The 123579-nt window shown below is 44.9% G+C and overlaps 1 protein-coding gene across 1 annotated transcript; it reads left to right on the plus strand.

Moving 5' to 3' along the window:
* The first annotated feature begins 22690 nt into the window (after positions 1–22690).
* KNDC1 (kinase non-catalytic C-lobe domain containing 1) lies at positions 22691–121151 on the plus strand. Its single transcript, XM_073685208.1, has 30 exons — positions 22691–22981; positions 53417–53615; positions 55623–55681; positions 55914–56060; positions 62953–63067; positions 63228–64099; positions 66402–66516; positions 69678–69749; positions 72019–72086; positions 74228–74386; positions 76054–76131; positions 77040–77100; positions 77311–77461; positions 78357–79099; positions 80225–80369; positions 82011–82255; positions 83826–84217; positions 86464–86557; positions 87454–87551; positions 89960–90159; positions 91668–91781; positions 93198–93345; positions 95590–95757; positions 100745–100960; positions 102286–102368; positions 103391–103541; positions 107210–107332; positions 107438–107497; positions 108929–109086; positions 120537–121151. Exons 1-30 carry the CDS (start codon positions 22847–22849, stop codon positions 120766–120768), a joined length of 5601 nt encoding a protein of 1866 aa, XP_073541309.1. The 5' UTR covers positions 22691–22846; the 3' UTR covers positions 120769–121151.
* The last annotated feature ends 2428 nt before the right edge of the window (positions 121152–123579 follow it).

Consider the following 123579-nt stretch of genomic DNA (forward strand, 5'->3'; position numbering starts at 1 on the left):
CAGTACGATCCTCAAAGACAGTCTGTAACTTTTTAAAGATTGCGGACACTGAGTCCTGGTCTGCGGCCGGCCAGGTTTCTACTTCTCGCTCCGCAGCACCAGTCAATTGTCCCAATACAACAGCGGCTCTTCTCTTGCCTGTCATAGAGAACATATCCAGTATACCGCACCGCATATTTTCCTTTTGAATACAGACAGGGTATCTGGTTTGCCGCTGTACTGGGGGAGCCACTTTGCTCCAGGGATGTACGGTAGGGCCATGGGTATGACAGGGGTTACAAGCCCTGCTGGTGGAGCGGCTGCTCAGGCCTGCTCGGCGCCGAGCGCGGGTTGAACATCAGGGCGGTTAACCGGTACTCCGGCGTTGTGCTGTTCTTCGGACATTCTGGCGCCCCCCTAGCGAACCGTGGCCTACCTTCTTTTCTTTTCTTCTGATAGGCCGCAGCTCCGCAGGTGACGGTCTTCCTTCAGGACCTTGCGTCGCTTGCGTCCTACGTCAGAGTGTTCACCGGCGCTCCTTCCAGGACCTGGCGCTTCCTGATTTGACGTTGAGGCGTGGTTCGTGATGCCACCCGTGGTGTCTGGTGAGGATCACCAGCACTGCGACAGTCCTCTGAGGCCGGTGTTCAGGCAGCTTAGTTGGTGCGGCTCCCCACAGGTGGAGCAGGGCCTCAGGGCAGCGTAGGAGAAGGGATGCAGGACAGAGGGGACCCAGCCGGGTCAGAGGAAGGATAGAAGAATAGGCACGCACACCGGAGTTCACTTCAGTACCTTTACTGGTGGTGTTTCAGGCACGATCCAGGGCACTGTAGGGTGAAGGGTGCATATCAGGACTCTTCCCAGTGAGCGGGTGTGGGTCTCCTGTTCCTTGCCTTTCCTTGATAAGTTTATGACCTGCCTGGAGCTAGGCCTAACTTGGTCTCTGTCTTGCACCGGCTGACCTGGTGGTAGGGCCTTCTGTTGGAGATCACACTCCCTGGTCTCTTGGGCCTCCATGACACCTGACCCTGGTATAACAGTCAGCTTTTGGTGTTCCTGGGACATATAGTTCGCCACGGGTTCCGGTTGTTTCTGCTGGGCGTAAGGGATCCCTGAAGACGCGGACCCGGTGTCCGGTATATGGTTTTGGGGTGAGCTGGTTAAGCTCCTCTGCCCCCTTCGGCCACGCTCGGGGCCCTCACTAGGCTTCACACGGGCAGTAGGCCTCGCTACTCTTCACCGCTCTTTCGGAGTCGGCAAGCCTTAGGCTCACTAATCTGAGCTCACTGAGTCTGGGCTGGACTGACTGAGCTCCACTGCAGGCTAGCTTCTGCAGGAGCTCCTCTCAACAGACTGACCTTCTCACAGACTGACCTTTTCACAGACTGTAGACTCCAGACTGCGACTCCAGACTTCTTTCAGACTTCAGACTGAGCTGCCTAGCTCTACCTTCCCTATTTATATCCCTAACGGGCTCCCTCTGGTGGTCTGAGGTGGAAGGTGGAGGTGAATGCTATGAGGGCCTCTTGTGCAGGAATCCATCCATGCACCCCTCTAGGATCTGTGGCACCAATGCGCAGCAGGGCGCCACAAGTGCAGAATCGTTCCACCTGACCTCTGCAGACCATCGTCTGAACAGGGTACAAAAACTCTCAGCATCAAGAGAACCCTGTTTGAGACATCTGAGCTCTGCCTCAGCTGATGTAACCTGATCAGGATCATCATACTGCAAACCCATTGCATCAAAAAATACCTCCACAGACCTCAGACAATAATCATCAGGGGACAAGGAAAACGCCCAGATTTGAGGTTCCTTACGCAATAGAGACATAATAATCCCTACACGCTGTAGTTCACTCCCAGAAGATCTAGGTCTGAGCCGAAAATACAACAAGCAAGCGGTTTTAAATTAAAAAAAATCCTGTCGTTTCCCCGAGAAACACTCAGGGAATCCTACCTTAGGTTCTTCATAGCGTTCTGCAGAGTATTTACTCACGTACTGCTGAAGACCGGCAACCTCCAGAGTCAATCCTTTCAAGCGATGAGCAATCTCCTGGATGGTACACATACTGATGAAAACCCAGGAAGAGGAGAGGAGAAAAACAAAACAAACAAAAAAAAAACTTTTTATTTTTTTTTTAAACGGGCTGGACATACTGTTATGTTCTGCAACTTAGAACAAAGGAATAGGAGGGAAAAGCTGTCCCTGCACTGAGACTCAGCTTAACCCTACGCTGGGGTGGGTGCCCTATTCCTTATGAATAGCCCCACCAAAACTCCTGCACTGAACTCAAACGAAGACCTGTAGGAACGGGAAAGGGGTCCCTAAAAGATCTAAGGGCTGGGAGCAAAAGCAGGAGACCTCCTAACAGAAAAGTTAGTTGACGAAACGAAGATTAAAGGGAACAAAACTGGTGGAACCAGAAGTCCCAGGATAACAATTGTCCAAAGCAAAAAGAACTAAACAAGGCTACTTAGCCAGAGCACAAGCATAGCAACACTGATGTCCAGTAGGGAATGGGAGCCAGGTGCTGGGTAATAAAGAGTGCAGAGATCACGTGACCAAGAAACCCAGCACCAGAGGAAAAGACTAGAAGCCAGCAAACCACAACAAGATGGCCGATAGTAAAACAAAATAGATTCTAACAGTGGGAACGTTTTTGTGTGGGTTCAGTTGATGTTTTTGTTGGGAACATTTTACATAACATTTTGTATTACATTTATTCAGCGCTCTTACGCTGAGCACTTACATCAGGTTTCCATCTAAATCTCCGAGTGACGGGATTCAGATGAAACCCCTGAGGGATCCATTCACTATAATGAGGCAGCAGACTTACTGCGGACTCCATCTAGCCTCTGTTCAGTGTTGTTCTTCTTTTCAGAAGTGCACAAAACTGTGGCCAACGACTTTTTTATGCACACCTAATAAAAGACTGAAACCGCCGGATCACAGGCCAGACAGCGTCCACAGGGCCTCCGTCTGCCTCATTGTAGGGAATCTTCCTCCGGGGTTTCCATCTGAATCACGTATTTCAGAGATTTACAAGGAGACCTCTGTGGAAGCTCTCAGAGCAGAGAGCAGGATTAATGTGAGCCGAGGCTTACTGCGATCTTTGGGAGGCAGAATAAACAAATCAACAGCAGGTGAAGAATTGGTTTTATTTATTTTTTACACGCTCCTCCTGTGGTATAAGTGATTAGACTACTTTATTCTACTGGTTGATATGATTGCATGTGATTGCCCTGGAAAAGTATTGTGACTCCAGCACAGTATGAGCGCCCAACTGTGACCCCCACACAGCCCTCCATGCAGTATAATGGGCCTATATACAATATAATGGCCCCACAGCTCTCCACACTGAATAATGGCCCCATCACAGCATGATAGACCCCACACAAACCTTCACACTGTATAATTGCTTGCATATAGTTTAAATGCCCCCACATAGTCCTCCATACAGCATAATGCACCCCATAGTCCGTACAACATAATGCACCCCACAGTCCGTACAGCATAATGCACCCCTCAGCCAGTACAGCATAATGGACGCTATAGTCAGTACAGCATAATGCACCCCACAGCTCCTACACCCCAAAGCCCGTACAGCATAATGCACCCCATAGACCATACAGCATAATGCATCCCATAGTCCGTACAGCATAATGCACCCCATAGTCGGTACAGCATAATGCACCCCTAAGTCCGTACAGCATAATGCACCCCACAGTCCATACAGCATAATGCACCCCACAGCCAGTAAAGCATAATGTACCCCATAGACTGTACAGCATGATGCACCCCATAGTCCATACAGCATAATGCACCCCATAGTCAGTAAAGCATAATGCACCCCACAGTCCGTACAGCATAATGCACCCCACAGCCAGTATAGCATAATGCACCCCATAGACCGTACAGTATAATGCACCCCATAGTCCATACGGCATAATGCACCCCATAGTCCGCACAGCATAATGCACCCCAGTCAGTACAGCAAAATGCATCCCATAGCCAGTACAGCATAATGCACCCCATAGAACGTACAGCATAATGCATCCCACAGTCCGTTCAGCATAATGCATCACACAGCCCGTACAGCATAATGCATCCTCCAGCCAATATAGTACAATGCACCCCCATAGTCCATGCAGTATATTGCACCCCCATAGCCTGTACAAGCATAATACACCCCACAACATACAGTATAATGCATCCCCATAGTCCATACAGTATAATGCACCCCTATAGTCCATACAATCTAGTGCCTCCCCATAGTCCACACAGTATAATGCACTCCATAGCCCATACAGTATAATGCACCCCATAGCCCATAAAGTATAATGCACCCCATAGCCCATACAGCATAATGCACACCATAGCCCAAAGAGAATAATGCACCCCAAAGCTCATACAGCATAATGCACCCCATTTCCCAAAAGTATAATGCACCCCATAGCCCACACAGAATAATGCACCCCCCATAGCCCAAACAGTGTAAGGCATCCCATAGCCCATATAGTATAATGCACCCCATAGCCCATACAGTATAATGCACCCCATAGCCCATAAAGTATAATGCACCCCATAGCTCATACAGTATAATGCACCCTCATAGCTCATACAGTATAATGCACCCTCATAGCCCATACAGTATAATGCACCCCCATAGTCGATTCAGTATAATTCACCCCCATAGCCAATACAGTATAATGCACCCCATATTCAATACAGTATAATGCACCCCCATAGCCCATACAGTATAATTCACCTTCATAGCCCACACAGCATAATGCATCCCCATAGCCCATACAGTATAATGCACCTTCATAGCCCATACAGTATAATGCACCCTCATAGCCCATAAAGTATAATGCTCCCCCATAGTCCATTTAGTATAATGCAGCCCCAAACCCCATACAGCATAATGCACCCCCATAGTCCATTCAGTATAATTCACCCACATAGCCCATGCAGTATAATGCACCCTATATTCCATACAGTATAATGCACCCCAAAAGCCCATACAGTATAATGCACCTTCATAGCCCATACAGTATAATGCACCCTCATAGCTCATACAGTATAATGCACCCTCATAGCCCATACAGTATAATGCACCCCCATAGTCCATTCAGTATAATTCACCCCCATAGCCAATGCAGTATAATGCACCCCCTATTCAATACAGTATAATGCACCCCCATAGCCCATACAGTATAATGCACCTTCATAGCCCACACAGCATAATGCACCTTCATAGCCCATAGAGTATAATGCACCCTCATAGCCCATAAAGTATAATGCACCATCATAGCCCATACAGTATAATGCACCTTCATAGCCCATACAGTATAATGCACCCTCATAGCCCATACAATATAATGCACCCCATAGCCCATACAGTATAATGCACCTTCACAGCGAACACAGCATAATGCATCCCCATAGCCCATACAGTATAATGCACCTTCATAGCCCATACAGTATAATGCACTCTCATAGCCCATACAGTGTAATGCACCCCCATAGTCCATTCAGTATAATTCACCCACATAGCCCATACAGTATAATGCACCACATATTCAATACATTATAATGCACTCCCATAGCCCATACGGTATAATGCACCTTCATAGCCGATACAGCATAATGCATCCCTATAGTCCATACAGTATAATGCACCTTCATAGCCCATAAAGTATAATGCACATTCATAGCCGTTAAAGTATAATGCACCCTCATAGCCCATACAGTATAATGCATCCCCATAGCCCATACAGTATAATACACCTCCATAGCCCATACAGTATAATGCACCTTCATAGCCCATGCAGTATAATGCACCCTCATAGCCCATACAATATAATGCACTCCCATAGCCCATACAGTATAATGCACCTTCATAGCCCATATAGCATAATGCATCCCCATAGCCCATACAGTATAATGCACCTTCATAGCCCATACAGTATAATGCACCCTCATAGCCCATGCAGTAAAATGCATCCCCATAGCCCACAGTATATTGCACCTTCATAGCCCATAAAGTATAATGCACCCCCATAGTCCATTTAGTATAATGCACCCCCATAGCCAATACAGTATAATGCACCCCCATACTCCATTCAGTATAATTCACCCCCATAGCCCATACAGTATAATGCACCCCATATTCCATACAATATAAGGAATCCCCATAGCCCATATAGTATAATGCACCTTCATAGCCCATAGAGTATAATGCACCCCCATAGTCCATTCAGTATAATGCACCCTCATAGTCTATTCAGTATAATGCACCCCCATAGTCCATTCAGTATAATGCAACCCCATAGCCCATACAGTATAATGCACACTAAAAGCCCATACAGTTTAATGCACCCTCATAGCCCATACAGTATAATGCACCTTCATAGCCAATACAGTATAATGCACCCTAATAGCCTATACAGTATAATGCAATCCATAGCCCATACAGTATAATACACACCCATAGCACATACAGTATAATGCACCCTCATAGCCCATACAGTATAATGCACCCTCATAGCCCATAAAGTATAATGCTCCCCCATAGTCCATTCAGTATAATGCATCCCCAAAGCCCATACAGTATAATGCACCCTATATTCCATACAGTATAATGCACCACCAGAGCCCATACAGTATAATGCACCCTCATAGCCCATAAAGTATAATGCTCCCCCATAGTCCATTCAGTATAATGCACCCCCAAAGCCCATACAGTATAATGCACCCTATATTCCATACAGCATAATGCATCCCCATAGCCCATACAGTATAATGCACCTTCATAGCCCATAAAGCATAATGCACCCGCATAGATAAAGTAAAATGCACCCTCATTGCCCATACAGTATAATGCATCCCCATACCACATACAGTATAATGCACCTCCATAGCCCAAACAGTATAATGCACCTTCATAGCCCATACAGTATAATGCACCCTCATAGTCCATACAATATAATGCACTCCCAGAGCCCATACAGTATAATGCACCTTCATAGCCCATACAGCATAATGCATCCCCATAGCCCATACAGTATAATGCACCTTCATAGCCCATACAATATAATGCACCCTCATAGCCCATAAAGTATAATGCACCCTCATAGCCCATAAAGTATAATGCACCCTCATAGCCCATACAGTATAATGCATCCCCATAGCCCATACAGTATATTACACCTTCAAAGCCCATTCAGTATAATGCACCCTCATAGCTCATACACTATAATGCACCCTCATAGCCCATACAGCATAATGCATCCCCATAGCCCATACAGTATAATGCACCTTCATAGCCCATAAAGTATAATGCACCCTCATAGCCCATACAGTATAATGCATCCCCATAGCCCATACAGTATAATGCACCTTCACAGCCCATACAGTATAATGCACCCTCATAGCTCATACAGTATAATGCACCCTCATAGCCCATACAGCATAATGCATCCCCATAGCCCATATAGTATAATGCACCTTCATAGCCCATACAGTATAATGCACCCTCATAGCCCATAAAGTATAATGCACCCTCATAGCCCATACAGTATAATGCATCCCCATAGCCCATACAGTATAATGCAACTTCATAGCCCATACAGTATAATGCACCCTCATAGCCCATACAGTATAATGCACCCTCATAGCCCATACAGTACAATGTACACCCATAGCCCATACAGTATAATGCACTCTCATAGCCCATACAGTATAATGCAACCCATAGCCCATACAGTTTAATGCACCTTCATAGCCCATACAGTATAATGCACCCTCATAGTCCATACAATATAATGCACTCCCAGAGCCCATACAGTATAATGCACCTTCATAGCCCATACAGCATAATGCATCCCCATAGCCCATACAGTATAATGCACCTTCATAGCCCATACAATATAATGCACCCTCATAGCCCATAAAGTATAATGCACCCTCATAGCCCATAAAGTATAATGCACCCTCATAGCCCATACAGTATAATGCATCCCCATAGCCCATACAGTATATTACACCTTCAAAGCCCATTCAGTATAATGCACCCTCATAGCTCATACACTATAATGCACCCTCATAGCCCATACAGCATAATGCATCCCCATAGCCCATACAGTATAATGCACCTTCATAGCCCATAAAGTATAATGCACCCTCATAGCCCATACAGTATAATGCATCCCCATAGCCCATACAGTATAATGCACCTTCACAGCCCATACAGTATAATGCACCCTCATAGCTCATACAGTATAATGCACCCTCATAGCCCATACAGCATAATGCATCCCCATAGCCCATATAGTATAATGCACCTTCATAGCCCATACAGTATAATGCACCCTCATAGCCCATAAAGTATAATGCACCCTCATAGCCCATACAGTATAATGCATCCCCATAGCCCATACAGTATAATGCAACTTCATAGCCCATACAGTATAATGCACCCTCATAGCCCATACAGTATAATGCACCCTCATAGCCCATACAGTACAATGTACACCCATAGCCCATACAGTATAATGCACTCTCATAGCCCATACAGTATAATGCAACCCATAGCCCATACAGTTTAATGCATCTTCATAGCCCATACAGTATAATGCACCCTCATAGCCCATACAGTATAATGCACCTCCATAGCCCATACAGTATAATGCACCTTCATAGCCCATACAGTATAATGCACCCTCATAGCCCATAAAGTATAATGCACCCTCATAGCCTTTATAGTATAATGCACCTTCATAGCCCGTACGGCATAATGCATCCCCATAGCCCATGCAGAATAATGCACCCCCATAGCCCATACAGTATAATGCACCCTCATAGCCCATACAGTATAATGCATCCCCATAGCCCATACAGTATAATACACCTTCAAAGCCCATTCAGTATAATGCACCCTCATAGCTCATACACTATAACGCACCCTCATAGCCCATACAGCATAATGCATCCCCATAGCCCATACAGTATAATGCACCTTCACAGCCCATACAGTATAATGCACCCTCATAGCTCATACAGTATAATGCACCCTCATAGCCCATACAGTATAATGCACCTCCATAGCCCATACAGTATAATGCACCTTCATAGCCCATACAGTATAATGCACCCTCATAGCCCATAAAGTATAATGCACCCTCATAGCCTTTATAGTATAATGCACCTTCATAGCCCATACAGCATAATGCATCCCCATAGCCCATGCAGAATAATGCACCCCCATAGCCCATACAGTATAATGCACCCTCATAGCCCATACAGTATAATGCACCCCCATAGCCCATACAGTATAATGCACCTTCATAGCCCATATAGTATAATGCACCCTCATAGCCCATACAGTAAAATGCATCCCCATAGCCCATACAGTATAATGCACCTTCATAGCCCATAAAGTATAATGCACCCCCATAGTCCATTTAGTATAATGAACCCCCATAGCCCATACAGTATAATGCACCCCCATAGTCCGTTCAGTATAATTCACCCCCGTAGCCCATACAGTATAATGCACCCCATATTCCAGACAATATAATGCACCCCCATAGCCCATACAGTATAATGCACCCTCATAGCCCTTACAGTATAATGCACCTTCATAGCCCATACAGTATAATGCACCCTCCTAGCCCATACAATATAATTTACCCCCATAGCCCATACAGTATAATGCACCTTCATAGCCCATACAGCATAATGCATCCCCATAGCCCATACAGTATAATGCACTGTCAGGAAAAACACACTTGGTCAGACCTTGCAGCCCTCTGGCGCCCCCTTATCCTGCTGGTCAAACACGGTATTGACCAAGGATAAGCACGGGCGCAGCTGCTCTAATTTATGTCGACTATTGTGGCACGTGATGTGACAGGACGTATATATACCACCAGTTCCTTCCAGGAACGTATATATACCTCCGTCCAGCCACCCTCAAACCACAATATCACATAAATACTGGCATACTGCCTCCACCGATCGCTTAACAGGTGGATCGGGTACCCGTTAGGTAACGTGAATTAGCGGGTGAGGAACGTGTTTGTTTGACATAGCACAAGAAGAACGAAGCTGGTAAATAATAATGATTTACTCCTGAAAGTGGGCAGTGTTTACAAAAGATATACAAGATATTATAAAAGAGACAATTTACATATATGCATAAAACAATTATTAAATTAAAAGGGATAAGTAATAGCAAAACCTGCGCCACGAGGTGATGGTCTCAGATTCTGTGGGGGGGACGGCTCCCCGGAAATTAGATGTGATTCCTCCACGCAGCGAGGAGTGCATGCGTCTGACGTCCCGGGTAAGAATGAAGTAAAATGGCCGTTCTGGTTTTTAGTAAGGGGCCAAAACTCTAGGAGACACCCATGTTGTTTACCTCACATGGGGGCTCGGTTTTGTGAACCCACCCAGCTGCATAAGACATAAAAATCCTTCAGATTTCATATCTTGGTATGGGGGTGTCCCACATCCAAGATGGAGACATCATGTTTGCCGTCACCAATATTCATGAAGATGGATATCAAATATGATATCTCTTTGACGCTCAGAAGCTCAGAACCCATTTCCCAGGTTCCTGGTGGTCTTTCAGCCACGAAAACCACACCATCACAATTGGAAAAAGGTGAACATCTCAAAAATGTGGTCCCTGTGTTTGTGACAGTCATGGGCATTATTAAAATCGACATTAAAAGTTTGTACAGTTAAACAATAGGATTGGAGGGAAAATCCAGGGTATACCATTATGCTTGCTGACGTTTTATGGCGGTAATAAAAATTCCTTGGTTGAGGGGGAGCAAGAGTAGTTCTATGTAGCCTCTTCCAAATGAGCAGGGGGTGAAGATTTAAGACATCTCTCATTTTTAAAACTAGGACAAAAATACATTTTGCCTGACATGCACCTTCATAGCCCATACAGTATAATGCACCCTCATAGCCCATAAAGCATAATGCACCCTCATAGCCCATACAGTATAATGCATCCCCATAGCCCATACAGTATAATGCACCTTCATAGCTCATACAGTATAATGCACCCTCATAGCCCATACAGTATAATGCACCCCATATTCAATACAGTATAATGCACTCCCATAGCCCATACGGTATAATGCACCTTCATAGCCGATACAGCATAATGCATCCCCATAGCCCATACAGTATAATGCACCTTCATAGCCCATAACGTATAATGCACCCTCACAGCCTTTAAAGTATAATGCACCCTCATAGCCCATACAGTATAATTCATCCCCATAGCCCATACAGTATAATACACCTCCATAGCCCATACAGTATAATGCACTCCCATAGCCCATACAGTATAATACACCTTGATAGCCCATACAGCATAATGCATCCCCATAGCCCATACAATATAATGCACTGTCACGAAAACACTTGGTCAGACCTTGCAGCCCTCTGGCACCCCCTTATCCTGCTGGTCAAACACAGTATTGACTGAGGATAAACAACAGGGCGCAGCTGCTCTAATTTATGTTGACTATTGTGGCCCGTGATGTGACAGGACGTATATATACCACCAGTTACTTCCAGGAACGTATATATACCTCCGTCCAGCCACCCTCAAACCACAATATCACATAAATACTGGTATACTGCCACCACCGATCTCTTAACAGGTGGATCGGGTACCCGTTAGGTAACGTGAATTAGCGGGTGAGGAACGTGTTTGCTCGACATAGGACAAGAAGAACGAAGCTGGTAAATAATAATGATTTACTCCCGAAAGTGGGCAGTGTTTACAAAAGATAATCAAGATATTATAAAAGAGACAATTTACATATATGCATAAAACAGTTATTAAAATAAAAGGGGTAAATAATAGTAAAACCTGCGCCACGAGGTGATGGTCTCAGATTCTGTGGGGGGGACGGCTCCCTGGAAATTAGGTGTGATTCCTCCACGCAGCGAGGAGTGCATGCGTCTGACGTCCCTGGGTAAGAATGACCTAAAATGGCCGTTCTGGTTTTTAGCAAGGGGCCAAAACATCATGTTTGCCGTCACCAATATTCATGAAGATGGATATCAAATATGATATTTCTAAGACGTTCAGAAGCTCAGAACCCATTTCCTGGGTTTCCGGTGGTTTCCCAGTTATGCAAGATATACCGTCATAATTGGAAAAAGGTGTTTGTGACAGTCATGTGCATTATTAATCTCGACATTAAAAGTTTGTACAGTTACACAATAGGATTAGAGGGGATTCCAGTTTAGACCAGAATGCTTGTTCTTTGGCTGAGGTTTATGGCGGTAATAAAAATTCCTTGTTTGGGGGAAGCAAGAGTGAGTTCTATGTAGGACCCTTCTAAATGGACAGGGGGCGGAGATTGAAGACATCTCTGGAAGTCCTTCCAACATTTTTAAACTAGGCCAAAAATACATTTTGCCTGACACCTCCTCCTTTTTAGACTACGCTATGGAGGTAGGACCTTCTGGTACTCCTCCAGGCGTATCTCTGGAGGCTCCCCTCTCCGGGACAACCCATCGGCATTGCCATGCTCGCTGCCTTTGCGGTGTTGAACGGTAAAGTCGTACTGCTGGAGGGTGAGGCTCCTCTTGGTGAGGTCGGTCAAGGGCTTCGCAACGCTACTATAGTCTCGCACAAAGCGTCTATAGTACCCTGCGGTGCCCAAGAAGGACTGCACCTGATTCTTGGTCCTGGGGGTGGGCCAGGACATGATAGCGTCCACCTTCCCAGGCTCTGGCTTCAGAGTACCCCCACCTACCCGGTGTCCCAGGTAGTGGACCTCGTTCATGCCCATCTGGCACTTTCCTGGCTTGATGGTCAAACCCGCCTGGTGAATGCGCCCGAGCACCTGCTGCAGATGCTCGAGGTGATCCTCCCAGGTGGGACTGAAGACGGCAATGTCGTCCAGGTACGCCACTGCGTACCGCTCCAGTCCCTGGAGCAGGTAGTTGACCATTCGCTGGAAAGTGGCAGGGGCATTTTTCATGCCAAAAGGCATGACCGTGGATTCATACAATCCGAAGGGGGTGATAAAGGCAGACTTCTCCTGGGCCCCGGGGCTCAAGGGAATCTGCCAATATCCCCGACTCAGATCCATAATGGAGAGATAGCTCACGCTGGCTAACCGCTCCAGCAGCTCCTCAATGCGTGGCATTGGTTGTGCATCAGAGGCTGTGATAGCGTTGAGCCCCTGGTAGTCCACACAGAACTGGGTGGTCCGGTCCTTCTTTGGCACCAGGACTACAGGTGAGGCCCACGCGCTCTTGGACCGCTGAATCACCCCCAACTTCAGCATCTCCTCGACCTGCTGGCGCATGACATGCTGCACCTCGTCTGAGATTCGATAGGCTGTCCGCCGGAGTGGGGCATGATTCCCGGTGTCCACTTCATGGACTGCCACTTCAGTCCTGCCAGGCAGGTTGGTAAACACTGCTTAGAAGGGTTTCAGCACTGCTCGCATCTGAGACCTCTGGTCTGCGGATATTAAGGCGCTTATCTCTACATCCTCTAGGGACCCGCTGGCATTCGCTTGGGCCAGCATGTCCAAGAGGGGGTCGTCCTCCCCATCCTCGGGCAGGCTGCAGACCGGTAGGACGCAGGCTCCACGTTCTTGATGAGCCTTCATCATATTAACGTGAAAAGCCTTCCGCCTACCCCGCGCGTGGTCAAGAGTGATCACGTAGGTGACCGGGTTGAGCTGTTGGTGAATGACGTACGGGCCTTCCCAGGCCGCCTGAAGCTTGTCCTTTGGTACGGGGACCAGCACCCACACCTTCTGACCCACCTGGTAGGTCCGCTCTCGGGCGTTCTGGTCGTACTAATGCTTCTGGTCAGCCTGGGCTTGCGCCATGTTGTCATGCACCAACTGCGTCAAGGTCTGCATCTTGTCACGGAAGCGCATGACATACTCCACGATGGACACTCCTGGGGAGCTGGGCTCTTCTTCCCAGAATTCCCTTATCAACCCAAGGGGTCCTCGGACACGCCTGCCATACAGGAGCTCAAAGGGGGAGAACCCCGTCGAGGCCTGTGGAACCTCTCTGTAAGCAAATAGCTGGTGTGGGAGGTAATGCTCCCAGTCGCGTCCCTGGGTCTCAACCAGCATTTTTAACATCTGTTTGAGGGTACTGTTGAATCGCTCACACAAACCATTGGTTTAGGGATGATACACGCTCAATACCAGATCCTGCACCTACATTTTCTTACATAGGGCCTCCATTAAGCGAGACATGAACTGGGTCCCCTGGTCGGTAAGCATCTCCCCGGGGAAGCCTACTCGCGAAAAGATGGCCAAGAGGGCGTCCGCCACCTTATCCGCCCTAATTGAGGACAGGGCTACTGCCTCCGGATACCGGGTAGCATAGTCTACCACAGTAAGGATGAAACATTTTCCAGAGCTGCTGGGCATGGCCAGTGGTCCCACAAGGTCCACAGCAATCCTCTGGAAAGGCTCCTCTATCATTGGCAAAGAGATCAGGGGGGCTTTGGGAGCCGGCCCTGACTTTCCCACTCTTTGACATGTGGTACAGGAGCGACAGTAGTTCACCACATCCGTCCCCATTTTGGGCCAATAAAAGTGGTAAGACAACCGGGCCTTGGTTTTGCTGACCCCCAAGTGTCCAGCGAGTGGAATTTCATGGGCGATCTGCAACAACTCATCCCTGAATTGGTAGGGGACGACCAGCTGTCTTTCCCTCAGTCACTCCTGTTGTGGTGTACAGGGAACTGTCTCCCGGTACAACCTCCCTTGGTCCCAGAATACCCTCTCCTTATCCGACTCGGAGGTGGGTTTCTCAGCGAGGTTCCTTAACGTCTCCAGGCTAGCATCTGAGTGCACAGCTGCCTGAAACTCCTGGCTGGTGGAAGCCAGAAGTGAGGTTAAGGACACATCCTCACTGGGACCCTCTGGGACCGGCTCTGGGTCCATACCTGATTCTGTTATTCCTCTGTCCGAAGAGGGTCCAGAAGGCAGGGCGTTACTTGCGTTCTGGGCACTCTGACTGCGGGTAACAGCGGCTATATAGGCGGTCTCCCCGGGGAATAACACCGTCCCATCAGCCTGAGCGGCTATGAGTACTACTTCCCCATCCTCCTCCATTATCTCAGGCACAGTGCTACGTATGGGGCAGCTACCATCAGCCAGGTCACCATCTGTTGTGACACTGGTCGCTGGCACAGCACCACCTGCTTCATGGTCCCCGTGCCTCTCCCCATTACCCTTAGCACTGACACTTGCTCCTGCTAGGGGATCCTCAGCAGTATCACCCCGCAGCGTGACATGGCTGAGTTCTCCTGTACCTTCCAATACATCATCATCATCATCATCATCATCAGGTACAGCATTGACATTCACATTATCAGCATTAACCTTACCAACCGTATCATATCGGGGAGGGGTGTCAGGGACATAATAAGCAAACATCCTCCCCAAATCAGTTCCCAACAAAACATTTGCAGGTAGGTTTTCAGATACTCCCACTTCCTTCACCCCACTCCCCGCACCCCAATCAATAAAAACCTGGGCCATGGGCAAGGGGCATCGGACGCCCCCAATCCCGGTGACAGTCAGGGTCTTTCCCGGAATAAGCTCTTCAGCGGACACCAGTTCGAGTCGGATGAGGGTTCGTTCGGCCCCAGTGTCCTTGAGGCCTACAGTGACAGTGTCCCCCACCATGACAGACTGCAAGTTTTCACAGGCCCTCCCAACCGGCCCACCCACCAAAAGAACTGATGCATTAGGCCCTAGGGCCTAGGATGGGGGGTTCTTCCTCTGCTTCTCTGGGCAAGTGGCGCTGAGATGACCAGTCTGGTTGCAGAAATAACACTTGCGGGCATCAGATGCAGGCCAGGCATTGGTAACGGGGAAAAGGCCTCTGGAAGGTCGGCTGGCAGGGGCAGGGATTGTGGTTGATGTCTTACCCCCTTTCCAGCTGGCGACAACCGGCTTCCGCACCTCCCGTCTCCGGTTGGCCTCGTAGGTGTCTGCGATCTGCGCTGCTTTATTGGCATCTGGTGGCTCCCGATCCATCACGAACTGCCGTACCTCAGTCGGACACAGATGCAGGAACTGGTCTTTCACCATCAGGTCCTTTAGCTGCTCAAAGGTGGTCGCTGACAGTCCTTGGATCCACTGCTCAAAGTTGGTTCGGAGCCCATGCACCACATCGCTGTAACTGTCGTGCGGTCCACGTTGGAGGTTCCGGAACTTTTTTCGGTACACCTCAGGAGTCAGTTGGAACCTCTGGATTAGGGCCTGCTTAATGGCATCATAGTTCCCATTGAGGGTCTGAGGAAGAGCCACAAACACATCCAGAGCTTTGCCTCGCAGCACTGCAGTTAAGTACGTGGCCCACTGGCCCTCAGGCAGCTGGTACTGTCTGCAAGTCTTTTCAAAACCCCTTAGAAAGGTGTCGAGGTCGCCGTCCTTTTCCATCACAGGAAAATGCTCTGGACGGGGTTTAAACAGGGTCGCATTGTTGGTCTCACCGTTCCGTGAGGTGGATGCTGGGATTCCGAGTTGGGCCATCTGCAGTTCATGGGTCCTCTGAGCTTGGGCCTGCTGCTTGGCTCGCTCGGCCTCTCGCTCGGATCTCTGCTCGGCAGCCTCCTGGTGCTGCTGAATTACTTTCAGCCGTCCTTCATGATCCTCTGCAGGAAGTTGCAGTAGAGCCATCTGCAGATAGGGGTCCACGCTGCCCTGGTCGCTGACGCGGCGTGCGTCTACAGGTGGGACCCCTGCAGCAGTACTGTCCATGTCTCGGCTGACCCCTGGCCCTGCTGAGGTCTGGAGAAGGGCTTGCTCTGCCTCCAGTTGCGCCAGTGCAGCAGCCATTTGTTCTTTGTTTTTGCCGAGGGGGTCAATGCCTCTGGTTATACATATTCCAATAAGAGTATCCTTTTTCTGCTGGCTGTACCAGAGCTCCCCAACGATGACCATGGTCACCAAAATACAGATAGAAAAGAAAAAAAAATGAAGAAGGGTAGGGGTAACTGCTACACATACAGCATTGTCTCTAATAAACACTGAGTTCGATCTTCAAAACTTTTGTGCAGGGTCCAGGTAAGAACTGTGCAAGTTTTTAGTGAGAGGAATGATTGCTCAAACCAGATCACTAATGTCCTATGATCCCACCGCTTGCCACCAATTGTCAGGAAAACACTTGGTCAGACCTTGCAGCCCTCTGGCGCCCCCTTATCCTGCTGGTCAAACACGGTATTGACCGAGGATTAACAACAAGGCGCAGCTGCTCTAATTTATGTCGACTATTGTGGCACGTGATGTGACAGGACGTATATATACCACCAGTTCCTTCCAGGAACGTATATATACCTCCGTCCAGCCACCCTCAAACCACAATATCGCATAAATACTGGTATACTGCAACCACCGATCTCTTAACAGGTGGATCGGGTACCCGTTAGGTAACGTGAATTAGCGGGTGAGGAACGTGTTTGCTCGACATAGGACAAGAAGAACGAAGCTGGTAAATAATAATGATTTACTCCTGAAAGTGGGCAGTGTTTACAAAAGATATACAAGATATTATAAAAGAGACAATTTACATATATGCATAAAACAGTTATTAAAATAAAAGGGGTAAATAATAGCAAAACATGCGCCACGAGGTGATGGTCTCAGATTCTGTGGGGGGGACGGCTCCCCGGAAATTAGGTGTGATTCCTCCATGCAGCGAGGAGTGCATGCGTCTGATGTCCCTGGGTAAGAATGAGCTAAAATGGCCGCTCTGGTTTTTAGTAAGGGGCCAAAACACTAGGAGACACCCATGTTGTTTACCTCACACGGGGGCTCGGTTTTGTGAACCCACCCAGCTGCACAAGACATAAAAATCCTTCATATTTCATATCTTGGTATGGGGGGGTCCTACATCCAAGATAGAGACATCATGTTTGCAGTCACCAATATTCATGAAGATGGATATCAAATATGATATTTCTAAGACGTTCCGAAGCTCAGAACCCATTTCCTGGGTTTCCGGTGGTTTCCCCAGTTATGCAAGATATACCGTCATAATTGGAAAAAGGTGAACATCCCAAAAATGTGGTCACTGTGCTTGTGACAGTCATGTGCATTATTAAACTCGACATTAAAAGTTTGTACAGTTACACAATAGGATTGGAGGGGATTCCAGTTTAGACCAGAATGCTTGTTCTTTGGCTGAGGTTTATGGCGGTAATAAAAATTCCTTGTTTGGGGGAAGCAAGAGTGAGTTCTATGTAGGACCCTTCTAAATGGACAGGGGGCGGAGATTGAAGACATCTCTAGCTGTCTTTCCAACATTTTTAAACTAGGCCAAAAATACATTTTGCCTGACATGCACCTTCATAGCCCATACAGTATAATGCACCCTCATACAGTATAATGCACCCTCATAGCCCATAAAGTATAATGCACCCTCATAGCCCATACAGTATAATGCATCCCCATAGCCCATACAGTATAATGCACCTTCATAGCCCATACAGTATAATGCACCCTCATAGCCCATACAGTATAATGCACCCTCATAGCCCATACAGTATAATGCACCCCCATAGCCCATACAATATAATGCACCCTCATAGCCCATACAGTATAATGCATCCCCATAGCCCATACAGTATAGTGCACCTTCATAGCCCATACAGTATAATGCACCCCCATAGCCCATTCAGTAAAATGCATCCCCATAGCCCATACAGTATAATGCATCTTCATAGCCCATAAAGTATAATGCACCCCCTTAGTCCATTTAGTATAATGCACCCCCATAGCCCATACAGTATAATGCACCCCCATAGTCTATTCAGTATTATTCACCCCCATAGCTCATACAGTATAATGCACCCCATATTCCATACAATATAATGCACCCCTATAGCCCATATAGTATAACGCACCATCATAGCCCATAGAGTATAATGCACCCCCATAGTCCATTCAGTATAATGCACCCCCAAAGTCCATTCAGTATAATGCACCCCCATAGTCCATTCAGTATAATGCACCCCCATAGCCCATACAGTATAATGCACCCTCCTAGCCCATACAATATAATGCACCCCCACAGCCCATACAGTATAATGCACCTTCATACCCCATACAGCATAATGCATCCCCATAGCCCATACAGTATAATGCACCCTCATAGCCCATAAAGTATAATGCACTCTCATAGCCCATACACTATAATGCACCCCCATAGCCCATACAGTATAATGCATCCCCATAGCCCATACAGTATAATGCAACTTCATAGCCCATACAGTATAATGCACCCTCATAGCCCATACAGTATAATGCATCCCCATAGCCTATACAGTATAATGCACCTTCATAGCCCATAAAGTATAATGCACCCCGATAGTTCATTTAGTATAATGCACCCCCATAGTCCCTTCAGTATAATTCACCCCCATAGCCCATACAGTATAATACAACCCATATTCCATACAGTATAATGCACCCCCATAGCGCATATAGTATAATGCACCTTCATAGCCCATAGAGTATAATGCACCATCATAGTCCATTCAGTATAATACACCCTCATAGCCCATAAAGTATAATGCACCTCCATAGTCCATTCAGTATAATGCACCCCCATAGTCCATTCAGTATAATGCACCCCCATAGTCCATTCAGTATAATGCACCCCCATATCCCATACAGTATAATGCACCCTAATAGCCCATACAGTATAATGCACCCTCATAACCCATACAGTATAATGCACCTCCATAGCCCATACAGTATAATGCACCTTCATAGCCCATATAGTATAATGCACCCTCATAGCCCATAAAGTATAATGCACCCTCATAGCCAATACAGTATAATGCACCCCATAGTCCATTCAGTATAATTCACCCCCATAGCCCATACATTATAATGCACCCCATATTTCCTACTGTATAATGCACCCCCATAGCCCATATAGTATAATGCACCTTTATAGCCCATAGAGTATAATGCACCATCATAGTCCATTCAGTATAATGCACCCTCATAGCCCATAAAGTATAATGCACCCCCATAGTCCATTCAGTATAATGTACCCCCATAGCCCATTCAGTATAATGCATCCTCATATAGTATAATGCACCCCCATTCAGTATAGTGCACCCCATAGTCCTCCAATACAGTTTTATGACCCCCACAATATTCTAAAATAAATACAATACTGGCCTCTCCTCCTCGTTCCCCGCTGATCTGGTCTCTGCAGATTGTGTTCTGAAGCGTAGCACATCACACATTTCAACTGTATAGACAGATGCCAATACAGTTTAACTTGTGAGGGGCCCCCAACTCACGGGCCCCATAGCGGCAGTGCAGGGAGATCGTGTCTGCATGCTCTGCCGTAGAGTTTAACTGTATCAGTGCAGGCTCATACAGTTAAAAGTAGCGCAGCCCCGGGTCGGCCCCTCAGAGCGCGGGACTCGGGGCGGCCGCACCCTTTGCCCTCCCCTCCTTCCCCCCGGGTAGCTACGGTACAGCATAGACATAATGTAAAAGAGAAGCATTAACTAGGTAGATAGGCAAAATGAGCAATTGTAAGTACACATCTTTGATGTGAGGAGGAGGAGGAGTGCTTCTTTAATTTGGAGTCCAAAATCTCACCAGAGGTCCGGAGGATTTTATTTCACCTCTAGTTGCTAAGATACTAAAAGAATCCAAATTTAAAAAATCCGCATGTAAATCTGGGGAGGAGCAGTAAGGCTTTGTGCCCACGATGCAGAAATGCTGCATATTTTTTACGCTTCTCCCTGGCAGGAAAAACGCATACGTTTTTTACATGCGTTTTTCCCGCCAGGTAGAAGCGTTTGTCAAGCGTCTTTGCATGCATTTCTGCATGAGGGCTATCAAGCGCTTTTCCAAGCGATTTTAGCATCACATGGAAAAGTGCTTGACAACTTGTTCACACTATATAAATCCATGCAACCGGCATGGATTTATAGTAGTGTGACCAAGTTAGTTAAAAAAAAGAATAAGAACGGTAAAAAATAAAAAAAGAAAGTTTATACTCACCTTCCGTTGTCCTCCTGGTGTTTTGTCTGCTCCGTCCGGTGTCTTGCATTGCCCGCGCTGTTGTGAAGGACCTGCCATGACGTCACTGAGTCATGTGACCCATCACATGGCTCAATGACGTCACCGCAGGTCCTTCACACCACCGCGAGCAATGCAAGACACCGGACGGAGCAGACAAAACACCGGGAGGACAACGGAAGGTGAGTATAAACTTTATTTTTTATTTTAAATTCTTTTTTTTACAGTTTCTATGGTACCCAGGTCTGGATGAGACTCTCTCCTCCAGACTTGGGTACCATCCGCACATAGAAACGCATAATATCCGTGTGTACAAATGTACTGACATGGATATTATGCGTTTCAATGCAAGTCAATGGCGGCGATTACGCTGCGTGTCCGCAAAATTAATGGACATGCTGCGAATTTTTGAGCGCAGCATAAACGCTGCGAAAAAATCCGCAGCATGTGCATTGACATTGCGGCTTGTCATTGGGGACCATGGGGGGCGGATTGCCAAGCGTTTCCCAAGCGTTTATGCTGCAGAAATTCCACAGCATAAACGCTTGGAAAGCGCATAGTGGGAACACGATGCGTTTTTCAAGCGTTTACGCTGCGGAATTTCCGCAGCGTAAACGCTTGGGAAACGCTTGGTAAACCTTCCCCCATGGTCTCCAATGCAATTCCACACTTTCAATGCCCATGCTGCGTATTTTTCCGCAGCGTTTATGCTGCGCTCAAAAATCCACAGCATGTCCATTAATTTTGCGGAAGCGCTGCGTAATTGCCGCCATTGACTTACATTAGAACGCGCCAATTCCGCAAGACTGCATCTCTACTTGTGTAATTGGCACGTTCTAATGTGCGGATGGTACCCGGGTGTGGAGGACAGGAGACTCTCCTCCACACCCAGGTACCATAAAAAAAGAATAAAATAAAAAATAAAGATTATATTCATCTTCCGATGACCCCCGGACTCCTTCTCTTCGCTTGCCGACAGATCGCGCAGGACTGGAGGACCTGCGCTGACGTCACAGTCATGTGACGGCAGGTCCTTCAGTACAGCGTACCGTGATCTGCTGGCAGCCAGCACAGGAGCGTAGCAAGACAGTGCGGGTCATCGGAAGGTAAGTATAGGTTTATTTTTTTATTTTTAACCATTCTCTCGGGTTACACTATATAAATCCATGCCGTTTGTATGGATTTATATAGTGTGACCTAGATATCACAAGCACTTTTCAAGTGATGCTAAAATCGCTTGGAAAGCGCTTGTCAAACCGCATGCGGAAATGCAAGTGAAGAACGCTTCACATCCGCATGTCCCTGGCAGGAAAACGCATGTACAATCTGCATGTACAATCCACATGTACAATCCGCATGTACAATCCGCATGTACAATCCGCATGCGTTTTTTTCTGCCAGGGAGATGCAGAAACGCTCAGGAAAAAATCCTGAGCATTTCTGCATCGTGGGCACATAGCCTAACCCGGCAACCACAGAACACCGCTCCATGTAACGGAATGTCAGGAAGCAGCCGCTCAAGAGAGCAACCGCCAAAGGTTGCAATCCACTCTACTGCCCCCAGAGGGCGCTGAAGATCTAATATGATCGTACAGGAGGCGGGGCGGCACTGACGTCACGTTACCAGGTGACGGGAGAGACGCTGAGATTAGTCGAAATGCGGAAGCGATCGGATGCTGCGCATGAGCAATAAGGCCACTTTCAACAATTTTTTTTTATTTCAAAGCTGACGATCTGGCCGTGTGATAATCGCGGAGCTGGCAGCGCTGCTGCTGCTGCGGCCGGGATGGAGGAGGCCGAGGAGGTAGACGTGCCGCAATATTACCGGGAGGACGACGAGGACGAGGGGGCAGAGGAGGAAGATGGAGGCTGCAAAGAGTTTTATGAATTCCAGCCTCTCCCGACCCTGCTGGAGGATGAGGTGAGGGAGCCGCCGGCTTCTCCTGGGTGGGATGTGTCAGGCAGACACCGGCCACCTGTGGCTCCTCGGGATGGGACTACAGCACCCAGCAGGCCGAGGCTGCCATGTTGGCTTGCTGGGATTTGTAGTACTACCCTCCTGATCTGTCATAGGGCAAGTGGGAGACATGCAGCAGGCCCTGGCTGGCCTGGAATGGTGGCATGCTGGGACTTGTAGTACCACACAGAAAGAAAGCTTTAGGTTACATGATCAGGCAGTGATGGTCTATTGGGACCTGTAGTGCCCCAGGGGCTAGAAACAGCTATAGTTTACATGACCAGGCTGTCAGGCAATGCTGGGATTTATAGTACTACTGATAAGTTTAGGCTGTAAGACCAACTGAATATTAATCATGGGAGTTGTAGCACCTGACCTGACAGCTAGAGCGCGATGTGTCTAAAAGCCAAGATTCACTGGGCTGGGGTAACTTGCTGAGACTTTTAGTACCACTCCCGTTGCATGGACGCAGTCTCCTTTATCCTGTAGACTTGGGCAGAAGATCTGTGATTTCCACCCTTACGTCTGTCTGTATAGCACAGTGGGGGTGATGATTGTGGGATGCTGGGAGTGGTAGTACCTGACATACTACATTGCATTGGTTGTGTATGGCCACCATCAGACCTGAGGAGTAGTGCGCCAGGAGAAGGTCCTGCTGTGCCGGCCGGGGACGTCTGTAGAGATGAGATGCTTTGCTCGGGCTGCAGACAATCCCATCATGTACCCGCTGGGGTCACACTAGTGCACGGCGGCCCCTTGTTCACCTGTGTCTAGCTGTGGTTTGGGGATAATGTACTTCAGTGTTGGGGGCACCAGGGTATGACATTGAATATTGAGACCACCCTGGTGGGCTCCTCTCTTGGGTTTCAGCTCTAATTCCATCCATGAATGACCCCTTATAAGTCTGTCAGGAAACCTGTGGTCGGTCCAGACATCATAGTCTGTACTTGGTATCGCAGACATGACCACTGCGGCCGATCACTGATATCAGCAGTGTTGCCTGCATATCCCGCACCTCTCCCCTGTGGCCATTGATTGGCTCATAGTTGACACATTATCACTGTAAGTTACCAACAGCAGTGCAGATTTATATTTATTTATTTTATAGCATTTTCTGCCATCAATTACATTTTTTTTTATTCCTTGAGAAACCCTTTAGAGGGGATGTCTCCTCTACAATAAAGGAAATTATGGATAAAATTGTAAAGTTTTTGTAAAACCGAGTAATTTTAGTAATTTACTTCTTCTTAATAATCCCCTCTGTTCTCAAGAAGAGGGAAGTGGTGGGTTTCCTAGGCCCAGGTGTTACCAGACCCTCATGGAGCCGCCTTATTTTCCGTTGCAGTGAAACATCTGGGGGTTTCCCTCTATAATAAGTGCTGCGTTATCACCTGGGTAAATTGTCACCATCTGATTGGTCTGGGTCTGAGTACTGGGACTCCCATCTGAGGCACAGAGCTAAGCAGCGTGCAGTGCTCCTTCTAGTTCACTCTTGTCAAATCTTCATCCCATGACTGTGACTATGGTTCCCGCAGTCCTGATCACAAGCTGCACAAAGTTTCTGCATGGTGGGAAAAAAAAGCCAATTATTTTTTCAGATTCTGCACAGAAATGCTGAGGATGAGTAAAGGGCTGGCAACTAGTCTTTGGCAACTCGGGCTCCCGGTTGCGGGGCGAGGGCTCCGGCTTGCGACAATTCAGGCCAGCAGCAGCAGAGCGGGAGGGCTGTGGGGCTGAACAGAGGTGTCGGGGATTAGGATCTAATGCATGCTCCCACGATCTCGGTGCAGTGCTGACCATCTCTATAGGATAGTGCACGTTTGGCCACCACTCCTAGTCCGCAGTAGCCGCCGATCCACTTTGCGAAGAGTCTCTATGGGACTGACTGCAGTAGACGAGCGATGCACTCGGCTGTCTCTGTCTCATAAAGAGTGAGTGAAGTAGCAGAGCATTTTTGTCACTGCGTATATCCAGCACAGATCCCCGCCTACTCTGGAAACGGTGTTTGCCCCTTTTGCTAGTCACATCCCTGCTGCAGTCTGTGATTGACTGCAGCGGTCAAGTTTCTTTATGGGTGCGTCATTGGATGTTACCAAGTTATATGCCAGTATACTCTACTGGAAATCCCCCTTAAATCCTAATCTAAAGGTTTTGCGTAACAGTCCAGATACTTTTACTTTACCTTTTACATATTTTTTATCACTTTTGTCATTTAACTATTATTTATAATTTTGCCAGCTGTCCTGAAACAGAGTAATGTAACGTGTACATCAAATGTGTCCTGGGGCAGCTGCCGTTCACTGTCATTGGATTCTGATATACAGTACAGACCAAAAGTTTGGACACACCTTCTCATTTAAAGATTTTTCTGTTTTTTCATGACTATGAAAATTGTACATTCACACTGAAGGCATCAAAACTATGAATTAACACATGTGGAATTATATACTTAACAAAAAAGTGTGAAACAGAAAATATGTCTTATATTCTAGGTTCTTCAAAGTAGCCACCTTTTGCTTTGATGACCGCTTTGCACACTCTTGGCATTCTCTTGATGAGCTTCAAGAGGTAGTCACCGGAAATGGTCTTCCAACAATCTTGAAGGAGTTCCCAGAGATGCTTAGCGCTTGTTGGCCCTTTTGCCTTCACTCTGCGGTCCAGCTCACCCCAAACCATCTCGATTGGGTTCAGGTCTGGTGACTGTGGAAGCTGGGTCATCTGGCGTAGCACCCCATCACTCTCCCTCTTGGTCAAATAGCCCTTACACAGCCTGGAGGTGTGTTTAGGGTCATTTTTCTGTTGAAAAATAAATGATGGTCCAACTAAACACAAACCGGATGGAATAGCATGCCGCTGCAAGATGCTGTGGTAGCCATGCTGGTTCAGTATGCCTTCAATTTTGAATAAATCCCAAACAGTGTCACCAGCACAGCACCCCCACACCATCACACCTCCTCCTCCATGCTTCACGGTGGGAACCAGGCATGTAGAGTCCATCCGTTCACCTTTTCTGCGTCGCACAAAGACACGGTGGTTGGAACCAAAGATCTCAAATTTGGACTCATCAGACCAAAGCACAGATTTCCATTGGTCTAATGTCCATTCCTTGTGTTCTTTGGCCCAAACAAGTCTCTTCTGCTTGTTGCCTGTCCTTAGCAGTGGTTTCCTAGCAGCTATTTTACCATGAAGGCCTGCTGCACAAAGTCTCCTCTTAACAGTTGTTGTAGAGATGTGTCTGCTGCTAGAACTCTGTGTGGCATTGACCTGGTCTCTAATCTGAGCTGCTGTTAACCTGCGATTTCTGAGGCTGGTGACTCGGATAAACTTATCCTCAGAAGCAGAGGTGACTCTCGGTCTTCCTTTCCTGGGGCGGTCCTCATGTGAGCCAGTTTCTTTGTAGCGCTTGATGGTTTTTGCAACTGCACTTGGGGACACTTTCAAAGTTTGCCCAATTTTTTGCACTGACTGACCTTCATTTCTTAAAGTAATGATGGCCACTAGTTTTTCTTTACTTAGCTGCTTTTTTTCTTGCCATGATACAAATTCTAACAGTCTATTCAGTAGGACTATCAGCTGTGTATCCACCAGACTTCTGCACAACACAACTGATGGTCCCAACCCCATTTATAAGGCAAGAAATCCCACTTATTAAACCTGACAGGGCCCACCTATGAAGTGAAAACCATTTCCGGTGACTACTTCTTGAAGCTCATCAAGAGAATGCCAAGAGTGTGCTAAGCAGTCATCAAAGCAAAAGGTGGCTACTTTGAAGAACCTAGAATATAAGACATATTTTCTGTTTCATACTTTTTTGTTAAGTATATAATTCCACATGTGTTAATTCATAGTTTTGATGCCTTCAGTGTGAATGTACAATTTTCATAGTCATGAAAATACAGAAAAATCTTTAGATGAGGTGTGTCCAAACTTTTGGTCTGTACTGTGTATGTATGTATATATATATATATATATATATATATATATATATATATATATATATATATATATATATATATATATATATATTATCCAGATGTTAACCTGTTAAATACATGTCATAAGGACGCCCTTCTGGTATAGGTTTGACTCTTAGAAAGCTCTGGAGATGTCATACAACTATTTCGGCTAAGGGGCCCCGCTGTACATCCCTGAGCCTTTCCTTCCATGTGGCAATCTCCTTCGGATGCTGTATTTCAGAGTAATTTTTACTCTAGACACATAGGGGAGAATTATTAAATGACTTGTGATAGTTTTCTGGTGGGAATAAAGTTTCTAATTTTGCCACATTTGTGTGTCTGTCTGTGCATAAAAAATGTGCAACTTTTTTTTGTTTTAGCTTTTTTTGCCACTCTAGCCACTTTTTAAGAAAGTTTGCAGGGCTGACCCTCAGACGTAATAGACTGCATCTGGGTGTGTCACCCCCAAAAATGATGCACGTCAGAGCACATGTTCGCTCTGTTGGCACCATTATAGTCTGTGGCCCCATCAGCACATACGCCCGAATCCCGTCTTGCTTGGTGTTCGGACATAAGCCCCGATGGGATCAATGAACACGGTGTGAAAGCAGTCACATTTTGTACCTCCATACAGTGTCCTGTACAAAGTCGGCCTCACAATGAACTACGGTAATGCCTGGAAAAGAAAATTGATCAGAACTCATAATTAAAAGCATTTTATTTGCCTATATAGTGCATCATGGGCTACTATTAGTATTATTAAAAATGTTGAGATATTTATTTTTCCTTCCCCTTAATGTAGCTTGAATATCCCATGATTCTTCTGGCTATGCAGTTAGACTGGAGTCTTATCACTTTGTGCTTGTCCTGCTCTGAGTTTTAGCCAATGGCTGCAGTTGTACTTTTTGGCATAGAACTGCTGTATTTAGGTTATAAAACACACACCCCTATCTCACAAAACAGAGACCCAATGCAGTTGGTGTATCTTATGTGATGCAGCTTCAGCCTTTCTCCCTGCCTTCTGCTTGTGATAGGTTTTGTCCTGTCAGATCTTACAAGCAGGAGGCAGGAAGACAGGTTGAAGTTGCATCTCATAAGAATACACTGGAGATTCTGCACCTGGCAGTTACAGATTAGTTTGTCTTTTTTCGGCCTTATAAACTATGTAACTTATAAACTATGTAATAAAACAGGCAGTCTGAAAGTGCACCAATCCGCTTTTTACAGCTTCCACTTCAACTGGATGTGTGCGCTCAGCTCTGTACACTTTGTAGAGGCAATTCTCAGCTACAGCTGCTCAGTTCCATTCACTTAGCACGAGGGTTGTCCACATTTTAAACCCTGCAGAGAGGCAGCTACACCGCTAAACAATCCCATGATACATACTCTCCTTCTGTTCCTGTGCTGAGCAATTCCATTGGATTATGGTACAAGAAGTGCTGGAGATTGGGTTGAATTAAGGGTCCAGGTTTTGAGGAATAATGGAGATAAAAGGCTGGTGTCTTTTTGTGATGTTTTCCAGGCCTGGCTTAACAGATGTGGTTTTAATGCAAACTTATAAATGCATTTTGGGAATTAATCTGATTGTTCAAGGCAAAGCATTCCATAGGCCTGGGGCAGCGTGAAAAATGTGAAAATAAAATAACTTGCAGACAGGAGAGTGAATTTTATATTCTGGTTTTGAAACCTTTTATGATCCACTCCTGACATTGGGTTCAAAAACTTGATCAAACGGTAGAAGCACCCTCAAAGTCTAAGTGTTGTGTTCGCCCATGTAAGAGTGGACTGTTGTCACTAGACTCCATGATTGTTAGTGATTTCTCTAACGGAAACTCATCAGAAATGTCTCATTGTGTTTGGTTTGCTCCTTTTGTGAAAATAAATTCTCTTCTCCATTTACATAGTTATATAAGGAAATCGAGTGATCTGTACAACTGCTGAGTGACCTGTAAGGAGTGGAAGCAGACACCTTGGTGATGCACATAGCTCTGCCGTGTAGATGGCTGGCATGAGCACCGCGCTGATAGTCGAGAGCGTGGACCATTCTACAGCAGGTGTAATGCTAAAGGGGAAAGCACTGCTCACCCTTGTGCTTCCAATCTATTTTTGGACTGAATCAAAATCCTAATTTATTTCCAATATTGATATTGTTTTCATTCCAAAATCCATTGGGAAGTCCAATAGTTCTCTTGGGACAGATTGAAAGTGAGCGATTTGTGATGACTTTACATGTACAGTATTCAGCCACATTTTAGGGTCCATACTACTCCTGGAATGGCCAGACCTCCAACACTTGGCACCCCTCCACCGGTCCGCCTGTGGGTCGCGCTCCTTCGGTCCGCCTGTGGGTCGCGCTCCTTCGGTCCGCCTGTGGGTCGCGCTCCTTCGGTCCGCCTGTGGGTCGCGCTCCTTCGGTCCGCCTGTGGGTCGCCCTCCTTCGGTCCGCCTGTGGGTCGCCCTCCTTCGGTCCGCCTGTGGGTCGCCCTCCTTCGGTCCGCCTGTGGGTCGCCCTCCTTCGGTCCGCCTGTGGGTCGCCCTCCTTCGGTCCGCCTGTGGGTCGCCCTCCTTCGGTCCGCCTGTGGGTCGCCCTCCTTCGGTCCGCCTGTGGGTCGCCCTCCTTCGGTCCGCCTGTGGGTCGCCCTCCTTGTGCACTTTTTAGTGGCTGCTCCCGAGTCCTGCAGATCAAGCTCCTATTCTCTTCAATAGGAAATGATCTGCAGTACCTGTGCTGTCTTATATCCAGCCACCGGTGATAACATCTCTGATTGATTGTTGCCAAGTATCCGGTCTTACAATATTATACTGTTGAACTATCCTAAGAATAAATCCTCATTATAAAGGTAGTGGACAACCCCTTTAAGATTGTATCAGCATAGTACCCTTCACAAGAATGGCACTGACTTGTAATACCAGGCATAACTTGTGGACATAAGTGGAGCTGTGTTTTTGAGGAAAATTAAAAAGCAGACCTTTTCTTCCCTGACATCCTCATGGAAGAGTTTTTGGATAGGGAAACTCTTTCCATATGTTAAAAGATGAAGGTGCCACTGCTGAAAATTTCCAAATTGATTAAAAAAATGCAGAAGAGTACCTAAATCTGGCTGATTTTCCACCAGTTTGCATCCCAGAGCTTAGTTGTGCCATACACATTAGATGGCTATTGGATGAACGATGCTGTGCCCGATCATTTGGCCAACGGCCATCTCCACCGACTCTCTCATACTCTTGCTCAGCCAGCGTCTTGTCTCAGGGAGAACATTGTAATCGGCATCCACCTCTCTCCTGACCATCAGCCAGATGGCGCCTCTCTATGCATTTGATGGTCGGTCAAATCTGTCGATATCAGCGGGTTCAGCTGAAGTAGGTTTTTTTTTTTTTTTTTTTAAATTGCTATTGTATAGTACATTTGTTTGATGCTGCAAGATCTTCCTGTGTATATGATATCCATTGTGCCAGACAGACGACAGCTCTCCACTGCTTACAAACTTTGTTCATTTGACAGCCGTCTGGATGCCATTAAAAGGTGTCATGTCGTTCTGTAAATACTCATTGTCTACAACACAAATCCAGCAGCTGACACATTGTTTTGTTCTTTCCCTGCTCACTGGACTCTGGACTATCTGCTGCTCAGCATGTGAAACAGGATCCCTGCATGTACAGTGAGGGGAAGGCAGAGTCTGAGCGGTTAAGATAGTAACATTTAGTTCAATAAGGGGTTGTCCTAGTAGTGGACAACCCCTTTAATAACCCTTGTAGCATCATGATTCTCTTATTCTTTCTGCAGGTTCTATACATGTATACTTTCTCCTTAGGGATTTAATATACTATTAAGGATATATAGGATTTGTATATACAACAAAAGACTGCATCTATCTGAATCATTGATTTCTATCAGAGTTGTCTAGCCATAATCTGTGACCTGTGCAAGGATTATTGTACAGGGAGGGGGAGGAGGTGAGCTATGACTTATCGCATGTTGTGAACGGTGAATCCTGTCTTAACTCTCACTGTAATTCTGCCTGTTGATGATGAGAGAATCTCTAAAATGTGACTTTGACCTGGAAGCTGAATTCTGGTACAGGGAATTATAGTTTTCTATTGAAAGTGATCAGTGTCCCAATGCCGATTTATACAGATTTATTCTTAAAGGGAATCGGTCAGAAGGATTTAACCCCACTTCCACCCTATTCAAAACTATTTATATGCACATGTAGCTCTTTTAAAGACAAGTCCAGTAATACATTTACAGGGCCGGTCTTCTCCTCCTTTACTAAGATATCAGCGTTTGAAATGATATGCAAATGAGACTGTAGATCTGAACTGAAGCCTCTGTCACTCCAGCTCTATTGCCTGCCCAGCGCTGCCTCCTACTGTATTACTCACCTGATGAAGTGGACACACTCAGCCCTAGGTCCGAGTGGGTATATGGGCCCTGAGCATCAGTGCAGCTGTCAGGATGACACGTGGAGAGCGAGGACGGGACGTCCTCAGGAATCTTGGGAACAGCAGGACAAATGCTGAGAAGCCAACAGGGATAGAGATAAGTAACATGGTGTGCACAGGAGGAGAAGAGTAGCACTAACTTCTTGAATAACAATCAAGAGACACAGGTGTGTCCTAAAATTGGCCATAAAAGGCCTAGGGAGATGAGGTCACATGCCAGGCAACCTGGAAAGCCCGATGTGGAGCACAACAGAGTGCAGCGGACCGAGGTGAAGGGAGGAGAGCCTGCACCCGGGACAGCTGTGTAATATTCTGCTTGACTGACAGCCTTTATTCTGTGTTACTTCAGACCAAGGAGCTGTCAGTCAAGCTGGAGGAGGTGTCGTTGGGCAGACCATAGAGCTGGAGTGACCTAGAGCTACACATGTAGATAAATTGTTTGAAGAGGAAGGGTGGGGGAGTGAAATCCCGCTGACAGATCCCCTCCCAATGATCCGCTTCAAAACCTATGAGCGTATGCATCTCTGTGTGTTAAGTCAGTTTTCTAATTTAGAACAAAAAAATAATTTTATTTTCCAATTATTGGCTTCATTCTCCTACAGGATGCGAATTCCATGCATTTAAAGGGGTCATCTAGGAGTTAGATACTGATGACCTATCTATTATTATTTAACGGCCTTCGGCTCCATCTTGAGTCATGGTAACTTGATGGATGAACTCTCTGTAGGAAGGTCGATCTTGTGTAAGCCTAGATAGGTCCACCAGGATCTTCATAGCCGTTATCTTGATAGTAACAAGCCATTGGGTTTCTGGTGTTCCTCATCTCCTTGTTCCTTCTGTTCTTCTGACCATGATGTCCTTCTCCAGTAATTTGCTTTCTTCTGATGTGTCCAAAGTAGGCAAGTCGTAGCTTGGTGATCCTTGCTTCGAGTGACATGTCTGGCTTGATTTGTTCCAAAATTGATTTGCTTGTTCTATCCTTAAGATCGGAAATCTATATCAGATCAATGGAGGTCCAAAATCCCAGCATCCCCACTGATCATCTGTCTGGAAGTCTCACAGTGGCCTTAAGTATAGTGTGTGTAGCCAGGACACCACGGCTCCATACACTGTGTGGTAATGGTTCTAAGGTGCCGTTTATTAAAGTGAATGGAAGTTGAGCTGCAGTACCTAGAACAGCCACTACTCGGTGTATTGAGCTTTTGTGTCCTGGGTACTTACACTGTTTGCTCTTTGCAGGATCTGTAAACTGCTGATCAGTAAGGGTGACTGGCAGTTTTATAAAACTTCGCCATCTGTTGTACGGATCAGTATAGACTCCAGATTCTTTACTGCGCAGCAATGTTGGTGTAGGAAGCGATTCATCACTTCAGAGTTTTACTACGATCGTTGCTTCTACGTCGTGACTGGACCGGACAAGCCCCTCTATAAATCAGTGGGGTTACTGGTATCTGTTCACAATGGATCCATCACTTCGTAGTTATGACCGGACAACCCAATGTGGATGTGAAGAAGAGGCCCTCAATGTCCTGTTAAGGCGTTAGATGTTGTCCACTATTTTATCATTGACCTATCATTAGGATTGGTCATCAATGTCTGATCGGCCGGGGTCCAGCACCCAACACCCCCGCCGATCAGCTGTTATTGGTGTCGGTGGCGGCTGCCGGCCAGAAGTACTCACTTACCGAGCTGCTTCGCCTTCTAGTAGTGGCTCCGCAGGGTGCTGCACATCCACTTCCTATTGATTTGAATAGGAGGCAGATGTGTAGTACCCGGCCTCGGCCACTACCAGAAGATGGCCAGCTCTGCAAGTATTTCTGGTCGGTGGCCACCGATAACAGCTGATCAGCGGGGGTGTTGGGTGTTGGACCCTGGCCGATCAGACATTGATGACCAATCCTAAGGATAGGTCAATGAGAATGTAGTGGACAACCTCTTTTAGGGCATATGCCATAAGCTAGTGTGACCCCGGCCTTATTGTTGTAATATAAATGGCAAAAGATGATCTCCATCGGTTCTACAAAATTTGCATACAATAAATTGATCAAATAGTACAAGCAAATATATGAAACTTTGTAATATATCTTATCAGAGAGAACTTTTTTTTTTTTCTCCATTTATGAGCCACTTTTCCTCCACAGTAAACTCCTCATTCACTCAGGAAGGGGGAAGCTAAATTCACTCTTGGTCAAACCAAGAACTCTGACGCTGACTGAGGTCAGATTACAGCTGCCTATTGAAGTCTATGGAAAGGAGCATAGTGAAATAATAGGTTGTGCAGTACCTTTCTAGTAAGTGTTCATCTCACCCCACCACTATACTGCTCAGTAGTGCTCCATGATGTCCTTCATGCTGCTGCTTCTGAGCATGTTACATAGCACATCAAGCAAGACATGAGAGATTTTCTGAGTGTAGGAGACATCATAGCAGCTAGTCTTTATCCACAAGCTCAGAGGCAACTGAAAAATAGTATGAACCAGCAGAAGAGATAACTAGGGAAAAATGCCGGACATAGTTATTTGGACAGTGACCGAATTTCCATGATTTGGGCTCTGTATACCACTATTTTTTATTTAAAAATGAAACAACTGAGATGCATTTGAAGTTAAGACTTTCAGGTTTAATTAAAGAGGTTGAACAAAAATATCCTGTGAATTACAACTATTTTTCTACAAAACTTCCTCAGTTCAGGGGCTCAAAAATAATTGGACAAATTAACTTAAATTACCATAAATAAAATGTTCATTTTAAATACTTTTTTTTTTTAGAGAATCCTTCGCAGGCAATGACTGCCTGATGTCTAGAAGCCGTGGACATCACCAAACGCTGGGTTTCCTCCTTTGTGATGCTTTGTCAGGCCTTTAATGCAGCTGACTTTAGTTGTTGCTTGTTTGTGGGTCTTTCTGCCTTGACTTTTGTCTTAAAGAAGATGTCCACTACTTGTAGACTTAGATACTGAGACACTTACATCCTGGAGAGTGTTCTTCACTTGGGTGGCTGTTGTGAAGAGGTTTTTATTCACCGTGGAAAGGATTTTGCAATGATCCACCACTGTTGTTTTCTGTGAAAGTCCAGGCCTTTTGCGTTCCCAAACTTACCAGTGCGCTCTATTTATTTATTTTTGCAGAATGTACCAAACTGTTGATTTGGCCACTCCTAACATTTCTGCTATTTCTCTGATGGATTTCTTCTTTTCTTTCAGCCTAATAATGGTATGTTTCTCTTCCGTTGAGAGCTCCTTCGACCTCATGTTGTGGGTTCACAGCAACAGCTTCTAGATGCAAATGCCACACCTGGAGTCAGCTCCAAACCTTTTACCTGTTTAATTGATGACGGATTAACGATAAAATAGCCCATTAAAGAGCTTTTGAGATAATTGTCCAATCACTTTTGGTCCCTTTTTTTTTTTTTTTTAAAGGCAGCTACATATTAAAGAATTTGTAATTCTTAAACCCTTACTCCAATTAGGATGTGAATACCCTCAAATTAAATCTGAGAGTCTGCACTTTAAGCATATATTGATTATATGGACATAACTATAAGTCCATACCATGGCCTTAAATAGTGTTATTCCTTGTAAATCCAAAAATGACAGCCCATTCTGAAAAGTCAATGTAAAAGCCTTGGAGTAGTTTGTAAAATGGTTGTATACAACTATGTTATATGATTGGACATATTTAAGCTAGATGTCCAGTCCCACCATATCCATTTTAGTAGGAAACCTTCAAATAACTTTTATTATTGCTGCAAAATGTATTTTTCTGCTTGTGCTTTTGTTGCATAGGTAGCACCATGCTCATTAGTATTAATTAGGGCACAGTCTCGCCTCTATTGGTTATTGGCAGCCCTGAAGACCCATATGGTTCATGTAGCAAAGATCTTCATAGGAAATCACCTCTGAGTGGAGTCCTCGTATCCAGAGTAGAAATTTCTTTTCATACTTTATGCATTGATCACTCAATTATAGATCAAAGATGCACGGCGCTCCCACATCTTCCTTCTCCTTTAGAAATTATCATATTTTTTTCTGTATTTAGAGCTGTCACACCAGCCAGACAAAATATAGAGGATCTGCTTTTATCAGCACGTTTGGTGTGTTATGTAGGTCAACAGCGTGTGGGATGTATAAGGTTGTCCTACAAGTAATGAGGCTAATCCAATTGTACGAGTACAAGACTCTGCGTTCTCTGTTCGTGATACATGAACACACTAGAAAACAGACCCTCGTACCTGAGCCTCCGCGACCAGTATGGGTTTTCCTCCCTATGTGTTAGACAATTTATTAAGCACAAACCTGTACCATGTATGTACACTGCTCAAAAGAATAAAGGGAACACTCAAATACCCCATCCTAGATCTGAATGAATGAAATATTCTCATTGAATACTTTGTTCTGTACAAAGTTGAATGTGCTGACAACAAAATCACACAAAAATCATCAATGGAAATCAAATTTATTAACCAATGGAGGCCTGGATTTAGAGTCACCCCCAAAATCAAAGTGGAAAAACACACTACAGGCTGATCCAACTTTGATGCAATGTCCTTAAAACAAGTCAAAATGAGGCTCAGTATTGTGTGTGGCCTCCACGTGCCTGTATGGCCTCCCTACAATGCCTGGGCATGCTCCTGATGAGGTTGCGGATGGTCTCCTGTGGGATCTCCTCCCAGACCTGGACTAAAGCATCCGCCAACTCCTGGACAGTCTGTGGTGCAACGTGACGTTGGTGGATGGAGCGAGACATGATGTCCCAGATGTGCTCAATCGGATTCAGGTCTGGGGAACGGGCGGGCCAGTCCATAGCTTCAATGCCTTCATCTTGCAGGAACTGCTGACACACTCCAGCCACATGAGGTCTGACATTGTCCTGCATTAGGAGGAACCCAGGGTCATGCTGTAGGATGTTGCAGGCAGCAGATCGCTCTCCACGGCGTCTCCAGACTCTGTCACGTCTTTCACATGTGCTCAGTGTGAACCTGCTTTCATCTGTGAAGAGCACAGGGCGCCAGTGGCGACTTTGCCAATTCTGGTTGTTCTGTGGCATATGCCAAGCGTCCTGCATGGTGTTGGGCTGTGAGCACAACCCCCATCTGTGGACGTCAGGCCCTCATACCACCCTCATGGAGTCGGTTTCTAACCGTTTGTGCAGACATGCACATTTGTGGCCTGCTGGAGGTTATTTTGCAGCGTTCTGGCAGTGCTCCTCCTATTCCTCCTTTCACAAAGGCGGAGGTAGCGGTCCTGCTGCTGGGTTGTTGCTCTCCTATGGCCCCCTCCACGTCTCCTGGTGTACTGGCCTGTCACCTGGTAGCGCCTCCAGCCTCTGGACACTACGCTGACAGACACAGCAAACCTTCTTGCCACAGCTCGCATTGAAGTGCCATCCTGGATGAGCTGTACTACCTGAGCAACTTCTGTGGGTTGTAGAGTCCGTCTCATGCTACCACGAGTGTGAAAGCACAACCAACATTCAAAAGTGACCGAAACATCAGCCAGAAAGCATTGGTACTGAGATGTGGTCTGTGGTCCCCACCTGCAGAACCACTCCTTTATTGAGGGTGTCTTGATAATTGCCAATAATTTCCATCTGTTGTCTATTCCATTTGCACAACAGCATGTGAAATTGATTGTCAATCAGTGTTGCCTCCTAAGTGGACAGTTTGATTTCACAGAAGTTTGATTTACTTGGAGTTATATTCTGTTGTTTAAGTGTTCCCTTTATTTTTTTGAGCAGTGTATATGAGTTATGTTACTATTTCTGGACATTATTTGACTTATATTGTACATTTTTCACTAGGTTTCTACTCTGCTGGCTCTATCTAGTGGGTAGAGATTAGCTGCCATGATGTATCGCATATACTGCACCCACAGACATGAGGGATTCCTGCTCTAATGACCTTATGTAGCACATATTTAAAAGCAGAAACATGGTCGACATACCAAAGAACTGTGCAGTGTTACTGTGAATCCAGCACTTGCGGTGAGAAACCTTTTACTAGAAAGCAGCAGAAGAATCTCTCTTCCTCTCAGTCATTCTACTTCTCCCTCTCCAAGTCACTTACTGAGCAACTGTAATCTGATCCCTCAGTGAGCTGGCTGTCTGTCTTGTCTAAACTGGATGGATTTTTTTTTATTTTATAGTGTTTCAGAGTGAACGATTGATTCCAGAGGGGTTTGAAGGAGCTCATAAATGGAAAAAGATTCAGATTTCTCTGATAAAATGTATAACAAAGTTTTCTATATTTGCTGGTAATATTGATTTATGCAAAGTTTGTTGAAATGTAAGTGACCATTTTAAAGGGGTTGTATACTACTTGGACAATCCCACCTCAGTCTGTACATTTCCCCCTTTTAAAACAAAACTTATACTCTACTCTGGTGCTGGCGCCATTCCAGCGGTGTCAGCACCGTCTCTCTTGGCAATCACGTTCTAGTGTAATGTCACGTAATACCTGCGGCCTATCGGCGGCCATTGCACTCTCCCTGCCTTCGGACATGTCATATACATCCGGAAGAAGACAGAGAGCAGCAGCGCTCACTTAGGCTGGATGTAAGCAATTTGTCCAAAATGCAAAAAGAATGAAGCAGCCGCTGATTGGCCGCAGGGTTCACGTGACATCTCACTGTGACTTGATCCACGGGAGAGACAGTGCCGACAATGATGAAATGGCGCCGGCGTCTGCTTCTGAGGTGACTGTGTTGTAATTTTAAAAGAGGGAAACATTGGGATTGAGAAGGGGTTGTACAAGTAGTAGACAACACCTTTAAAGGAAACCTGTCATCAGGATGTTGCTAAGTAAACTACAGGCATTGTCAGGTTGGTGCTGTTACACTGATTAAAATGATACCTTGGTTGAAGAATTCAGTCTTGTGGTTGTTGTTTAATCTGTGTTTGCAATTTTGAGTTAATGAGATGCTCGTGCATCTTCACAACCACAAGACTGAATTTTTCAACCAAGGTATCATTTTAATCACTGTAACAGCACCAACCTGACAATACCTGTAGTTTACTTAGCAAAATCCTGATGACAGGTTTCCTTTAATACTCGGTATGTTGATACCGTCTATTGAATTTGATAGTGGTTTGTCTCTGCTGAACCAAGGAGAGAGAGTTTTTGTTTTAGGCACAAGCAAACTGCAGGCTTCAAACTTAAAAAGGAACAGTAATTTTTATAAAACTTGCGTAAATCAATAATGCTTGGGCATTTAAGTAGCTGTTTAATCTATTCTATCCGAGAAATCTTCTTTCTCCACTTATGAGCCATTTCTTTCCCTCTCCTCTTCTTCAAAAAAAAAAACCAGCCTACTTCGGTCTCTTAATACGAACTGCTAGCCCAGTGAGGTGTCAGATTGCTCAACCTATTCTACTCTATGTAGAGTGGAGGAGATAGGAGTGGGGAACAGAGTGAGAAAGCAAGCAAATAGAGACATAGAAAGATTGTACTGAGCTGTCTAACAAGTCTTTTATCTCACCCGAGGACTGAATTCACACTTAAACAGTTCAATACTGCTGTGTAATTTCCTTCATGCTGCTGCTGCTTCTCTCTGATAACTAAGGGATGAAGAAGAGAAGGAATCCATCATGTCTTGAGATAGAGGCTGCAGAGGGGAAAACTGGTGAAAAATGCAGGATACAAGACATGTAAGGACCAGAGATGGTGTTATTACTCATGTAAACGCATAGGAAAGCTTATTATTAAAAGCTACTTTATATTGCAACCCCCTGATAACCTAATTTCTGGGGTACCTCTCCTATAGGGATTCTACAAAGTTCCCTTTAAAGGGGTATTCCCTTCTCCAAGATCCTATCCCAATATGTAGTAGGAGTAATAATATTAGCAAATACCTCCAATTAGAAATGGAGTATAGTTCTTCTGATTAGCTATGTCTCTTACCCCATATGCAGTGCATTGCAATAGCTTGGCTATCAATGGTTATGAGCACTCATAAAGCGATAGTTGCTAGTAGTCTTAAACATGGATACCTAAGCTACTGCAATCCCCTGCACATGGGGAAGTGAAATTGCGAATCAGAAGAACTATACTACAATTCTAATTGGAGGTACATGAGGATGAGGATGATCCTCATCCTCACCATCACCATCATCATCACCATCCTCCAATTAGAAATGTAGTATAGTTCTTCTGATTCGCTATTTCACTTCCCCATGTGCAGTAGCTTAGGTATCCATGGTTGTGACTTCTAGCAGCTATTACTAAACTAGTGGTCATAACCATTGATACCTAAGCAACTACAATGCCCTGCACATGGGGTAAGAGACAGCTAAACAGAAGAACTATGCTGCATTTCTAATTGGAGGTACTTTATGATGGTGATGATAATATTATACCTAATACAAATTGAGATAGGATCTTGGAGATTAGAATACCCCTTTTTAACACTGGTGTCCATAACCACATAATTCAGCTGATGGGAACGCTGACAACCACTTGTACCAATAATCGGTATCTATGGTGACAGAAACAATTGTCTGTGATCTCCCTTGCTCTCGCTTGCAGCGTTCTTGGATCTGCTTCAGAAATAGTTTTTGGCCGTTAGTTGTTGTCGCTCGTGTTTTGACAACTCTTGGGCAGAATTTCCCCTGTGGGTTAATGCAAATACGTTAACCCCCTTTTTTTTGTGTCTTGGAATTTTTTCTTCTATTTGTCAATATGTATATATCTGTCCACCCTGAGTAATGAGGAAGTTTTGCAACATTTGTTTGATACTTGATGATATTCCAATCATCCTTGTTTTTTCAGTCGTGTTGCTTGTGTCCAGATGTTACTAAATACTTTTAGGCGCTTTGTTTTCTGGAGAGCTGAGTCACTGCCGATATAGCCTTACAGAAGTAGTCTCCTAATTTTTTTTAAGGCACCTCAATAGCAAATCTACTTATTCATTATGGCCTCACGTGTTTTTCATTTGGTTGAACACCATTTTAGGAACTGTAGAGTTTCGTTTTTTTTTTTTTTTTTTGCTGCTTTTGAATTTTTAGATTCTATTTACATCCTGTAAGAATAACAAACGTCTCATTACTTCCCTTCTGCCACTTCAGCACTTCTTCTCCGGTCCTTGTTGATATTGTTGCAGTGGCAACACCACTTTTACAGCACGTGACCGCTGCAGACAATCACTAGGCTTAGCGGTCATGCCGATTTAGACCGCACAATACCAGTGATTGGCTGCAGTGGTCATGATGTCACTGCTGCAGAGAGGCAGAGCAGGAGCGGCAGGGGATAAGTAATGCTGCCTCCCAAGCCAGTAACTAGAAAAAGTGGAATTCTCCTGGAGTCCCAAAATGTAGGCATGTCTACTGGTGCCGCACGCACTTTCTGCAAAGTCATCAGACTGCCCACATTCTGGAGTTGAGAACAGGGTGCAAATGGGAGGTGGTTTGCAAAAAAAGTGACTTGTATATGAAGATCAAAGTTTGGTGATCCGCTTTGCGATCTCACAGGAAGAAATTTATTAAAATAAAAAAACAGGCAAAAATTATGACCGTGCTGTTTTTTTTTTTTTTCTAGATGTAATTTCCATAGAATCCAGTTCTTCGATGGGCGTCTCATATCCCTTTTATGAGTCAACATGGGCTGCTGCAATGGGCACTTATTCCTGGGTGGCTTGAGCTTTCAATGTATTATATAAATTACTGCAATATAATATTCCATTAATTATTTATTTTACTTACAGTGGTGGCCAAAAGTATTGGCACCCCTGCAATTCTGTCAGATTGCAATCATTTTCAGGAAGAAACTGGGTATTATCACAAATTCTTTGGTATTATTATCTTCATTTAATTTGCTTGCAAGGGAAAAACACAAAAGAGAATGAAGCAAAAATCAAATCATTGATCATTTCACACAAAACTCCAAAAATGGGCCAGACAAAAGTATTGGCACCCTCAGCCTAATACTTGGTTGCACAACTTTTAGCCAAAATAACTGCGAACAACCGCTTCCGGTAACCATCAATGAGTTTCTTGCAATGCTCTGCTGGAATTGTAGACCATTCTTCTTTGGAAAACTGCTCCAGGTCCCTGATATTTGAAGGGTGCCTTCTCCAAACTGCCATTTTGAGATCTCTCCACAGGTGTTCTATGGGATTCAGGTCTGGACTCATTGCTGGCCACCTTAGAAGTCTCCAGTGCTTTCTCTCAAACCATTTTATAGTGCTTTTTGAAGTGTGTTTTGGGTCATTGTCCTGCTGGAAGACCCATGACCACTGAGGGAGACCCAGCTTTCTCACACTGGGCCCTACATTATGCTGCAAAATTTGTTGGTAGTCTTCAGACTTCATAATGCCGTGCACACGGTCAAGCAGTCCAGTGCCAGAGGCAGCAAAGCAACCCCAAAACATCAGGGAACCTCCGCTATGTTTGACTGTAGGGACCGTGTTCTTTTCTTTGAATGCCTCTTTTTTTTCCTGTACACTCTATGTTGATGCTTTTTCCCAAAAAGCTCTACTTTTGTCTCATCTGACCAGAGAACATTCTTCCAAAACGTTTTAGGCTTTCTCAGGTAAGTTTTGGCAAACTCCAGCCTGGCTTTTTTATGTCTCGGGGTAAGAAGTGGGGTCTTCCTGGGTATCCTACCATACAGTCCCTTTTCATTCAGACACCGACGGATAGTACGGGTTGACACTGTTGTACCCTCGGACTGCAGGGCAGCTTGAACTTGTTTGGATGTTAGTTGAGGTTCTTTATCCACCATCCGCACAATCTTGCGTTGAAATCTCTCGTCAATTTTTCTTTTCCGTCCACATCTAGGGAGGTTAGCCACAGTGCCATGGGCTTTAAACTTCTTGATGACACTGCGCACGGAAGACACAGGAACATTCAGGTCTTTGGAGATGGACTTGTAGCCTTGAGATTGCTCATGCTTCCTCACAATTTGGTTTCTCAAGTCCTCAGACAGTTCTTTGTTCTTCTTTCTTTTCTCCATGGTCAATGTGGTACACACAAGGACACAGGACAGAGGTTGAGTCAACTTTAATCCATGTTAACTGGCTGCAAGTGTGATTTAGTTATTGCCAACACCTGTTAGGTGCCACAGGTAAGTTAGAGGTGCTGTTAATTACACGAATTAGAGAAGCATCACATGGTTTTTCAAAGGGTGCCAAAACTTTTGTCCACCCCCTTTTTAGGTTTGGTGTGGAATTATATCCAATTTGGCTTTAGGACAATTCTTTTTGTGTTTTTTCATTGAAGACAAATGAAATGAAGATAATAATACCAAAAATTTGTGATTGCATTCATTTTCAGGAAGAAACTGAGTATTATCTGACAGAATTGCAGGGGTGCCAATACTTTTGGCCAGCACTGTATATAGCACCATCATATGCCACAGCTTTAAAGACATTGTCATCACTGTCCCCATTGGGGCCCACAATCTACATTTCCTATCAGTATATATTTGGAGTGTGGGAGGAAACCGGAGAACCCAGAGGAAACCCACACAACCACGGGGAGATCATACAAACTCCTTGCAGATGTTGTCCTTCATTTCCAACACAATCTTGGCTAACCATCTACCTGGGGAAAATCAGTGAAGTGCAGCAATGTTTTGGGAAATATACCCTTCATCAGGCATTAAGTAGTTAATGAGAGTAGAAGAGGATCAGGATTCTAAGGTATTCGATTATTTTCCTTAAAGGCAGACTGACTGGCGCAGTGGACCAGGTGTACAAACCTACGACTGTCACAACTCCATATTCACTGCCACTGTTTGTTCATTGGGTCCCCTGCGCAGGTGGTCTACCTTTATTGAAAACAACTATGGACATTGGACTCTTGACACTGTCATGCACTTCTACTTCCTTTGATTACTTTACCCCTGATGAAGGCTTTATTACCTGAAACGTTGCTGCACTTCTCTAAATGTAGTTCACGATGTGGCTTCAATTTTGGATGTAAAAGCTAATTAACGTTTTTTTGAAGCATATCCAGTGCCATTCCGCATGCCGCCTTTCCGCCACAATTATGGACTGTGTTGATAACCTGATGAGGTAGAGCACTCGGCTCCATGGGAATGTGCACCCAAGTCCATTAAAGGAAATCTGTCAGCAGGTGTTTTTGTTATGTAATATGAAAGCAGAATGATGTTTGGGCAGAGACTCTGATTCCAGCAACGTGCCACTTACTAGGCTATTTCAATAAAATCAGTGTTTTATCCACAGGAGATTATCACTACAGGACTAGGTGTGTCGTGCCTCCTAGTCATCCTACTGTGTAACCTCACCCCCAGCACTGATTGGCAGCTTCCTGCCTATGCACAGTGTACACATAAATCTTCCAATCAGTGGTGTGGGCGGGGTTATACAGAGCTCAGCCTTCTAATCTCTGCTATATCTGCAGCAGAGAAAACTGTGATTGTATTAAAATGATAGCAAGCAGACAAACAAGTGAGAGAGACATTGCCGAAATCAGGGTCTTAGCCCCTACAGTGTGCTGCTTTTAGATTACATAGCAAGAACCTGCTGACAGATTTCCTTTATTACACATCTGTGAGTAGTGTCGACTGTACTATATTTTCTGGATCATAAAAGGAATTGTCTGTATGAAGCAACCACTTTTTTTAAGCTGAGTTAATACATTACAGCCAAAAACTCTGCTGCATTTTAGCAAATATTGTAAAGAGAAAATTGCCATGGATTTTACATGTGAACGCAGCCAAAAGCCTCCCGCACAAATCCAGATGTTAGAGGTTTCCTCTATTTGCACTGAAAAATGGAGAGGAGAATCCGATGTGCAGCACCTAGTGAAAAATGCTTTTTTTTTTTTTTAATTTATTTACTTTTTTTGACATTCAGTAGAATCACACGGAGATTGTAATGTATGTGTGCACACTCTCGTATCTGCCGTAGGATGGGCAGCACGGTGGCTCAGTGTTTAGCACTGTTGCTTTGTAGCGCTGGGGTCCTGGGTTCAAATCTCACCAAGTACTACATCTGTAAGGAGTTTGTATGTTCTCCCTGTGTCTGTGTGGGTTTCCTCCGGGTTCTCTGTATTCCTCCTACACTCCAAAGACATACTGATAGGGAATCTAGATTGTGAGCCCCAATGTGCACAGTGATGCTGATGTCTGTTAAGCGATGCGGAATTAAGCTATGTTCACACGTCGCGTTTTTACTGCATTTTTTTTTTCTGAAGGCAAAACCTGCTCTCTTGGCAGTAAAGAAACCACTTACAAAAAGCAGGGTTTGCTGCGTTTTTCTGGATCCCAAAATTCAGCTTTGCTTTCATCACAGAAGCATGAAAACAAGTCACCAATGCAAGACATACTGTATGTGAAACCATGAGGCTATGTGCCCACGATGCAGAAAATTTCTGCAGCGTTTGTGCATGTTCTTGGCAGTCAAAAACGCTTGTGGATTTTACAAGCGTTTTTACATGCGGATTTGCCATGCGTTTTTCTAGTGCATTGGGACCTCAAATCCGCATGCAGAAACGCACAAATAATGGACATGCTGCGGATTTTTGAGCGCATCAAAAACACTGAGGAAAAATCCGCAGCATGGGCATTAAAATTGCGGATTCTCATTGGGGACCATGGGGGACGGATTACCAAGCGTTTCACAAGCGTTTGTGCTGCGGAAATTCCGCAGCATATACGCTTGTAAAATGCTACGTGGGCTCATACCCTTAAACCATTTTTCGAAAAAAGGGCAATTTGATGAAATTATTTAGTGGGAAAAGATTTTGATGTCTGAAAAAAAAGTGACTCTTCTGAACAAAAAAGTTAATGAGCTCATAAAAAAATACATAATTATAAATGTAACAGCAGGGGGAGGTGAATTGGTCTGGAATAGTTTACCCAAGACATTAGCAGAGCATTGATTTTGTAGGACATTGTTTACTTTCACACTTTGGTCAGCCCTTGAGTTGATAAGGTATTGTTAATTTCTGTCACCCTTGACGGCACAACAAGAGAGGGGATCCGCCGTTCAAGGACAGGAAACCTTCAAGATAAAAAGGGCGGCGCCTCTCTCCGCCTCAGTGGTTTCCTGTCCCTCATGGGGGATCTTACTTCTTGTCGGCGGCGACAGCATCGGGATCATCTTACCGGGGCCGGTCGGTTGTGGCAGGTCACAGTCTCTGCTGCGGCCGGTCCCGTGGGTCCTGGAAGCGCCGCGGAGGGTGCCGACATCTGGTCTCCTCGCGTGCGGGCGGGGGTTTGCGGCACCTACACAGCATGGTAGCCAGCAACCCCGCGTCCCGGATGTGACGAGCCGGAAGTCGCACCCCAATGACGCACGCCGGGACCTCTGACCCCCAGATGTAATTTTCGGGGGAGCTACCCGAAGCTGCGGGAACGCTGGCCCGTGATCTCCCTGGCACAATGAGGGTACTTAAGGGTAAATCACCGACTAGGCAGGGGCGCAGTGTATGGAATGGCCTCACAGCAGCTCTCCCCACCGCAAGAGCAGCAGACCATGCTGCAGCAGCCCGAGGAGATGGAGCAGCCTTGGCGCCAGAAACGCACCCAGGAGCAGTGGGCGTTCTGGGACACGCAGCACCAAGGATTCAGGATCCAGCCGGCATAGCTCATGCAGGATCGATGATTCCGCGGTCTCCCGAGGAGAAGTGTCGGATACCGTCCTGCCTCCCTATCCGGTCGTCCCTAGGAAATGTACGGGGAAGTCCAAGTACAGAGTATGTGCCCTGTGTGAACGGGGTTTGACTAAAGACTGACTCAAAAAGTTATGCCAGCCATGTATTGAAGAAACCATTTCGGAGGGAACCCCAGATTTTGCTTCAAATTTAAAATCCCTTATTAGGTCGAAGGTGGAACAATCGCTAAAATCGTTTTCCCAGGCAAAAGAAGCATCCCAGACCCATAGAGCAAAAACCCCACCCACCCTTTCAGGCTCTGAATCCGACGAGGGAATGCTGGATGACTCCACTGACTCTTCCTCTTCGGATAGCGAGGCAGGCACAGGTCATGGTTTCCCCCTAGAAAGTGTTGATAGCTTAGTAAAAGCCGTCAGGTCCACAATGGGGTTAGTTGCCCAGAAGGCAAAAAAATTGGTACAGGATATTATGTTCGGTACTTTGGATCGGAAATAGCATAGAGTTTTTCCAATTAACGATAAGGTGCAGGGACTTATCAAGAAGGAGTGGGATAAGCCGGAGAAGAAGGGTCCCCTTCCATCCTCCTTCTAAAGTAAATATCCCTTTGATGAGAAAGATATGGCTTCCTGGAATAAAGCCCCGAAGCTGGATGTTGCGGTGTCCAAAGCTTCTAAAAAATCTTCTCTATCTTTTGAAGACACAAGGATGCTGAAGGACCCACTGGACCGGAAGGTAGATGCCTTCCTTAAGGGTACCTGGGAGTCATCAGCGGGGGCATTGAAACCAGCCATATCAGCAACCTGTACGGCAAGATCCCTCATGGTTTGGTTAGACAGGTTAGAAGACCAGGTTAAAAACGAGTCACCAGACTCCATTCTGGCCTCTCCACCAGTATTGAAAGCAGGGCTGTGGAGTCTGAGTCGGTGCTCATTTTGGTGGAGTCTGAGTCGGTATAAAATGGACTGACTCCGACTCCTAAAATATATAATAAATTGAGTGCCGTAGATCAATGCAGTTTGTGGGGAATATTTTTTCATAAGAATTTGGGAAAGTTATGTAATGTCCTATAAATGGCTGTTCTATTCCTGATCTAAGGCTACATTCACACACAGCGTTTTTGCTGCGTTTTTAGGATACGTTTTTCAGCTGCAAAAGCAGATCAGCTTTTTAAAAAAAATGCATCAGCTGAAAGGTTTTTGAGCTCATAGATAATGTTTTCAATAGCAAAAGCAGATTAGAAAAACGCCACACAAACTGACATGCTCATTCTTTGTGAGGATCCGTATTTTGAGCCCAAAAACGGATCCTCACAAAACGATGTGTCTGAATGTCATATCTTGAAACCCATTGACTTTGCTGGGATGCCCAGAGACACTGCATGTTACTGCAAAAAAACGGATCCGCAAAAACGCTGTGTGTGAATCATGGCCGTAGCCAGCGAGGGGCAGGGGGGGGCAGCTGCCCCCCCTAGAAGCGGGGGCACGCACCCATCAAAACTCACTTGTATGCTGCAGTGCTCCCGTCCTGCACTGGCTCCAGACTGCAGGGGGCAATCTCCCCTCCTCTGTCCTGTCTTCTGCCGTCTTCACCAGAGAGAGTATTCCAATAAATATATATTATATTCTATCTAAATATCTTGATTATTGTATCATAAAAATGATTAAATGTCTGATGTTCACATTGTACTACAATAAATTTTTCACTTAAATATAAGCAATATATGTCGGAGTCTGTGTAAGGGAAATTGAGGAGTCGGAGTCGCAGGTTTGGCTTACCGACTCCACAGCCCTGATTGAAAGGAGCTGCTGCCTTCTTATCTGACGCCTGTGCGGATTCCGCCAGATGAGCGGCAAGATCTGCGGCCCTGTCTAATGCCGGCCTTAGAGCAGTCTGGCTGAAATGTTGCCCAGGGGATATATAGACGAAAGGAAAGCTATGTTCTCTTCCTTGTGAAGGAGATTTTCTTTTCGGTGCCTCTCTTGGCACAATTCTTGAGAAAGCAGGTGACAACAAGAAGGGATTTCCTAAATCTTCCTTCTCGGCTTTTAAGCAGTCCTTTCAGAGGAAGAAATTTGGCCGCAGAAGGACATCCACAGAACAGTCTAGATGGGAGGATCTTTCCTTGAAAGGGAAAGGGTTTTTATTCTGCGGACCCTCCCAGGATAGTCGCACACCCCCCAAAATGACACTGTATCCCAGGTGGGAGGGAGGCTCTCTCTCTTTCTTCCAGTCTGGGAAAGGATCTCTTCCAACAGGTGGATCCTCAAATTAATAAAATCAGGATTAAAGCTGGAGTTTCTGAGAAACCCGCCAGAGAGATTTATTCTGACTGCCTTAAGATCCTCTCTACCAGAACAGCGGGCACTGGAGGAAGAGTTTTAAGGTCTCCTGTAAAAGAACGTCTTACTGGAGGTATCACCACAAGAGGAAAGAAGAGGGTTCTATTCCCCCTTATTCCTTATAAAGAAGCCGGACAATTCATACAGAGTAATCATCAACTTGAAAGGCCTGAACAAATTCCTGAACATTCCATCATTCAAGATGGAAACAATAAAATCAACGATAAGCCTTCTATTTCCCGGCTGCTACATGGCAGTGTTGCACCTAAAGGATGCATATTACCATGTGCCAATCCATCACAACTTTCAAAAATACCTCAGAGTAGACGTAACTGTACAGGGAGTCGTCAGGCACTTCCAGTACAGAGCTCTTCCCTTAGGCCTAGCAGTGGCGTCCCGCATATTCACAAAACTAAGGGTATGTGCACACGATGCAGAAATGCTCAGGATTTTTTCCTGAGCGTTTCTGCATCTCTCTGGCAGGAAAAAACGCATGCGGATTGTACATGCGGTTTCCTGCCATGGACATGCGGAAATGAAGCGTTCTTCACTTTCATTTCCGCATGCGGGTTGACAAGCGCTTCCCAAGCGATTTTAGCATCACTTGGAAAGTGCTTGTCAACTTCACACTATATAAATCCATGCAGCCGGCATGGATTTATATAGTGTGTGATGTCAAAAAATAAAAAATAAATCTATACGTTACCATCTGATGGCCCCCGGTGTCCTGCTTCATCGGTCCCGGCTGCCGGCAGTGAAGACTGTAGGACCTTCCGACGTCAGCGTCACGTGACCCGTCACATGACTCTGACGTCAGCGAAGGTCCTTCATTCAACCGCGAAGTGCGCGGGAAGCCGGCAGGACGCAGCGCGGGCCGTCAGAAGGTGAGAATATATATATTTTTTATTTTATTCTTTTTTTTTTTAATGGTACCTGGGTCTGGATGAGAGTCCTCTCATCTACACCCGGGTACCATCCGCACATTAGACCGCATGGAATGCGCATCAACATATACAGTGATGCGGATTCCATGCGGTCTAATGCAAGTCAATGGCGGCAAAAGAGCAGCGTTTCCGCAAAATTAATTGACATGCTGCGGATTTTTGACCGCAGCGTTTACGCTCCGGAAAAATCCGCATCATGGGCACAGCACATGCGGATTTCCATTGGGGAACATTGCTGCCCTTCTACCATGCGTTTTTCATGCGTTTCCGCGGCGTTTACGCAACTGCAAAAACGCCGCGGAAACGCATGAAAAACGCATCGTGTGAACTCAGCCTTATAGTGGAGGTTACCGCTCATCTCAGGGAGGAAAACAGATTGATCATCCCGTACTTGGATGACTTCCTAATAGTGGGAAAAACTCACGATCACTGCCTGGCCCAAGTGGATAAGGTGTGCACCATCTTAAAAAACTTAGGATGGTGTTTAAACCTAGAAAAATCAAAACTGATCCCTCATACAACTCAGATCTTTTTAGGCCTTACTCTTGATTCAGTTTGACGGGAATGCCGCCTGCCCGAGCAGAAAAAATAAAAAATAAAAAGTTTAGTTTCGGCAGCCATAACAAACCCGGTAATGACTCTCAGGGGGGCCATGTCTCTGCTGGGGTCTCTCACCTGCATTCCAGAGGTATGCTGGGCCCAATTTCATTCAAGGGAATTACAATGGGATGTCCTAAAAGACAAAATCATCCTCAGGGGGCATCTGGAGGGCGGATTAACACTCCCTCACAATGTAATTCAGTCACTGCAGTGGTGGTTAATGACGAACACGTTCCGTACAGGCGTCCCCTGGGTTCCCCTTATTACCAGAGTAATTACTACGGACACCAGCCCCAAGGGGTGGGGGGGCCGCGCCTAGATAACCACCTGATACAGGGGACTTGGTCAGAGGAGGAGAGTCTGGAGTCTTCCAACATGTGGGAACTATGAGCAGTAGAGAAGGCACTGATCAGCTTCTTACCCCTTCAACAAGGACATCACATAAAAATTCTGTCTGACAACCAGGTCACTGTAGCATATGTGAACCACCTGGGGGGTACTCGCTCAAAATCACTAATGCAAGTTGCGTGGAGGATACTTTTTCTAGTGGAAGGGAAAGTTCTCTCTTTAAAGTCAGAGGAGGGGACAATACGAAGGCAGACTTTCTAAGTCGCAGGCCACTGTTGCAGGGAGAATGGGCTCTAAATCATTCAGTCTTCCGCCAGCTAGTGGCCATGTGGGGGTCTGCAGAGGTCGACCTATTTGCGACTCGTCAGAACAGCAAATTAGAAAACTTCTGCTCACTGAATCCCATGGAAAATCCTCTAGTAGTAGACTCCTTCCAGTGCAGATGGGATTTCAGTCTGGCCTATGCCTTTCCCTCAATGTGCCTAATTCCAGCAGTATTGAGGAAGATCCGGGAGGATCAGGCTTGAGTGGTCTTCATAGCCCCCTTCTGGCCCAAGAGACCATGGTTCTTTTGGCTGAAAAGCATGTCAATCACGAACCCCTGGATTCTTCCAGAGATTCCCGACCTTCTTGCTCAAGGTCCCTATATTCCATCCTCAGGTGAAAGGATTGCACTTAGCGGCCTGGAACTTGAGAGGTCGTTGCTAGAGGGTCGGGGATTCTCATCGAATCTAGTTACTACTCTTCTAGGTAGTAGGAAACCAATCACTACTAAAATTTACTGTAGAATCTGGAAGAAATTCTTGTCATCTCAGGGATTCTCCCTGGGGTGGGGGGGTTCCCGTAAAGGTCATTTTGGAATTTCTTCGAAAAGGGCTTCAAAAAGGCCTAGTGGTTAGCACCCTAAAAGTCCAAATCTCTGCCTTAGGGGCCTTGTATAATTATAATCTGGCCGGTAACAAATGGATTTCCAGGTTCGTGAGGGCATGCAATAGAGCCAAACCAGCCCCTATAATAAGGGTCCCTTCTTGGGATTTAAACTTAGTGCTAAACGCGTTAACAAGTTCTCCCTTTGAGCCCCTTAGCTCAGGGTCCATAAAATTACTTACCCTAAAAACAATACTTGTGGCCTTAACATCAGCACAGAGGGTTAGTGAGTTATCTGCAGATCCACCTTTTACCTTAGTACTAGAAGATAGGGTAGTTTTGAGAGCAGACCCTGCTTTCCTACCTAAGATTTGTATCTAAGTTTCATATGTCTCAGGAGATAGCCCTACCATCCTTCTGTCCTGAACCAAAAAATAGCAAGGAGGAAAGATTTCATACCTTGGATGTCAGGAGATGCCTCATACATTATTTAGCATCCACAAGCTCATAGAGGAAGGATAGGGCTCTATTTGTCTCCTTTCAGGTTTCCCGAAAGGGATCAAAGCCATCACGATGGTCTATACGGGATCAGGCAGAGATCCTCCTAACAATCTGAAGGCCCACTCTACACGGGGCATGGCTGCTTCCTGGGCAGAAAGAGCGGACGTGCCCATTGAGCAAATATGTAAGGCGGCCTCATGGTCATCTCCGTCCACTTTCTAGATTCACTATAGGCTTGACCTTTCTGCCTCCTCTGATCTCACATTTGGGAGAAGGGTTCTGCAGTCTGTGGTCCCTCCCTTACATACCTAGTTCTCTGTAATTCTCTTGTTGTGCCGTCATGGGTGACAGAAAAACACGTATATTACTTACCGGTAATGTGTTTTTTCGGAACCCATGACTGCACCTTTACATTCCCTCCCGATCACTATTGTGATCACCTTCCGGTTGGTGGGTATTGAAGTGTTCACATGGGTGCAATTTGTTTATGGTTAATAAAATTATGTGCTCTAACCGGAGAGTCCTCTCATGCTCTGTAATCCACTGAGGCGGAGAGAGGCATCACCCTTTTTATGTTGAAGGTTTCCTGTCCTTGATCTACTTTCTCGTTGTGCCGTCATGGGTTCCAAAAAAACACATTACCGGTAAGTAATATACGTGTTTTCACACCTTGGTTGGGCAATGTTAAATTAAATTAGTGATGTGTGTAAAGTAAACTGTATTAATCCTAATTAAACTGTACTAATCCCAGCTGCCATTCTCAGGTAATGAGACCAAGACATTATGGTTTAAATATGGGAAAATCACAAAAAAATGGGTTTCACATCCTGCTGTACATGCTTTTTTCACTTCGGCTGTGTGCCCACGATGCTGAATTGATGCAGATTTTTCCTGAGCGTTTCTGCCTCTCCCTGGCAGAAAAAAAACGCATGCAGATTTTATATGCGTTTTTTAAGCGTTTTTGCATGTGTTTTTCAAGTGCTTTTCCAAGAGATTTTGAGCATCACTGGACCTGCGGTGATGTAATTTAGTCAGCTGATGTCAACGGTCGCTTGACCATCACATGACTAAATGACGTCACCGCTGGTACTTTCAGAACACCGCGGGACGCCGAGGACAGAGGACGCCACCGAAGAGGAGACCGGGGGCCGCCGGAGAGGTAAGTATAATGTTTTTATTTTTTACGTTTTATTTATTTTTTTACTAATGGTACCCGGGTCTGGAGGAGAGTCTCATCTTCTCCAGACCCGGGTACCATCCGTGCATTGAGTCGCATAATATCCACATGCATACATGTATACATGCGGATGTTATGAGGTTCAATGCAAGTCAGCGGTGACGTTTTTGCCGCGATTACGCACAATAAATGGTTGTGCTGCGGATTTTTCCCGCAACGATAATCGGCAGCGGAAATTTCCGCAGCATGTGCACAGCACATGTGAATTATCATTGGGAAACTTGGCAGACAACTTTAACAAGCGTTTTTAGTGCGTTTTCGCGGCGGAAATGCATTAAATACACATCGTGTGCACTCAGCCTTAAAATGCAGCAATACCTGATACTTGCATTTTTGCACTTACTCATTGCTTTCTATGAGTGAACAAAATCACTGCAAAAACGCAGCGTGTGATCATAGCCTTAATGGCGCTATGCAAGTGACCAAAATAAATAATAAAAAAATATGTTTTACTACTTATTTAATATGCACTGGAGAATAGCGAGCAGCTTCATTTCTTAGTTCACCCTATGAGTTGTTCATTATTTAACGCCCGGTGAATAACGTTGAGTGTGTGCCCCATTACTGAAGTGCTGTGAAATGTCTTGGCAGGAAAACGTGTCCTTGGCTGATATTCTGTCACTACGAGATAACTGTCTGGCTGAGCAGGATATTTGGGCAATCTGCCTGGAGTGCTGCTATTCCATGAAGGACATCTCTCACGCAGCCATCTTCCAGACGCTGTGCATTACTCCAGACACACTGGCATTTAACACCAGCGGCAACGTCTGCTTCATGGAGCAGCTTAGCGGTAAGTCTTCCTTTCATCCGCTAGTGCCAAGTCCCTGAGCAGCTTTACCAATGACAACAGGGCATCGAGTTTTATGAGGTTCCCATACAAGCGCAAAATGCAGAGTTACTCTGCAAATTCTAGGAATGCAAAAGTGATTTTTTTTTTCTTCCCAAAAAGTTAAATTGACTATCGCCTGTTACAACATATTATTATGGCATAGGGTGAACTCGATAGACTCCAGCCTTAAAAACCTATGAACCTTTAACACAATTTTTTGAATAATTTTTAATAAGTAATTAAAGGGGTATTCTCAAAATTAAAAGTTATCCAGTATACCAGCAGTTGGACGCCAGAAATCCTGAGAACCTGACACTGTCGTGCCCCAAGCTGCGCATGCTCCATTCATTGTCTTTGGCACTGCCATAGTTGAGCGCTGTATGGGGACTGCCATAGTCCATTCACATGGGGCTCTACAGATCCCTGTTCTCAGGATCACAGGGTAAGTTGTCCCACATGAGAATACTGATGTAATAGTAAGGGACGGAGCGCTGTTTTTACCGTTACAGAACTTCACATTCTCAGGATCTGTCATCTTGTCAACATTTTTCTTGTAGTCAAGACCGAGCCATTTACTCCCATTCCTGACCAGGCACATTTTTAGTTTTTTTTTTTCCGTGTATGCAGTTTAAACAGCTGTAAAATTCTTTCTAGATTTAGATATTCAAGTCCTTTTTTTCATCTTTTTTTGTCTTAATACATGGGACATAATCACAAAGGACCACTAAATTACATTTTAAAATTTGTTCCTCGTTCTGTAACAATTTATTTTTTACGAGGTTGGGGCTAGTGACAACGATTTGGTTTGACAGTGGCATTTTTATTTATTTTTTATTTATTTTAGTTTACACATTGGTTCCGCTTATAAGGTCATAAAAGACTTTGGCACTTCAATATTATTATTTTCCCTTGTAACTGGGGTTTGTATATTTAGCCCTGGTTACAGAGGAAATTCATCCTCCTGGTTGTATAGGAAAGCTGATGAGGTCTTCTATGATCCTGCAGCTCCTGTTACACAGTGATCACATGACCGCTGCATATGGAGGAGGAAACGCAGTCATCGCTTCCTATTATCGTGTACATATCACTTGATTAATAAGTAATAAACTGTCTCTGTCCTTTCTGTGGGCCTCTGGCTTCCTTTTCACAGCCAGATCTCCGCTCTGGCAGCGTCACGATATTGTGTAATTGTGCTACTTTGAAGTGACGTTTTTATAACGTCACTGCTGAGTAGCAGGCGGACCACCTGAACGTTTAAAAAGTCTATGGGCGGTCCAGAAGCAGTTAAGTAAAGATTTCTGTCCCCTCTCCACAAAACTGTGTTACCCAGGAGCTTATGCTGATTGGACAGTGTGCAGGGATACACCCCAACTGGTGACACCCATCTGTCAATTTATTCATAAATTAAAAAATGCAAATATTGTACATGCCATCTCCCAAATTTGCCAGGTCTCTTCCAATTTTTAGGATACAGTCTTGGCAAAGTTGCCTTGTTCTGAGTAGAAAAGGGGTGGTTTGTACACAAATCCCGCCCATGTCAGGGCGCGTTTCCAAATCTTATTGGGTGAATATGGGGCGTGATCAGAAAGCGGGATGAAATCATCCTTAGCATGTTCCTGACGTGTGACGTCTGGTGCTGATGTGTGCAGCGGTCTCCTGGGATCCAGAGCCCCGTTCTCTGGATCGCGGGTGGGTCCCAGCAGTCAGGATCCCCATTGATCAATAAGTTATCCCCTATCTTAAAGATAACTTTAGAATTTGAGAATAACCCTTTTTTTTTTTTACAATTTTTTTTTTGTGTATTCTTCATATATGAAATATTCATTGTGATGTGTTTTTTTGCATATTTTAGATGTCACAATTTCTGTTTGATCTGATTTATGGAAAACGTATGTGCAGTAGGAGTGATATCCACTACAAAGAATTCTGTAGAGTAATTATGAATCTGGGTTACATTTTATCTTCTAGATGATCCTGAAGGGGCCTTTGTACCTCCGGAGTTTGATCTGACTGGTAACACTATAGAGGTACGTGTGGGGCGGATGCTTTGTGTAAGAACTTTGGTATCTGCCAAATTAAGGTTACAGTAAATTGATTACAGAGTTTCCCCTGCTGAGACCTCCTGCGATCAGCTGTGGACTGTGAGCCACCCAGCAGCTAGTGATTATTTCCACTGCAGCACCTCCACAGGTGAAGTGAAGTATTACACAATGCGTGTTCAAATCAATGGGTTGTGCTCATATAATCTTCCTTCTACAGGGACATATTTATTCTCTGGGTGCAACACTAAAAGCAGCAATAGAGTTTGTGGTCGACGCAGATACCGAGACCGAATTTTGCCAAGATTTAAGCTCCATGCTGGACTCCATGCAACAGGAAAACCCAGCAGACAGACCAGACATTGAGGTAACATAGTTTTTAAGGTTGAAGGAAGACTAAGTCCATCTAGATCATCCCATAGCCTAACATTTTATAAACAGCAGACATCATGTCAAATAACCAAAAAAAAAAATGGGTTAGAATCCCGGATAACCGGGCCTTACCCAGACAGCCTACTCACAGCATATATAAAACCAAACAGAGACTAGGAGTATAAATGGCTTATAAAAGAAGATTGTTTATTAATAGATAAATATACGGTACAAAAATGCATTTTAAATATCATAAATGTAGGAGAAGGGGAAAAAAGTGCAAAGTGCCTAAACCAAGGTCCCCAAAAGTTCACTGCATCCCATCCCAAATGCTGAAGAAGTTGCGGCCATCAAAATTTCAAGCCACACTCACCACTGCAGTAGTGGCCCAAATGGATGTCTGAAAACCCCACTTGCCCGGTAGGAAACAGTATATACTTACCGCAAAGTGGATGGGAACGCAGGGAAGGGGGGAGCCTCAGAGTAGCAGGTGCACCTCGACGCACGTTTCGCTGTCACAGGACAGGTTTCTCAGCTTTCTCAAGAGGAATTGTTGATCCACAGGAAGGCAAAAAAAACCCATGTGGCAAACACTAAGCTCCACATTGGGGAAAAAAATTCCTTCCTGACTTCACATACGGCAATCAGACTAGGTCCCTGGATCAACTCCCTATCAAGGAATCTAGTATTTATAACCTGTAATATTATACTTTTCAAGAAAGGCATCCATGCCCTTCTTAAATCTTAGTAGTGAATCGCTCATTACACATCATACGGCAGAGAGTTCCATAGTCTCACTGCTCTTACAGTAAAGAATCCCCATCTGTGATTATGATTAAACCTTCTTTCCTCCAGACGTAGAAGATGCCCCCTTGTCCCTGTCTCAGGCCTCAGAGTAAAAAGATCAGTAGAAAGGTCTTTGTACTGTCCCCTCATATACTTGTACATAGTAATAAGATCACCGCTAAGCCTTCTTTTTTCCACAGTAAATAACCCCAAGTGTAATAACCTGTCTTGGTATTGCAGACCACCCAGTCCTCTAATAACCTTGGTCGCTCTTCTCTGCACCCGCTCTAGGTCAGCTATGTCTTTCTTATACACCGGAGACCAGAACTGTACACAGTATTCTAAGTGTGGTGTATGTATATGTGTATATGTATAAAACTTTTTGACAGTTAGGGTGATTAATGAGTGGAACAGGCTGCCACGAGAGGTGGTGAGTTCCCCTTCAATGGACGTCTTCAAACAGAGGCTGGACAGACATCTGTCTGAGATGATTTAGTGAATCCTGCTTTGAGCAGGGGGTTGGACCAGATGACCCAGGAGGTCCCTTCCAACTCTACCATTCTATGATTCTATATATATAATACTGCTCAAAAGAATAAAGGGAACACTCAAATAACGCATCCTAGATCTGAACGAATGAAATATTCTCATTGAATACTTTGTTCTATACAAAGATGAATGTGCTGACAACAAAATCACACAAAAATCATCAATGGAAATCAAATTTATTAACCAATGGAGGCCTGGATTTGGAGTCACCCCCAAAATTAAAGTGAAAAAACACCCTACAGGCTGATCCAACTTTGATGTAATGTCCTTAAAACAAGTCAAAATGAGGCTCCGTATTGTGTGTGGCCTCCACGTGCCTGTATGACCTCCCTACAACGCCTGGGCATGCTCCTGATGAGGTTGCAGATGGTCTCCTGTGGGATCTCCTCCCAGACCTGGACTAAAGCATCCGCCAACTCCTGGACAGTCTGTGGTGCAACGTGACGTTGGTGCATGGAGCGAGACATGATGTCCCAGATGTGCTCAATCGGATTCAGGTCTGGGGAACGGGCGGGCCAGTCCATAACTTCAATGCCTTCATCTTGCAGGAACTGCTGACACACTCCAGCCACATGAGGTCTGGCATTGTCCTGCATTAGGAGGAACCCAGGGCCAACCGCACCAGAATATGGTCTCACAAGGGGTCTGAGGATCTCATCTCGGTACCTAATGGCAGTCAGGCTACCTCTGGCGAGCACATGGAGGGCTGTGCGGCCCTCCAAAGAAATGTCACTCCACACCATTACTGACCCACTGCCAAACCGGTCATGCTGAAGGATGTTGCAGGCAGCAGATCGCTCTCCACGGCATCTCCAGACTCTGTCACGTCTGTCACGTGCTCAGTGTGAACCTGCTTTCATCTGTGAAGAGCACAGGGCACCAGTGGTGACTTTGCCAATCCTCGTGTTCTGTGGCAAATTCCAAGTGTCCTGCATGGTGTTGGGCTGTGAGCACAACCCCCATCTGTGGACGTCGGGCCCTCATACCACCCTCATGGAGTCGGTTTCTAACCATTTGTACAGACACATGCACATTTGTGGCCTGCTGGAAGTCATTTTGCAGGGCTCTGGCAGTGTTCCTCCTGTTCCTCCTTGCACAAAGATGGAGGTAGTGGTCCTGTTGCTGGGTTGTTGCCCTCCTACGGCCCCCTCCACGTCTCCTAGTGTACTGGCCTGTCTCCTGGTAGCGCCTCCAGCCTCTGGACACTACGCTGACAGACAAAGCAAACCTTCTTGCCACAGCTCGCATTGATGTGCCATTCTGGATGAGCTGCACTACCTGAGCAACTTCTGTGGGTTGTAGAGTCCGTCTCATGCTACCACGAGTGTGAAAGCACAACCAACATTCAAAAGTGACCTAAACATCAGCCAGAAAGCATTGGTACTGAGATGTGGTCTGTGGTCCCCACCTGCAGAACCACTCCTTTATTGAGGGTGTCTTGATAATTGCCAATAATTTCCATCTATTGTCTATTCCATTTGCACAACAGCATGTGAAATTGATTGTCAATCAGTGTTGCTTCCTAAGTGGACAGTATGATTTCACAGAAGTTTGATTTACTTGGAGTTATATTCTGTTGTTTAAGTGTTCCCTTTATTTTTTGAGCTGTATATATATATATATATATATAATATTACAGTACAGACCAAAAGTTTGTGTGTGTGTATGTATAGTAGGTAAGTCTTTGTTCACATCTCCAGTTGTCATCCATTTAAAAAAACAAACTGGATCCGTTACAAACATAGCAAATACGGTTGCACGCTTTTGACTTCCATTTAACATCTGTTTTTGTACCGTTTGCAACAGATTAGTTTTCACTAGAGATGTCTACGATGTTCTGAGCATGTGCAGGGCTTAAAAAGGGTTTTCCCATGAACAAAAGTTGAGTTTAATCAATAGATCTTGGAATGATAATAATTTCCACAATTGGATGTGTGTACATAAAATGTTCCTGTGCTGAGATAATCTTATGAATGTGCCCCTGCTGTGTACTGTGTAATGGCTGTGTCTGACTGTACAGGAACATGGTCTGATCATACCACAGCTCCTGGGCAGGAGAGGAAAGAAAAAGAGTATACAGACATCACAGCAGGGGATCACAAATGATTCTTTGTGTTTAAAAACAGGTTTTATCTCACATAAAGAATCATTCACTGCCTGTTTTTAATCTCACAGAATCATTCACTGCCTGTTTTTAAACACATAAAGAATCAGCTGTGATCCCCTGCTGTGATGTCTGTATACTCTTTTTCTTTCCTCCCCTGCCCAGGAGCTGTGGTATGATCAGACCATGTTCCTGTACAGTCAGACACAGCCATTACACTGTACACAGCAGGGGCACATCTATAAGATTATCTCAGCACAGGAACATTTATTTAAATACATCCAGTTGTGGAAATTATTATCATTTCAAGGTCTTCTGATTATTATTGACTATTTGTTCATGGGGAAAACCCCTTTTAAAAACAGATCCGTTAATGGATGACATAGAAGATAACCATAGATTTCCCCTAGAAGTCAATCTTTTAAAAGAAAAAAAAAATCCTACTTTTTTTGTTTTTGGGTGAGGGGCCGGATAGAAAAGTTGTGCTGACTACGTTTATTGATCCAGCTAAAAAGACTGATTGTGGTTAGATTGCAGTCAGTTGTAAGACTTTTTAGGACCTTTCCATCCTGATTTAATAGATCCTGTGCTGGATTATTTTATCTCCCCATCCAAAAAAACGGATCCATGCAAAAAATAAATAAATAAATTAATTAAAAAAAAAATGGAAATGACTCTGAACATAGCCTTCTGTAGAGATAAGAGATGTAAAGCGTTTGACCGCAGAACTGTACTACACAGATTTGCAAACTGTAATTATGAGAAACCAGAGGTCTGCAAATTAGCTGTGGACACAAAACGGATATTGTTTTTGTTTGTTTTCCAATGATTTTTATTGAATTTTTAATAATATAGCAAATAACAATATTTAAAGGGATAAAAGATTAAAGATAAAAAAAGATAAAATAAGGGGGGAAGGGTAAGGCTAAATAGGGGGTAAGGAAGGTATGCTTTAATAGGAAATATGGGAAGCTGGGAAAAGGAATAATTACAGGGATAGATGGAAAATTAAAAAAGAGAGAGGTACATACAGACTAAGAAAATGAGCTGGAAAGCGAAAAAAAGAAGTGAAAAACAAAATCAAACATTAACACCAAAAAGTCCCTATGAAAATGGGCAAGAAAGGAACAAGAACACATTACATTTCTCTTAACCTATAAACAAATTGCTAATTAACGTGTATTGTACAGAAAAATATAGTAATATGTAGCAAGTCTATCTGCTTGATTAAATACCTGAAAAGAAGGGGAAAAAAAAAGGTTAGTACAAAATGGATATTTTTAACCAGGCTCTTCGCAAAAGTTTTCTTACTTTTTTTTTTTCAATTGTATTGAAGCAAAAAAAAAAAATGGTTACAAACATGTACATACCCTTTGGGGGAGATTATAGTCCAGAAATTATACACTGTCCTAAAACTGTCAAGAGGGCTGTGGATAAAAGTCGCAAGGAATTTCTAAAATTCCCATGGCTACCCCTACTGTTTGCAAACCACTCAAGCTGCTAAATAAAACAGTTCTCTATGAACTTTAAGGGAAACGGTCATCAGGAAATTACGATTCCTTTTTTTAAATCTTGTTACGTTTTTTTTTTTTTTTTTAAACTATATGTATATTTATTATTATATATCATGATTTGTTATTAAAACAATAGTGACCTTGCAGTTTTCACACTGGACAGTGGGTCTTTTTTAGACCCATATTTCCTGTCCTTTCATGAAGTATTTTCAGCAGCCTCATTATCATCAGATGCAGGATTACTATGACCGGTAACACCTCTATATAAAGCTAGTAACTCTTGATTCACCAATCACAATAGTCGATGTCACAGCTCACCTGCTCCCCCTCTATTCACAATGATCTTTGCACACGCTCATTAGATGTTTCAATACAAAAGATATGGTCATCGTCAGTTCATTGTGGCTAATGTACATGTGAATTTCTTGAAACAGGAAGATAGAATCTAAAAAAAAAAAAGCCCAGTTGCCAATGTGAGAGTCCAAGATTTGTTTTTATTTTATTTTTAATACCAAAAATGTAATACAAAAACCTGATTTAAACAATGTGGTTTTCTGATGATAGCTTTCTTTTAATATTAATTTAAAGGGATCGTCCAGGACAATTTTTTTATTTTTTTTACTAAAAGGCCAAAAAACAAATAGGCAGGTAGTTGCTAACAGAGAACACTACCTGCCCGCTTTACCCGGCACCCGATCAGTGTGGTCACCGACTGCTCCTGCTGGGGATTCAGCTGCTTCATGTCAACAGGGCAGCTCTTCTTCTTCCGGTCTGCTGTGTCAATGGGTTGTGAGTGCAGACAGACCAGCTCTTCATTCGGGCTGCTCTGTCAACAATGTGTGACTGCCGACGTCCTGCTGATTTACAGATGGTTTCCCGCAGTTAGGCAGCGGGGAGCTGGCTGTCAATAAGCATGACGTCGGCAGTCACACCCTGTCAACAGAGCGGAAGAGAAGCAGCTGCTCTGTCGACTTGACGTCCGTGGAAGACCCTGAATCACTGGCCGAAGTGGCCTGTGACCACTCTGTGCAGGCGGAGATCAGCGCTGGGCAAAACAGGCAGGTAGCCTGTTACTTCTAAGGCTCCTAGAAAAATAAAAAGATGAAATTGTCCCGCATTCCCCCTTTAATAATAATGAAGTGTTATATAATAGAGCTGAGCAGATCAGGCTAAATTCAAATTCTCCTTTTTTTTTCCGCACAAAATTAGATTCACGGAGAATAACTTCTTTGCTAATCGAATTTCCTGGGAAAATAGGGAAATAAAATATAAGGCAAAATTTCAATGTCCCCTATTATGGTCTGTGGTCTCTACAAACCTCAGAACACAATAAACACAAAATGTAGAAAAAAAATCCTTATGCTCACCTTATCGCTCATCTCTCCAACGCCTCTGCTCCTCACAGTCACCCATCTGGTCCTCTTCGCATCTTCTGTTCCCGGCCGCTCATGCTGATATCCAAGTTTTTTTGCCTTTCTACGCAGCCTGCCAACTTGCTTGAGCTGCTCTTCTCTGCTTGGCATCTGTAGAAGACTAATTGACTTCCATGGCTTCCAAGTGTTTTTGGCATAGAGGGGGAGGAGGTCAGCTGTGTCCATCACCTTTTGTGAATGATGGATCCTGTTTTTACCTATATGAGTGTTTACTCTTCATTGTGACAATGAGATGACTGCTGAGAACGCGATCTCCACAGAGCAGAAAGTGTCAGCCGATTGTGAGGCTCAGAGTGAAAACTGCAACACTTCAGGATAATTTTAAAATCTAGATAATGACCTGAAAAATGAATCTTAGAAAATATGTGTTTAACATTAAAGCTTGGTTTAAATAGTAGGGCATTTTTTTGACCATATATTCGCTGTGGATTGTGTTCTTTAGCATGAATGTATTGATCTTTTTCCCGTTTCTCATAAGAAATAAATCTTGTCTGCATACAGAGCATTATATCTCTTTGTGAAGAAAAGATTAATTGCTCCTCCTCATCCGTTTGTCGAAGCCTTTCGTCCATCGGCAGAAGAGTACTGTCCATAGAATCTGTCAGTGCTTTCCAAGGTAAATCTTCTAAACTGCTGCATGTTAATCAATACTTCCTGAAATAAAATCAATGTAATGATGTAAAGGCACCATAAAAAAAAAAAAATCAATTATCTTCTTTGTCCAGGCCAGTATGGCAACTGAAAGGACAATAATATACTTGTATGTTTTGGTGTAGATGGCTGGGAGAGTCTCTGGAAGGGCATCAACAAGATGGACAATTGTATGAAAGTTCCTACAGTCGAGAAAGCTCCTGCAAACCGTATCTCCACTATCCCGGAGAACTGCTCGGTCAGTCTTACCAGTTACTGCCCCAGTGCGGACTCTGTGCAAGAAGAAGAGCATCAGAACGGATGGCGAGAAGCTGAGTTCAAACTGGAGAGGCCGTGTTCTTCTCCAAACTCTTTTGGGCATCATCTAAAAAAAAACAAACGGGAGAGGAACAAACCTTCTTCCCCCGAAAGATTTGAGGTCTCCGAAAGAGTGAAGGTGGAAGATGAAATGGCAAAACTGTCTTTAAAAAGACATCGAAGAAATAAGCACTCCTCCTCGGTTAGTAATGTCGAAAGACGATCCCTTTCCCAATCTCCACCAGGTGGAGGAATGGTCACCTTGAAAAGTTGGCCATCAGTACCTAGTTGTCTATCCCCAAATGAAGGTGGTGAAGACCAAGATTCAGGAGATGGCCATATAAACCAGTCAAGTCTACCCGTGCCAAACCCCACAAACTGTGTATCCCCTCTCGGACAGTCTAAGTGCCATTCTCAAGTTTCTTACGAAAATCTAGTTACTGCTCTGGAACAAGAAAACCAGCATTCCCTCTGTCCAGACAGAAACGCAGGGTCCATAAAATATACGACAGCTGAAGATCCTGTTCTAGACGCCATCCGGTCAAATATAAAACAGCACAATAAAGCCCAGGAGACGTTTGCATCCACGTCGGTTTATCAAGAGGATGTTTCATTGACGTCAAGACTCGTTAACAGTCCCGAACTAGATCCTGACTTCAGCGATGGATATGAAACGTTTGCCGTAAAGGAGGACCAGCGGGTAAAAATTTAATATCTTTCCGCCAGGTAGACAAATTTTGGCAGGATAATGTTAAAGGAACATTTCTAAAGTCCTCATCTGTCCATAGAGTAGAGGATAGCTTACTGATTGCTGGGCGTCTGACCACCGGGATCCCCATAGATTTGAGAACATTGATCCTCTGCTCCATTCATGATCTATGGGATTGCAGATGTTGAGCATCTGCTACTTTAAAGAGGGGGCTCTTCAAAGTTCTGGTCTCTGCATCACTGGAGGTCCAGAGGTTGGACACCCATCATTCTGTAAGTACAGACAGACAGAGGATAACTGGATAAAGGATACTTTTTCGATTCTAGGAATAGACCTTTAAACGGTTGAGTTGAAAGTTGATTGTGCATCTGTTTCCATACTTTCCCTATAACTTTAGAGGGCTACCCAGCTCTCGAGCCAGTTGTAAATGGGGCAGTGCCTATAATTGGACTACAAAGTTGTAAAGTCACATTGCAATTCCAGATCCCAACTCTCAGGTGTGATTGCTGGGACCTCCCTCAATTTCTGAGAAGGTTGAGAATGACCCAAAGTACAAAGCTCGGCTGTAGGACTAAGCTGCTGAGCCTGTGTGACCACCAGCACTAGATACATTATGTTGAGAATCAAAAAGTACCGAGGGGCGGCGTAACAAATGTGTAACCCCCCCAAAATCTAAACACTGGACCATTTCTTTATTTAAAGGGTTATTCTCAAGATTGAAAGTTATCCCCTTTCCGCTTGATCAACCTCTGCTCCATTCAGTTGTGCTTGTGGGTCGCGATGGTGGTTGGACTCCTAGCAATCGGAAAGTTTCCCCAATTCCGTGTGTAGGGAATAACTTTCAGTCTTGAGAAACAACCCTTAAATTGATCGCAATTCAACAGTTATATCAAAGGGTCTTTTCAGGCTTTAGATATTGATGACCTCTCAGTACTTTAAGCCTGGAAAACCCAATTTTTTTTGGGCTTGTTTAGAGTAAAACATTGGGCAAGCGTAACAGTAAGGACAAAAATATAGGAAGATCCAGTGATGTCTCCCTGATAACACCCCCCCCCCCCCCAATTCACAATAGCAAGGACTGTACATTATCTGTAGAACTGCCGGGCTATGATAGATGGCCAGAACAATGCGCTCTTTAGAGAACTGTCCCCGGTGCTGTGCGAAGCATTGTATAAACTAAAGCCCTAATTCTTGGCACTGAAAGGCGCTGTCCACTTATGGGGACAATTTTATATCAATGTTATATAATTATTTTTTGCATATATTTGTGCCTAAAAATCATTTTTGCAGTTGGGTTCCACCAAGCATTTAGCACCGTTTTGCTATTACAGGTTTTTTCTTTCCCTGCACATTCAACTTTGATGTGGTCATAAATCAGATAAGAGGAGCCTGAAGAAAGATTAGTTACAAACTCCCCAATAGCGAGCTGACTGACAGGTTCTCGGTTATCTCATTCTGCAACCATCAATAGACAATGAAACACCGATGATATAGGAGGCAAACTGAGCAAATTTTTTTAATGAGACCCAATGTCAAAAATGATTTTTACCCCCAATTACATGCATTTAAGTAAGAGAGAAAAAAAACAAAAAAAAAACAAAGATGGACAACCCCTAAGGTCTTTACACAGACTACTGATCGCCAGAACAAATCTTGATAGGAACTATCTATCCCAAACATTTCTCACCCAACAATCGAGCAAACCTCCTCTTAAATCATGGGGAGGAGGGGTCATCTATGATTGAGTGAGTGGTGGAGGCAGTGATAACCTGAGGAAAAGTTCCTGTGTGGGGTGGTGATCACATAACGAAAAGTTCCTCTGGAGGGGGGGGGGGTTATAACTTGAATAGTTCCTGTGGGTGACAACTTGAAGAGAGGTTTTTATGGGTGATAACTTGAAGAAAAGTTAACGTACCGCCCTCTCCCCACCCTACACCGCCACATTGACAACTGTACACGGCGAGATATGAAAATAAGACCCTGTGATCTTTCTTCTGTTGTCACTAGCCCACAGAACCAGAAAGTAAAACTTTTCTTGCTGCCTCCTGACTTCAGATGAGTGTTGCTCCCCCCCTCCTTCAACATATGGTCTTTAGAACATTGTAGCTAAGAAAACTTTAATATTTTGCTTTTGTAATAATATAATAGGATAGTAATACATTTCTTTATACCATTGGTCTCAGCGTGTCACACTACAGCTGACTGCCACAGACCTTCCTCAGACATCTAGGCAGCTTTTCATTACATGCATGGTACTCTGCACATAACTTGATAATGTCTTCTATTTCTATAGTGGGTTTCCTTGAAAGAAGTCTTATTAAACTATGGAAAGCCCTTACAGGAAGATGAGCTGTGGGCGCTGTGCTATGAGTGTTTATATACCCTACAGACGTATGTGGATTATCCAGGTACAAGTGCATTCACATTGTCATATATTCTTTAACCGTGCATTTTTTTTTTTTATTTTATATTTTTATTTAGAATTTGATTTTTATTTTATAAATAGTCTCCTTAATCCAGGCAATTTTTTTTTTAGTAATTTTGGTTACCAATGTGGTCGTCATTGGGCCATCTTCTTTGGTGTTTTTCCAGCAACGGTCATTTTTGACATCTTTTGGCGCCCAGCATCTTTAGTGTTGACTAGGCTGCAATGTTACAGGGAGGCCAAAGATGCCAGACATCAGTAGTTATAGAAGATGGCCCAATGACGACCAAGCTGATGACCAGAGCTGGGCTGTGAGGTGGGTATATTATTATTTATTTATTTTTACATATGATTATTACGCTCTGGAGTCTGGAGAGACTTTTGAACATAATAATGTTTGTTCTTTTGACACTTTTTAAATTTGTTGCAAATTAAATTTACTTCCTAAACTTGAGCGAACTGATGAATTATACTTTTATCAGATGTATTTATGATGGCCTTACGCCTTAGCTGTAGTGGAAACCCACCATTCCTAACCCCTTTATATGTGTTCTCTTAATGGATAAAGGAGGATGATCCGTTGCCAGACACCTATGGCCATGGTCTATCTCCCAAAAGGATTGGGTATGCTGAAATTCAATATGTCTGATCCTATTTTCTTTTTGTCAGTGGAAGATTTGAGACACCTCTAAATTAGATGAGTGGACAGTCTTATGTTGAGGGCACTTTTAAAGGGGTTTTCGAAGTCCTGGGTCCTTCTGGAGATTAGATGGTGTCCCAGCTTCCTTTATTAACCCTGAGAATGAAGGTGTCCATTGGGGATGGGAATGCTCAAGCCTGCTTTATCTTCTCACTCCCCTTTTTTCTGCCGTACAGGCACTGCCACATATCTGCGACCACCACTGATTTGCGATTTTTGGGAAAACCCTATTAATACATACAGTATGTCCCTAGGCAAGAGGATGTTGGGATTTTATGTGCAGAGGAGCTGCCGGGCAGCCGTGTCCTCTCTATCACAGTCATTCTTCTTCATGTCCAATGTCGTCATCCTCAGGACCGTGACCCGGGCACAGAACAAGCCCCTCATTACTTGTGTCCTGCAGTAAATGGCTGACAGAGGCTGTTTGTGCCGCTCGCACAATAGACTCTTCTCGCTGCCAGATGATAAAGTCATTTTGATGTGATTACAGCCATCACCACTCGAGTCTGGATCCGAGCTGTGTGGAAACCATTGTGGTCGGTTTGGAAGAACCACTATGCTCCATTGTCTTCTGTCCACCCGGATCAGAAGTGACGGCTTCCACCGCCCGTGGCGGCTGCAGATGGATAGGATTGATCTTAATTGGGGAAATAAATGTATATGACGTATTCACACACAGGACGGCTCCCAGATTACTAGATTTTATATAATTTATCCAGAATTGAATAAATGTCCTAACGGTTGGCTATGCGCCAAAGTAAGAAGAATCAAAAATCGGACTCACCGCCCTTTATTCCCTGTAATGTATACTTGTAGTATTAATTAAATTTTACCATGAAATATACTGAAAAACACCATTTGTTTTTTGGCTTTTGTTTTTACAACGTTCTTATTGCGGCAAAATTGACCTGGTAAATTGATTCTTCGGGTCAGTACGATTACGATGATACCAAACTTGTCTCTCTAGCATTTTTTTTTTTATTATATTAGTGGCTTAAAGGGGTATTCCCATCTCCAAGATCCTATCCCACCTAGTTGGTGTAATAATAATATTGGCAAATATCTCTAATTAGGAATGTAGTATAGTTCTTCTAATTCGCTATGTCTCCTACCCCATGTGCAGGGCATTGCAGTAGCTTAGGTATCCATGGTTATGACCACTAGCAACTAACTAACTGTCACTTTGAGTGGTCGTAACCATGGATATCTAAGCTACTGCAATGGCCCTGCACATGGGGTAAGCGACATAGCGAATCAGAAGAACTATACTACGTTTCTAATTGGAGGCATTTGCTTCTTCTTATTATTAATAATAATAATATTACACTACATATTCTTGGAGATGGGCATACTCCTTTAAAGCTGTGGCAAGTTGTAGTTTTTAATAGCACCGTTTTGGGATGTACGATGTTTTAGTCACTTTTTATTGCTTTTTTTTCAGTTTTCCGACGTTAAACCATTGGGCTAAATAATTTTTAACGCGCATTACTGAATGTGCTAATTTTTTTATCTTTATTTTTTACTGAGAAAAGGGGGTGATTCATATTCTTGTGTTTTTTTTTTTTTGTTTTTTTTTTTTTTTTAATATTTACACTGCATTTTTTAGGCCCCTTAAACATGGGCTCATTTGTTACTACAGTATTATAGGACATCTGAAAAATCACAGTCTCCTTTGAGAGTCCCAACATGGTGGCAATGAGGGCCTCCTGCAGACCTCTGGCAGTAAAGATGATAGACTATGGGCACCCCATGATCATGTCACGCTGGGATGATGGACGCCGACCTAATGCACAAACTAGCGCTACTGTCGGCCGCTGCATTTAAGAGGTTACACCGCATCGATCGGAGCGAGCTGTTAGCGGCAGATGCCGGCTGTAGAACACAGGCCGCACCTGTCATTGGTGGAGAGGGCTCCGCTCTTGAGCCCACTCCATACACCTGCACCCAGTCCATGGCATAATAATACATCATGAATTGTGGAGACGGTTTAAAGGGGTTTCCGGATTCTAAAAGCTCCCCCCCCCCCCCCCCCCGACCGTTTAAAAAAAAAAAAAATGGCCAATCTGTGCTCAACTCACCCTTTCCAGGTCCAGTGCTTAGTCTCAACCTTTGTTCTGGATATCTGTTATTGTCTGAGCTCACTGATTGGTAGCAAGACATTAGCGCTGGTAACTATAACAGACATCAGGAGCAGTGGCGGAGACTCATTTATTGACCTGGGGATGGTGAGTAAAGCATAGAGTAAAAAAAAAAAAACTACAGCTGGAGGGAGGGGTATTTCCGAAACTTATGGGATTGATGATTTTGGTAATCTTGTGTCCTCTGTGGTTTTGCAGGTGAGGAATGATGCAACCATTGTGTATCTATATGTGATCAGTCTTGTAACGGTTAATCAGACTCTTGATGTATCGGGAACGCTGACGTTTTGTTCTCCTGTCTTGCAGCCATTTTATGTCTGGAGTCTGTCTTCATCGACCACAGCGGAGAAGTTCTCTTTGTTACTCATCAGAAAGAAGGTAAAGTGGTTGATGAAAGCGAGGGATGATTGTCACATGAAAGTCCGGCTAAGTGACCTCATTATGGCAGACTCGCCCCGTCCTGTTCTTTTTTTCCTTTTTTGTAGCTATATGTAGAAGTGTCTGTGTGATAATCCAGAATCCTAATGACTGTTCCTTAGAGGAGGCGGCTCGTCAGACCCTGGAGAGAGTGTAGAAATGCCATGAAAGTACTGAGCGGAGTTGAGACCCGGCCGAGTCTGAGGGGAGCTTTACACTTGTGCTCCCTTCTGTAGTATATGCAGTTTTCCTCATCAAAGCACAATGCTTTTTTTTAAGGAATGTTTCAAAGACATAATGTGAATCTATCTCCAGATTTCACTGCATAAATTGCATACATTATTAAAGAGATCTCTTAAACCTGATGAGACTGGTGTATTTACTCTGCAAATCATTGTCAGAATGGCTGTATAATCTTTCATGAAAGTGTAAATTCAATCTCCCAACTACTTGGCCTGATTGATAGCTTATCGGTGTCCCCCAAACTCCTGCTGCTGAATCTCTGAACTCCTAGCCTGCTTGACAATTCCTCTGTGACCCTCCTCCCTGCTGCTGTGGAATCTCTGCACTCCTAACCTTTTTGACAGTTCCTTAGTGTGCCTCCTCCCTGCTGCTGAATTCTTGCACACCTAGCCTATTTGACAATTCCTCAGTGTCCATCCTCCCTGCTGCTGAATCCTTGCACATTTAGCCTATTTGACAATTCCTCAGTGTTCGTCCTCCCTGCTGCTGAATCCTTGCACACCTAGCCTATTTGACAATTCCTCAGTGTCCGTCCTCCCTGCTGCTTAATCCTTGCACACCTAGCCTAGTTGACAATTTCTCAGTGTCCATCCTCCCTGCTGCTGCTGAATCTCTGCACTCCTCCTAGCCTGCTTGACAATTCCTCAGTGTTCCTCCTCCCTGATGCTGAATCTCAGCAGACCTAATCTGGTAGATCGCTCCTTGCTGTCCCTTCTTCCTGCTGCTGAATCTCTGCGTGCCTTGCCTGATTGACAGATTCTCTGTATCCCTCTTGTCTGCTGCTTTTAAATCTCTGCACAACTAGCCTGTTTGACCGTCCCTCAGTGTCCCTTCTCCCTGCTGCTGTATCTCGGCGCACCTTGCCCAGTTGACAGTTTTCCTTTTATTATAGAGATTAATGGTACATTTGTGTACCTCCTGAGTATGATCCTGACAAAGATGTATCCCTCATCCTCAATTTCCCTCCTCCCTGCTGCTGAATCTCTGCACATCTAGCCTGATAGTTCCTCAGTGTCCCTCCTCCTTGCTGCTGCTGAATCTCTGCACACCTAGCCCATTTGACAGTTCTTCAGTGACCCTCCTCCCTGCTGCTAAATCTCTGCACATCTAGCCTGATAGTTCCTCAGTGTCCCTCCTCCCTGCTGCGGAGATCTCACACTGTCCAATAATAAAGGGAAAACCCCAAAGGAAACCACCTGCTCTCTTGGCAGTAAAAACCCCTGCATTCAAAATACATATTTTGTTGCGTTTGTTTTTTTGTTTTTTTTTGCAGAGTTTTTAGGTGCGGGTTACATTTATGCTTTGTCTAAAGTACATGTTTAACAAAGAAAATTTTATTCACCAGAAAATGCTCCAAAGCCGTCACAAAAAAAAAAGCTACAAAATGCTTTGGTGCCCTTTTTTTGCAGCAATTTTTTTCACTTTCTCGTCGCTTTCAATGGGTGAAATACCGCCAGAAGAATTGACATGCTGCAGATTTAAAAAAAAACAAAAAAACGCAGCACTTCTAAAATTCAGGCAGGAAAAAAAAAGTGATTTTTGAAAACTCATGGCATTTGGGGTGCTGTAAAACGCAGCTTTTAATTTGCATAAAAAAACTGCTGTATGTGAACAGAGCCTAAATCTGGCTTTGCTGTAATCCTGCTGAGCTGCACCGTAAAGTTATGCTATAAAAAGGAGAAATCTTTTTTTTTTTTTTTTTTCTTTAACTCCCTCACTCCAAAAAGAATACTTTTTGCCTTTTTTGTTTTATTCTCACAGTAAATAGTACCATATGAGTTTTTTTTTTTTTAAAAATAATAATTTTATTTCAAGGTGAAAATTAAAAACCGAAACAGCTGTGTCCTTAGAGGGTTCAGATATTAAGACTTCACATTGTGTTGCACATAACCCTTTCATAAGGGGGATGGACGGGTCTAGGTTTTCCATCCATATTTTTATTTTTCCGCTTTGTGTATTTCATTTCCTTTTTTGTTTTTTGTTTTAGAGCCTTTTGATGCGTTTTGTGTTCCTCCGGAGTACGACCCTGACGGAGATGGATCTGCGACAGAAAAGGTACAATGCAACATTTCCTTTCCAATGTGATCTGAAACTTTACGACTACAAGAAAGTTTTATCTCTGTGGCGAGAACATCTCGCAAGATGATAATAAAAAAAAAAAAGTGGATTCAGTTCACTCTGTTGTAGTGAGCGCACATCTGGCGCACACATGGATCTGTTTTTCTGGTGGCTAAATATAGTGTTCGTAGAGATGTAGGAGCTGAGGTTTCCAGTGAAGCAGCCATGGTCGGGGTTAAAATCACTGCAAGCCCCTCCTAGGGCGCGGGCCCCATCACTCTACATTCCCATAGGGACAGCTGTGCCAGAAACCAGATGTGAAACATGTGCCAGACCTCTCCTTCCTTCTTTCTGTCCAAAGCTAAAATGTAAGACAAGATTTTTTTTTCAGACTTGTAAGCGAGTGCTGGGATATTTCCCGTAATTGTGGCTAATTATCAGTTAATACAGGACTGCATCAGATGTCTGGCTGCGTCCACGCGCTACAGTTTGCAGCAGCGCTACAGTTTGCAGCAGCGCTACAGTTTGCAGCAGCGCTACAGTTTGCAGCAGCGCTACAGTTTGCAGCAGCGCTACAGTTTGCAGCAGCGCTACAGTTTGCAGCAGCGCTACAGTTTGCAGCAGCGCTACAGTTTGCAGCAGCGCAGCTCCTGCCACCTGCAGGGCGAATAAGTGCACGAGTTTGCAGATGCAACTTTCCACACTATAGATGACTAATGTCTGATTTCTGGGGGCCCAACCAGTGATTAGAGCCCTTCATTCCTTCTCCCTGAACAATGAAAAGTGTCCCCCATCCTCTGTAGCCCACTGCAAAGAATCCCAAAGATTGTACCCTTTTAAAGAGGACCTGACATGTCTGTTTTTTAGTAAATGCCCAAATTTACATTAAGCCAATGTGTATACAGACCATGAAATACGATCATGTGAACCTGGCCTGAAATTAACAATTCTGGAGCATCTTTTCGTTTTCATCCCTCTGTTACTCTTCCTGGAAATGTCTAAATAAATGGACAACTTGACATTACTTTTCAAAAAAATAAAATGCGCATGTTCCCTACAGCAAGTAAATAGTAATAATACATGTAAATATCATCGGGTACTTAGACAAGCTGTACCCATCGTCGCTTGACACAAGGTAAGTTTTTTATACTATAGGCAAGCTCGGACCCTCCTGGTGGGTTCACCTTGTTGCAGTGGGATGGCTTTTATGCTTTTTTGATCAACGTAACATAAGCCAAGTACCCCATGTTATTTACATGTACTATTACTATTATTTTGTTTTTTTTCTTGGCTTTTGTCTGTGAAATGGCCACATTGTGACCGTGCTCTTACACTTTGCACGTATGCCAACTTCTAGATCAACTCATAGTCTGAGCAGAGCCCAGTCACATTCGATAACTTGGTTCGAACCCTTGATCACCCTCTGGGGTGGAGGGGAGCCGAATTCTTAGAGAATGAAGGTAAAACATCAGGCATTTATAATGGGGGCTGCATGTTTGGTTGAGGGGTGTTTGGAAGGAATAGTGGTAGCCAAAACTGCTGTCTAAATTGGTTGGTCACCTTGACACTCTTACCACTGATCAGATTGTACTCGTGTCTCGGGATACACTTCTTTGACAAGGGTTTTTTAGTGCCCATCAGACATGTCAGAATCTTTAAGGAGGCTGCTCCTGCTTTGTAGTCTGCTAAGGAATAGAAGTATATACACGTGATGAGAGCGGAAAGGTCCCCTTGTTTGCGCTAAAGTGGTTGATCAGCTGAATGATCGACGCGCGTTAAGGTGCACTTACACTATGCGATCATCACAATGAAGCTTTCCTAGGAGCAGTCATTTCCCATGCAGTGTTTCAAAGTGGTTGTTTTGGCTTCGTTAAAAGATCATTCCTCTCAGCAGCACGTGTGCTGCAGAGAACAGTGGCGGTCTAGGACTCTCCATTGCTGATCGTGCTGTGCACTTCTGCTTGTGTAAACAGGCTATGAAACCAAGGTGGATCAGCAGACCTGTTACCAGTCAGCAGTTGTTAATTTCCTCTGGTTGACTGGTGTGAACCTGGCCCTACCTTCACCTGCTCAGTCTTGTATCCCGGTGTCCATGTCGGTGGTTTGTAAAGTTTTGCACATTTTCCTTTATTTTCCAGGCCTGTGTTTATGGCATTGCAGCTATTTTATGGTCAGCAGCCAAATTCAATTTCCCGGCTAATCACAAGCTGACGCTGCCCAAAAAGCTCAAGCGGTTCCTTCTACAGATGGCGAAGAGGGACTCGGAGGAGAGGCCAAGTTTAGCTGAAGCGTCGCAGGTAACCGCACAGAGATGCATGCAAGTCTGGCGGAGAAAACGCGTCGACATCCCCCCTCTCCACATCTGGAGGTCCGCACGTTGCCGGAGGCTCGTCTGGTTACATGATGACGGCAGATGCAGCCGATGTGCGGCTGGGATAAATAAATTCTGGATCTGTGTGGCCGAATTCTGGAAATGTGTCATTATTATAGTGCAATTTATGCTTAGTGTCATGTAAGGAGAACGGCTGCGGAACGTAAAACGCGAAGGTGCCGCAGTGCCATGTTTAACCCATTAATGAAGCGAGTTAGTTTTGTCCTCATTCCTAGTCGATACGGACGTATTTTTTGTGAGACGAGTTGTAGTTTTGAATGACACCATTCACTTTACCAAACGTACTGGAAAACAGAAAAAAACTTTCCAAGTAGGGAAACAAACTCACAAACTCAATTCCACACAATTTTGTTTCACTTCAACAACGTTCATTGTGGGAGGAAAAAGGACCTGACAACGAGATTCTGCAGATCGGTGCAATTACAGTGATATCAGACTTGTGCAGTAATTTTTTTTTTGTTTTTCATTTTTGGCTTTTTTTTTTACTTAAAAAACTCTGAACTTTTTTGGAAAAAAAAAAGAGAAAATTTTGGCTTGTCGTGATTTTCCAAGGTCCAAAACCTTTTTTATTATTTTGTCGATGTAGCTGTGACAGGGCTGCTTTTTTGTGTTCCAAACTGTTATTTTTATTGGTACAATTTTGGGCTATATATGACATTTAATTGCAAATTTTTTTTGAGGGAGAATTGGGGTGAAACAGCAATTTTAATCTTAACTCTTTGGGTTAGATAATTATTTTCAAAGATCAGAACTTTTTGTCAGTCCTGAAGGATATACTGATGTATATTCTTACAATGCACTTTATTTTTTAGTCTCCCCTAGGGGACTTGAACCTGCAGTTTTTTGATAGTTTGATTACTTGTATCATATTCTGCAATACCTCAGTATTACAGAATATAGTCCAAATCACTTTCTCCTATGAAGCCCAGGACTACTAAGTTGGCAGCAACAGGGGCTTACAGCAGCCCCCCATCTGCCATGCCAAACCCTCCAGCCACCCTTCTCCATTTACATTGTAGGGGGTAATGGGCTCAAACATACATGCCACCAGAATGGTGCAACTTAAATGGATTGTCTCATTTCCAAGATCCTATCCCAATATGTAGTAGGTGTAATAATAATAATATTAGTAAATACCTCTAATTATAAATGTGGTATAATTCTTCTGATTAGCTATGTCACTTACACCATGTGCAGGGCGTTGCAGTAGATTAGGTATCCATGGGTATGACCACTGATATACAGACACTTAGCTGTTAGTGGTCGTAACCATGGATACCTAAGCTTCTGCAATGCCCTGCACATGGGGTACGCAACAAAGCGAATCGGGAGAACTATACTACATTTCTAATTGGAGCTATTTACTAATATTAATATTATTTACACCTATTACGTATTGGGATAGGATCTTGGAGATGGGAATATCATTTAAGTGATGAAACCACTGTTAGAGGCAGGTGCTGACTGTATTACACAGGGATGGGGATACCACCAAGCATTTTGTATATATTACACATAACTTTTTACTTGTTTATGGTTGGTCTTATTTATGGTGTTAATCTTTCTTTTCAGGTCTGCAGGAAATATCTGGAGCAAAGGAAACTAGACAGTAAAGCGATATGGGCAGGATTAATCGGCCTCACAGATCAGGTGGGCAGATGATTAAATGGGGGGTGTTCGCTATAAGCTTATATGAAGCCCACATAGTCCAGAACATCGTCCATACGTTGTAAGTCATCATGTCTGTCCTCGGGCCTCCACCACCCACTCTTCTTCTTGATGGTCCTTATGGTAAGCCCATCCAGTTGGGAAAAGGTGCAGTGGTGGCCTTGTATCGTAATCCAAAAAAGTAATAAAGGCGGCAATCACCGGCCCAGGCTTATCTTTTATTACATCTCCCCTAAAAAGATTATTAAAAGGCCATCATGTTAAAACCAAGCGAGGCACTATACGTTTTGCGCAATCCACTGCGCTTCCTCTCTGGTGGCCATGTATGTGTGAAGTGTAAGGTGTCTCTGCCTCTCCATAGACGTCAGTGTACAGGATCACATGTGTTCATGATCATCTCTTCTACTGCGATGGGAGATGAGGTGGGTTCAGGTCCCTGAAATGAAATTAACATCTCACCCTGAAATTTTTGCCCCGGGCTTCAGCCAACTTTAAGGTGCCCATACACATTTGAGGAAAGTCGGCCAAACCTCTGATTTCTTTGAGCCTTAAAAGGGGCCTCCCCAAACCTCATCAGGGGGAATGAAAGGTTGGGCAGACCGAAATGTAATGCCCTGAACATAAGGTGTCTGACCGCAGTCTACTCCACTCTCCCCATCAGACACGTGCATGCACGACAATCAACGTGTGTATTGGGTGGGAGCAGGCAACTATTGTAGGGTGTGAGCAGAACGTAATTTGTTTTTAATGCAAGTTATGCAGTTCACACTTTCTTCAGTATATACGCTTGTATTGACGTTTGCCCTTGACCTTTGCAGCCCATGGATGTCCATACGCTCCGGCACTGATCCCCATTGTAAAAAATGAAAAAAACCTTTGTTTTCCCTTAGGGTGTGCAGAGCTGCCTATATAATGACGAGGACGGCCGTCATGTATCGGGGTCTTCAGCAGGTAAGCGGAGGCCAACGTTCAACTCCATAATCAGCGCCCATAGAGTTACATAGGGGACATTTGAGGGACTTTCTTGATCTGCTAATGACCTCCCAGGTGAATTCTTTGCAAAAAGTCCATATTTTGTATTGTCATTAATCGGCCATGACTAAATGTTGGAGTCGACCATTATGATGTGATACATAGGAAACGAACGTTTTGTATTCGCAGGTTTCGTTCCAGTCACAACCCAAACGAAGCTGATGGCGGTGACAGGACCAGTCCCGCTGAAGGACCTCCCCACCAATCTACCGGCAGCATTCACCTCTCCAGCCACGTATTTCAAGCCTATTGTTATTATGCAGAACCCAGACATCAACAGGTGCGGAGCTTGTCACTTTTTTACCTGAATTTTTAGTCTGTTTTTAAGGGATTATCTAGCACTTTCTAATCTAGTGATATTGTGAAATATTAGCGCATCTACTGCTCCAGTCATGCAAGGTGTTCCTCCTTTGACATATCGAAACAGTGCCACGTGCCTGACGGCTGCCGTGGCACATCACATTGGTTTAAACAGAGTAAAATTGCCTGATCCTTGTATCTTGTGATTGCGGCTATACCAACACGAAAGGAGTGAAAACTAAGTTAAAGGGGTATTCTCATCTCCAAGATCTTATTTCAATACATAGTTAGGTGTAATAATAATATTAGCAAATTCCTCCAATTAGAAATGTAGTATAGTTCTTCTGATTCGCTATGTCGCTTAACCCCATCTCCAGGGCATTGCAGTATCTTAGGTATCCATGGTTACAACCACTGACATAGTGACAGTTAATTAGCTTTTAGTGGTCGTAACCATGGATATCTAAGCTACTTCAATGCCCTGCACATGGGGCAAGCGACCTAGAAACGTAATATAGTTCTTCTGTATGCTATCCTCTCTTTTCTCAAAGAATAGTATAGTTTACTGCTTGTTGCCTAGGTTGCCTGCCACCTTAGCAATGTCTCAGTGCTGGCCGATCTCCTAGGCAAGGATGGCAGCGCTTACAAGCTCTTTGTTATAGGTGGGATCCCGGTCAGCTTCAGCACTCCTCCGATGGCTCAGAGGCAAAGCTACCTCTACCAGCGGCGTTGGGGGGAGCACACTGTTCGTACCGGCGGTACCACAATACCGGCTTGAACTGTCAATCATTCCGGAGTCCGATATAATAACCCTCTTGCGTTTTGGGCCCCTGGATAACTTTTTTTTATTCTAAATACATGTACATTTCTTCCAGCAAACAAATACCGAACCCACCGCCTTACCCAAAACTGTATGCAAGCACCGAAGACCACGTGGAAGAGGACATATCCGTGACTGAAATAGAGAAGCACGTGGCTGAAGATAAGTCGAGCCAAGTATTAAAATCTGGCAGTAACTCTTTCAGAGCCAAAGTTTCTTTTAACCCAAACTCCAGTATTACGGACTGTTCTTGCGATCGGAAAGACAAAAGCCCCTCTGCGGCCTCTTCAGTTTCTTCCAACTCCTCCACCCTGACCAGCAGCCCTATCGTCAATAATTATTTATTAAAGCAGGATCCGAAAACAGCAAATCTCACTCTTGTCCGGGTCCAGCTCAGTATTCCAGAGCATATCCCAAGTGTATCCTTGGCAGCCGAGCTCCCTTCCCAGGCCATTAAGACCCCCTCCGTGCCCCCTCCTGGAACTGTCGTAAATGATGATTCGATTAGTAATGACCATGGGTCCTCCAGATCTCCTCCAGCAGCCTCATCTGACAAAAGTAAAGCACCACAAAGTGCTCCCAACGATGGGTTACCTTCTATGAACGGCAGTCTTGTCAATAATTGGCTGGGGAAACAAGATTCCCCCTCCAGTAACTCCTCGCATGACACTTTGGTCAATGGAGAATCTCCACCTAGAAAATACACGTGTTCTCCGCTGCAGAAAGTGGTGACCCTCCTACATGAGGAGTTTGCATTTGATGGCTACTTGGAGAATGGAGTTGAAGATATTGCAATGGGTAAGTGGTCAAATACAGAAAAGGGGCATTGCAGCCTAAATAGTTTATTATAACCCATCAAGTGGGTAGGTGACACGTGTTAGTTATAGACCAGAGTGGGTTAAGTCTGTGCCTCTTTTTAAAGAGCTATTCCCATCCCCATAGATGAATAGTGCTTGTAAAAACAAGCACTTTTGCAATTTACTGCTTCTTAAAATTTGCAGCCGTTCTCGAGATGTTAGCGCTTTCTTCTTTGTTTATAGCTCGTTGCCTAGGAGACCGGCCACCGCCGGTGTTCCGTTTGTAGGCACTATGCTGAAGCTGGCCGAGATTAGGAGGCAACAGCGATCTCTGCCAGCTTCAAAACCGTGCTTACAAGCTCAAAAGAATAGAGCTTGGAAGCACCACACATGTTATGCTGTCGAAAAGAAGTGGTCCGTCTCCAAGGCAACGAGCTGGAAGCAAAAAAAAAAAAGAAGTGTTAATATCTAAAGACAGGATTAAAATTTTAATTAGGTGTGAATTGCCATATTGCTTGCATTTACAAGCTCTATCCAACAATGGCCATTTATGAAGATGGCAATAACCCTTTAAAAGGGGTCCATGGTTTTCAGTTGGTAAAAAAAAATAAAAATAAAAAAATCGAAAAACACAGTACCTGGGGGAGGCGGGGCAGCGAGAATAAAATAAGAGCTAAAACTGTCTGAATTGACCTTTTGACAGGTGCCCTTTAAAGGGGTTTTCCGGCCTTGGGGTACAAGTCTGCAGTCACTCTATATGACTGCAGACTTGTGGATCATCACAGTATGGAGTGTGTCGTTTGGCAGGGTTCTCCGGCGCTGGCAGCTGGCGGGCATGTGACCACAAGTATGCGATTTGATGCATGCAGTCACCTGCTGACTAGACGTGCGCAGCCTCACTCAGTACAAGTGAATTGAAAGAAGCTGGACACGTCTAGTTGGAATGTGGCCGGAAGTATACAAATCACATATTTGGGAGAAGATGACCTCACAGCCACAGCACTGGAGAATCCTTGTACACTCTGCAGTCACATAGTGACTTCAGACTTGTACCCCAAGCCTGGAAAGCCCCTTTAATTCTATCTTGTCTACGTGACATTTGTAGTCTTTTTTTATTTTTGTGTAGGTGAATATATTCTGGCCCTGAAAGGTCTTCAGCATACGACCTTCTCCAGCGCGATCTGTGAGAAGTTCTGTGATCTCTACTGGGACGACCTCCTCCTGGAGAACCTTTACAAGATAATCAATGGCAGATCTCCTCCACCCATCAGGTGCCGCACGTGTAACTTCATTTTCCAGCAGATCCAGTATTAGATTTTTTTTCAGAATGATCTTTATTTCTGTATGAGGAAGATCTCCCCCCTCATATCAGAAAGTGACAGGTACAACAAATACGTAAATAGGCTCAAGTCAATTGTTATGGTTGTTGTCGGGGGACAGACGGAAAGCTTTGTGGTTTCGAGCTGGGAGAGGTGTTCTAGACCCTGAGATGAAGAGCATATTAAAGGGATAGTCTGGAATTAGAAATAGGGTCTGCTTTTAAGGTCTCAGAAAAAGCGCCATTTTGGTCTATGTCTTAAACCTTTTTAAGTGAATGAGGCTAAGCTGCAATACCAGAGGGGGCACTAGGAAAGGAGAAAAAAATGCTCCCACTCATCTCTATGGGGAGGGACCAGTTTGCCAGAACAAATGACCCTTTTCCTTCTCCATTGAGATAGTTGGGAGGACTGAAAACGGCACAATGTGCTCATTCAGCCGCTTCCATCCTCAGCCGCAGTGAATAGGAGCAATGTAAATGAGGACATTCAACGATTTCAGATGCTCTTATTGACCTCTATGAAGAGGGACAGCACGGGGTGTCCTGCTCTCGGGGGGAGAAAGGGAACTTCTTAGGTGTCCCTCACGTAACACCTTTCATTGATGGGTCATAAATATAAAGCAGCAGTTGTCATGGATTACTAATGTCCGATTTAATATGTCCAGGAAATGTCCCGATTCTCATTCAATGTAACTTGCCAACTACTCATTTTCAGTTGACTATTCCTCCCCATAGTATTCTGCCAGCACTATAGGTGCAAAGACTTTGTTTCTCTCACTTACCAGCTTGCATTGTGTCTAGCAATTTAAAAACTGCTTGCCTGTTCCATCTCTCCGTTATGCTTGTTTACAGTTTGACAGACAGGAAGGAGAGCAGAGAGCAAGTCACCCCCACTTTCTGTATAGAGAAAGTCCCGCCCCCCACTTCCTGTAGAGCTAGTCCTGCGCCACCGCCCCACTTCCTGTAGAGCTAGTCCTGCGCCACCACCCCACTTCCTGTAGAGCTAGTCCTGCTCCACCACCCCACTTCCTGTATGGAGGCAAAGCCCAACCTCTCACTTCCTGGAGAGAGCCCCGCACCTCACCACTTCCTGTATGGAGTCATAGCCCCGCCCCTTACTTCCTGTGTGGGGGTCATAGCCCCTGCCCCTTACTTCCTGTGTGGGGGTCATAGCCCCTGCCCCTTACTTCCTGTGTGGGGGTCATTGCCCCGCCCCTCACTTCCTGTGTGGGGGTCATTGCCCCTGCCCCTCGCTTCCTGTGTGGGGGTCATTGCCCCCGCCCTTCGCTTCCTGTGTGGGGGTCTTTGCCCCCGCCCTTCGCTTCCTGTGTGGGGGTCTTTGCCCCCGCCCCTCACTTCCTGTGTGGGGGTCTTTGCCCCTGCCCCTCACTTCCTGTGTGGGGGTCTTTGCCCCTGCCCCTCACTTCCAGTCATCCGTCCCGGTGTCTCTGCTGCAGAGGCGGGTTACACTGTGCAGCAGGCAGTGGATCGCAGGTTACTCGGGGGGCTGACACGGCGGCTCTTTGGAATGATCTTTCGGGAGTAAGTCAGTATCACTTGTAAATAGATCACCGTTACTTCTTCTTTTCTGCAGGAAAACAGCGGCAGATTCCTCTCCGAACAATAATCCTGCTCAGCTCCTCAAGAATATTCAGAGGAAAACGAGAAAAAATAGGAAGCAAAGCCGAGCAACAACCAGCGAGCAGACGAACATATCCGATGGAGAAGAAGCCGTGGACGGCGCCTCCCGTGGTGCTGCGGGGCAGAGATCACCAACTGTGTCGCAGTATTCATTGTCACCGGAGGACGTAGACCCAGCAGTGGATACACTGCCGGCAGGTAAGTGGCGGACGCGCATTATACCACATGGGGACTTATTCTCTGCCCAATTCTGTGTTTCTTACTGTGGCTGGAATCTGTGGCTTTTACAAATCATTACAGGGGTTATACAGCATTGGAAAAACATGGCTGCTTCCCCCCAGACAGAGCACCGCAGCTGTGCATGGGTTGTGCCGGTTACTGCGGCTCTGCTCTAGTGAAATGAATGGGGCCGGACTGCTGCACCTCATACAACCTTTAGGCAGGTGTAAATTTGCCTTTTTCCATGCAGCTTGTGCTTATTCTGTACTGGGTATTTTCTAGCAGTAGAAAACATTTTTTTTCTTGAAGGGCACTAGTTTTATTTGTGGTGGCGTCTGGTGTTGCATGGTGTCCCCATTTATTCCCCTCCCAAAATGTGACGTCCATGCTGGTCAGTGGAGCTGGCTCATGCACTTTGCCCACTCTGTGCACTGCGGGTGCTAGACACAATGCATACTGGAAGGTGAGAGAAACAAAGTCCCTGCACCTATAGTGCTGGCAGAATACTATGGGAAGGAATAATGCACCTCCCTCTAACAGTAGTGGTCAGAGCTAGCGCTGGATGCTGCTGCTTAACCCCTTAAATAACGTTGTAAATAATTGATAATGGCATCCAAGTGATTAGATGCAGGTGGCAGAGTTCCCTAGTGTCAAGGAGGGGTGTAACATGACATGTCATGGGGTGCTAATGGTGTTGTGTTGGCAGTGGAACAGGCTACTGAAGGCCTCCATGTCCGCCATATTGGTGCTTATGTGAAACTTTACTGTATAAGCAACAGCATGAAATGGCAAACAAAGCTACTTAGAGGGCAAAGCCTTTGTTTTCTAGCTTGGGATGTCTATATAGAATAATTTCTTAGTGAGTAGTTTAAAGGGACTATGTCAAAAGGATTTCTCCCTTGAGCTACTGTAGATCTGAAGCCTCTGTCACTCCAGCTCTATTCTCCGCCCTGAACTGCCTCTGGAGTGACAGAGGCTTCAGATCTACCATAGCTCTTCAGTCCTCTGTGGCTGAGAAATCAATGTTTTAATTGATATATAACTGAGGCTGAAGAGCTATGGTAGATCTGAAGCCTCTGTCACTCCAGCTCTATTCCCTGCCCAGCACCGCCTCCTCTCTCCTCTTGCTTAACTGACAGCTCCTTTGCCTGAAGTCCCATAAAATAGAGGCTGTCGGTCAAGGAGAAGGAGGCGGTTCAAGGCTCGGAGTAGAGCTGGAGTGACAGAGGCTTTAGATCTACCATAGCCCTTCAGCCTCATTTACATATCAATTAAAACACTGATTTCTCAGCCACAGAGGAACGGACTGGACTTTTCTTTGAAAGCGCTACATATGCATATAGATAGTTTTGGGGGTGAAATCCTGCTGACAGATTCCCTTTAAAGTCCACATTGTAATCTGAAAACACCAGTGGATTTTCCACATTTTCTTGGTTTCTCAGCCTGACTTTTCCGCTTTCTGACGACCTCTTCTTGTGACTCCTTTCCGGAGAACACTGTGTGAATTCTCCCCTCCTGATCTTTTTTTTTTTACTTTTTCCCGTTGAAGGTTGTGAGACTCGGGTGGCGTCGGCGGGCACGGAGAGTCGCACTTCATTTCATCAGACGGACGCGACTGATTCTCCAGCACGAAGTGCCGATAAGGATCATCCGCCGCCGTGTGCCCCCCGGGGGCCAGCCGGAAGTGAGGAGAACTTTGCCTACAGAGCGTTCCCCGACTGTAACCGCCTATGTGTCAGTCCGGATCTCTCTGAAGAAAACGAAGAAGTGAAGCAGCGAGAAAGCATGTCCGTCTGCCTGGCGGAGGTGTACAGGTGCAGCTCCGGGTGGTCCAGCGCCTTCTGCGGAGCAGAGATGTTTGACCCCGATGTCCAGCATTATGTCACGATCCTCGGCCGGCAAAAGGATAAGTGTTCGAGGAGTATGGAGGCCAAGAGGCTGGTGGGTGTCTCTGCAGCTCGTTTCTCTATACAAGGTTGACATCTTTGTATTCTCTTACAATATGTAGGGGGCCCAGCTAAAGGTGGTCTCGTCTCAATTTACAGCAGACTGTGAACCTACATAACTACCTCCCTCCTCCATTCACTAGAGACTGAGACTCTATGGTTGTGGTTATATTGCTTCCAGACATTCATCTTTCTATCCTCCACATACTGTAGTATTGTGAAAAGCAAAGCTGTAGTATAAAGCATGGGGGAAATTCAGTGAGCCGCTCTGGACTGGGGTCTAAGAGGTAATGTGTCTCCTTCTGACAAGTGACGACAAGCCAAGCCTGACATGTCAAAGTGAGCAGACTTATAAGCCAAGCAATGCTCCTCTGGGAAATTAAATATGTAAATTGTCTCTTCAGAGAGGAAGAGGACTAGAACTCTAGGGCCAACTATTGGAAGCAGCGATCCTAAAATTCAATATCAACACTTCAAAGAGCCTTGAAATATGACCTAGGATAAAAGCCAAACCAGAATCTCAATTTGCAGACACGGTGTTTCGGGATACTGCCCCTCATCAGTGCAAAGTATGAGATCTGATTTGGCTAGGTGAGAGGCTCTGGACTTTGGTGTAATGGAATTGCTGCTTCCAACAGATGGTGCTAGAATTCTAGTCCTCTTCCTCTCTGTAGAAACAATTTACATGTTTAATTTCCCAGAGGAGCATGCATGGCCTATAAGTCTCCTCACTCTCACATGTCGGGTTTGGCTTGTCACTCTCCACAAGGAGAAACATTAAACCGCAACCATAAGAAGATATTTGTGAGATTTCGGGAATCTGTATTTGTCTATGGGCAGCTTTTCCCTCTTCTGCTGCTGCATCATGTGAACATAAACTAAAGGTTCCTATACGACGGCTGACCACTATGTCTCCTGACTCCGCCATGTACATGCATGCTCCGTTCAGCTGAGAGTGCATTTGCTTACAATAGGGTGAGTGTAGTAAACCTGACGGCAGCTTATCTTCTCTGAGCAGCCATGGTTGTATTAACATGGGCAGAGAAGAATAAACTGACGATGTCTCTTCACTTTCCCGGGAACAAGTTAAAAGCCAAGTTGATGTCCGATCACCCACCTCATGTTCTTATCTGAAATCTGCTGAAGAGTCAGGATAACCTCACAGCTGTTAGATCATTGGCTAATCTTGCTGGACTCTGTGGGTTTGATGCAAATATTATCTAAGGCTTATAAGCCCCTTAAAGGTGTCGTCCGGGTTTATGGTATTGACGACCCCTTCAGAGCTGATCTACAGTTCCTGGTTAGAGGCTGCTCCTGCCTCCCCCGGAGGTAATGTCGCCGAGCGTGATGGCAAGGTGTGGGTCAGGCCTCCAACGATCTGATATTGATGGCCTCAGTAGCTGGTCATGCCAGGTGATCAAACCCTCAATGATCTGATATTGATGACCTCAGTAGCTGGTGATTTCTGGGGTCAGACCTCCAACGATCGGATATTGATGACCTAAGTATCTGGTCATGCCAGGTGATCAAACCCTCAATGATCTGATATTGATGACCTCAGTAGCTGGTGATTCCTGGGGTCAGACCTCCAACGATCTGATATTGATGACCTAAGTATCTGGTCATGCCAGGTGATCAAACCCTCAATGATCTGATATTGATGACCTCAGTAGCTGGTGATTCCTGGGGGCAGACCTCCAACAATTTGATATTGATGACCTCAGTAGCTGGTGATTCTTGGGGGTCAGACCTCCAACGATCTGATATTGATGACCTCAATATCTGGTCATGCCAGGTGATCGGACCCCCAACGATCTGATATTGATGACCACAGTAACAGTAGCCCGGACATCCCCTTTAAGGCAAAAAGCCTTTATGGACTGGTAAGTGCAGCACACAGATTGTAATTCTCAGATGTCTCTAGTTATAATGGCGTTTTTCACAGGTACAGATAACTTGTCAGCCGTCATTTACAACCCACTAAAAATACCCTTTTCTTGAATATTTAGCACATTTCCCTCATGTAGCACTTCGCTAGCAGGAGTCACTTGTGGCCACGGGGGTCTTGACTCGCAGATGTAAAATTTTAATTGTGTTCAGGTTTAGATCTCATGGGAAGTTTCCATAATAATGATATAATGATCTCATCATACACGGTAAATATTCAGCCTGGGTATTCACATGATGACGAATAAATAAATGTGCAAAACTGAAAAATGAGATTTTATTTCTCTTTTGCAGGAACTGGAGCAGCAGCTGATGATCGAGACCAAAAATTACAGGAAAACTGTGAAGCTTTATCAGAATCTGATGCTGAAGGGGAAGAGGAGTAAAGGTAAATGGCATCTACATGTCATTAGATGGGGCTGCGTACCAGAGGGGGACAGTGCGGAGATCGGGGTTGAAAACATCCAGTGGATGGGGGATTGTTATTAGCAAAACTATAAAATGTTAAGATTTTTCAGGAAAAATTTGACCTTGATGTCCAGGGTTTTAGAACTTGCATCCCTTCTGCTTTGTGGTTTGGTGATCCCCATATACCAGGAGCTTCTCCTATGATCATTGCATGCAGGAAAGAACCTAAAGGGAACCTGTCCACTGATTCATGATGTCCAAACCGCGGGCAGCATGAATTGGAGTATGGCTGCACCATTGCAGACCGGTACGCATGGTTTAAAGGTCCGGTCGGGGACCATAGAAATACATGAGACTAGTCAGGCGCCGCCGCAGCGCTGGCTCGTTCTAGGTGATTGAAAGGTCTGTCCCATGTGTGGGAGAAGGCATCCAGGGTTGGCGCTGGATTGGTCTCATCTATTCCTATGTTCCTTTAAACTGTACAAACTTGGCCTCAGTTGTGCAGCCGGTCTCGGATTCGTGCTGCCCGTGGATATTCCCATCTTTGCATCCAAATATCTATCCACAGAATAGGCGATAACTCGCTGATCGCTAGAGGAATCCGGCCAGTGAGACCCCCACTGAAGCACATGCATGCCCCCCCTTCCGCTCCAGTTCTTATCTACAAGACTAACGTGCAAAGATTGGAATAACCCTTTAATAGCCGTTGCCTGACCACCACTCCATTCCCAGATGTAGATGTCTCCTCTTCTGTGACCATGAAGCGAGTGCTATGTGAGCGACACGCGGTCATCACTTCCAGGGTCATTCCCGTCTTCATCAATGGACTCCTTACTGGAATGCAAATTGTACTTCTAAATATTGTATTTTCTGTAGGATCTGATGTGAAAGACTTGTTGCCCAAGCTTAAAGGTCATTTGGAAGAAATGAAATCAAAGGTGCAGTTTCTTGAACTGGCCAAAAAATTGCTTCAGGTAAGGCGATGGTCATATTGGTCACCTGCTGAAGTTTGGCAGCACGTCGCCCCTCTCCTGAACACCTCAACATGGACCCTTCTTTGATTTCTGATGAATCTGAGGCTAGAAGGGGGAAACGCGTAGGAGCATGTTCACACTGTGGCGATTGAACAGATACAACCTAAGATAAAAACAAAATGACCAATTCCCTGTTGTAAATAAATAATAATAGTACATATAAATAACATAGGGTACTTGGTAAAACAGTGTTTTTGATCAAAATAGCCTAAAAGCCATCCCACCAGCACCAAGGTGACCCATCGGGAGAGTCCTATCATGTAGTGTTAAAACGTCACCTGGTATCAGACAACCTCAATGTATATGGGGCAGAGCAGGACCGGGGCCTATTTTACATACAGTACAGACCAAAAGTTTGGACACACCTTCTCATTTAAAGATTTTTCTGTATTTTCATGACTTTGAAAATTGTACATTCACACTGAAGGCATCAAAACTATGAATTAACACATGTGGAATTATATACTTAACAAAAAAGTGTGAAACAACTGAAAATATGTCTTATATTCTAGGTTCTTCAAAATAGCCACCTTTTGCTTTGATGACTGCTTTGCACACTCTTGGCATTCTCTTGATGAGCTTCAAGAGGTAGTCACCGGAAATGGTCTTCCAACAATCTTGAAGGAGTTCCCAGAGATGCTTAGCACTTGTTGGCCCTTTTGCCTTCACTCTGCGGTTCAGCTCACCCCAAACTATCTCGATTGGGTTCAGGTCTGGTGACTGTGGAAGCTGGGTCATCTGGCGTAGCACCCCATCACTCTCCCTCTTGGTCAAATAGCCCTTACACAGCCTGGAGGTGTGTTTGGGGTCATTGTCCTGTTGAAAAATAAATGATGGTCCAACTAAACGCAAACCGGATGGAATAGCATGCCGCTGCAAGATGCTGTGGTAGCAATGCTGGTTCAGTATGCCTTCAATTTTGAATAAATCACCAGCAAAGCACCCCCACACCATCACACCTCCTCCTCCATGCTTCTTGGTGGGAACCAGGCATGTAGAGTCCATCCATTCACCTTTTCTGCGTCGCACAAAGACATGGTGGTTGAAACCAAAGATCTCAAATTTGGACTCATCAGACCAAAGCACAGATTTCCACTGGTCTAATGTCCATTCCTTGTGTTCTTTAGCCCAAACAAGTCTCTTCTGCTTGTTGCCTGTCCTTAGCAGTGGTTTCCTAGCAGCTATTTTACTATGAAGGCCTGCTGCACAAAGTCTCCTCTTAACAGTTGTTGTAGAGATGTGTCCCCTGCTAGAACTCTGTGTGGCATTGACCTGGTCTCTAATCTGAGCTGCTGTTAGCCTGCGATTTCTGAGGCTAGTGACTCGGATAAACTTATCCTCAGAAGCAGAGGTGACTCTTGGTCTTCCTTTCCTGGGATGGTCCTCATGTGAGCCAGTTTCTTTGTAGCGCTTGATGGTTTTTGCAACTGCACTTGGGGACACTTTCAAAGTTTGCCCAATTTTTCGCACTGACTGACCTTCATTTCTTAAAGTAATGATGGCCACTCGTTTTTCTTTACTTAGCTGCTTTTTTCTTGCCATAATACAAATTCTAACAGTCCATTCAGTAGGACTATCAGCTGTGTATCCACCAGACTTCTGCACAACACAACTGATGGTCCCAACCCCATTTATAAGGCATGAAATCCCACTTATTTAACCTGACAGGGCACACCTATGAAGTGAAAACCATTTCCGGTGACTACCTCTTGAAGCTTTGAAGCTCATCAAGAAAATGCCAAGAGTGTGCAAAGCAGTCATCAAAGCAAAAGGTGGCTACTTTGAAGAACCTAGAATATAAGACATATTTTCAGTTGTTTCACCCTTTTTTGTTAAGTATATAATTCCACATGTGATAATTCATAGTTTTGATGCCTTCAGTGTGAATGTACAATTTTCATAGTCATGAAAATACAGAAAAATCTTTAAATGAGAAGGAGTGTCCAAAGTTTTGGTCTGTACTGTACATCATGCACTTTTCAGATAAAACGCTTTGACGCTCCTATTGAGAATCTGTTTTTTAATTGATATAATTAAAGTTAGGTTTTAATTAAAGGGTTTCTTTCTTTTCTCCACCATTTTTGGATTTTTCTTTTCCTAAAACAAAAAGTCTTGTGAGAAGCCGGCGGCTTTTACACCCCGGTGTTCTCCAAAGAAATACCAGACACCATCTACGAGGGACACAGTAAAAAAAAAAAAAATAAATAAAATTCAACAATGCTTTTTCCAACCGCTTACAATGCCTAGAATTACGCAAAGATTGAGTATTTAAGAGTACATTTTTAATGGTGAGACTTTTCTGTTCTATGGGTCTTTTTATTCCATCGTTCTATTCTCTCCACTTGGAGGTTTCTTATGCTGAACAATGGGGGCTGGAGTCGCGGGACCTCCCCACGGTGGCGAACCTGGCAAGTCTTCCGTCTCTGAGCTCTTCTGAAATCGATGCCTTTCTTCTTATGTACAATGAAAAAGCTCACAAGCGAGACCACACATCAAAGAACCTCCAGGCCGGGACTCCCCTGGGGCTGCTGGTGCATCTCTACTCCAGGTACGACCCGACGCGCGCTGCGGGATAATAATATGGAGAGGATGTTGTTGTAGGATTTATGGAGATCAGTCATGGATAATGCATGTGAGGCTGCACGTATATTTGACACTTTTTGCAGGTGTTCCATGAATGTTGTTTTTTGGGGTATGGAAAAGCATTCTGCCCCTGTGACGTACTTTACAATCTTTAGGAAATGGGATCAGATGTGTTTAAAATTCCTAGAAATCCATACGTACTGGTATGAGAGCAATCATACTCGTATTCCCAACTGCCGGCGATGTACAGCCGCTCGCACATCTAGGAGGGGGCTAGCTGTTTAGTATTAGATAACATGTCTGCTGTTACGTGTAGTGCACCATGCCTTATTACTGCCCATACTAATATCTGAGGGGGCTGCGCCATCGTTTTCATCTCTTTATGGAGCTAAAAAAGGAGCCGAAAGGCTGAATCCTCCGAATTTCATCTTGGGTCCTACCGGTAAGGGCTTATTCACCCAACGTGTGGCAGTCGTATGTCCATAATTCCCAGAACTGGGAGCATTATATCTGGCTTGTTAGTAGGGATGAGCAGACCTGTGAAAGCTCGGGTTCAACCGAACTGTAGTCCAAAGAACCAGAACTCTACCCGAACTTTATCCAGAACCAGAACTCCGTAGAAGTCAATGGGGACCTGAACTTTGGTCTCTCCCTCCCATATTAAGAGGCGATCACCTCTTAGGAATGCTGTGTGTCTTCTCCAGAAACACTTCTCTGCTCAGGGGCTGGTGTAGATTTCTTTCGTAATTGACACATCTTTTATGGCGTAAATTATGATTTTTCTTGGGGCGCATTTGGTTGCACCCCGTCCTGTTCGTGCTCTGCGCACTTTTCAGAGCACAAGGCGGGAAAAGACGCCAAGTTTTGCAAAATTATTGAGCACCTTCACGTTGCGCAAAAAGTTTTCGAAAACTTCAAGCAATTTTACTCTGGCAAAAACTGATGAATCTGCTCCGCCCTGAGTGCTCTGTACAGACGTGGCGTGGAGATTAATCCCCAGTTCCAGAAGACTGCATTTCACCAGAAGAACGTGTGAAGCATGGCGGCGGGAATGTTCAGGACCCCACCGGCCATGATGCATGCAATAAAGCAGAATATTTCCACTTGTTCTGCTTTATTGCATCATGGCCGGTGGTAACATAATTCATTGTTTGGGGATAATGGCAAAAAAAACAACAACTTTACATTGGGGGGTCCTTAGCTTTTTACTTTTTCAGACACAATCTAGGGGTTATAGTTGTGCCCTGATGTCAATTAATTGCTACTTTTCTCAGAGGAATTACAGAGGAACGACGCAATGCAGAATTTTAAGTAAAGATGTTTCTGAATTGCTTTATGGTGAATACAATAATTTACTAGAAATGTAGAGAAGCCATTTCATATACTAGTATGCGCCTCCCTTGTTGCTTGCTGTGCTCATAGTGACTCATTTTCTTTGTCCTTTTCCCTTTTTTTTTTTCTTTTTCCGCCCAGAAATGCTGTTGTGGACGGCTATGTGCAGCAGTTCTTCTACGCCTTCCGGTACTTCTGCTGCCAGGAGGATCTACTGAAGTTCCTTGTGGACCGGATTAACAACACATTGCCAAGGTTTCTATCTTTCTATTTCTAAATATATGATTTATTTAAATAGAAGAACTATATATCAGCGTGTCGTCGTCTTCCAAGGTGGACTGGCCGTATACATGTGCAGGTTTTACCCCCCACAAACCTTCTGTGACCGCCAGGAATGCTGATCTCTGGCAGCCATTCACCTTCATTCCCCAGTAAAACCACCTCGATCGTTCTGTGCTCATAGGCTGCCATTGTTCTCCACAGCAGTGCGCCTGTTTACACCTGACGATGCGCTACCAAGAACGATCATTTTCTAAGCAAGCTTAAACATCATTTCACCCGACAATCGTTTTGCTCATTTGTCAGGTGATTAGCAACCTGTTTACCCTCCAGAATTATTGTTTCGAATAATCCTGCGCTATAAGTGCACCCTTGGGGAACTAGTAAAATGATCAATATCTGTACTGGCGTTTCTACTTAGTTGATCCAGCACTCGTAGAAAATGCCTTAAAATCAAGCATGCATCATGATGCGCTGCAATGGAGCAGGTAGACATAAGATATGCTGGGGCATCGGGAGTTTGGAACCTGTTCCTTCCCGGTTCTTAATCTTCAAGAATTGGAGAGAAACAGGATGGAATTTCTGTATTCTCAATAGAAAAACAATGGTGGCAGATTTCTGGGTGTGTTTTTTTTTTTTTAACATACCCCATTTGGATTTTTTTTGTTTTCTTACAATTCATATTCCCATATAATGTATCATTAAAAAGAAAAATAAGCCCTGATACGGCAATTGTTGACTGAGGAGGAAATAAAAAAATAAAAATAAAAGTTGTGACTCTTGGAAGAATTGAGAGAATAACCAAAAAGTGCAAAAATTTAAAAATAAATAATTGCTGGCCATGAAAGGGTTAATCTCATGTGGTATTTTACCAATTGCACTATTAAAGTCTGCAACGTTTCCAGCCCACGTGGATTTTTCCTTGGCGCTTTTTATTTTCTGCTGCGGAGCTCCCAATCTCATGGACAGCCTGCAGCCACCACTAGAGGGCGCTCACTGTTCATTGAACTCCATAGGACACTTTGCACCGAGCTGATGTCGGACCCTCTGCCGCTGTACGGAGGGGGGTGATGGAGTTAATCACAGCTGACTTGTGGACTTTTTTATTAATTTTGGAAATATAAGAGGTCTTTTATTGTAAAATGTCGGTTACGGCTTGTAATATGTGTGCGGTGCAGTTAATTAATACCACATTGCTGGGATCCGGCCAAACAGGCAATGTTACTACATGACCGGCCTCCCACATGGGAAATGCGGCTTCTCCGTCTTACAAGGAGGGTGGGGACCGCTGACTAATTTCTCCTATTTCTACTTCTCCTCCCAGCACTTGATGTGTATATATAATGTATATGACGGTCATTATTTTACTAATATTGTTCTGTGTGACTGTAGAGAAGACATGGACCCCTCTTGTTTGGACGCCAAAATCTATCATCGGTCCCTTGTGCTCCTACAAGCCTGGATAGAAGAATGCTGGAGCATCGACTTCTCCATGAACCCAGATCTTCTAGACAAGATCGAAGTCTTAAGTAATTCCCAGGTGATTTAGCTGAACAAGCGCGAAAATACATTTGAATTGATCAGAAGTCGCTGTAAAGGGAAAATGAGCTATTGGTTAAATCGGGATTTTATGTTAAATGTCATTTTAATTTTGTTTTTGTGTTTTGGTTTTGTCTTTTTTTCAGTTATCAATATCACTATGTAAAAATGAATGGAAATATTTCAATTGTCACATTGGCCACTAGGACTAAAGCCCCCGTCTCACATAGCGAGATCGCTGCGGAGTCAAGGTTTTGGTGACGCAACAGCAACCTCACCAGCGATGTCGCTATGTGTGACACTTTGCAACGATCAGGCCCCTGCTGTGAGGTCGCTGATCGCTGCAGAATGTCCTGGACCTTTTTTTGGTCGTTGCCCTCCCGCTGGTCAGCACACATCGCTGTGTATCACCAGCGATCAGGCTGGTAACCATGATAAACATCGGGTTACTAGGGGCACACGCGCACATAGTAACCCGCTGTTTATCATGGTTACGAGCCTGCTAAAGTGAGCGGTAACCTCCCGCTCACCGTAGCAGGCTCGTAACCATGATAAACAGCGAGTTACTAGGTGCGTGTGTGCCCCTAGTAACCCTATGTTTACCATAGTTACCAGCCTGCTCCTGCTTCAGCAGGCTGGTAACCAGGAGCAGGACATCGTGGAAAGATTCTTTCCACGATGTCGCTGCTCCCCTGATCGCTGGTGAGCCTGCCTGTTTGACAGCTCACCAGCGACCACATAGCGACGCAGCAACGATCCCTGACAGGTCGTATCGTTGTCGGGATCGCTGTAGCGTCGCTAAGTGTGACGGGGCCTTTATCCTAGACTCACAATTCCTGTCCTGTCTCTTCAGCTGTCTCATTATCAGCACAGGATTATATAGACTGATAACACCTCTATGTACAGCAGAGAGCACACAATCCACTAATCACAATAAGTGATATCACAGCTCACCTCCTCCTCCTGTACAATGACTGATAACAGCTCTATATACAGTAGATAACACACGATCCACCATTCACAAGAGAGGATGTTACATCTCACCTCCTCCACGTTCTGTACAATGACAGATAACACCTCTATATACAGCGGAGAACACACGATCCACCAATCACAATAGGTGATATCACAGCTCACCTCCTCCGGTACAATGACTGATAACACCTCTATGTACAGCAGAGAACACATGATCCACCATTCACAGGAGAGGATGTCACAGCTCACCTCCTGTACAATAACTGATGACACCTCTATATATAATAGAGAACACAGGATCCACCATGCACAATATATTTCACAGCTCACCTCCTTCTCCTGTACAATGATGTTTGCCCTAATCAGAGCATGAGCAGAAAATACTTCTGTACAATTCAGTAGGGTCTGAGTCAGTTTATTGCTGATAATCTCCATATGCCCAACAGGAATTAGAAATCTGATATTACACCCAGTGGCCATAGTAAGAATTGCAGGATTTTTCATCTTTTCTTGTTTATCACGACACATTCCCTTTCTGTTATCCACTACTTGGACAACCCCTTCTCAATCTGAGTGTTTTCCCTCATCAAAATGAAAACACATATATTCACCTCCGGTTCCAGTGCTGTTCCAGCAGTGTCAGCACTCTCTCTCCCGGGGCTCAGTGAGGTGTTTACGTCACGTGATCCCTGCGCCCAAACACCTTACTGAGCCTCGGGAGAGCGAGTGCTGACACTGCTGGAACAGCGCTGGAACGGTGTTTACGTCACGTGATCCCTGCACCCAAACACCTTACTGAGCCCCGGGAGAGCGAGTGCTGACACTGCTGGAACAGCGCTGGAACGGGAGGGGAGTATAAGTGTTTTTATTTTGACAGGGGAAAACATTCAGATTTGAGAAGGTGCAAAAACCAGTTAGTACAGCTCGTGCCCTCAACTCGCGACAACCACCTCTGTATGTGACTGCAGCCTTCAAGGGGTTGTCAACTACTAGGAAAACCCCTTTAAGGCTGCAGTCACATACCAATGTGGTTGTCACAAGTTGACGGCACGAGCTGCTGTGATCACTAATTGGTTATCGCTCTGTTAATGTGCAGATAACCGATATTGGGGACAATGGGGGAGACTCAGCTCTGGACCCGGTGAGGGGGAGTAAAGCTCAGATCGCAGCTGCGGCAGAAGGGTTTTCTAAAACCAGAAAACCCCTTTTTATTACAATCCTTGTGTCTGTGACCATATAATATTGTACCTTCATGTTTCCTTGATTCCAGATCCTTCCCAGGGATGAGCGCGGTGACTACTTGCTGTCGCTGCTGCAGGAGCTCTCCTGTAAGAAGTGCACAATCTCTTCTCCTACTCTGGGGTCTGAGAAAAGGGACGACACCAAATCCCTGCACTCCCTGTGCACCAAGTTCTCGGAGGATAATGTTTCTAGGAAGGTTGGTGTTTTCCCTGCTCTTCTGCTCCATGTTGGTCCCAGTATCTGTTATTTTTAGGTCTCCTCAGTATAGCGTCGCTCCGGGATCTGGACACGTGAAGACTCTTGGGCTCCTTCAGGAGAACTTTCTAATGTTGGACCATCTACCAATTTTTAATGTTGGGGCCTGACATTAGAGAAACAATAAATTCAAAGCTAATACACTGTGTTAAAGGATGTGGCTGTATGTTTTCCTGCACATTGCTGGCTGCTGAATGAGTTAATTGAGAATCTATAAGTGAGCTCATGCTGATAGGGGCGTTAATGACTTTTTTTTTTTCTTCTGAGTTCCTCTGTGCTGATTTTTGACATCAATCAATGTTCAGTCAACTTTGATGTGGTCTGTTATTTATCAGTGCAGAAATTAGCTAAAAAATGCAAAAAAAGACTTATAAGCTCACTTTAGAATGAGCTCACTTACGGATTCTCAGTTAACTCATTTAGCAGCAAGCGATGTGTAGGGAAGCTAAGAGCCGTAAGTCCAGTGAAGTGTCTGAAGGGATGAAGCATGACACTGAAGAAAAAAAAAACTGTAGCTATAAGAAAAAAATTAAATGACTTGCTTACCCTTCCTGAGTTCGTCGCTGATCTCTGCCACTGAGCTAGTCTCTGTTGTATGACTTGAGCGCTGACTACACATTGATATCACTGAAGCCAATCTGTGAGTTCAGCAGCTCATGCCATCTACAATTGCTCATTGATGGATTGGCTGCAGCACTGATGTCATGTCCACAGCACTGCAGCCAAACAGAAACCAACGCAGCAGTGGAGAGATAACGCTGGCTCCGAGGAAAGTAAGTCCTAGTCACTTTGAAAGTGCGAGATACCATTCAGCCATATCTCTCTTGATTCCTCCATGCACAGGAGCGCTCAGCTATATATATATATATATATATATATATATATATATATATATATATATATATATATATATATATATATATATATATATATATATATATATATATATATATATATATAATATAATATAATATAATATAATATAATATATATAATATATTACAGGGCCATGTGTGAAAAGATTGCCCCCCCCCATCCCCTTAATTTATGTTTTAACTGTGGTTTATCACATCTTAAGGAAGCTGAGTTCAATCTCCCTAGCCACACACACGCCTGATTACTGCCACACCTGTTCTCAATCAAGAAATCACTTAAATAGGACCTGCCTGAAAGTGAAGTTGACCAAAAGATCCACAAGAGCTAGACATCATGCTGCGATCCATAGAAATTCAGGAACGAAAGAGAAACAAAGTAAATGAGCTCTATCAGTCTGGAAAAGGTTATAAAGCCATTTCTAGAGCTTTGGGACTCCAGCGAACCACAGTGAGAGCCATTATTCAGAAATGGCAAAAACACGGAACAGTGATGAACCTTCTCAGCAGTGGCCGGCCAACCAAAATTACCCCAAGAGCCCAGTGACGACTCATCCAAGAGGTTACAAAAGACGTCACAACAACATCCAAAGAACTGCAGGCCTTGCTTGTCTTAATTAAGGTCAGTGTTCATGACTCCACCATAAGAAAGAGAGTGGGCAAAAATGGCCTTGCATGGCAGAGTTCCAAGATGAAAACCACTGCTGAGAAAAAAGAACATAAAGGCTTGTCTCAGTTTTGCCAGAAAACATCATGATGATCGCCAAGAATTTGGGGAGAATATTCTGTGGACTGACGAGTCAAATGTTGAATTTTTTGGAAGGTGTATGTCCCATTATATCTGGTGTAGAAGTAACACAACATTTCAGAAAAGGAACATCATACCAACAGTAAAATATGGTGGTAATGTGCTGGTCTGGGGCTTTTTTGCTGCTTCAGGACCTGGAAGACTTGCTGTGGTCAATGAAACCATGAATTCTGCTGTCTACCAAAAAATCCTGAAGGAGAATATCCGGCTATCTGTTCATGACCTCAGGCTGAAACGCACTTGTGTTTTGGATCGTTGTCCTGCTGCATAACCCGCCAGTAAGTCCGCCTCTGAATGGCTTAAGTAAAACAAAATTAAGACTTTGAAGTGGCCTGGTCAAAGTCCTGACCTTAATCCAATTGAGATGTTGTGGCATGACCTTAAAAAGGCGGTTCATGCTCGGAAACCCTCCAATGTGTCTGAATTACAACAATTTCGCACAGATGTGTGGCCTGAGTGTTGGAAAAGACTTATTGCCAGTTATCACAAATGCTTGATGTTGCTGCTAAGAGTGGCTGAACCAACTATTAGGTTTGGTGGGTAATTTATTATTTTTTTTTTTTACACAGGGCCCTGTAGTTTTGGATTTCTTTTTCCCTTAATGCATTTTGTGTTTACTTGTGTTATCTTTGTCTAATATTTACATTTGTTTTGTGATCTGAAACATTTTAAGTGTGACAAACATGCAAAAGAATGAGAAATCAGGAAGGGGGCAAACACTTTTTCACACCACTGTATATATGTATTGGCCCATATCACTGGAATTCGCAGGTTCAGCCGACCTTTATTTAATGTATTTCGAGGCCTTTGGTTGTGTCTGGAGCGTTTGGGTCTTAGGGTATGTGCACACGATGCAGAAATGAAGCAGAAATTTCTGCATCTCCCTGGCAGAAAAAACGCATGCAGATTGTGCATGCGTTTTTCCTGCAGAATACATGCGGATCCACATGCAGATTCACATGCGTTTCCGCATGCAGATTGACAAGCGCTTTCCAGGCGATTTTAGCATCACCTGGAAAGTGCTTGACAACTAGGTCACACTATATAAATCCATGCAAACGGCATGGATTTATATAGTGTGACCCGAGAGAGTGTATATACTTACCTCCGATGGCCCGCGCTGTCCCGCTCACTCCGTTCTCCCGGCAACTTTGAATTGAAAGACCTGCCGACGTCAGCGTCACGTGACCCGTCACATGACTGACGTCAGCGCAGGTCCTACAACTCACTGCAAGTGCCGGGAACCAAGCAGGAGCGGTGCGCGGGCCGACAGAAGGTAAGAATACATTTATTTTTTATTTTATTCTTTTTTGGTACCTGGGTGTGGATGAGACTCTCCTCTCCTCCACACTCGGGTACCATCCGCATATTAGAACGCGCCAATAGCGCAAGTACAGATGCTGTCTTGCGGAATTGGCGCGTTCTAATGCAAGTCAATGGCGGCGAAATCGCCGCGTTTCCGCAAAATTAATTGACATGCTGCGGATTTTTGACCGCAGCGTTCACGCTGCGGAAAAATCCGCATCATGGGCACAGCACATGCGGATTTCCATTGGGGAACATTGCTTCCCTTCTACCATGCGTTTTTCATGCGTTTCCGCAACTGCAAAAACGCCGCGGAAACGCATGAAATACGCATCGTGTGAACTCAGCCTTATTCACATGAACATGTCTGCAAAACACTAATCTGTTAAAAACAGCGCACAGATGAGTTCTGTTTTTACCAAGCCCTCCCCACCCCCCGAATGACCAAATCTGATCTGTGAATGTTCGGATTGGCCTGTCTGGCTCCATTCTGAACCGTAGTCGTCACTTTCGACAAATCTGCCAACGAATAGTGCTGCATCTACAAGTACAAAAAAGAGAAAAAGTAATATATCCTGACCATAAAGAGCATTATCTAATCCTAATATACCATTCCTGACTCCTACCCTTGTCTGCTCTTTTGCATTCCTTGCTTATATATATATATCTCTCTTTCCTTCTATTGGGGCTGATTGTGCCTGCAGCATGTTTTGAGCTTATATATTAGATTATGTGAGTACTATCTTTAAGAAGACTGATTGTTGTCTTTAGTGAATTTTGATAGTAACTGCTGCCATTATGTTATATGATTATGTGGATGCATTCTATAGGTACACATAAAATATAAATGTTTTGATTACTTAATGTTGCTCATTGAGTATTTGCAGCAGATTTTTCTGCTCCAAAAACGTCTCTCTTGGCTGGAAAACTGCGTAAAATATGTGCTTTTTTTGTGTGTTTTTTATTTTCCCCCAATCATTTGAATGAATAAAAATGCTGCAGAAATGCTGAATGAATTAAAGAAACAATGAGCAGCATGTGCATGAGATTTCAGAAATCTTTCACTTTGTTTGTGCTGTAAAAAGCTGCTTTCTTTTCATGGTAAAAACACAGCATGTCAACAAACCCCTACCCTTTCCCCGCAGGCCAGCCTCCCCCCCCCCCCCCCCTCTCCCCCCCCCGGCGTGCCAGGGTCCCTTTCTTCTCGTCCCCCCGCCCCCACGTGCCAGGGTCCCTTTCTTCTCCCCCCCCCCCCCCCCCTCCCCCCAGACGGGCCAGGGTCCCCTTCTTCTCCCCCCCCCGGCGTGCCAGGGTCCCTTTCTCCCCCCCCCCCCCTCCCCCCAGACGGTCCAGGGTCCCTTTCTTCTCCTCCCCCCACGTGCCAGGGTCCCCTTCTCCCCCCCCCCCCCCCCCCCGGCGTGCCAGGGTCCCTTTCTCCCCCCCTCCCCCCAGACGGGCCAGGGTCCCTTTCTTCTCGTCCCCCCGCCCCCGCGTGCCAGGGCCCCCTTCTTCTCCCCCCCCCCCCCCCCCAAACCCGGCGTGCCAGGGTCCCTTTCTTCTCCTCCCCCCCCCCCCCCCGGCGGGCCAGGGTCCCTTTCTTCTCGTCCCCCCGCCCCCGCGTGCCAGGGTCCCCTTCTTCCCCCCCCCCCCCCCACCCGGCGTGCCAGGGTCCCTTTCTCCTAACCCCCCCCCCCCGGCGTGCCAGGGTCCCTTTCTTCTCCCTCCCCCCAGGCGGGCCAGGGTCCCTTTCGTCTCCTCTCCCCGGCGGGCCAGGATGGATCCTGGTCCAGGACCCCTCCCCCCGGTGGGCCAGGACCCCTTTTTTCCTTCCCTTCCCCCCTGGGAACGTCCAGCCATGAAACCTTGACCTTCTCTGTGTACGACACCGTTCTGTTCATTGTGCGAGTGCCCAGACCTGATCGCAGCTCCGCCATGTTTTGCAGAGCTTCAACTGGAGACTTTCTAAAGGCAACGGCCTCCACATCCCTCACCACAGGGAGAAGACGTACACCATCTCCGCAGTGCTGCCCCGGCCGTGTTACCCCGGACTTGTAGAAGACCTGTCCTCGTACTATATGAAGGGAGAGGAGTGCAGCACAAGCTCTATACAGGAGTGTAGTGTTCAGCAGATCGCTGCGCAGCTGACCTTACTGCAAGAGGTGAGAATCTGTCACTACAACCATTGGGCACCGGGGTACTTCGAGGTGATGGGTGGGCAGTGCCATCCCTGCTATCTGGTAACCCTTTGGGTGCATCCACTCATTAAAGGGTGTCATCAGAAAAAAAATGTTTTACGGTTTAAATCAGGTTTTTATTTAATTTTATCTATTTTTTTTTTAAATCTTCATGTAGTTGTCCTCGGATTGCTTCATTATTAAGGTGTAATTCTGCTTTATTTTGCTCTATTATTGCATTTATTTAGTGTATAATTTTACTGAATGGCACATGACAGCCGATGGGCACTCGTTTGCCGATCAGGTGCCAGAGGGAGTGTGCTTTTATTATGAGACTAATTTCATCACGGACCACTAGAGGGCGCCAGAGCTCGTCACATACTGCAGATGGCAGATCTTACACCTGCCGCCTCCCTGCTGCGGTGACTGCTCCGGGTATCTGGCAGAGACCCTTTTACATGTCAGTGAGATGACAGAAGCTTGGATTGGTAGAAGGTCTGGAGACCCCTGATCACCAGATGAAGGGGGCAGAAGCACGATGAGATTATGTGAGAGCTGATGGGGCAGTGAGGTCGGCCAGACACCTCTGCCCCCAATGTTTCTCCACCCAGATAAATTGTGATCATAACTACGGACACTGACGACCGTCCACCAGAGGCAGCGCATAGACTATACAGGGGACTGACCGCAGCGTCTACACTATACAGGGGACTGACTGCGGCGTCTACCCCATACAGGGGACTGACTGCGGCGTCTACCCCATACAGGGGACTGACTGCGGCGTCTACCCCATACAGGGGACTGACTGCGGCGTCTACCCCATACAGGGGACTGACTGCGGCGTCTACCCCATACAGGGGACTGACTGCGGCGTCTACACTATGTACAGGGGACTGACTGCGGCGTCTACACTATGTACAGGGGACTGACTGCGGCGTCTACCCCGTACAGGGGACTGACTGCGGCGTCTACCCCGTACAGGGGACTGACTGCGGCGTCTACCCCGTACAGGGGACTGACTGCGGCGTCTACCCCGTACAGGGGACTGACTGCGGCGTCTACCCCGTACAGGGGACTGACTGCGGCGTCTACCCCGTACAGGGGACTGACTGCGCCGTCTACCCCGTACAGGGGACTGACTGCGCCGTCTACCCCGTACAGGGGACTGACTGCGCCGTCTACCCCGTACAGGGGACTGACTGTCGGCGGCATCTGTGCTAGACTGCAGCCTGACCGTGATTATATTGATTATAAAGCTGTCCTGGTGTCGTTAAATCTGATTTTTATTTTCTTCCATTTCTGCTTGGTAGGAAATGTTTCAGAAGTGCCATCCTGTCAACTTCTTGAACTCGCGGGCGCTAGGAGTTAAAGACAAATCCAGCAATGTTCCAAAGTAAGTCTGGAGATAAAGCACCAAGGTCACTGGATGGAGGCTCTGTGCTGGGGGAGAGGAAAATAAACTCTGGGCCAAGTGAGATCTTCCCGGCTGATGCAGGTGTCCTGGTATAATGACCTGGAGGTGTGGGATGGAGGGGCGCCGTGCTCGGAGGAACGCTCTGACCCCATTGTTGGGGGGACGCAGATTCTGACAGGTCTTTATTCATGTAAGGAAAACAGGACAAACATTTTGAGCAATTTTAACTAATGGGATGATTTCAGAATACAGCTGTATGATGGCATCGCTCCGCATATGTCTTCCCATCTCTGCAGTGATTGCCATGTACAAGCTCTATTCTTTTATCATTATTTTTAGCAAATAACCATTTTGTCTACTGCTCGTACAGACCTTTATCTTTACCCAAGTCTGTGAATTTGAAGGGTTTTTGCTCCACCACATGATGTAGAGGCTGAGACCCTGATTCCAGCAATATGCCACTCAGTGAGCTGTTTGCTGCAGTTTTGATAAAATCAGTGTTTTATCTGCTGTAGATCAAACAGTTCTCTGAATGCTGAGCTCTGTTTAACCCGCCCACAAAACTGATTGGCAGCTTTCTGTGTACATTGTGCATAGGCAGAACGCTGCCAATTAAATGTGGGGGCGGGGTTATACAGAGCTCATGAATATAGAGGACTACATAGTGATAATCTCCTGCTGATAAAACAGTGATTTTATCAAAACTACAGCAAGCAGCCCAGTAAGTGACACATCACTGGAATCAGGGTCTCTGTCTCTATATTATACTGCACTCGAGTAGCAAAAACCTGGTGATAGTTTTTCTTTGATACATTGTAGTAACTGCCGATTAGCCGGTTGGTGAGGGACAATGCCGGCCAAGTGACAAAATCCAGCGTATCCCTAATATCAGACAAAAGTGAATCAAAGACACAACTTCGCATAACTTTGTAATAAGCTTTGCGTTTTAGTCGTCACCTCTGGGTGATATTCATCTTCTCTTTATGTTTCCGACCTGATAGATCCTTCTCGGCGGAACCTCTTCTGGTCGAGGTTTGCAGTCTCTTCTCCCCTAACTGCACACAGGATAAGTATCTGCTACAGATGTTACGATTCGCCGACAGTGTCAGTACCTGGGTGGCAGCGGAGATTGTGACCTGTCACACAGCCAAGGTTTGATTGCATCTATCCAAATGTCTGTCTGTGTCCTCTGTGTTGTCTGAGCATCCATCGACCTTTGTGGTTTTGATATATGTGATTTCATAAGTCGCCCCATAGAGCCGCTCCGTGGTGCGGGGTTGTTTGTTTTTAATTATTCATGTAAAGGTAGAGATGACTCACGCTCTCTAGCTTCTTCTTGCTTGCTGTCTTCCACCAGCACTCTCTTGCTTGCTTTCTCCCTGTAGCATCTTCCTGCTTACTCCCTTGCTCTTTCTCCCTCTTGGTTGTGCTCTCTCTCCTTTGTTACCCTCTCGGTCGCTCGGTCTCCTCCTGCGCAGTCGCTTGCTCTTCGCTGTCTTCCCTCCAACTGCGCCCCCTTTCACTCATCGCTCTCCCCCTCCATCTGCGTCGTTCTCGCCCGACTCTCGCCCGCCCGTCGCTCTCCTCTCGCCCGACTCTCGCCCGCCCGTCGCTCTCCTCTCGCGCGCCCGTCGCTCTCCTCTCGCCCGCCCGTCGCTCTCCTCTCTCTCGCCCGCCCGTCGCTCTCCTCTCTCTCGCCCGCCCGTCGCTCTCCTCTCTCTCGCCCGCCCGTCGCTCTCCTCTCTCACCCGCCCGTCGCTCTCCTCTCTCACCCGCCCGTCGCTCTCGTTCGCCCGTCGCTCTCCTCGCTCTCGTTCGCCCGTCGCTCTCCTCGCTCTCGTTCGCCCGTCGCTCGCCTCGCTCTCGTTCGCCCGTCGCTCGCCTCGCTCTCGTTCGCCCGTCGCTCGCCTCGCTCTCGTTCGCCCGTCGCTCGCCTCGCTCTCGTTCGCCCGTCGCTCGCCTCGCTCTCGTTCGCCCGTCGCTCGCCTCGCTCTCGTTCGCCCGTCGCTCGCCTCGCTCTCGTTCGCCCGTCGCTCGCCTCGCTTTCGCTCGCCCGTCGCTCGCCTCGCTCTCGCTCGCCCGTCGCTCGCCTCGCTCTCGCTCGCCCGTCGCTCGCCTCGCTCTCGCTCGTCCGTCGCTCGCCTCGCTCTCGCTCGTCCGTCGCTCGCCTCGCTCTCGCTCGTCCGTCGCTCGCCTCGCTCTCGCTCGCCCGTCGCTCGCCTCGCTCTCGCTCGTCTGTCGCTCTTGCCTCGCTCTCGCTCGTCCGTCGCTCGCCTCGCTCTCGCTCGTCCGTCGCTCTTGCCTCGCTCTCGCTCGTCCGTCGCTCTTGCCTCGCTCTCGCTCGTCCGTCGCTCGCCTCGCTCTCGCTCGTCCGTCGCTCGCCTCGCTCTCGCTCGTCCGTCGCTCGCCTCGCTCTCGCTCGTCCGTCGCTCTTGCCTCGCTCTCGCTCGTCCGTCGCTCTTGCCTCGCTCTCGCTCGTCCGTCGCTCGCCTCGCTCTCGCTCGTCCGTCGCTCTTGCCTCGCTCTCGCTCGTCCGTCGCTCGCCTCGCTCTCGCTCGTCCGTCGCTCTTGCCTCGCTCTCGCTCGTCCGTCGCTCGCCTCGCTCTCGCTCTTGCCTCGCTCTTGCCTCGCTCTTGCCTCGCTCTTGCCTCGCTCTTGCCTCGCTCTCGCTCGTCCGTCGCTCGCCTCGCTCTCGCTCGTCCGTCGCTCGCCTCGCTCTCGCTCGTCCGTCGCCTCGCTCTCGCTCGTCCGTCGCCTCGCTCTCGCTCGTCCGTCGCTCGCTCTCGCTCGTCCGTCGCTCGCCTCGCTCTCGCTCGTCCGTCGCTCGCCTCGCTCTCGCTCGTCCGTCGCTCGCCTCGCTCTCGCTCGTCCGTCGCTCGCCTCGCTCTCGCTCGCTCGTCCGTCGCTCGCCTCGCTCGTCCGTCGCTCGCCTCGCTCGTCCGTCGCTCGCCTCGCTCGTCCGTCGCTCGCCTCGCTCGTCCGTCGCTCGCCTCGCTCGCCTCGCTCTCGCTCGTCCGTCGCTCGCCTCGCTCGTCCGTCGCTCTCCTCGCTCTCGCTCGTCCGTCGCTCGCTCTCGCTCGTCCGTCGCTCGCTCTCGCTCGTCCGTCGCTCGCCTCGCTCGTCCGTCGCTCGCCTCGCTCTCGCTCGTCCGTCGCTCGCCTCGCTCTCGCTCGTCCGTCGCTCGCCTCGCTCTCGCTCGTCCGTCGCTCGCCTCGCTCTCGCTCGTCCGTCGCTCGCTCTCGCTCGTCCGTCGCTCGCCTCACTGTCGCTCGCCTCTCTCTCGCTCGTCCGTCGCTCGCTCTCGCTCGTCCGTCGCTCGCCTCACTGTCGCTCGCCTCGCTCTCGCTCGTCCGTCGCTCGCTCTCGCTCGTCCGTCGCTCGCTCTCGCTCGTCCGTCGCTCGCCTCGCTCTCGCTCGTCCGTCGCTCGCCTCTCTAGACGTCGTTTCAATACCACATGGGATCCTTTATCGGTTTGCTGCCGTTCCAATAAATCGTGTAGGTAATTAATTCCTTTCCAAATAATTCCTTACCACGTATATGTATATATATATATCTCCACTATCAAGTAATATACTTGACAATGACCCACACAGGGTCGAAACATTGTGTGTTTTGGGATGGCGGAATAAACACCTCTTTTGCAACTGAACACCCTGGTATGGACGCTGTCTTTTACTTTTGTATGCTGATATTTCTTCGAGTGGGTTCATTGAGGATTATGGACTTGCATCCGTTGCAGTGAGTGCTGCTTACCACCATCTTTCCTGGACCTGATTCCTGCTATGTCACTTAGGGTATGTGCCCACGTAGCGTTTTACAAGCGTATATGCTGCGGAATTTCCGCAGCATAAACTCTTGGTAATCCGTCCCCCATGGTCCCCAATGACAAGCCGCAATGTCAATGCCCATGCTGCGGATTTCCGTTAATTTTGGGGACACGCAGCGTAATCGCCGCCATTGACTTGCATTGAAACGCATAATATCCGTCTCAGTACATTTGTACACACCGATATTATGCGTTTTAATGTGCGGATGGTACCCAAGTCTGGAGGAGAGAAGACTCTCATCCAGACCTGGGTACCATAGAAACTGTAAAAAAAGAATTTAAAATAAAAAATAAAGTTTATACTCGCTTTCCGTTGTCCTCCCGGTGTTTTGTCTGCTCCGTCCAGTGTCTTGCATTGCTCGCGCTGTTGTGAAGGACCTGCCATGATGTCACTGAGTCAAGTGATCCATCACATGGCTCAATGACGTCACCGCAGGTCCTTCACACCACCGCGAGCAATGCAAGACACCGGACGGAGCAGACAAAACATTTTTTTACCATTCTTATTCATTTTTTTTTTTTAAACTAACTTGGTCACACTATATAAATCCATACCGTTTGCATGGATTTATATAGTGTGAACAAGTTGTCAAGCACTTTTCCAAGTGATGCTAAAATCGCTTGGAAAAGCGCTTGATAACCCGCAAGCGGAAATGCATGTGAAGAATGCCTGACAAACGCTTCTACCTGGCGGGAAAAACGCATGTAAAATCCGCATGTATTTTTCCTGCCAGGGAGAAGCGTAAAAAATATGCAGCATTTCTGCATCGTGGGCACAAAGCCTTACCGGCTGCTCGCTATTCTACATGGGCTGACCATGAAGCACGGATATGGAGCTGTAGTGATCTGTGTATGGAATAAACTGCCTGGATGAACTATTATGTCTGGGAAAATAATTCAGTCTTTAGCTAAACCTCTCATTTCAGATTGAGGTAATATTTATGTGATACACCTGTTTGGTTCATCCATTTATTTAGATTTTCCCCTTTTTAGTTACAGACTAGCATCCTGACAAAATTTCTTCTCGTCTCCAAATTATGCTACGAGCAGCGAGACTTTGCAACCGCTGTCCAAATACTCGGGGGACTCGAAAACCTGATAGTGCGGCAGCTGCCGGTGAGATTCGCTTAATTTGTTTTTCTTCCTAGTGAGGCGTGTGTGTATGTATGTATGTATGTATGTATGTATGTATGTTTTGACAATTCACTTTATTACTCTCAGGCTTGGAAAAATTTACCTACTAAGGTGGCAGAAATCTTGGAGGAACTCAAAGCTGTGGAGGTAATTCATCATTTATGATTAGGTTGATAATTTTTTTCGGTTTAAATGCTAAACTGGAGTATAAATTGGTATGCATGCAAAATAGGAGCATGTTCATGCTGGCCATTAAACAGACAGAACCTAAGACAGAAACAAAATAAATACCCTGCTGTAAGTAAATAAGTAAAACCTACTGCATATGAAAAACATTGGGTACTTAGTAAACACCATTTTTGATGAAAAAAAAGCGTAAAAACCATCCCACCAGTGTCAAGGTGCACCTAAATTCGGGATGGTCCTAACCTCTAGTGTAAAACCTTACCATGCGTCATAGTGACATCTGTGTGAATAAGGGCTGAGCAGGACCGGATCCCAAATATCTCTTGCACTCCCTATCAGTGCATGAATATTGTACCTTAGTAGAACCACCATCAGTACATAAATACATAACCAGAACCACCATCAGTACATAAATACATCACCAGAACCACCATCAGTACATAAATACATCACCAGAACCACTATCAGTACATTAATATAGCACCAGAACCACCATGAGTACATGAATACCTTGCTAGAACCACCATGAGTACATGAATACATCACCAGAACCACCATCAGTACATAAATACATCACCAGAACCACCATCAGTACATGAATACATCACCAGAACCACCATCAGTACATGAATACATCACCAGAACCACCATCAGTACATGAATACATCACCAGAACCACCATCAGTACATGAATACATCACCAGAACCACCATCAGTACATGAATACATCACCAGAACCACCATCAGTACATAAATACATCACCAGAACCACCATCAGTACATAAATACATCACCAGAACCACCATCAGTACATAAATACATCACCAGAACCACCATCAGTACATAAATACATCACCAGAACCACCATCAGTACATAAATACATCACCAGAACCACCATCAGTGCATAAATACATCACCAGAACCACCATCAGTGCATGAATACCTTACTAGAACCATATATGCTCTATTGCTTTTACTTATTTACTTACAGCAGGGTATATGATTAGTATTTATCAAAAATGGTGCAAGTTTGACCAAATTTATCAAAATGGTGCATCTGTGAAACATTTTAAGGTGGGCTTACACCAACTGATGATCTAACCTGTCGATCAGCGCTCGTTTGAAGTCTTTTAAACTTTATGGGGGGATGAACGATCATTAAAACAGTCCTCATTCAGTTTGCATATTGTCGGCAGCATACTAGATGTGCTGCCTGCCGACAACCATGAGTTATAGGTCACAGAAATCGGCTAACGAATGAGCCTTTTGCTTCCATGTAGATTTACAATTTTGCTTGTTACTTATGTATAAGAACGATGTCTATTTGCATTGAATTTTCTGTCCATGCCCCCTCCTGGGTGACACATTTCACCAAACCTATTTCTCACCAGGTGTTCCTGAAGAGTGACAGCTTGTGTCTGATGAAAGGAGACAGATTCAGAACATTACCCACAATCCCGTCTGCCTACCTCTTAGCGATGCACATTCAGCAGCTTGAAACTGGTGGCTTTACTATGGCAAATGGAGCATTTAAGTGGAATAAGCTAAGGTGAGTGCAAAACTGATGGCTCATCACAGATATATTACTCCCATTGAAGGCATCCAAAAGTGCACAGAATGCAGCACGATGACAAACATTAACTTGTTTCGTTCTGTAAGATTTTTATGTTGTTTCCTTGATTTTAAGCTTTTTTTTTTTTATTATGCTTTTTTGTTTTTACTTGCCATTTTTGTTATTTTATGTCACTATATCACGTCTTCAGCTTAAAGTAAATTGTTGAGGGAGGGCACAGTTTTTAGGAGAGAAGCTTGTAATTTTTTTTTTTTTTGTGGGAACCTTACACTAGGCAATCCTGAGATATTGGGTTTGCAGAGCTCTGTCTGAATGGAGCTGCGGTGGAACATGTGCACATCCACTCCATTCATTGACTTTGGGACTGCCGAAGATAGCGCTATATTCTGCTGGAATCTCAGCGATCATTAATTTATCAAATGTGTGTATAGGAGAGAACTTTTTAAAAATCTGCCATCAATATACAACGAGCAGTCTTTTTAAAGAGTGACATAATAATAAATATATATTATATAGATATACAGTACAGACCAAAGTTTGGACACACCTTCTCATTTAAAGATTTTTCTGTATTTTCATGACTTTGAAATTGTACATTCACACTGAAGGCATCAAAACTATGAATTAACACATGTGGAATTATATACTTAACAAAAAAGTGTGAAACAACTGAAAATATGTCTTATATTCTAGGTTCTTCAAAGTAGCCACCTTTTGCTTTGATGACTGCTTTGCACATTCTTGGCATTCATAGAATCATAGAATCATAGAATGGTAGAGTTGGAAGGGACCTCCTGGGTCATCTGGTCCAACCCCCTGCTCAAAGCAGGATTCACTAAATCATCTCAGACAGATGTCTGTCCAGCCTCTGTTTGAAGACGTCCATTGAAGGGGAACTCACCACCTCTCGTGGCAGCCTGTTCCACTCATTAATCACCCTAACTGTCAAAAAGTTTTTTCTAATATCTAATCTGTGTCTCCTCCCATTTAGTTTCATCCCATTGCTTCTAGTCTTTCCTTGTGCAAATGAGAATAAAGATGATCCTTCTACAATGTGACAGCCCTTGACATATTTGTAGACAGCTATTAAGTCTCCTCTCAGTCTTCTTTTTTGCAAGCTAAACATTCCCAAATCCTGCAACCGTTCCTCATAGGACATGGTTTGCAGACCAGTCACCATTCTGGTCGCTCTTCTCTGAACTTGCTCCAGTTTGTCTATGTCTTTTTTAAAATGTGGGGCCCAAAACTGTACACAGTATTCCAGATGAGGTCTGACCAAAGAGGAGTAAAGACCAATAATGACTTCACGTGATCTAGACTGTATGCTTCTGTTAATACATCCCAGAATTGTATTTGCCTTTTTTGCTGCTGCATCACACTGTTGACTCATGTTCAGTCTATGATCTATTAGTATACCTAAATCTTTTTCACATGTACTGTTGCTTAGCTCTATTCCTCCCATTCTGTATATGCTTTTTTCATTTTTATTGCCCAGATGTAGTACTTTGCATTTTTCCCTGTTAAAAACCATTCTGTTGGTTGCTGCCCACTGCTCCAGTTTACTTAGGTCTTTTTGAATCCTCTCTCTCTCTTCTCTAGTATTAGCTATCCCTCCTAGCTTTGTGTCATCAGCAAATTTAATCAGTTTACCCTCAATTCCTTCATCTAAATCATTGATAAAGATGTTGAACAATACAGGTCCCAGGACGGAGCCCTGTGGTACCCCACTTGAGACCTTCATCCAGCTGGATGTGAAGCCATTTACAATCACCCTTTGAGTCCGATCACTAAGCCAGTTATGAATCCACCTAACAGTTGCCTGGTCCATTGCATACTTGGTCATTTTTTCAATAAGGATGGTGTGAGATACTTTGTCAAATGCTTTGCTGAAGTCAAGATATACTATATCTACAGCATTTCCCTGATCCACCCAGTCAGTGATTCTGTCATAGAAGGAAATTAAGTTAGTCTGACATGACTTGTTAGTTATAAACCCATGCTGACTCTGGTTAATCACTTCATTCTTATCCAGGTACTTACATACATGTTGTTTAATAATTTGTTCAAAGATCTTTCCTGGTATAGAAGTCAGACTCACCGGCCTATAGTTCCCTGGGTCCACCTTCTTCCCCTTTTTGAAGATAGGAACAACATTTGCTCTTCTCCAGTCTTCTGGGACTTCTCCTGTTCTCCAAGAATTTTCAAAGATTATGGAGAGTGGTTCTAAAATTTCTTCTACGATCTCCTTCAGTACTCTGGGGTGTAATTCATCTGGACCTGGAGACTTGAACTCATTTATGTTAGCTAAATATTCCCTCACAATCTTTCTGTTTACAGATAACTTGGATTCTTCTATTCCTTTAAAAGGACAGTGAAGATCAGTTGATGTTACATTTTCTTTCTGAGAGAAAACAGATGCAAAATAGGAATTAAAAAGTTTGGCCTTCTCAACATCCTCTCTTACCATTTCTCCATTTTCATCCTGTAAAAATCCTATAGCATCTTTGACTTTTCTTTTACTTTTGACATACCCCCAAAATCCTTTTTTATTGCTTTTGACATCTCTTGCAAGCCTTAATTCATTGTCAGCTTTAGCTAACCTGATACATGCCCTGCAGGATCTGCAGACTGCATTATAATCTTCTTTAGATATGCCTCCCTCTTTCCATTTAATAAACATTTCTTTCTTTCTTTTTAGCATGTGTTTAAGTTCTGTGTTCTTCCATCCTGGTTTCCTTAAATGCTTCCCATTCTTCCTACTTTTCGGGATTGTTAACGATTGTGCTTTGAGAATCTCATTTTTAAAAATTTCCCATCCTTCCTGGACATTTTTGTCCTTAAGGACATCCAGCCATTGGATCCCTCCTATTCTCTTTCTGAGTCTCTTAAAATCTGCCTTTCTAAAATCTAACCTTGAAGTTTGAGTCTTCACATGTCTTCCTCCTCTAGTTATCCAAAATTCTATAATAGCATGATCGCTGCCTCCTAGGGTCCCAGCCACTTTTACCTCCTCAACCATTTCCTCCTTGTTTATAAGGATTAGATCCAAAGTAGCAGATCCCCTTGTTTTCTCCCCTACCTTTTGGAAGATAAAGTTGTCAGCAAGAGAGGATAAGAATTTGCTTGACCTGTTAGTTTTACTTGAGAGAGATTCCCAACAAATGTCTGGATAGTTGAAATCTCCCATGACCACTACGTCATATTTTTTTGAGAACTTGGTCATTTGATACATAAAGAGTTCATCCATATCTTCAGCTTGCCCAGGTGGCCTGTAGTAAATGCCTACAATGGTGTCCTTTCCGTTGTTCTCTCCTTGTATTCTTACCCAAACAGTTTCCACAGAAATCCCAGTCTCTGAAGCTTCAATCTCTGTGCAGATATACGCTTTTCTAACATACAATGCGACACCTCCTCCTCGTTTATCAAGTCTGTTTCTTGCAAATAAGTTGTATCCTTTTAGCCTTTTATTCCAATCATGTGTATCGTCCCACCAAGTTTCAGTGATTCCAATGACATCATATTCCTTTTCCTGCATTAGTAGTTCTAATTCTCCTTGTTTGTTGCCCATGCTTTTTGCATTTGTATAAAAACATTTTAGTTTGTGATTGGTTTCTCTTCCTCCCATATTTTTATTATTTAGATTGTTTTGTCTTTGTTCTTCCTTTCCACTTCCAGTAGCAGAGATCTCAATAGTATTTGTCAGCTGTATGGCTTTTTCTGGCCTTTTGCTTCCCTTCCCACATTGTTCTAGTTTAAAGCTCTCCTGATGAGTGTAGCAAGGCGACTTCCAAATACATGTTTTCCAGTCTTCGTAAGGTGCACCCCATCTCTAGCAAGTAGTCCATCGTATAGGTAATTCATTCCGTGATCCAGAAATCCAAATCCTTGTTGACGGCACCATCGACGTAGCCAGTTGTTCACCTGTAGAATCTTATTCCACCTCATTGTTCCATGGCCATCCACTGGGAGGATGGATGAGAAGACCACCTGCGCTCCCAATTCTTTCACTTTCTTGCCCAAGTCTTCAAAGTCACTGCAGATGGTTTCCAGGTCCTTTCTTGCGGTGTCATTTGTCCCCACATGTATTAGCAGGAATGGGTAGTGATCTGTAGGTCTGAAGAGTCTTGATATCCTGTCAGACACATCTTTAATTTTTGCTCCTGGAAGACAGCACATTTCTCTTGAGGTTATGTCTGGTCTGCAGATAGCAGCCTCTGTTCCTCTTAACAGGGAATCCCCCATGACCACCACTCTCCGTTTTTTTCTTCACAACATTCTTCTTTCTCCATCCAGGAGGATTCTGAGGGCTTACAAGGTTATTCATTGCTGGCAAAGTCTTATCTTGCTGTATTTCTTCATGGTTCTCCTGCGAGAGAGCCTGGTACTGGTTCCTGAGCAGTATAGGTGCTGACTGCCTCTCGATCCTCCTGCTTCTGTGGGTCACATGCTTCCATTCCTCTGTTTCCTCAGGTGCAGTTCGAATTTCTTCTCTTTCTGAATCATGAAGAGATAATTCTGCTCTGTCTAAGAACTCTTCACCTTCCTTAATGATTTTCAAGGTAGTTAACCTCTCTTCTAGATTTCGCAACTTTTCCTCCAACAGGGACACAAGCTTGCATTTCTGGCATGTGAAGTTTGGCTTTTCCACTGGCAAGTCTGTGAACATGTAGCAGGATATGCAGCTCACCAAATGGCTCCTGGACTCTTCCATGTTCTTACTGTTAATGTTCTGAAAACAGTGAAAAAAGCTTAAAAAAAAAGCTTCAAAATGCGCGCGCGGTTTACCGATGTCCTCTTTTCAGCTCCAACAGCCAAAATCCAGTGTTCTTTGAGCTCACGGAGACTCTTCACTTACCCCAAAATGCAGTGGGAATATGCAAATTATCTCCTTAGGACTCCTCCCCTGGTTTACCGATGTCCTCTTTTCAGCTCCAACAGCCAAAATCCAGTGTTCTTTGAGCTCACGGAGACTCTTCACTTACCCCAAAAAGCAGTGGGAATATGCAAATTATCTCCTCAGGACTCCTCCCCTGGTTTACCGATGTCCTCTTTTCAGCTCCAACAGCCAAAATCCAGTGTTCTTTGAGCTCACGGAGACTCTTCACTTACCCCAAAATGCAGTGGGAATATGCAAATTATCTCCTTAGGACTCCTCCCCTGGTTTCTCTTGATGAGCTTCAAGAGGTAGTCACCAGAAATGGTTTTCACTTCACAGGTGTGCCCTGTCAGGTTTAATAAGTGGGATTTCTTGCCTTATAAATGGGGTTGGGACCATCAGTTGTGTTGTGCAGAAGTCTGGTGGATACACAGCTGATAGTCCTACTGAATGGACTGTTAGCTGCTTTTTTCTTGCCATAATACAAATTCTAAGTAAAGAAAAACGAGTGGCCATCATTACTTTAAGAAATGAAGGTCAGTCAGTGCGAAAAATTGGGAAAACTTTGAAAGTGTCCCCAAGTGCAGTTGCAAAAACCATCAAGCGCTACAAAGAAACTGGCTCACATGAGGACCACCCCAGGAAAGGAAGACCAAGAGTCACCTCTGCTTCTGAGGATAAGTTTATCTGAGTCACCAGCCTCAGAAATCGCAGGTTAACAGCAGCTCAGATTAGAGACCAGGTCGATGCCACACAGAGTTCTAGCAGCAGACACATCTCTACAACAACTGTTAAGAGGAGACTTTGTGCAGCCGGCCTTCATGGTAAAATAGCTGCTAGGAAACCACTGCTAAGGACAGGCAACAAGCAGAAGAGACTTGTTTGGGCTAAAGAACACAAGGAATGGACATTAGACCAGTGGAAATCTGTGCTTTGGTCTGATGAGTCCAAATTTGAGATCTTTGGTTCCAACCACCGTGTCTTTGTGCGACGCAGAAAAGGTGAATGGATGGACTCTACATGCCTGGTTCCCACCGTGAAGCATGGAGGAGGAGGTGTGATGGTGTGGGGGTGCTTTGCTGGTGACACTGTTGGGGATTTATTCAAAATTGAAGGCATACTGAACCAGCATGGCTACCACAGCATCTTGCAGCGGCATGCTATTCCATCCGGTTTGCGTTTAGTTGGACCATCATTTATTTTTCAACAGGACAATGACCCCAAACAGACCTCCAGGCTGTGTAAGGGCTATTTGACCAAGAAGGAGAGTGATGGGGTGCTACGCCAGATGACCTGGCCTCCACAGTCGCCAGACCTGAACCCAATCGAGATGGTTTGGGGTGAGCTGTACCGCAGAGTGAAGGCAAAAGGGCCAACAAGTGCTAAGCATCTCTGGGAACTCCTTCCAGTTTGTTGGAAGACCATTTCCGGTGACTACCTCTTGAAGCTCATCAAGAGAATGCCAAGAGTGTGCAAAGCTGTCATCAATGCAAAAGGTGGCTACTTTGAAGAACCTAGAATATAAGACATATTTTCAGTTGTTTCACACTTTTTTGTTAAGTATATAATTCCACATGTGTTAATTCATAGTTTTGATGCCTTCAGTGTCAATGTACAATTTTCATAGTCATTATTATTATTATTTATTATTATAGCGCCATTTATTCCATGGCGCTTTACATGTGAAAAAGGGGTATAATACAAGAACAATTACAATAATCTTGAACACAATGTGACAGCGACTGGTACAGGAGGAGCGAGGACCCTGCCCGTGAGGGCTCACAATCTACAAGGGATGGGTGAGGATGCAGTAGGTGAGGGTAGAGCTGGTCGTGCAGCGGTATGGTGGAGTGGTGATTACTGCAGGTTATAGGCTTGTCGGAAGAGGTGGGTCTTCAGGTTCCTTTTGAAGGTTTCCACGGTAGGCGAGAGTCTGATACGTTGGGGTAGAGAGTTCCAGAGTAGGGGGGAAGCACGGGAGAAATCTTGTATACGGTTGTGGGAGGAGGAGATAAGAGGGGAGTAGAGAAAGAGATCTTGTGAGGATCGGAGGTTGTGAGCGGGTATGTAACGGGAGACTAGGTCGGAGATATATGCAGGAGATTGGTTGTGAATGGCTTTGTATGTCATGGTTAGGGTTTTGAACTGGAGTCTCTGAGCAATGGGGAGCCAGTGAAGAGATTGACAGAGAGGAGAGGCCGGGGAATAGCGGGGGAACAGGTTGATTAGTCGAGCAGCAGAGTTTAGGATAGATTGGAGGGGTGCGAGAGTGTTAGAGGGGAGGCCACAGAGCAGGAGGTTGCAGTAGTCTAGGCGGGAGATGATGAGGGCATGCATTAGTGTTTTTGCAGAGTCTTTGCTGAGGAATGCACGGATCCGGGAGATATTTTTCAGTTGGAGTCGGCAGGAAGTGGAAAGGGCTTTGATATCAGAGATCAGAGTCCAGGGTTACCCCAAGGCAGCGAGCTTGTGGGACTGGGGAGAGTGAACAGCAATTGACGTTGATGGATAGGTCAGATGGGGGATATGAATGAGAGGGTGGAAAGATGATGAACTCTGTTTTATCCATGTTGAGTTTTAGAAATCTTGCAGAGAAGAAGGATGAGATGGCGGACAGACATTGTGGGATTTTGGTTAGTAAGGAGGTGATATCGGGTCCAGAGAGGTAGATCTGTGTGTCATCAGCATAGAGGTGATAATGAAAGCCATGAGACTCTGAGTTGTCCCAGGCCTAAAGTGTAGATGGAGAAGAGCAGGGGTCCTAGAACTGAACCTTGGGGGACACCGACAGATAGGGGGCGAGATGAGGAGGTGGTCTGTGAGTGGGAGACACTGAATGTCCGGTCTGTTAGGTATGAGGAGATCCAGGATAGGGCCAAGTCTGTGATGCCGAGAGATGAGAGAGTCTGGAGTAAGAGGGAATGGTCCACTGTGTCAAAGGCAGATGACAGGTCTAGGAGGAGGGGGACGGAGTAGTGTCGCTTAGATTTGGCGGTTAGTAGGTCGTTGGTGACTTTAGTCAGTGCAGTTTCAGTAGAATGGTGCGGTCGGAAACCAGATTGTAGGCGGTCAAAGAGGGAGCTGGAGGAGAGGTGGGAGGACAGTTCAGAATGGACGTGTTGTTCCAGTAGTTTTGAGGCATAGGGGAGAAGTGATATGGGGCGATAGCTAGACACAGAGGATGGGTCAAGGGAGGGCTTTTTGAGGATGGGTGTGATTGAGGCATGTTTGAAGCATGAGGGGAAGACACCAGTTGTTAGTGACAGGTTGAAGAGGTGGGCTAGGGCTGGGATGAAGATAGTGGTAAGGTTTGGGATGAGGTGGGACGGGATTGGGTCAAGTTTACAGGTGGTGAGGTGTGATTTGGAGAGTAAAGAAGAAAGTTGATCTTCAGAAATGGTGGAGAATGTAGTTTTGGAGGAGGAGGGTTGAGTAGGTGTGGGGGGGGGCTGTGGGGGCTTTAGGCAAAAACTTTCTGATCTTCTGCTTGAAGAATGAGGCAAAGTCTTCGGCTGAAATAAGAGGAGAGGGAGGAGGCACTGGGGGACGGAGGAGAGAATTGAAGGTGTTTGAATAGTTGTTTAGGGTTGTGAGACAGGGAGGATATGAGAGATGCAAAGTATGTTTGTTTTGCTGCAGTGAGTGTGGACTTGAAGGTAGTGAGGGACTGTTGGAATGCGATGAAGTGCTCATGGGAGTGGGACCTTTTCCATCTACGTTCAGCAACCCTTTAGTTAGGCTGGTGTGCCAGGGTTGTCTGTTGATTGTGCGAGCCTTGGTATGTGTGAGGGGGGCGACCGAATCGAGAGCTGCAGCGGTTGTGGTGTTGTATAAAGTGGCAGCAGCATCATGTAAGGAACTAATGTCTGTAAGAGGGAGGAGGGATTCAGAGAGTGAGTGTAGGTCAAGGTGCTTGAGATTTCTACGAGGGTATGCAAGTTTGTGGAGTGGGGATTGTTGCCCCGGGGAGGAGAGAGAAGAGAATGTGAGTAGGTTGTGGTCAGAGAGAGGGAGAGGTGAGTTAGAGAGGTTAGATAGGGAACAGAGGCGGGTGAAGATGAGGTCCAGCGTGTGGCTTTCTTTGTAGTCATGAAAATACAAAAAAAATCTTTAAATGAGAAGGTGTGTCCAAACTTTTGGTCTGTACTTTATATATATTATGCAAAGTGGCTAGTAAAAGTTTGGGCACCCATGGTCAGAATTACTGTTATTGTGAACAGTTAAGCAAGTTGAAGATGAAATAATCTCTAAAAGACCTAAAGTTAAAGATGACACATTTCCTTTGTATTTTAAGCAAAAGAAATATATAGTTATAGTTTGCATTTTAAAAATGACAAAAAGGAAAATGGGCTGATGCAAAAGTTTGGGCACCCTGCATGTTTAGTATCTAGTAGCGCCCCCTATTATAAGTATCACAATGGTAAATTCTTTTTGTGGGTTTTTCATCCAGTCCTCTTTGGAAAATTCTTCCAGTTCTGTACGATTCCTGGGTCGTTTTGCGTGATCTGCTATTTTGAGGTCTAGCCACAGATTTTCAGTGATGTTCAGATCAGGGGACTGCGAGGGCCATTGTAAATCCTTCAGCTTGCACCTATTGTGGATTTTACCTGTGTTTAGGATCATTATCCATTAGTAGAAGCCATCCTCTTTTCAACTTCAGCTTTTTTACAGATGGTGTTATGTTTGCATCAAGAATTTTTTGAAATTTCATTGAATCCATTCTTCCCTCTACCCGTGAAATGTTCCCCGTGCCATTGGCTGCAACACAACCCCAAAGCATGATTGATCCACCCCTATGCTTATGTTCTTTTCCTGAAATTCTGTGCCCTTTTTCCTCCACACACACCTTTGATCATTGTGGCCAAAGAGTTATATTTTAACCTCATCGGTCCATAGGACTTGTTTCTAAAATGCATCAGGCTTGTTTAGATGTTCTTTTGTATACTTCTGACACTGCATTTTATGGTGAAGACGCAGGAGAGGTTTTCTTCTGATGACTGTTCTTTGAAGGTCATATTTGTGCAGGTGTCTCTGAACAATAGAACAATTTACCACAACTCCAGAGTCTGCTAAATCTTTCTGACGGTCTTTTGCAGTCAAGCGGGGATTCTGATTTGTCTCTCTAGCAATCCTATAAGCAGCTCTCCCTGAAATTTTGCTTGGTGTTCCAGACCTTATCTTGACCTCCACTTTTCCTGTTATCTGCCATTTCTTAATTACATTTCGAACTGAGGAAAGGGCAACTTGAAAACACTTTCCTATCTTCTTATAGTCGTCTCCTGCTTTGTGGGCCTCCACCATTTTCAGAGTGCTAGGCAGCTGCTTAGAAGAACCCATGGCTGCTGTTTTTTTGGCAAAAGGTTAGAGGAGGCTGGGTTATTATAAAGCTGGGAAATTTGCATCATCTGGCCTTTCCTAATGATGAGCGTGTTATGGCTTGTTCACTAACAAACTAATTTAAAAACTGAAACCTTGGTCAAAGTTATCTGGGCACACAAATCTCCAAGGGTGCCCAAACTTTTGCATCTGCCCATTTTCCTTTTTGTAATTTTTAAAATGAAAAAAGAAAATGACAATTATATATATTTTTTTTGCTTAACATACAAAGGAAATGTGTCATCTTTAACTTTAGGCCTTTTTGAGATAATTTCATCTCTAATTTGCTTAACTGTTCACAATAACAGTAATTTTGACCAGGGGTACCCAAACTTTTACATGTCACTGTGTGTGTATGTGTGTATATATAATATATGAGATATATATTGTATTTATATAAATAAAATATATATCTCCTCTAGTCACGGCAAAGTTATGAACCTCTGCCATGACTAGAGGAGATGTATAGATAGATAGAGATATAGATTATCCTCCGGACATGGTAAAATTATGAATTTTTGTAATATATTTCATTACCTTTTGCTTCTTTCTCTCCCAAATACTATGCTGCAATGCTGTTTCAGTGCCCAGTTCATGTTTCCTTTTAGAAGCTGCTTTCAACTGCTGCTCCATAAAATCTGAACATTACATTCAAACAGAGTATGGGACTTTCCCTGTCTGAGTACTTAGAAGGGGAACAGACAGGGAAGGTCCCATACATAAACTAGTGCGGAGATCTTGCCAAGCAGTAGTTGAAAGCAGCTTCGAAAGGATCATAAATTGAGCATTGATACAGCACTGCAGCAGAGCGTTTGAGAGAGAGGGAAGCAAAATAGAGTAATGAAGTGTACTACTGCAAAAAAAATAATAACTTTGCAATGGCTGGTTTGATAATTAAATACAAAAATAAGTTTAGTTCTTCTTAAAACGGTTAAAGGAACCGTCGGAAGCTTATCTCCAGGAGAACAAATAGATCAGAAGTCCGAAATCGGACATACCAGATCAGCATCTCCAGACGATTTATCTGTCCGGGGCCCCATACACATTAGTTTCTAGAAAACATATTTGGTAACATTTGATATCTGAAAATGTATATTGTTAAGCTGCTTTCTGCCACGTATAAGAGTCTCGTGAATCTCTTCAATAAAATTCTTCACGTCTTTTTGCTCTACAGGAATATTGCAAAAGTTGTCAGCCAGGTTCATGCATTTCAAGAAATCCCATACTCCTTCAGTCCAGATCCAGACCTCCAGTTTTACCTCCGCCAACGCATTTCGCATTTCAGCGATGCCGATATCTCCGTCCTGGCAGCTGACAACAATGCCAACTTTCATCATGTGAACTCCGAGAAACATTCTCGTAAGATACAGGACACACTGCGAAGGATGAAGGCGACATTTCAGTGAAACCCATAGACATAACCGTTCCTGCACATTTGTATCCCTTCAAAAGAACCAAAGAGCAAATGAAGAATTGCCCAAGGTGATGGAAGGGCAAAAATGGTGGCTGTTACTGTCTTTTTTTGGTTAGATTGGCAGCAGTGGAATTGGGGGGGACACAAATATTCACACAGGGCTCATGTAGTTTACTAATATCGGCTCACTGTTATGTACTGTAATCGGTTTCTGTACTGTAATCGGTTTCTGTACTGGTGACCATGTCACTATATCTGCACCAGCCATGGAGATCTTCTTTTTTTTTTTTCTTCCTTTTTGTATGCATTTTTCCGATCACTATCAGTCCTATGTTTGACTTTTGCATTAAAAATAAGGACTGTTATATGATGAAATGTAGCATTTTGGGTTGCCCATGTAACGATGATTGGATGTTGATTTCGCGCACATAGCCAAGAACAATAAGTTTATTGCCTTCAAGTAAAATAAACTTATTAATGGAATAAAATAAATTCATTATAGGTCAATCAGGCTTTAGAAAAAAAAAATATTTATAAAAAAAAAAAAGAGTTGACCTTGACAAGCACTTGGTTACCTGCTTTAGTTTTTTTAAGCGTAACCCATTTAGAAAACTCTTAAAATATGCATGAGCCCACTCCTTTAGTTTCTTACTGCAGTGCTTTACTTTCTCCCTGCTGTTAATGAAGTGGGCACATTCCGTTTCTAAATGGGTCACGTCTTAGAAAATACATGTTACCTCTCTATTCGTTTCATTAAGATGCAAAGTTGGCAGAGACATAAATTACTGCAGTGCTTTACTTCCTCCCTGCTGTTATACAATATACTTGAATTTCTTACCTAAACAGGTAGAGATATGGTTGTGTACTTATGGAGAGAACCTGGTTATAATAAAGTCCTGGGATTCCAGCAGCCTCTGCAAGCATGTAGTGTTGTACCTGCTGTGTTAGAGGATGTAGTATGAGCTATCAGGTTGGTAGCAACCAGGCTGCAGCTCTACTTTATCTGTAACATGGCTGATTTATAAAAGTCAGTCGTATTTATAGAATTTGGTAAATTTATTATGGGTCAATCTAGCTTTAGAAAAAAAAAATCTAAAAAAAAAAAGTTGACCTTGACAAGCACTTGGTTACCTGCTTTCATTTTTTAAGTGTAACCCATTTAGAAAACTCATAGTAAATGCATGTGCCCATTCCATTCATTTCATTGAGATGCAGAGTAAGCGGAGACTTGAATTACTGCAGTTCTTTACTTTCTCCCTGCTGTTCGGGTGCTTTCACATTGCATTCTTGCCCATGTTTAGTGGTCTCGTCAGGGATTACGTATGGACACTCAGATGTAGTCTACTAAGTCTGGGTGTCCGCCTCCAGTATACCCCTGAAAATGATGCACATCATAGCACACGTTTACTCTATCGGCACCATTATGGTATATGGCCCCGTCGGAGCATACGCCTGAATTCCATTTCATAGGGGGGTTCGCACGCAAGTCCCGACGGTACCACTGAACGTGGCCAAAAACGCAATGTGAAAGGAGCCTTAGATACTTGAATTTCTTACCTAAGCCAGTAGAGATGCAGTGTATACTGAGTGAGAGAACCGGGTTATAATAAAGTCCTGGGATTACAGCAGCCTCTGCAATGTTTCTAGCACATAGTGTAGTGGGTGTAATATGAGCTGGCTAATTGATAGAGACCAGGCTGCAGGTCTACTTTATCTGTAATATGGCTGACTGTGATAAGAAGGAAAAAAAAAGGTCTGCACCACAAATGACCTTAGCGAGTGGTATTGTCCCTCCTACGAAGATGTAACAGTACTTTGAAGTTTTCACATTCAGTAGGGGTGTGCTTAAAGGAGCGTTTGGAAAATGAATTGAACTGGTAGCCATTGTACTTAATTTGCACTTTTTGGATGATGACTTTTTTTGATCTAGTCGGAGCTGTTCAAAACCCATGGTGGACTCTGTTGCTCTTCATCCTCCTGATGGCACAGTAATCCTATGCAAACCTAAGACTGTTCTCTAGGTGTAGTTTAAGAATTGTGTGTAGTCAGGTGGATTTGTCGAAAGGTGCATTACTAAATCCCTATAACGGTTACATTTTACAGTGGGTTTAGGGCAGTGGTGCACTCATGGAACACCAAAGTTTTGCAAACAATTTTTACATGTACTTTTCGACTGTGTTCTATATGTCCTAAATCTCACTGCAGAAGTAGTTATGGTGCAGGAATTAGTAGTTATGATACCGCTATTTACTAAAGGATTTCATAATTATGAGAAGAGAAACAATCTAGAAAACCAGACCAAAAAATATACAGACCCCAATATAAAAGCTGTTGTGTCAGTCACTAGTGATAAGAAGAAAAATAAAATGGAAGGGGGGAAGGGGTGGTCTGTTTTTTGCTTCTTCAGTTGTTTCAAGAGTAATTAAACTTTTCGATACATTTTTATTTTCTAGGCTTTAATTCTGTGCAGATTGCTGGGGGTTTGGGTCAGTCACTCAAAAGATCTCTTAGAAAAGCGCAGGAGTGGACAGAGCAGAGTCCGGATTCAATGGAAAGTGATAAACTTAAATTAAAAAAAGTCATCTGGTCCAATTCTCTATTGCGTCTGCACCTTTTTTGTGTTTTTTTTTTTTTTTATCCTTTTAAGGCTATGTGCCCACGTAGCAGATTTGATTCAGAGCGTTTTTGCCTCTCTCTGGCAGAAAAAAACTCATGCAGATTTACATGCTTTTTTTTCTGCCAGAGACAAGCACTTTTCCAAGCGATTTTGAGCATCACTTGGAAAAGTGCTTGACAAGTTGGT

The sequence above is a fragment of the Phyllobates terribilis genome, unplaced genomic scaffold (genome assembly GCF_046119375.1).
Source record: "Phyllobates terribilis strain yellow unplaced genomic scaffold, ASM4611937v1 Scaffold_5__5_contigs__length_657084704, whole genome shotgun sequence".
NCBI lineage: Eukaryota > Metazoa > Chordata > Amphibia > Anura > Dendrobatidae > Phyllobates > Phyllobates terribilis.

Excerpts from the sequence above, each read along its gene's own strand:
- KNDC1 (XM_073685208.1), top strand. The coding sequence starts at position 22,847 with ATGGAGGAGGCCGAGGAGGTAGACGTGCCGCAATATTACCGGGAGGAC. Across the intron at positions 22,982-53,416 it reads CGACCCTGCTGGAGGATGAG|GAAAACGTGTCCTTGGCTGA; the intron begins GTGAGGGAGCCG and ends ATGTCTTGGCAG. Across the intron at positions 82,256-83,825 it reads AGTGGATACACTGCCGGCAG|GTTGTGAGACTCGGGTGGCG; the intron begins GTAAGTGGCGGA and ends TTCCCGTTGAAG.